This window comes from Hoplias malabaricus, chromosome 12, assembly GCF_029633855.1.
Source record: "Hoplias malabaricus isolate fHopMal1 chromosome 12, fHopMal1.hap1, whole genome shotgun sequence".
NCBI classification, from domain to species: Eukaryota; Metazoa; Chordata; class Actinopteri; order Characiformes; family Erythrinidae; genus Hoplias; species Hoplias malabaricus.
Window position 1 is genome coordinate 34,571,822 of NC_089811.1, and position 140,000 is coordinate 34,711,821.

General features: G+C 41.7%; 2 protein-coding genes across 9 annotated transcripts in view; both read right to left on the bottom strand.

The window, feature by feature from the left end:
- Positions 1-46,607: 46,607 nt before the first annotated feature.
- On the bottom strand, positions 46,608-103,871 carry grb14 (growth factor receptor-bound protein 14). 4 transcript variants are annotated; one of them, XM_066686500.1, is made up of 15 exons: positions 103,741-103,871; positions 94,117-94,349; positions 92,551-92,659; positions 64,493-64,649; positions 60,873-60,994; positions 59,737-59,811; positions 59,499-59,636; positions 57,562-57,672; positions 54,191-54,286; positions 53,904-53,966; positions 51,674-51,790; positions 51,332-51,398; positions 50,721-50,808; positions 50,513-50,606; positions 46,608-50,428 (listed from the first exon to the last, which is right to left on the bottom strand). In XM_066686500.1, exons 2-15 carry the CDS (start codon positions 94,320-94,322, stop codon positions 50,282-50,284), a joined length of 1,590 nt encoding a protein of 529 aa, XP_066542597.1. In that variant the 5' UTR covers positions 94,323-94,349; positions 103,741-103,871; the 3' UTR covers positions 46,608-50,281. The 4 variants fall into 4 exon arrangements, with proteins under 4 accessions (XP_066542597.1, XP_066542599.1, XP_066542598.1 ...); XM_066686502.1 differs by lacking the exon at positions 103,741-103,871 and adding an exon at positions 74,034-74,097 and having other exon boundaries at positions 94,117-94,244; XM_066686501.1 differs by lacking the exon at positions 103,741-103,871 and having other exon boundaries at positions 94,117-94,380.
- Positions 103,872-107,365: 3,494 nt separating this feature from the next.
- Positions 107,366-140,000, bottom strand: part of cobll1b (cordon-bleu WH2 repeat protein-like 1b) — a 39,795-nt gene continuing 7,160 nt past the window's right edge. Inside the window, exons 1-13 of one of the 5 annotated variants that reach the window (XM_066686932.1) lie at positions 139,673-139,834; positions 126,266-126,448; positions 122,838-123,045; positions 122,367-122,592; positions 122,088-122,129; positions 121,621-121,721; positions 120,943-121,149; positions 120,361-120,499; positions 114,322-114,625; positions 114,166-114,236; positions 111,000-112,573; positions 109,371-109,505; positions 107,366-109,178 (exon numbers count right to left, since the gene is read on the bottom strand). In XM_066686932.1, coding sequence (XP_066543029.1) covers positions 109,116-109,178; positions 109,371-109,505; positions 111,000-112,573; positions 114,166-114,236; positions 114,322-114,625; positions 120,361-120,499; positions 120,943-121,149; positions 121,621-121,721; positions 122,088-122,129; positions 122,367-122,592; positions 122,838-123,045; positions 126,266-126,448; positions 139,673-139,698 — 3,279 coding nt within the window. In that variant the 5' untranslated portion in view covers positions 139,699-139,834 and the 3' untranslated portion in view covers positions 107,366-109,115. Of the gene's footprint in view, positions 109,179-109,370; positions 109,506-110,999; positions 112,574-114,165; positions 114,237-114,321; positions 114,626-120,360; positions 120,500-120,942; positions 121,150-121,620; positions 121,722-122,087; positions 122,130-122,366; positions 122,593-122,837; positions 123,046-126,265; positions 126,449-132,526; positions 132,675-139,175; positions 139,254-139,672; positions 139,835-140,000 lie in introns of those variants that run through there. The other 4 variants (XM_066686934.1, XM_066686933.1, XM_066686931.1 and 1 more) reach the window with 4 other exon arrangements.

The following is a 140,000-nucleotide window of genomic DNA, read 5'->3' on the forward strand; positions in this document are numbered from 1 at the left end:
ACTAAACTAAGACGGAATCCAATTACAGACACCGATGACATAAGAACGCCCTTCAGTGGCAGGGCACCCACATAGCAGCTCGGACTGAACTCATTTCAGCGTTGGAAGGTGTCAATAACACCACAAAAACAGGGTGTAATTAGATATTAATTATTTCTCACAGGTAACTCACTGGGATTGGGCTGAAAATGCAGGTTAGAGTGTGTGTGTGTGTGTGTGTGTGTAGTGTTATAATAATAAAAATATATTTATTTATTATTCATACAAACAGCAGGAGTCGAAAGATCAGTACGGTTTCTGTAAACGAAGATTCTTATGTAATTACAGTATTTCACTGTACTTTTGTAAGGCTCTACCAACCCTTAATGAGTCCACCGTCACGGGTTTGAAACTGTCCTTCACATCACTTATTATAATGTGTTTGAAATTCCAGAGCAGGTCTGAGCACTGTTCAGAACTTCAGTCTGAAATCAGAAATCAGAAATTCCACAGGAAGACTGATGGACCTGTGATGTTTCTATCAGGCAGCCATATGCTCTCTCCCAGCTGATAAAAGCCCGATGCTAGCTGCAGCAGAAGTGTATGTTGTAGAGCAGGTCATCCTCTCCTTCACCATCATCCTTTTTTTTTTTTCCGACAGAGCTGACTTAGCCAATCACAGGCATTTAGACGACAAGCCTGTGATAGTGGGGGTCCCAGGTAGCATGTCCCAAACATACAGCACATGGCAAAGAAGCAGCAAGAGGCACAAACTAACAATGGCAGCAGTGGTGCGTTTTTTTTTCTTCTTTCTTTTTTTATATTTATAGCACCCAGCAGGTGCGAGACACTGTGTTCTCTATGGCCCTGCAACACCCCATGGCTGGAGAGAGAGAGAGAGAGAGACAGACAGAGGAGGAGGGGGAGAGAGAGAGAGAGAAAGAAAAAGAAAGAGAGAAGGAGGAGGGGGAGAGGGCAGCTGCCGGCTGGGATTAGATACCTGAACCCAATCTTGAGGAGCAGTGGGCTCCAGCCGCGCTAAAGTGTTTTCTGGAGAATTTCTCATGTTCGCCCGCTAGCTGATTACTTCCAGATTTTAGTTCTGCTCCGGCGGAGATGAGCTGCACAGCACACGTTCTGTCAGTCGTGGTTAAGATGCAGTTTGACACACAAGCTGCCCTAAAATGTGCTCTATAATCATGCTTAAAGGAATTGAGGGGAAAAAAACACAGCTTGGCCATCAAATTGCCAATAAAAAAACAGATGTGACATTAAATAAGCAAAGTGAAAAGAGTTTGAGACAGATATAGACAGGTCTTAATGATTTGGGGACAATGTTGTAATAATTGTGATTTTTTAAGGCTAATATATTTCACACTCACACCTACGGACACTTTTGAGTCACCAATCCACCTACCAACGTGTGTTTTTGGACTGTGGGAGGAAACCGGAGCACTCGGAGGAAACCCACGCAGACACAGGGAGAACACACCACACTCCTCACAGACAGTCACCTGGAGGAAACCCACACAGACACAGGGAGAACACACCAACTCCTCACAGACAGTCACCCGGAGGAAACCCACGCAGACACAGGGAGAACACACCACACTCCTCACAGACAGTCACCTGGAGGAAACCCACACAGACACAGGGAGAACACACCAACTCCTCACAGACAGTCACCCGGAGGAAACCCACGCAGACACAGGGAGAACACAGCAACTCCTCACAGACAGTCACCCAGGAATCGAACCCACAACCTCCAGGCCCCTGGAGCTGTGTGACTGCGACACTACCTGCTGCGCCACCGTGCCGCCCGTAAAGGGGACATATTATTTAAAAATCACTTTTTTAAACGTGTTTACATTAATGTGAGTATCTGGAGATATCACCAACCCGCACACTGTGAAACAAAACAACAAAGTCAGTTTTTTTTGCTGTTTTTTTGTGGTCAAAAAAACATGAGATTCAATGAGCTGTTTCAGATCTGGCTCCCCTTCAGACTTCAGAAGAGGATTCATAAGAACTGTACCACCCCTTCATCTGAGTATCTCCAATATTGTACAAACCTGCTTTTGTACAAATATCACTTAAACATGCACAACACAACAGGAGTGGAGAAATATGAGAACAGAGCAAAAAGAGAGATAAAAGTGGGGAAAAAATCCCAAAAATGAGAGCTCCTGCACGTTTGTTACTCACTGCTACAGAGTCAGAATGGAGTGAGTTGTTTAAAGGAATAGCTGTGGATTAATTAGCCATTCTGAACAGGGCTGTTTAGACAGAGTGGGAATGGTGCTCTGTTGCTAGATTCATGAGGGATTTTGAACAAAGCGTGTCACAGACATTTCATTAAGACCAAAGGGAACTATGTGAACTTGAGGAAAAGGGGTATTGAACATCACATTTACTTTTGTGAATATATAAAGTGGGGCGGCACGGTGGTGCAGCAGGTAGTGCCACTGTAACACGGCTCCAGGGACCTGGAGGTTGTGGGTTAGATTCCCGCTCCGGGTGACTGTCTGAGAGGTGTGTGGTGTGTTCTCCCTGTGTCTGCGTGGGTTTCCTTCTGGTGACTGTCTGTGAAGAGTGTGGTGTGTTCTCCCTGTGTCTGTGTGGGTTTCCTTCTGGTGACTGTCTGTGAGGAGTGTGGTGTATTCTCCCTGTGTCTGCGTGGGTTTCCTCTGGGTGACTGTCTGTGAGGAGTGTGGTGTGTTCTCCCTGTGTCTGCGTGGGTTTCCTCCGGGTGACTGTCTGTGAGGAGTGTGGTGTGTTCTCCCTGTGTCTGTATGGGTTTCCTCCGGGTGACTGTCTGTGAGGAATGTGGTGTGTTCTCCCTGTGTCTGCGTGGGTTTCCTCCGGGTGACTGTCTGTGAGGAGTGTGGTGTGTTCTCCCTGTGTCTGTGTGGGTTTCCTCCGGGTGACTGTCTGTGAAGAGTGTGGTGTGTTCTCCCTGTGTCTGTGTGGGTTTCCTCCGGGTGACTGTCTGTGAGGTGTGTGGTGTGTTCTCCCTGTGTCTGCGTGGGTTTCCTCCAGGTGACTGTCTGTGAGGAGTGTGGTGTATTCTCCCTGTGTCTGCGTGGGTTTCCTCCGGGTGACTGTCTGTGAGGAGTGTGGTGTGTTCTCCCTGTGTCTGTATGGGTTTCCTCCGGGTGACTGTCTGTGAGGAATGTGGTGTGTTCTCCCTGTGTCTGCGTGGGTTTCCTCCGGGTGACTGTCTGTGAGGAGTGTGGTGTGTTCTCCCTGTGTCTGCGTGGGTTTCCTCCGGGTGACTGTCTGTGAGGAGTGTGGTGTGTTCTCCCTGTGTCTGCGTGGGTTTCCTCCGGGTGACTGTCTGTGTGAAGTGTGGTGTGTTCTCTCTGTGTCTGCGTGGGTTTCCTCCGGGTGACTGTCTGCGAAGAGTGTGGCGTGTCCGCATGGGTTTCCTCCCACAGTCCAAAAACACACGTTGGTAAGTGGATTGGTGACTCAAAAGTGTGTGTGTTTGTGTGTGTGTCGCCTTGTGAAAAACTGGCGCCCCCTCCAGAGCCCTGGACCCATCATGCCCCTGAACTGGACAAGCAGTTACAGATAATAAATAAATTAATAAATTAAATATTTTTGGATTTTTGTAGTTGTTATATCACACAACTTAAAAATTAAGATAACTTTGTCGTTCGTTCATTCATTATCTTTAACCACTTATCCACTTCAGGGTTGTGGTGTGTCAGGAGCCCAAGCAAACATCCCTGGAGCTGTGTGTCTACGAAACTAACCTGCTGCGCCACCGCGCTGCTCCAGACAACTTTATAAGTTAGAAAATAATCTGCACCTTTCAGTTCAAAAATAGTACTCCAGCAAATTGTAAGTAATATTTTTCAAAGTAATGTTATGTTACATTATGTTAACAATTATATTTTGTTTCTTTTTACCTTATGTAGAGTTCGCAGGCCATTTTGGGAAAGTTGCTTTTTACAGGAATGTACTGTAAATTGTTAAGCAGCAAAATACAACAGCATTCTAAATGAATATAATTAGAAAGAACAAACAAAAAGAACAGCCATTTTTGGGCAGAAAAACAAATATGGGACACTTTTATCTGCAGAATCAACGTCCTTAAACTGCTGAGGTCTGAAAAGAATGGGTGTTCTAGAATGAACAGACACTGCAACTGGGACAGACTGTACAAATGAGTCCGGCCCCTGTTAGAGACTTCTTTTATGTGTGTGTGTGTGTGTGTGTGTGTGTGTGTGTGTGTGTGGTGGAGGGGCAGTAAATTAAGGAATTATATGTATTGAACCAAAATACACCCTACAATCCAGACACACTCTCACCTCCTCTTTGTAACAATACAACAGTATCTAAGTAAAACAATTAATACGGCTTCATCTCCAGCTCCTCAGCTGTCAGAAAGTGGAGACAGTATCTCTAGCAGTGAGAACGTCTGGCTGGAGTCTTTGTTGCTTAAAGTTGGGAGACGGCGGCTAAAGCTGTCATGTGGGAGCGGAATCAAAGGGAATGGGCGATATCTATTTCAGATGTGACAGGACTAGAGAGAAGCGCTTTTCTCCCGCTCGCTTTGTGCTCTCTTTTTTTATAACAAATGTCAGTTCTGCTCTTTTTACTTTCACTCATTAACCTTGCTTGTTCTTCCACTTCATGGCCCTCCTAATACACCCCCTCACACACGCATAAGACTTCCAATCCCTCGTGGGACTCCGCACAGAATGGAGAAGTTGGTTAATCATATACCCTTAAGCTCTCTGAATTTTCAGTCAAGAGTAGACTGTCTCTCTCAACTCTCTCTCTCACTCCTTCTCTCTTTCTTCCTCGATCTCTCCCTCCCTCCCTCTCTCTTTCACACAATAATTTAGCTTAATTAGATTGTCTTTTTTGCACTCTTGTGTGGCCATATTTTTAGTTTATTTAGGTCTTCGAAGAAATGAATCGGAGCTCTGTCTCGCTAATTGACCACAGGGACTTAAAACACCAGTGAGACTGTATTAGTAGCCACATCCTTTGTTTTAGGCAGAGGTCCCGGAACTAAGCAGTAACACTACAGTAAGTCTAGTAGGTTTTAAGAAAAAAACCCTTTCTGTCAATGCCACATTGGTATTCAGTAGTAGACAATGATTACATTTGATGAGCTGTACTTGGGCACGTATATTTTTTACACCAAAATGTAATGAAAAATCAAACAACAGATTCAAATTAACGATAAAGAATGTAAGGTACTAATCCACTTATAAAGGGTTATACATTGTTTAAAATCTCTTTACTAATAGTCATTAATAATCAGTTATAACACATAGATAGATATATATAATAATCAGTTATAACACATAGATAGAAAGGGCAATGGTAACCTCTTGTTTGCCACGTAGTGAACCCACATCAATCTACACACTTATCTTCTCAGATACTGACCTCACGTTGTCTTCTCTAACAGTCAGCATTCAACTTGTCGGCTTCAGCACTTATTTGTAGATATTCATTCATTCATTCATTGTCTGTAACCCTTATCCAGTTCAGAGTCACGGTGGGTCCAGAGCCTACCTGGAATCATTGGGCACAAGGTAGGAATACACCCTGGAGGGGGCGACAGTCCTTCACAGGGCAACACACACACTCACTCACACGCTCACATCTATGGACACATATTTGTAGTTTTGTTTATCTATTTAATGAATTATCATCAACAGAGTTGATCACATGTATATAACATGTGAAATGACTAAATTCACATTCTTAGGTCGTAGCTTATTCTTTACATTGACGTTTTCAGTAAATTCCACTGTTAGACCAAAAAGAGGTCACTGTTTTACAGTGTAACAGATCTCTGTGTAATAAGCGGTTATTAATAAACATGGGGGAGGCACGGTGGTGCAGCAGGTAGTGTCGCAGTCATGCAGCTCCAGGGACTTGGAGGTTGTGGGTTCGATTCCCGCTCCGGGTGACTGCCTGTGAGGAGTTGGTGTGTTCTCCCTGTGTCTGCGTGGGTTTCCTCCGGGTGCTCCGGTTTCTTCCCACAGTCCAAAAACACACGTTGGTAGGTGGATTGGTGACTCCAAAGTATCCGTGTGTGTGAGTGAATGTGTGTGTCTGTGTTGCCCTGTGAAGGACTGGCGCCCCCTCCAGGGTGTATTCCTGCCTTGCACCCAATGATTCCAGGTAGGATCTGGACCCACCACGACACCGAACTGGATAAGGGTTACAGACAATGAATGAATGAATGAATAATAAACATGGACCTAATAAATAAACATGTAATGAACTGGTTTTTAAATTTTCTGTGAATTAAATGCTGTATATAAATGTATTACTATTTTATTGTGTAATTACATAGTTTAGCAAACTGACATAAAGATTTTTAGGTTTTTACGGGTTGGACTTGGAGCAGAGTTAACCATAATCTTACCGTTTGTTTTTATACACTCTAAGGTTGTGAAATCCGACAAGGGACTGTGAAATGGGACTCGGCCTAATGAAGCTTTTATCACAGCTTAGCACATCACAGCTGCATTCTGTTTTAATGCCCATACTGTAGCCAGAAATTCACAGGAAGACGGCCGAATAAACAGCCTAAAACCACAGGTAAACATCATCACGGTGAGTGTCACTCCCTAGTCATACAGATCAATACTTGAACTATCGCTGTTCATGCCGTGAACCCACGTGAACCTCTGCAAACAGGAATGGAGCAATTTCATGCACAGCACACAAATCTGTAAAACCCGAAAAATCCTAATCACACTGCGCCGGTGCTGTGAGTTGTGTTTTGTAGAGCACAAATGGGGTAAGGCCTGACTCCTCTCTGGCTGTTCTTCTCAAGAGACACTAGTGTGGTCTCAATAATTCAGCAGCAGGATTGCTACAGTGTGTACACACCACAGCAGACAAGCTGACACCAGGAGCACTACATCCTTGCCATTTCTACACATTCATTACATCCGCACGGACTCGACCCATTTCCTCTCGCACTTCTCATTGAAAGCTCAATCTTTAAGTCAGACCGTCTGCTCTTTTTTACTCCTCTCCTTTATTCGAAGCAGCCCCTTATTGTAAAGATCTGTGGGGCTGACGAGCGAACATTTTACTCACCACTAAATGTCTACAACTCCATCTGCATTGGTGATTAACTCATCAGCCGGTTACTATAGTAACAATACAGACACGCTGAAGTGCAGCCATTGTAATTAACCTCCATCAGATTGTCTTTTCTCATTTCATAGAACTTTCACTATGTAACCCACATAAGATTATCAAGGTAGAATGAAAAAAGCCCCTCCCTCTGGAGAATTGTGATTTTTTTTTTCTCCCGCACTAAGACTAATGATTTCATTTGATTAATGATCTTAAACACACACTCTGGCAAAGGATAGAACTTCTAAAACAGTCAAGCAGAACAGAGAACACATTTTCACATCCAAATTTGCACTCGCTGTCTGCACTGACACTCAAACAAGCATTCATCTCCTCATCTCCTCATTATACTACCACTTCTGCCACACACACCTACTTCCATTGGGTGGAAAATACATAAGATGACAATTTTCTTTTAGTTTTTTAAATTTTATTTTCACATTACATTGTGTCATATTTTCACAACAAAGTTACATTAACTTACACTGAAATCTGGGCTTGTTCTCACAGAGATGTAAGTTCCAACAGCAAAGCTATATACAAGTGTTTGGCATTGACTCCTTGACGTAATTTTCCATCAGTCAACGTTGTGTGTGGACGTGGCGTAGCAGGAAGTGTCGCTGTCACACAGCTTCAGGGGCCTGGAGGTTGTGGGTTCGATTCCCACTCCGGGTGGCTGTCTGTGAGGAGTGTGGTGTGTTCTCCCTGTGTCCACGTGGGTTTCCTCCGGGTGACTGTCTGTGAGGAGTGTGGTGTGTTCTCCCTGTGTCCGCGTGGGTTTCCTCCGGGTGACTGTCTGTGAGGAGTGTGGTGTGTTCTCCCTGTGTCTGCGTGGGTTTCCACAAGGTGACTGTCTGTGAGGAGTGTGGTGTGTTCTCCGTGTCTGCGTGGGTTTGCTCCGGGTGACTGTCTGTGAGGAGTGTGGTGTGTTCTCCCTGTGTCTGCGTGGGTTTCCTCCGGGTGACTGTCTGTGAGGAGTGTGGTGTGTTCTCCCTGTGTCTGCGTGGGTTTCCACAAGGTGACTGTCTGTGAGGAGTGTGGTGTGTTCTCCCTGTGTCTGCGTGGGTTTCCTCCGGGTGACTGTCTGTGAGGAGTTTGGTGTGTTCTCCCTGTGTCTGCATGGGTTTTCTCCAGGTGACTGTCTGTGAGGAGTGTGGTGTGTTCTCCCTGTGTCTGCGTGGGTTTCCTCCAGGTGCTCCGGTTTCCTCCCACAGTCCAAAAACACATGTTGGTAGGTGGATTGGTGACTTCAAAGTGTCCGTAGGTGTGAGTGTGTGAGTGAATGTGTGAGTGTGTGTCATTGTTGCCCTGTGAAGGACTGGCGCCCCCTCCAGGGTGTATTCCCGCCTTGCGCCCAATGATTCCAGGTAGGCTCTGGACCCACTGCGACCCTGAACTGGATAAGCGCTTACAGATAATGAATGAATGAATGTTGTGTGTTCATTAGAAACACTGGTGCTGTACAGTGGTGTTTCAAAAATCACACATTTCCAGGCAAAATGAACATTTAGCTGCTGCAAAATGTTATAGTTTCTTGAGATATTTCTAAAGAGATAACGTAAGGCAATCCACTCGAATAAGGGACCAGAAAGTCACTGGAAATAATGAAACCAATAGGCATCAAGTCTATGTTTCCACTCTGAGACTCAATGCCATTGGTTTGTTATGAAGCAGTAAGTCTTGCAAATGGAATGAAAGCTCTGAAGGAAATGTCTTTAAACATAAAATATTGATCAAATATTGAAAATTATATTCAGAATTTCTGAACTGGAAATGAAATACATGAAGACTGCCCTTCGGGAATTTTCTCTTCAGCAAAGTATGTTTATTTTTAATTTCTTTGCACTGAAAAGCCGAGTACTATTGATGAAACCTATAGCAGTGGTGGCACATGCTCAATACGAGAGAAGTGTTACGTCTGAACCTGAGTAGGATCTTTTGGGTTCAGTTCAATTTACTTTGCATGTAAGTGGGTGAGTGGAATGAGCAAGAATTCCAGTGCACTCAATCTGTGAAGCCAGTAAAGCATCCTAAATCCGAAATCAATTGGATGTCGAACGGATTCCTCGGCGCGAAGGATAAAATAAAAAACACATTTCAACTGTTTTGCACAATCCATAAGAGACGAGCATATTACACATCAAAGACTCCTCGGGCCGCCACTTCTGGAACATCTCTGATGTATTGAATGTGAAGCTCTGTCCAGGTCAGCGGGGTCTTTCCCTTGCAGTCGTCCAGCAGGTTGGGAGCAGAGCAGGTCTTCTGCTGGTGTGTCTGCTCTGCAGTTATGGCACATTAAGCAGACTTCTGCTGTCTGCTGCACGCCAGACGCCTGGCCACCACCCGTCCAGCCGTCCAGCCGTCCGGCCGTCCAGCCAGACAAACCTGAACCGACAGCAGAGACGCTCCCACACTCTACGCTCGCCTTCCCTCTCCCAACATGCCCTACTGCCTCACATCTCAGGAACCTCCAAACGCACACACACACACACACACTCCTGGCCTGGCCTGACTGCTAAAGACAGACATCATGTTGACAGGGAGTCTGCTTTATTCTAGTTGCAAATGCACACACACACACACACATGTCAAGCCAGTGCAAACTATCCAAACAGCACAAACTCAATCTACATTCCTCAAAGAGGCTGATTCTATTTTCTTTTAATACAAACAAACAAAAAGACAGAGAGAAATGATGGTGATGGATCTAACCGTCATTTCTTTAACCATCACTGAGTAACCGCAGCCTCCTACGGCAGTTGTTTATGCTCATATTGCAGGCACACACACACCCAGGCAGAAGTGCTATATTAACACCCGCACGGAGTGTGTGACTCGTGATAATTACACCCGCTGCTAATAAGTATGTATTTGCATAATTACATAAATATGTAATTACTATAACTGTCTCATCACACACATGGGCTTAGTATGTAAATAATAAAGTGAGTGGACTCCCAGTTGGTAATGTCACGAATGCAGAGCTTCTTGACAGCTCCACATCCTTTCATACACATAGTATCGGTGCTGTGTTCTCACATGTTTAGGACAGACAAAAACATTTTCCGATTTCATATATGAGAGATGCTTTATGTTCTAGTGTCTCTCAAAGAGCTCTAACAAATGCTTTAGCTACTGTTCCTTTGATGGTGACAGTTGCAGCAGGTTTGGTGGCTGAACGGGTCTGTCACGGTTGTTATGAGCCTCATATTCTCTACAGCTTTATGTTGTTTGACTTTTTTCTTATGGCCGTTTTGTCAGGAAATTAAACATAAAAGACTGATCTCTGAATTTGCACATTTGCATTTCCAGAGAAGTTGGGACATCGCAATGTACAGGGTGGGCCATTTATATGGATACACCTTAATAAAATGGGAATGGCTGGTGACATTATGGTTGGGAGGGGGGAAACTTTTCAAGATGGGTGGTGACCATGGCAGCCATTTTGAAGTCGGCCATTTTGGATCCAACTTTTGTTTTTTAATAGAAAGAGGGTCATGTGACACATCAAACTTATTGGGAATTTCACAAGAAAAACAATGGTGTGCTTGGTTTTAACGTAACTTTATTCTTTCATGAGTTATTTACACGTTTCTGACCACTTATAAAGTGCTGCCCATTGTGTTGGAATGTCAATGCAACCCTCTTCTCCCACTCTTCACACACTGATAGCAAAACCGCAGGAGAAATGCTAGCACAGGCTTCCAGTATCTGTAGTTTCAGGTGCTGCACATCTCGTATCTTCACAGCATAGACAACTGCCTTCAGATGACCCCAAAGATAAAAGTCTAAGGGGGTCAGATCGGGAGACCTTGGGGGTCATTCAACTGGCCCACGACGACCAATCCACTTTCCAGGAAACTGTTCATCTAGGAATGTTCGGACCTGACACCCATAATGTGGTGGTACACCATCTTGCTGAAAAAACTCAGGGAACGTGCCAGCTTCAGTGCATAAAGAGGGAAACACATCATCGTGTAGCAATTTCACATATCCAGTGGCCTTGAGGTTTCCATTGATGAAGAATGGCCCCACTATCTTTGTACCCCATGTACCACACCATACCATCAAGACGTGCAGCACCTGAAACTACGGATACTGGAAGCCTGTGCTAGCATTTCTCCTGCGGTGTTGCTTTCAGTGTGTGAAGAGTGGGAGAAGAGGGTTGCATTGACAATCCAACACAATGGGCAGCACTTTATAAGTGGTCAGAAATTTGTAAATAACAAATATAAGAATAAAGTTATGTTAAAACCAAGCACACCATTGTTTTTCTTGTGAAGTTTGATGTGTCACATGACCCTCTTCCCATTAGGGTTTGTAAAAAGTGTTCATCTCTGATTATTGCACAGTATTATATGTGTGTTCTTACCTAAAAATATAATACCCATTATATTTCTGTGTCAATAATTGCTGTTAATAGTTGTTAATATTAATATTCATTAACGACCTTGTTTTACAGCAATGTTCTGTTTTGTTTTCGGCAGTTGACAGGAGTCAGTAAACCCCAGAAATGACTTGCTGTGAGTTTAAACATGGCTAAGATGGCTGCTAATAAACAGTGCAGAGAGGAGTGAACAGTGATGTGGAAGAGGAAGTGGTGGTTGTGAGTTTTAAACTGGAGAGGAATAGATGTTGCACTACAGTGGTAATGATAGCACTTTAAACCAGCTCTCTCAAACTCAATGTTGGAACTAATGATGACATAGCAGGCCACTGCGGCCACGGGGTCCGAGGGAATTTGACGAAAATGTTCATTAAAAGGTCTAATAATTAAAATATTGATTAATTAGTACAACATTGATTTACAGTCACACTTTATCAAGTGGAGAGGTCCTAATTACCGTGCCATTACGGCTTGGCCTGCCCTGTTCATTTTTTTTGTCACTTGTAATGAAAAAGAACATTTCTTTAACTGCCTTTTAGGTTTTTGACCTGTAAAATTTTAATAGGGAGTACAGTGGCGGTGGGATATGGATTGGCAGTTAAGTCATGGCAGGGCTAATATCTCTGAGTCTGGTTAAGTGGCTGTACACACAGAGGGCTGAAACCCCTCTCCAGAGGGATCGGCTGTTTTAACTACCATCTTCAGCCATTAAAACCAGCACCGCTGGATAGTGGAGGCTCACGGGCTCTACACGCTGTCTCCTGTAGCCTCTCCACAGCTCATTTTCAATTTCAAAATCTGCAAAACGGAGGAGGAAAAAAAAATACAACAAAATTCTCAAAAGTATAATTGGGATGAATAATAATATACAATTATTGTTCTACTTGGATACAAGCACACACTTTTTGTGGATGACATTCAGCAGTCGGTTAATGAAAAGGCGTTGAACAGGAATTGAATCATATTTTCCACTCCATAGAGTCAGAAAATGGTGCTTCAGACACTTGTGAGTGCAGTCAGGAATCCCAATTTGCCTGCTGGAAATTGGAAATGGCGGAAAGGCGAGGCGCGGTGCCAGTAAAGTGGGTTTCCTTTCAGAGAGCCCTTGGCATGCAGGCGACGGGGGAGTGGACGGGGTCCGGCCTGATTGCGGTCACCACTGAGCCAGGGTCCGACTGCTCCGGTGGGCCCCCACGCTGCGGGCATGTGCAGCATGTGAAAGAGTGTCTGACGAGTGAGCTGTCCAGTTCCCACTGAAAACTTCATATCTAAAGTGATGCGGAAATCACACCCGTTGCCGTTCACCTGTCTCAGGGCGGGAGGAGTGACCATCGGAGCACGGCAGAGTCTTTCACACTCTCTGATTAGGAGGGCTCATTAGCTGATGAGTAAAACAAGGTCCGCCGGAGGTTTGTAAATGTGACTGAGGTTGACTTCTTTTTCATATCGTGCAATGATCTCACTGAGAGAACGAATTATGTTCGGTTTTATGCTCACGGCTGTGTTTAGTCTTTACTTAAAGTGTACAGACCGACCGTAAAGAACTACACCAGTCGTTACAGTCATACTGGATCAACCTGGCAGCTCTTATCTCTTCTGCTCATTTCAATAACTCGATTTTCCCCTAGTCAAACTAAATATAGATTACAATTATGAGCAATGACTGTTTATCCACTGAGAAACGTCTGTTGTCATTACAATAGATAAAGTGTCTTGTTTGTCATCCGTCAGAGAGAGATGTGTGTAAGGGCTCTAGGACTCACCTGATACAGCTGCACGCTAAAGTTGTGGTGCCCTAATCTTTTATTGACTGTATGAGTGGGAAATAAGGATCAAATCCAGAGAACTGTAGGTATTTTAATGCACAATTACTGATTACAGATACAGAGGGGAAAAATACATCTAAAATTTGGTCGGCGCAAAGGTTATGCAAATTAGCGAATGTTTATTGGTTGATGTTTCTCCAGGACTCTAAACTCAAATAACACATCAACAAAACACATATGTTGCCCAGGGGTGTTCAAACTTTTGAGCGTGAATTTACACATCTCTCCGAGCTGGAGATATTGTGGAGATAAATTAGAAACATAAATTCTGTAATAAACAGCTTAATGGGGGATTTTTTTTTCAGGTTCCTAATGAGATATGAGTATTATCACGTCTCTTATTCCTCCAGAACAGGAGATCCGTCCAGCAGCACCTTTGTTTGCACGTTCTATTTGCATTTCAAAGAAAGCCCGGGGGAACCTGCTCTGCATATTTACATCTGATTAGCAACTTTAAATGAATATGTCAAAATCAGTAAAGTGCTCATCACTGACTTTGAGGGGACTGAAAGACCACACACAGACAGAGGCGCACACACACTCTGGTGTACCGCGCACACACACACACACACACACACAGATATTGCTAACAGCTTTGCTTTTGATGAAAGAAGGTTACCAATAAAGTAAATATATTCACACTGGGACACATACACATACATACGGAAACATGTTATCTTTTGAAACTTGGTCTTTGCTTCAAGGACATACATCAAATATCACTTAATTTCAAGGGAGTCAAGAATGCGTGGGCGCTTTTTTGCAATGCAACCAGTGAATTAAACTATGCTCATAAACATAAAGGCATTTTACACTGTATTATTTTTGATTAATTAAATGAAGATGTAAAAAATGCTGGCTTGTGCACTTTGTGAAGCTTAATGCTTAGACGAGGCTGAGGTAACGGGGTCAAGGCTGAGCGGAGCATGCATAGAATTATGCGTAGGGCGCGAATGTGTGAAATAATGCCGTCTACTGAAGTGCTTAATGTTTTATTCTTGTTTTAATCGAGGGCCGAGGAAATGCCCCATTCTATAACTTAATACATGGATGTATTTTTCAAATCTGAAATATGTGTGCATTGTATTCTAATTAAGGGGTGGAGGTGTTGGTTGCTGTGGGGATGTGGGGGGGGGGGTGAGAAACCATAGAAATTTCATGGCCATTCCTAGGTGGTTTTGTTATGCATTTTTACGCAACTCTGTGCCTGTTACAAAAGGAGAGGCAGAGAGAGAATGTCCAAGCACATCATTACCGCGCTGCATCTCGCCCATGCAGAGCGCACAGAAAAAACACCAGCAAAGTTCAAAATGTTAAGGTGAGTGAGAATTGAGCATGTGAGGAGTGAGAGATGGATTGAGAGAGTGTGTGTGTGAGAGAGAGAGAGAGAGATCCTAAATTTCTGCTTGAAAGAACTTTGTTTCGGCGCAGACTCTGTGTGGCGTATAAAATATGAACTAACTATGTGATTATTAATTGGGCCCATTTTGATTTCTGTATTCTGGGCTGCATATTGTTGGCAGCTCTCCACGGGCTCTGTGTGCGTGTGCGTGTGTCGAGGGGCTCGCGAGCCGCATGCCTCAGCCATTTAGAGAGCGGCTCTCTGCTCGCGCTGTGGAATACCAATGAGTGGGGTTAAAAAGGCACGGCTCCTCTCGGAGACGGCTCTCCTTCTCCCGCACACCTCCGCCGGGTCTCCACGGACTAATTTTCAAAACCACCTCTTAATGTGGGCTTGTGTCAATCACCCGAACAGACAGCTTCATCCCCTGATATAGAATAGTCCTACATTACAGCCCTGCACACCAGCACCTGCACAATAGGGGCCCACACAGCTCCCGCACAAGAAAAGGGGCCTGGAGAGGGAAAAAAAAAGAAAGCCACTTTAATGCCAACTGATTCTGAAATAATGCCTTATTCATGTTTTTATGCACACATTCTCATCGTAATGAAAAGAGCGCGATATCAGAATGTGTCTAAAAGTCAGCGATTAAAAAAACAGAAAGAGAGAAACCGTCCACCAGGGCTTTCCATCTGCTCTCAGACACAACACCAAGGAGTGAGACTCTCTGAGAGGAGCGTTCCACCCACCCGTTTTCTCCTTCCTCTCTTTCAGATGAATGACCAGTCTGTAAACTTTCATCTTTTCATGCTGCACATTTACGTTATGCCTTCATCTTATGGCTGTGGCCTTCCGAATAAAACTTCAAAAGAAATCAGCGGCAGATAAAAAATAATACTATGGGAATTCATCGAGCCCTGAGAGAGCCGTCTGTTGTAGTCATTCCATTCCAGACTTTATCTCCCTTCCCTCCTTCAAAGCCCGAGGGTCTGAGGAGCAACGGAGGGGGACAGGAAATCTCCCATTCAAAAGACATTTGAAAGGAACAATATTTATTGCGCTATCTTGTTGCCTTCAAGAGCCCATTTTTAAAGAGAGTCATTTGCCTCGCATATTAAAAGTACAATAGTGGCTGATGTTTCGCCGTGCCTAGATTGGGCCATTTAGGAGGGAGAGAGAGAGAGAGAGAGAGAGAGAGAGAGAGAGATAGTGAGAGTGAGAGAGAGAGAGAGTGAGAGAGAGAGAGATAGTGAGAGTGAGAGAGAGAGATAGTGAGAGTGAGAGAGAGAGAGAAAGTGAGAGAGAGAGAGAGAGAGAGAGAGAGAGAGTGAGAGAGAGAGTGAGAGAGAGAGATAGTGAGAGTGAGAGAGAGAGAGAGTGAGAGAGAGAGAGATAGTGAGAGAGAGAGAAAGTGAGAGAGAGAGAGAGATAGTGAGAGTGAGAGAGAGAGTGAGAGAGAGATAGTGAGAGAGAGAGAGTGAGAGAGAGAGAGAGAGTGAGAGAGAGAGAGAGAGAGAGAGTGAGAGAGAGATAGTGAGAGAGAGTGAGAGTGAGAGAGAGAGAGAGGGAGAGACAGAGAAAGAGAGAGAGAGAGAGAGAGAGAGAGAGTGAGAGAGAGAGAGAGACTCAAGAAACAAATATCCACTCCCTCTCTCGCTCTGTTTGAGAACAATACATATTCAGCTGAACTGTAACTGTCAACCAAATTTCTGTCTTTGTTTTGGACATCTCTCTTTTTTCCCTCTGCTGTGACAAAATCTCTCAAACCCGTCAAAACTGTTTATGGATGTGTCTTGTGAGAGCCTTAAAGGGTCTGGGAAACAAACCCACAGAGAGGCAGCCAGCTATGACAGGGCTCATCTCATCAGCATGCAAGTGTAAGAAAACATACGGATGGACATGAAAGTGGCAGTACACACACACACACACACACACACACACTTGTAGATGAGTTATGAAGAGAATGCACCAAGGACATAGATATTTTTAAAGAAAATCACAGATCAAACTCTGAATCACCTCTGAATTAATGAAAATCACATTGATCATGGCCCACAATAGAACACTTAAAGACACACGTATACACAAATGTTCACTATGCAAACACGCATATGCACGCATGCCTAGAGCCAACACATGTGATACAATTGATTGTCCTTGTGAGCAGTGCATTGCATACACAGACAGATTTAATTAAAATGCGATTCAATAGCAATTCAACATTTCCGGTGCTCAATGCAGTCACCTCTTATTTAGAGCCTTTAATTAATATTACGTCCAAGTCGACATTCTCCCTCTCTCTCCCTCTCCCACTCGCTCGCCCTCTCTCTCTCCCTCAAAAAAAAAAAAAGACCAAGGCCTGCTCCTAGATCAGCACCATGAAGTTCGGATGCAATTACCCTACAGATGATCCATGGTTAGCAAAGTTATTAAAGTCAATTTAAATGCAAGATTTAAAGCCTAAAGACTTAAGAAAGCACTGTAAATAACTTGAAGGATAGATCAAGCCCAAGCTGAATGTCAGAAAGGCCTTTCGCTTTCGCGTCTTGCAGCATGACGTGAATTTGTACGCTGAGAACATATCGAGCGTCCTCATATGTTAAACCGAGGCGCTAATGGCATGGACGGTGACTGGCGTGCTACACAAGTCTTCGGAGTGTCAGCACTAAACGCACTTATCGATCACAATACGATAGTGCTGAGTGGGTTTGGTCCACATACTGCCAATCAGCACAACTTCCATCCGGCCACAAAACAAATCAAATACACGCGGCCCTGTCTGATCCAGACGCCTATGAAACTAAACAGCCAGGCCTCGGGAAGCAATGCACAGAGCCTAAAAGGGGCAGCGGTGGCCTTTTGCTGTGGGGGGAGCGCTCAGAAGCACATATAATAGTCTCCCCGCTGTGTGTATATACACAGCATAAAACACAACTTATCCTCGCGATCTCTGAATCGAAATCCCTGCAATCGACCCTCTCTCTTCTATATCCCAGCTTTTCTTAACACTGAATAACACACAGACAGAATACAGGAAGGAAGAAAGAGAGAAAAAAAACCCCCGCCATCCCCCATACCGAGCTTGTGCTTTTTCCGAGTTACAGTCAGAGATGACACACGACACTGGAAATGATGAGAAAACGGTGGGGAGGCTTCCACGAGATTGATTCCCCCATCCTCTCATTCTTTTCTAGTTAGTCTTTTATTGACTACAAAGGTAGAGGCGCGGCGTGGGGAGGGAGGAGGCCTGGCCTGGTTAATCCCGGGGGCATCGCAAGAAGGTGATCACATCTTAAGGACGCTCAGGCCTACAAGGAAATCAGCACCGCAGAGAAGAGACTAAGCTACTTAAACAAGAGACGACTGAGGATGAGCTCCAGCCCTTAGAGAGGACAGACAGAGACAGTAAGAGAGAGATACACACAGAAGAATAACGGAATAATTGCAGGAGGCTTTGGAGGCAGGTGGTTGAGCGACTCTTGATCAGACAAGAAAGTTTCCATCAGGATGATGGCCCAGTGCAGTAGGACAAGAAGAGGACAGAGAGAGAGAGGGAGAGGGAGAGAGTCCTTGATGTGAATACCAAGTATCCTATCAGTTTATACTGTTCTTTTATCAACTCCAGGCCTGGTGGATTTTCAGGATTTAGATGAACAGATTAAATATTGCATTTAGTCCGTAATGTTGATGCCTCACCTTTTGGTGCTTTTTCCCGCTCTCTGGCTGTCTGCATTTGGCCGTGTCAGACAAGCAGCAGCCACGATTACCCACTGTCCTTTGGGAGAGCAGAGATGACACACTAAGCTCTCTCTATAACTTCAACTACATCACACTGCAAAGCAGATCTCTACTGTTTATTCAGCACAGAGTCCAGAGTCAAACACCTCTCTCCCTCTGATCTCACATCTTTTCAGAGCTGTCACTATGTAACGAAATTGATTTCACAATTGCACAAAGAATAACAGTAGTAAAGAAACAGCGTTTAAAAAATAAGAGAAAAAACAATGTGCGCTGTGTTAGATTATCTTTAATAACCCTTACTTTGTTTGATTGTCTTTGTAACGCTAGCGTGATGCAGGAATCAACACTCCAACAAGGTTCTTTAAACAAGCCAAGCAAGCGTGACCCCTTTCTCTGCAGAAAGCTCCGGTTGAGTGAAGTGCTTGGGCATCAATGAGCAGAGTCAGTTCAACACGCAGTCAATCACCATGCTCGTCTCAACGTTTTCCTTGAACAATATGAAAGCCTACTCCAGAGGCCATAAATACATCTGTCCATGGCACTGCCATGCCTTCAGCAGCGGCATCACCAAGCGTTCGCTGCATTAACCTCCTCACCTCAGTATGTTTGCATCATGGAGGGGTTTGGAGGAGCCCTCCCACACAACACAAGGTCTCAGCTCACATCTTTCCAACACACCTCTTGTTTTGTTGTTGTTTTTTTTTCTTCTACGGAAGCAGCAATTAAACTGCAGCGGTTACGGCTCTAAATGAGCACTATTAAGGCTACTAAGCTTTTTTAGGTAAGCCCGAGTGATGGGCACATCATCGTACAATGATGACAAACGCCTACCCACACAAGCGCAGGGATAAAATACATGGTGAAAAAAAAAAGTGATACAGATGATAGCGGTGAAGTGGGAGACCAAAAAGTAAAGTGTGGCTCAAACTGAAAGGTTAGCAGCGGCTGTCATGTTTGAAAATGATGAGTGACAAGGCGAGAGTGGTGATGGGGTAGCAGGTTTCTCCACAAGGCCACGGCGAGGCGGAAAAAAGAGCCGCCTGTCCGAACACATTTCCAAGTCTGAGAGAGTGACTTTAAAATTAATGAAGGAGGAACTCTGACTTTTAGTCAATGTAAAAATTTCATTAATGTTATTATTCAGTTGTCTGCGTGGTGCTGAATTTCTATCACTTTGGGTTCTGCGCTTTGAATTTTTATGCCCCGTATCTTGAAATCCCTCCGAGTCAAGGATGTGCGCAGACGTATGTAATGAGAACTGTCTGTTGGACAAAAGAAAAATGAAAAAGGGAAACTTTCTATCAGCTGTATGTAGGTGTTGGATATGAGAAGAAAAGTAAATGTTATAGATTTCATGAATGACTGGTAAACACAGTAACATTTTAAACTGTCAGTATTTATTCAGAGAGGATAACGTCGCCATAACAGCAAAAGGTCTACACTTCATTACCCACTTACAGAACTGCCTCATCTACATTCAATAAAGAAACAAACATGCAAAGTTTCATTGAAGCCAAGTACAATAACATGTCCTATAAGTATGTGAGAAATAGCTCCCCTTGTGGTGCAGTTTCTATCCATGTGTGTGTGAGTATGTATGTGAGTGAGTATTTGCATCTGTGAATGAGTGTATATTTGAGTCTGTGAGTGAGTGAGCGTATGAGTTACAAACCAGTTCAGTGAAGGTTTCTGCATCTAAAAAACACCAATTTTTCATAACGTCTAAAAGCAACAATTCAAGTCATTCACATTATAATACGTTCATAAAGCTTAACAAAATTAACCATTTTTAGTGTTACTAGTTTTAACCGTGTTAGTTTCTAATTATAAAACACTGAGTGATATTTAGACCATTTACATTTAAATATTTACTTAAGTTCTGTGCAGTTGTTTTGGTCTGCATCCTAGTGTAACTACTTCTTTCACACCTGCCCAAGCAAACCACACCAAGGTTGAAAAAGAACCAGAGTTCTGTTTAACTGGACTAAAAAGTGTGGGTGTGAAAACACCCTAAGAATGCCTGGTCTCTTTGGCACTGAATGTACCATAGAATGTGCCATGAACACTAATTATAAAGCAGCAAATTGCCAGTTCATTCATTGTCTGTATCTGCCTATCCAGTTCAGGGTTGTGGTGGGTCTGAAGCCCACCCGGAATCACTGGGTGCAAGGCAGGAACACACCCTGGAGGGGGCACCAGTCCTTCACAGGACGACACACACTCGCACATTCACTCACACTTATGAACATGTGTTTTTTGACCCTGGGAGGAAACTGAAGCACCCAGAGGAGACCCACATGGACACTGGGAGAACACCAAACACAGACCTCACAGACAGACAGTCACCCAGAGCAGGGTTCGAATCCACAACCCCAGGACCCTGGAGCTGTGTGACAATGACACTACCTGTTGGCCAAATCGCCAAATTAACAATGATCTATAAATTTGGCAATAAAATGGAATGTGTGTTTGTTGGTTGGTGTATAGTGTTTTATAAATGCTTTGTTAGGAATGTGTTACTTACTGACGTGGCATTCATAGAAAGTCTGACTAAAACATTTAGTTCATCCAGTCAATCAATTTCAAATGGAATACTGTATCACTAAAAAAACACTCAAGTGCATCTCCAAATCTGCTGCACAGGATTTAACCCTCTTGTCTCACTGAATCAGACATTGTTGTGAACAAGACTGCTTTAGAGGGGGAGTATTGAGGGATGGGCATGAACAGTACTAATCAGGAGGGAGGCTTTTACACTGTCAGTCATGTGCTTCTGCCACTTCATAACACTGGAGCTTAGATAAAACGTCACACTGACTATATCAGTGCCAGGTGTGTGCTTTATTTAGGGCAGCTTCACATCCAGACAAACCCCCTCAACACACACACACACACACACACACACACACACACACACAAACACTGCCCACTTCTCCAATCACTGTTGTTGCCAGAGAGCTGTAAATAAATGAGGAATCTTGAGAAAAATCAACAAAAACAAAAACACACCCATGCTGCTCTGAATTGATTCTCTATGGTGTTTAGAATGACAGTGAAGCCCCTGAAGAGGTTGCATGCTCTCAGGAGGTAAATGGTTTTCTGTCGATAGCTCTGAAATGCTATCCTTTTCTCAAGTAGTCCTTCACATGGCCTAGGGCTGCTCCATTGTGTGAAGCTTCAAATAACAGCTCACTCCAGTGTTCAAGAAAACAGGATATTCACCCCAAAGTGTCTCAAACTTAGCCGAGCAAATGTGTCAAGAGGCATACTACCAGCACCAGCTTCAAATTCATTACACGCCTGTAATCAGAAACAATGGGAGTAAATGCACTACTCAGCAAAGGTGGAAAGATTACTGAAAATTCTGAGTACTATTACTACACCGATAAAGGAAAGGACTCGTACGACTAAATAAGTAACTGTTATTACTGTTTATGTAATTACTACAACTAATTGGCATCTATTAGATCTAGGTTTTAAAGCATTTTTGTGAAATGTATCAAACAATCTCCCTATCTTTCGTCATTGATAAACCCTTTTCACTTGCCATTTTTAGGGTATTTATAATTATATTATTCATTCATTCATTTATTCTTTATCTGTAAGCGCTTATCCAGTTCAGGGTCGCGGTGGGTCCAGAGCCTACCTGGAATCATTGGGCGCAAGGCGGGAATACTCCCTGGAGGGTGCGCCAGTCACAGGGCAACACAGACACACACACACACACTCACACCTACGGACACTTTTGAGTCGCCAATCCACCTACCAACGTGTGTTTTTGGACTGTGGGAGGAACCCGGAGGAAACCCACACGGACACAGGGAGAACACACCACACTCCTCCCTCACAGACAGTCACTCGGAGGAAACCCACGCAGACACAGGGAGAACACACCACACTCCTCCCTCACAGACAGTCACTCGGAGGAAACCCACGCAGACACAGGGAGAACACACCACACTCCTCACAGACAGTCACCCGGAGGAAACCCACGCAGACACAGGGAGAACACACCACACTCCTCACAGACAGTCACCCGGAGGAAACCCATGCAGACACAGGGAGAAGACACCACACTCCTCCCTCACAGATAATCACCTGGAGGAAACCCACGTGGACACGGGGAGAACACACCACACTCCTCACAGACAGTCACCCGGAGGAAACCCACGCGGACACGGGGAGAACACACCACACTACTCCCTCACAGACAGTCACCCAAAACGGGAATCGAACCCACAACCTCCAGGCCCCTGAAGCTGTGTGACAATTACTTTTAATATTTTTGGTTTGAAGAGCGTATATATACACAAATAAAAGGAATAACAAAAATTGGCCACCAGGTATGACAGGAACCAAATGCTATCAGGTAGCGCATGACTTGTAGGCTGTGTCTGAAACGACTGGAATGCTGTCTACTGAGGCAGTACTCTGAGAGAGGAAGGCACTGAGTCAAACCTGAACCTTGTTTTAAACGCATGAAAACAGCAAACTACGATTCCCAACACCTAAGTTCTAGAAATCCGATTAAGAAATCCGTTTATGAGAGCTGGATTTTACCTCAGCATATTTCTCAGTGCATGTAAAAGCAACCCTCTATTTCTTTCTGATTTCTTGGCCTTCGCACGTGCACAAACATAACCAGACAGGGCTGGTTTCTCTCACCGTTCTGGGCCTGTAAATTTACTAAGAACCGATCACTTACCCCAGTCCGTACCACAAATACACGTCCGGCAGTTTGGGTCAGGAGGGACACACTGTGTCCGAGTAAAGACACTTGCTAAAAAAGCTTGTCTCCTCCTCAGTAGCAGTGTGGAGAAAGCGCTGCAAAGAGTCTCACTGTTAAAATAAGATCAACATTAGCACATGTTCAAAAAAAAAAACTAAAATAAATATGAGTTTCTCTTCTTAGTGCACAATATTTACACACTCATTAAACTGTGTGTTGATATGTACTCAAACAATCTAAAACCGTCCACTCAAATTCACTGAAGTCTTAATCAAGATCAGCAGCAACAAATGGAATGGCATAGAAGGAAGAGCACATACCTGGTGGTCTCTATAATTATCTGAATGGAGCCTTGGGCCAGGTAAAGTGATACATTTATTAGATTAATAAACCACTTTCGCTGTTACTATTTCTGGTTTCGGACTAGCATCCCAATATCTCTACGATATCTGCATTCATTTCAGGTCTAAGTGACGCTTGCGCTGAAGTTTGAGAGAGAAAGGAGGAATGGTAGTCTTTGTAAATGAGGTGACTCACCTGTGGTAACTGTTACTATGGCAGCTGCTGGTGCTAAACAGACAGCGTTATAGGACAGATGTCAGTAAACTTTAAAATCCAGTCATTGCATAGCAACACATTATTCCCAGCTCACGCACAGACACACACGCACAAACATGAACAAACACACACACACACACAGTTTTTTATTCTCATTTTTCTTTAGATGTGTCCTTCAGACAGCCCTATGAAAAGAACATGGAAATACAAACCCACGACCTGCTACAGAGGCCTTACAGCGTCCAGCCCACAAGACCATCAGACCCTGAATTCTCAAAGTGGAGAATTCTCTCTTCTAATCTCCTTTCTTCCTTTCTTTTCTCTTCTCATCTACATTCAACACTTATCTCCTCTACATTCTTTTTTTTCACCTCCTCTTTTCTCTTTACATTTAGCTTCAGCTCCTCATTCCTCTCCTCTACGCCTCCTTTCTCTCCCTTACTCTCCTCTCCTCTCATTTCAACTTCAAGTCTCTCCTCATCCTTTCTTCTTTGACATTCCCTTCCTGTTTTCTTAATTTTGTTCCATCATCTTTCTTCTCCTCTCTCCAAATATCCCACCCCCCGTTTCTGCTCTCATCCACTTTCCAGTCTTCTCCTCATTCCACTCGTTTTTCTCCTCGTCTCTGTCCGGCGCTAAGCTCGCTGACCCTGTTGTTTGCCCCATTCCGCTGCTAACACTGTCTCCCCTTTAATCTGAGGGATCAAAGATCAGTCAATACGAGTCATCTCAGAGCTTTCTCTGAAAAGGCAAAGCGCATTTGCTATAGCACTAATTGGGAAACATCATATTCATGCGTACGTATAAGCTTATTTAAATCCAAGTAAGCTTTTTGTTTCTTCTTGCCGTTTGGCTGGAATATTGATAGAGCGTATTGTGGGCTATTGTTTGAGGATATGCAAGAGCATGAGAGCGAAGTAAATCAATCTCCTCTTCATGGGTCTAAATTTGTAAATCTTTAACAAATGGAGAGAGAGCCTGAGCTCATGGCAGAATATCCATTGTGGTTCCAATTGAGAAATCAAAGACTTGTCGTTCACGTAGAAAGACTGTTCGAATCAGTGGAATTAATCTTAACTGAAACGTATGTGCAACAAGATTATGTTCATTAAGCTTAATCCTGTGAGTCTGGGAACAAGGTTTAAATCTGCAGGGAGAACACACTGAGAACTGGAGGAACATAATTACATAAGAAAGCTTTGGGTTCTTAACTAGCACCAAAGGGGTTTAGTCACACTGTCCTCGAACTACTTTCTATTAAAAACCAAATATACTTCAGTATGAAACATCACCTTTCATCTGCGCTGCATAAAGACTTCATACCATGAACACAATTGCTCACACAAACAAAAGCACACACTCACTCACACGTATACCCACTATTCTCACAGCACTGCTCTGTTTCTGTCGCACGCTTGGTTGGCGAATCATCTCAGGACTGAGTGAGTGCTTGCAAGGTCAGGGGTTATCACTGTGGAGAAAGAGAAGCTGGACACTGATATTGATGAAGGGCCATTTTGATCTCATCCGGCTCTATATTTTACGATTTAACAAAACTTCTTACTCACATCTCATGTTGAATGTACATGTGGTATGACCCTTACCTTGCGTTGCAATGGATCACTCACCGCACTGATTGTATGTGTGTATGTTTGATCCGGTGGGAACTGCCTAGTGGAGGAGTACATCCATAACAAATCATGACTACAAAAATTAATGAACGCTTTTGCCTAGATCATTTATTCACTAAAATATCCCCCATAAGTCTGCAGGCTGTCAGCGTCTAGATTGGGGTTAGGATTCAACTGCTCTGTTGGCTTTCTGTTCTACAGCTGTGTGAGAGGAAGCTGGTGTGTAAATAGATGGTTGGAAATAGTGAGTGTGCTGTGTTTACGCCTAAAACAGAGATTAGCAACATTAGCGGTTTCTGATTAAATGTAAATTTGTACTGTTTTTCACACCAGTGGTATGCGGTCATAGATTACACATTTAATTGGATGATTGGGTCTTTACTCTGTGTGCTGTTGGAGCCACTAGGCTGTGGACGATGTGAAAATATACCTTTAGATGTGAGTGTAGATGTATTTTAAACAGAAGGCTGCGCTCAAACCTGAGGATGTTGATGTACTTTTCAACATTTTCCAACTGACCGCAAAAGCAGTGTGGTAACTACAGCAGAGCTCAGCTCACGATTAGTTCCTTCAGTATCACACACAGGATAAAACTCCACTCATGCCATCTGCACTTTGAAAAATCAGCTCTGACCGATTTAAAAAATATAAAATTAGTGTCAGTAAAATCACTGTATTTATAAAGAACACATTCCTAGGTGCACGAGGCATGGCATTCTTGGCTTTTTTACTGTGAGAATGTGGAGATAGAGATGTTCAAATCCGCAAAAGACTATTTAGTTCAATCAAAACCCACTGTCCTGGTAGAATACTTGAACAGGTACTTGTTGCATGATGGTATGTTTTTCAAGTATGTTTTACTGTAGGAATTCAGAGTAATGGGATGGAAATTTCATCCAGTTCTATAAACAATTTTTCTTTTTTTATTGCTAAGAAATAAACTATTCCAACTATAACTGAAATTCTAACAGTAAAAATACCAGAAGGACATACCTCAGCTACTGAACTCTTTATTCATTTACAGGGTTTCACTGAAATAGTTTGTATTTTTAATTCTGAATAACATGGAAAGAACAGGGACATTGTGCTTTTAGACTTCTGGTATAGCCCTGTCACTTTGGGGGAAGGGAGTTACAATCCTCTCAACTAAAGTTCAACCGAGGAGTCGACACTGTGACAAGTTCACTACAGTTCAAGTCTGTGACACTGACCTGTTTGGTGTCCATTTAAACAGTTAAATGTGTTGTCAATCCATTCCAAGTGGGTTGTTGGAGAGAAATTAGTGCTGGTCCTTTGGTGCACTGAATGTTTGCAAGCTGTACAACTTTTCAAATTCTTTTAGGGCCAGTTTTCCAGATACGGATTCAACCAAATCTTGGACTAAATTGTAATGTCAATTGTGAATCACTGTTGGAAATTCTATTTATTCTAGGCTTTTTTTTTGCCCATTGCTGTTTAAGGGCTCACATTGTACAGGACATAGATATACACTTAAACAGTGCAGATGGGGTTTTATACTGAGTGGAACAAGCTAATCTTGTGTTGCACTCTTTTGTTGTTATTATTGCTAGGATCCATTGTGATGCATTAGAGCAGATGCTGCATTAGAGTAGATGTAAAATGTGTATTTCTTCACGTGATAAATGCAGCTAAACATTCCACCAACAGCAACAACTCCTCAATTTACTTTCAAGAAGCAAAACTACTTCCTAAACCTAAAAAACCCCCATCACACTAAGGTGCAATGCATTATACACTCGGCAGCACTTCCCGAATAGTCTACTGAGTCTTCATTTGAGAGGCTTGAACGTGTTGCTTGTTTGTGGGCAGTCTTGAAGTACAGCATACTTTTATCCTTTTCAAATTCTTTTTTATAGCCCAACAGGACAAATCACATAGCTGGCTGAATGAAATGTATAATGCTAAGAGCCTCCTTTTCAGAAATGAATTACATTGCAAGTGCTCAGATAACGAAAGTAACAACAGGTCTTTCACACCTTCCTGAAACCCACATCAAACGTTATTGAGGGAAAAAATGCAGCGTGGCTCCATAAAGCGACTCCGTAGCGTCCTGCATAGTGTCTAAGGGCAGTAATTACACAAAACTCATTTCAGAGGCAGAACGCAGTGCAGCCATTAGTCCGCGGAGAAAAGCGTGAATACGGCAGCGTCCATAGCTGAGCGCACGCTGCAGTCAGGCCAAACATGCTTTGTGCCTCAGCTATCAGCACTGAGGAGGGGGCTCACTCAGCCTGCTGCCTCTAAAAGCTGCAGGCCACAGGGGTCATGGCCATTCTGCCTGTGTCCACATCAGAGAAGAATCCCACAGATCCCTCTCTCTCTCTCTCTCTCTCTCTCTCTCTTTCTTTCTCTCTCTCTCTCTCTCTCTGGCCAGAAGAACATGCACACACTGTAGCTCGGACCTCTCTCAGATGTATCAATAGACTGATATGTACCAAGGTCAGAAAGAAATCTTTTGAATGCTGCGGCGATCAGAATAATATCCAGAGGTGAAAAAAATGGAAAATGTTTACAAAGCCAAAAAAAAAAATAAAAAAAAAATAAAAAAAATCCCGTCTGCTGCTGAGTCTGCCCAGAGCGGAGCAGATCTTTAATGGAAAGAAGCGTTAACACGGCTACACCTGCTCCGGCACTTTTGTGCTCCGGCGCCGAGGAGCATCTGGACAGACAGAATTGAACTCGGATTCAATTAACTCGTCCTGTAAGAAGGGGCAAAGTGAGGGAGTTAGCTATACAAGCCTGAGGAGCAAAGGTATGATTGGTGTTAGCCTTCATTCAACCCACGCTCGAAAGGCAAGTGCAATGTAAACAAATACAGTGGCAAATGTTTGCTAAACGCTCTCCTGGTAAAAAAAAAAAAAGCACACAAATTCAGCATGTACATAAAGGGAACCCTGACTGTTAAGACCTCTGTGCCTTTAAATGGCACACATGTTCAAAAACATTAAAGTATACATTTTTTGTCAAAACACAAAATCCCTCTGTCGCACTGTGATGATGTCATATGGTGGCGCCTGTTTAGACCTACAGAAATCAAGACAGCCAAAATAATAATAATTAAAAAAAAGTTTTTCAAATCCAAGACCATGGTTGTCACTTTCTCTGGGTAACTAGAATTGCCCTTATTCTCCCTGTTATTTAGCATGATGCTAGGCTAATAGGTAACAGAACTGGCCAGTTGTTGTTCTCTCAGTCGCTTCAAATCAAACAAATTTGAATGTAAAGAATGCAATACTGAACTTTTGTCAGATCACAGTGAAATACAGTGGACTCACAGCTATGTTGCATTTGGAATTTCACTTAAGGGCACTGCTGTTAGGAGTGTGGTGTGTTCTCCCTGTGTCTGCATTGGTTTCCTCCGGGTGACTGTCTGTGAGGAGTGTGGTGTGTTCTCCCTGTGTCTGCATTGGTTTCCTCCGGGTGACTGTCTGTGAGGAGTGTGGTGTGTTCTCCCTGTGTCTGTGTGGGTTTCCTCCAAGTGACTGTCTGTGAGGAGTGTGGTGTGTTCTCCCTGTTTCTGTGTGGGTTTCCTCCGGGTGACTGTCTGTGAGGAGTGTGGTGTGTTCTCCCTGTGTCTGTGTGGGTTTCCTCCGGGTGACTGTCTGTGAGGAGTGTGGTGTGTTCTCCCCGTGTCCGCGTGGGTTTCCTCTGGGTGACTGTCTGTGAGGAGTGTGGTGTGTTCTCCCTGTGTCCGTGTGGGTTTCCTCCGGGTGACTGTCTGTGAGGAGTGTGGTGTGTTCTCCCTGTGTCTGTGTGGGTTTCCTCCGGGTGCTCCGGTTTCCTCCCACAGTCCAAAAACACATTGGTAGGTGGATTGGCGACTCAAAAGTGTCTGTAGGTATGAATGTGTGTGTGTGTGTGTCTGTGTTGCCCTGTGAAAGACTGGTGCCCCCTCCAGGGTGTATTCCTGCCTTGCGCCCAATGATTCCAGGTAGGCTCTGGACCCACTGCGACCCTGAACTGGATAAGGGTTACAGATAATGAATGAATGAATGAACTCTTTAGGCATGAAATGGACAAAGACTATGGGATTTGCAAGAACTGAGTTGATAAATAAACTGCACAGGCAGCATAACGAACATGAACAGCCACCACAGAACTGTTCTACTTTCTGGCAGTCTATGGCTATTTTACATTGGAATGATGACCCACTTGGACATGTACAAGTTGCAGACAGGGTATGTGTTAGAGGCTATGTTGTTGTACATTGTCAGCTTCTGTGAAACTGTCACCAATAAAAATATAATGGCTGCTGTTTACCTTTTCATGAGTATGGTATGTTCTTCAGTTAATGAGATATCAGAGAAGTTAGAGTATCACAGAACTGTAGTATGGGAAATATATATTGATAATAATGTATTGTGAGATGTCCTGTGATTCTGACCCCTATTAAATACCGTGTATGCCATGTTTAGGGCTTGCATTTTAAAGGTAAACATCAGAGTATGTATTCTAATGGAGTGTCAAAATCAGGCGGAAAAGAACAATTAAGCATGAACCGCGTGGGCTGTTATAGAAGTGACATTGGGGGGACGGGCCCATATTGTGTTATTGAGGATATATCTAACAAGTCAGAGACCTGGGCCGTAAATCAGCTGAGTGAAGGACATTCTGCTGCCAGAGAGAGAGAGAGAGAGAGAGATCTTAAAGAGATAAAGACAGTAAGCCTTCCTGGGTGTATATACAGTAATAAGTGGCAGTACAGTAGCAGCAGTCTTTGCATGTGTAGATAAGCTGTCATCCTTGTTTTAGCCCTGTAGAAACCTTCAGAAACAAACGGTTTAATGGGGAGTGTTTTTGGGGGCTGTGTTTGGGCTGCTCGGTGGGGTTTCATGTCTGGGTAGTAGGGGAGAGGAGACTTGCAGGGGGTTTGCTGAGGATGGGGCTTTTTTTATCTGCACGGCGCTGAACGACACAGTGTCACATCCTGTCTGGAACCTTTCATGTTTCACTTCGCTGCACACTTCACAATCTTTCCCCTTCCCTCCGCTGCCACCGAATACATTAGCGTTGTTGTTCTGGCAGTTGTCATGTTTTGGAGACACAGAAGTAAAAATGCAGAATAATAGCAATAACCAAGTTAAATTTTAACACCCCACAGACTTGAGGTTTTTGTCTCTGCAGCACTGGGGGAACACTATGGAGTGAAAAGGCTGTGGATGCAGAGGAAAGGACAGACCTGGACCGGTCATAATAATAATATCAGAAAACCTGACATGTCTTTGTTTGATTCATGGACGTTTTTTTAAACACACTCTACCTCCACAAGACACATCCAATCAGCCTGAATTCAAAGACGTTCATGGAATATGTTAAATCTTTTAGACTTTACACTTTTCTGTTAAATTCAGATGCCTCTACTGAGAGTCGTGTGTCTTTTTTATTGGAGACAAACACACCCACCACCTGACAATGACTTTTAGATTCAATTAAAACCAAACCCGGGCGGCACGGTGGCGCAGCAGGTAGTGTCGCAGTCACACAGCTCCAGGGGCCTGGAGGTTGTGGGTTTGATTCCCGCTCGGGGTGACTGTCTGTGAGGAGTGTGGTGTGTTCTCCCTGTGTCTGCGTGGGTTTCCTCCGGGTGACTGTCTGTGAGGAGTGTGGTGTGTTCTCCCTGTGTCTGCGTGGGTTTCCTCTGGGTGCTCCAGTTTCCTCCCACAGTCCAAAAACACATGTTGGTAGGTGGTAGGTGTTGCCCTGTGAAGGACTGGTGCCCCCTCCAGGGTGTATTCTTGCCTTGCGCCCAATGATTCCAGGTAGGCTCTGGAATCACCGCGACCCTGAACTGGATAAGGGTTACAGATAATGAATGAATGAATGAATGAATAAAACTAAATCCCAGTGAATGAGAGAAAAAGGTGGAGGCATTACACACACTTCTTTGATGCAGATGAAAAAAATAGTTTTCTAAAAAGTATTTGATCTGGGTTTTTGTGTCCGATGCTGTTCTGATTTTTGTAAATAAAGGGATGTTAGATTTTGACATGATAATTAACAGTATTCAAACAATCATTTGGCAGTCTGTAAAAGGAAAATAAACACACACACAGTGAGGGGACACATGGCAATTTGACAAACAACTATTCCTTCTCCTATATTACAGTTGTTCACATTTCTGTTGTAATATGTTTTCTGTTGAGCACGCGGAGCCTGTCTGGTCAGTGCATCTGACTGCATGGTAATGTATGGAAGGTATATTTACTTGAACTTTAATGTGATGTGATGTGGTGTGAGCTGAAGTCAGTGTGAGCGTCAGTTCAGTTTGATCTTCAGTTTGGATCTGCCCTGCCCTCTAGTGCTTAACTGAGGAAGGGTTCACTTACACTCCAGATTTAACCACATGAACCTACTGTAGAAATTCCAAATGAAGGCTGAGCCACTGAGTTAAAGAGAGTCAGACATATCGAATTCAGTCTTATGTGATTAAAACTGTGTATTATTTAGTTATGATCGACACTAGCGAAATAAATGCATATCTAATTGCCTTGGAAACAAAACCTCGACTCTTTAAAATGGTAACATTGCATTGCTCAGTTGTAGAGAAAGTGTATGTGAAATATTTAATTTAATGTGAAGTAATTTTAGGTCGAATCAGTAAACTCCGTCATAAACTAAAGACAGAGTGGCATTTCTAAATTAACAGCAGGAGTTAGAATACACAAAAATGAAGATACAGTTTTGTGGATATGTCAGCGTCAACAAATACAGACACAGTGGTTAAATGTGTGTGTGTGTTTGAATATTTAAACACATCCAACACTGTGCCAGACCTGTGAGAGGAATTATGAGAGTTTTACAGATATTTATCATTCAAAGAAAATATTTTTATTACATTTATTTTTCTCTGAAGCAATATTAAATATTAAAATATATTTAATATTTAACAGCAATATTAAAAAAAATCATTATTCAAATTATTATCATCATTATTACAATATTTACAGATTTTATATTTGTGAATGTTTTACATATTAACAATTACAAACCTCTCCTAAAGGACTGTGTAGTTCTCATACATTGGTTTGAGTGGTTTGGATTTTATCGTGTTTTATCTGATGTGCTGTGGATGGAATTGAACAAATTTGTGATGGACATGTGATGGCTCTCTCTGTGTATATCTCAAAGATAGATAGATCTACACATTCGTATTTATATATATCTGTGTGTGTGTGTGTGTGTGTGTGTGGTGTGTGATCATAAATCCTACGAGTTCCTTTAGCCAGATCAGTGTCTTATCCATTAATAAATCGTTCAAAACATAAACAAGTGGATAAAGAGGAAGTGAAGAACATTGAATGGTTTGATCAGTGAACTGATGTCATACAAAAAGAAGAGAAAGTTGGGATTTCTAATTTTCTAATTCAGAACGAAGGATTTCCTGTTAAATGAGGTCTATAGTTTTAATTGGAAAAACTTGTATTTAACCACATATTTAATAGCACACTGTTCTACCTTATTTTATTTCCTGATAGAAGTGTAACAAGAGAGAGAGAGAGAGAGAGAGAGAGAGAGAGAGAGAGAAGCAGCGAGGGAAAGGAGGAGGGAGGGAAGGAGAGGGAGGAAGAGAATGAAGCGATGGAGAGAGTGAGAGGTAGCAAATGCCCAGTGAGAGGTCAGCTCAGTATTGAATTTTTTGAATATTTCTCTAAATACCTCCTGGCGCTGTAAATATTTTTGACTACAGCCTGGTACTTTGGGGAAGGCCAGCTCTCCCAGCACAGCACTGCTGTTCCGCTAGCCCGCCCAGAAAAACACAGCAAGAGGGAGGGAGGAAAAGAAACAGCGCTTTGGGTTATTCATCGATTGACTATTCAAATCCCAACATATGCTGCTCCACTTCCACTCCTGAGTGCTCGGAGAAATGAACCATTTCCTCTCTCTCTCTCTCTCTCTCTCTCTCTCTCTCTTCCTCCCCTACACACACACATGTAAATGAGCCTTAAGCACATGTGGGGTGTGAGTGGGCTGCTTACTGCTTAATGTATCTCAGCCAATGGGCCTGTCAATCCATTCAACAATGCTCAGTGTGTGTGTGTGTGTGTGTGGGGATAGATGATCATTAATTTATCACATTAATATCCTCCACGTTTCTGTTTGAATGTATCTGGAATGTAATCAACATGTATTTATTTAACTAATTGACTTTCATTATTTGCAGTAAAGCATAAGGAAGGCCGATGGCGTATAAGAAAAGAAAGATGCCTTTACTGAAATAATTAAACCTCAATCACCTTTACACATTTAAATGATATCGTTTACTTTGTATCAGCAGTGAATGATTTAAATGGTTCTTTGCAGGTTTAAGCTGTTCTTTTCTAGCGCAGAAAGCCTGTTGTACAGGAAGTGAAGCAGTGCACTGCGCAGAAGTCAAAGATCACTCTTCATTCATGATTTCAATTTAAGTAAAAGCACCTGATTTTTTAGTTCTAGGAAAAAAACATTAAACCTATGTTTCACAGAACAAACAGAAGCCTTCGGAAATAAAGATAATATCGAGACGTTCGGAGCGTGATGTGTACAGCTTCTTTACATTATTATTATTATTATTATTATTATTATTATTATTATATACATTTTTCCACACCTCTACATTTTTTCATGATCCAGATAAACTCAAACACATTCAGTGATGTCTGGGGCTTGATTTACAAATTTGCTTTATCTTCATTTCCTAGCTTTGGTAGCTACACATCATTTCAGACCCACAGCGTTGAGCTGTCATGATTCTCAATCTAAAACAGAGCTTGATATCCTCCCACCTCTCAAAGATGAAACCTGTGCATGCTGTTCATTGGGCAGGGGAGTTGAAGCTGGTCTGGTACGGTTTGCACGGTTGTAAGGTGTCTATATGATAACACTTTAAATTACAGTCCAATAATTACTGGGTAAGTACAGAGTAAGTACTCGTTAAGTAAGCTGTAAGATAAAATACGTACTGAGTAAGTAAAGCGCCTGATACTAGAAATATGTGGTTATAACTAGTCTATATCTTACAAACACTTTACAAATAAGGCACATAACTACTTTCCAAATCCATTGTACCTCTGAGCATAGTTATAGACTACAAAACTGAATTAAAAGTATGACCGTTTATGCAAGTGATAAATAAGGACTGCAGCTTCTATTTTGAATTGACTGTGATTCTGAATGTAATTTTAGATCATTTTTACAGTATTTACAGTGCACCTACAGAGAAGGACAGGGTCATCTACTTTCATTACAGAGTTTAATGGTGATTTGTACTCATTAGTTTCAGGAAGAACATGTGATTAACCACAACATTCACATATTTAGGAGATATTTAATGTATGTACTGAGGCATTATAGGTTTCTCTTCTGCTCTTCTTTCTTATTTGTAAAATATTTATAAGTTTCCCAGTAATAATCATATATTTCTTGTATCGTACACTTGACTTAGTACTTATTTTATCTTACAACTTATTAAAAGCTACTTACTCTGTACTAATGCAGTAATTAGGGGGCTGTAATTTAAAGTGTTACCCTTTGCCTTTATGAAAGTCATGTATTCTCAGACAGGAAATGGAATAAATACTATTTTACAGAGTGCAAATATATTACTGATTACAAAAGCTTTTTATCAAAAAATAAATAAATAACATTTCTTGGTGTAATGCACGAACAATCAAAAATATCCAAGGCATGTCATCTATCGTTTTAAATTGAAAATATGTCAAATTCAGTGTTTAAATATGAAGTGTCATTAATGAGAAAGTGATAGAGATTAGCCCTAAATATTTCACCCTGTTCACAACAGATCACGCATGGAGGGTGATGAAAAAATAATAATAATAAAAAAAAACCCTTCCCAGGTTTGTTTGTTTTTTTGTGTCTTTCTCACAGTGAGCTGCTGTCACAAATCTTTCGCTTGTTGTTTTCCCCGTCACACGTTGTTTTTTTGTTCTCTCTTTCCTTCTGCTGCGAGTGTTTGTGTGCTTCTTCTCCTGCTCCTGCTCCTCACTGCCACTCTGCTGTCTTTTCCTTCTCTCCCTCTCTCCTTCATCCTGTCGTTTGATCGTGTGGAACAGCATTCCGTTTCTTCTCTGAGCTCTGCTGCTTGCTCCTTAATGTCCAAGCCGCTCTCTGTTTTCTCTCGGTGAGAGCACTACTAGGCCAAGCCTCTGTCCACTCACCCAACTGCCCACTCGCCTGTCCAGCCATCAGACCACCCTTCAGCAAGGGCTTTTTCTTAGGGAAGGAGGCGGGGGGATAGGGGAACCCCCCCCCCCCCTCAGAGCAGCACAGTCAGTGGTCCTGCCACACAAGGAGAAATACAAACATCTTATATCAGAGAATTACACACAACCCTCCGATTCTGACATTCACAATTACACCTCAGTTCATTTACACATCTCATCTGAATCAGACAGACTTTAAAGTGCACTGTCGCTGTCAGAACATCTACCAGCGAGAGCTACGTGACAGAAGGAGATGTGCATTCTTTAATAAGCAATAAGTCATGTTTATCACTGGAAAGAAGCAAACAATATTTGTATAAAGTGCAACTTTTTAGTCACTAAATATGAACCAGTTGATGCTCCATAGAGTGGGTGTCCAATAGCATTAGTTCAGTATCAGTCATATATCCAGACCACTAGGTGTCAGTATAATGCTTTCTCTTAAAAATAAGGTTGCTACAAAAGGTTCTTGATGCAATGCCATAGAAGACCACTTTTGGTTCCATAAAGAACCTTTATTTATTTATTTATTTAGCTAGCTAAAATATGTAAATAAATAAATGGTAAATAACCTTAAGGTGCACCCTTAAAAATGGGTTCTTTGAGGCAATGGTGCAATATAGAACCCTGAATGCTTGAAGAACCTTTTACAAACATCATGATTTCGCATGATGTTCTTTGCCTCTTGGAGGGATTCAATGTCAAGTTTGTTACAAAAGAAGGAAGGTTTTGGTGCCGTATACGATGCTTCTCCAAAAGGTATTGAGCACATTTTCCATCAATCAGAAGAACCTCTTCACGATGCAGAGTAAAGTTTAATCATGCAAAAGGTTCTTTGAGTGTTCAGGGTTCTGTACAGAACCATTTCTCATTACTAAGGGACCCATCGTTTTTAAGCGTGTGAAGTGATGGATGTTTAAACCTTCTTTTAAATAGTCAAGGTGCTTATGGAACCGAAAGTCTTTCTTCTGTGGCATCGCTCAAAGAACCTTTTGTAGCACCTTAATTTCTTAGGAGTTTAAAACAGTGTAAAACATTGCAGAACATAACAGATTTTTCCTTAAAATCAATCAATCAATAAATCAATCCGCCACAAGAACGTTTCCTGCAGCGAGAACACGTCTGACACAGAAAATCTCAGACTGTATGAAAACAAGTTTAAAACAGCAGATTTCCAAACCTGATTCTCATATTGTTGCTGTACATTTTTGTTACATTTTATTTTGCATTATTTGAACACAGCAGCTCTCCTTCACGCTGTGGGAAAATTTCATGAAGTTTGAACCAATAGAAATGCTCCAAAATGACTTGGAATAAAATCGTTTTCCATTGAAAGTGAAGAAGGTTTCTTCGTTGTTCTGTAAATTACTATTTTGTAGATCCATGTTTGTCTTCTGGCAGTGACAGTATGTAAAATGGCTGCAGTGAAATCGTGTCTGTGCATCTGAACATCGGTGTCAGGAAAAGCATTCTTCTTAAAATAGCTGAATTCTTTATTTTAAAGAAGTGTGATTGTTTTTTATATATATATATATATTTACTATATAAAAGATAAAATAGCCATAAATAGTTCAGTTCCTGTGGTGATAAATGTTGTATATTGTAAAAAGTTCTGTTTCAGTTCTATTGTGTACTTCATTTTATGAATTTCCATTGTTAAATATAATATAATAAATGTAAAGTATAAGCCCTGCTTTGTCTGTGAAACAGAGTCTTGTTGCGAGAATCTTAATTTGAAACAGTTTTAAACAAATGGTAGTATGTTTTGTTCTTCCAGAAGAGGTCAGAGGAAGTGTGTTACCTTTAGTAGGCTGCAGAAATATAACAGACTACACATACACACTCACCAGGCTATAATGTGATGAATGTGTGTTTGTCTCAGGTTTACACACACCCACACACAAACCCCACACACCCCCCACACACACACACTCACACCCACCTACACACACACACTCACACCCACCTACACACCCACACACACCCACGCAAACACACACAAACACACACCCAACACTCCCACCCACCCACACCCCCCCCACACACCCACCCACACACAAACACACACCCAACACTCCCACCCACCCACACTTCCCCCCCCCCCACACACACACACCCACACACAAACACCCACACACCCACCCAACACTCCCACTCACCCACCCACCCACCCACACACACACACACACACCCACACCCAACACTCCCACCCACCCACACACACACACACACACACACACAACACTCCCACACATCCCCCCCCACCCACACACAAACACACACACACCCAACACTCCCACCCACCCACACTCCCCCCCCCCCCCCACACACACACACAAACACACACCCAACACTCCCACCCACGCACACACCCACGCACACACACCACACCCACACCCACACACACACACACACACACACACACACTATAATGTATAATATATATGTAATTAAGGAAGGGACAAATACAACACACCTCTATATTTATATATTTGTAGAAAACTTATCTTATTAGATCAATAGTTAGAGACGTCTATGGAGAGGGAAGAGCTTGGGTGATTGAAGGACAGATTAGAGAATGTAATAGAGATGCGCAGACAAAAGCAGTTACACCGAGGTCATTGCGTGTGAATTATTTTTAGTGATTTGTCAAACCAAATTCACATTAGTTACTTTGAGATTAAAACCACCAAACCCCTGATTCAAACAACTGACAGCATCACAACTTGTGTCAACTCTTCAGATGAGTGACAGTGATCACGGCTGTTTAGTTTATAACAGGAAATCTGTTTATCTCAGCCATTGACATGGTTCAGAATTGCTACATATAGAAACATATATTAATAATGATACTGAGGTACAGTGTTGTACGGAGAGAAATGAATGTATAAAATGCAGTGAATATTACATATTACAAACGTCAAATTAATTAAAATGTCAGTGACTAGAAAAACACAATTTCTGTTTAAGCAGAGTTTAACATCGTTTTAAAAAAAATGTTACAGTGCTTTTATATAGAATATAATAATACGGTATAATACAATATAAATGATGTATTTATAGTGCACAAAAGACAAGCATTTGTTTAATCAGTGATGTTTAGAATGAGATTTTCTTGTTTCCAGCTTCATTTATGTGAGTCTTTCAGCTCTTTCAGAAGGCGGCCGGCTCCTCTGTCATATGGACACATACAGTCAGAGCTGGTTTTTACCTGCAGGTATAATTGAGCTATTTTCTATTAAAATAACATAATCAAACGTGCATAGGACTGAATCAGAGTCTGCCCCATTATATATTTTTTTAAAAATAGAGCTTTGGAAAAAAAACTCTATAAGGTTTTTTTTTTCTCCCCCTTGCCTTTTGAGACTTAATGACTCTCTTGTGACTCCATGGAGAATTACTCTCAGTAATTGATTATTAAAACCAGAAATTGCAAAGCACATCCATTATTTGATGAGTGAATGTGTTATCCTTGTAATTAACAAAGCGGGGTACTTGCCATCCTCCTGCTCCAAGACCTTGGAAATGGGGAGAAAAAAAAATCTGGGGTTATCCTACAGACGAGGGAGCCTACTCTAAAACACTGCAATTAGCTTCAATGCAATCTATCAGAGAGAGAGAGAGAGAGAGAGAGAGAGAGAGAGAGAGGGAGTGGGAGAGAGAGAGAGAGAGAGGGAGAGAGAGAGAGAGGGAGTGGGAGAGAGAGAGAGAGAGAGAGAGAGAGAGAGAGAGAGCATTTAAACAGAAAGAAAGTTTCACAGGAGGAAAAAGTCCAAGTGTTAAAAGTACAAAAACCATTTGTTTTAACTGGGAGTACGGGTGATTTTTCATTTCCCTCTAAGTTCAAGTCCCTGATACACGAAGGGTCTTTCTCAACCCCATCTTTGAACAGTCATTACAGGGAACAGTCATTACAGTGAAAAGTATGCCTAAGCAGTCTGCATGCATCTGTACCTAGGAACTGTAAACCTGTCACTCTTCATTTTATTTGCAGTGCACTAATTGAATCATCCCTAAAGACTCTCAGTCTGGATCTGCAACGCAAGAGATGTATCCACATTAATTGGAAAAGACAATAACTTATTAATCAGTTCATTTGGTCAGATCGCTGCCTTTGCATTACACACATCTGTTGTCCTTTGAAGCATGTTATATGTCATTTAAGCACTTTCAGTCTCCCATATTAATTAATGATTAGAATACTGTTGTTTTGTCAGACACGGCTCCAAGGGATTGTGCTACAGTTTATGAAATATTTATCAACGTATGTTTGTTATCGCATGATGTCTGTAGGTGTCAAGGTCATGGACAAATATAACACGGAAAGTTACACGTCTGGTATACATGAGCATTGCGTGCTCTTCTCTTCCTATATATTAGACAGCTGTATAAATAAGACACACAAGCCATGTCTCAGGGGTCCAACTGACTTTGATTATCCCATTCAAAGCTCTGGCGTCTGACAGTGTTATCTCAGTCTAGACACTATTTGTGTTCCTCTGTTGTTGTTGTCGTTCCTGTCAAGAGCTTCTAACATAGCGTTCCATCTATAAGTTTAATCACTTTAAGTTTGCGGGCAGTGCATTTTTGTTTTAATTGTGTGTATGTTTGATTCAGATAGATAGATAGATAGATAGATAGATAGATAGATAGATAGATAGATAGACAGACGGATGGACGGACAGACAGACAGACAGACAGACGTCCTCTTTTACCCGGACATGTCCTCTTTTTTAGACTTAAAAAAATGTCCGGGATTTTGTTTTTCTAGAGCTTACATTTTTTTCTAGAGCTTACATCTTTTATCTAGAGCTACCGTTATTGGTCAATAACCTTCTCTGTAAACCCCCACCCCCCCCCGGAGACGTCCTCTTTTTCACCATCTCAGATCTGGTCACTCACAGACTGACAGACAGACGGACGGACGGACGGACAGATGGACGTCCTCTTTTACCCGGACATGTCCTTTTTTTAAGACTTAAAAAAATGTCCCGGATTTTGTTTTTCTAGAGCGTACATTTTTCTAGAGCTTACATCTTTTTTTCTAGAGCTACCATTATTGGTCAATAACCTTCTCTGTAAACATTTAACTGGTCAGCCCCCCCCCCATCTCAGATCTGGTCACTCTAAGATAGATAGATAGATAGATAGATAGATAGATAGATAGATAGATAGATTGCCACAGATTTACAGTCTGTGAAGCTGACAGAACGGACAGTGAGTGTAGAAACAAGGAGGTGGTCATAATGTTATGGCTGATTGGTGGATGGCAGTATGTTGCTCTGCAGCATTTCATCCTTATTTAAAATGATGCCAGTTCATTCTGTACCTGTGTGGCTTAAGTGACATTAAATGTAGTAATAACAATAAAATGTAAAGTCATATATGCCATAGAGCTCAGTCTGACCTCTCTTCAGGGCACACTTCCTGAGAGCTGCTGTGGTCATGTCTTCTCACCTCCTGGCCTGCGTTAGTCCCGTCCAGTTCAGTCCAGTCCAGGGCTCAGCTGTGTGCTGGACTTCACTCTGCCAGGTGCATCCAGTGGACACTGAACTTCCAGCTGCCCCCGATGACTAGAGATAGGAGGAAGATACCCCCAGACAGACCACGGATATCTAGCACCCAGCTAGAGGGGGAATTCATTACAGAACATCTCTCTCTCTCTCTCTCTCTCTCTCTCTCTCTCTCTCTCTCTCTCTCACTCTCTCTCTCTCACTCTCTCTTTCTCTCTGACAGCTGCTGTCTGTGGAAGGCCCCGGAGCCAGACATGGATCAATGAAAGAAACACATCCAAGAGAGCGTTTAACAGTAGCAGACCCGGGAAGAAAGAGGGTGTATTTAAGATATCACTGTACACATGTGCCATGCATCAGAACACAGACACACTCACACACACACTCACAGAAAGACAGTGAGTGAGAGAGCGTGGTGGGGGTGGGTGGGGGTCATAGGAAAGGTGATATATTCATATTCTCTGTAGGGAATAGGTATGGCCTTAAGAGCATGTGGATGAAACATATTATGTCCCATGAACTTGGTGTGAACTTCCCCATGTCTGAGAGTTTCTTTTCTGAAGTCGTGAGGTTGGAGCTTGATTTTAATACTGTCCTGACAGTCATGCTAGTAATCTCAAGTCCTGCAGAACCATAGCATGGACTTCTCAAACATCAGGTTGATTTGAAAAGCGATGGTCCACGTTGAAGTGAACTGAAACTCAAGTATTATACACAAGCAAAACAAGGAGTCAAGTGAATACACTGGGTGGCACAGTGGTGCAACAGGTGTACTCCTAGGGTTGTGGGTTCAAGCCCCGCTGAGGGTGACTCTGGTTTTATCCCACAGTCCAAAAACACACATTGATGGTGGATTGGCTACTCAAAAGTGTCACTCTGAGAAGGACTGGCACACACTCCCCCACAAACCCTCGTGTGTGTGTTCCCGCCTTGCGCCCGGTGATTCCGTGTAGGCTCCGGACCCACTGCAACCCTGAATTTGATTTGTCAGTACAGACAATGAATGAATGAATGAAAAAGTAAATACTTTGCCAAAAACAATGTATAACTGATAAAGAAACTGCAACAGAGGCACATCCTGCAGAATACAGTGGATAATGGACTTACACACACACAAAAAAGGAACCAATAAATAAATGTTAACGTAAATCTTTATTAAAGTAAATGTGATAAGTTACAACCCACCTCTGGACTGGATAATAATAAATTACTACACAATAGATCCCAAAGCTGCAAGGTAGCATTTTGTATATTTCCAGTGATGCTATAAACTTTTAAAAAATGTGTAATTTTGTAATTGTATGTTAACAACACAGAAAGAAAATTAAGAAGTATATAAGTCATACGTTAAAATAATAATATTATTATAGATAATTATTATTAAATATTTTTTTATTGGAGTATTACTACTAGTAGTTTTATTGGAGAAGTTTTGCTTATATCTAGAAGAGAACCAAACTGCAGACTCTACATGGTCCTCTACTGCCACCTAGTGGTAATCCCACATAATGGAAAGCCACAAAATAACTACATACAATGGCATCATCCATCATAGTAGACGTTTATCCTAAGCCATTCCTTATTGCGGCCTAACAACAAATTACATAAGAGGGCCCCTAAAGGCAGTGTTCTACATATAGATAATGGATAAGCACAAACACAGCAGTGTACTGGGTTCACTTTAACCACTGAGAGGAACATACAGTTACTTTGCTTAATAGCTTTGATGTATGAAGGCGGGCAGGGCATTTAAACATATATTCAGCGCAAGATATCACTGCTTTAGCATCCAGACTGTGGATTAAGTCTCAGAAAGACCTACTTTCTCTCTTCTCTTTCTTGTTTCTTATAGAAATACAAAGGATCAGAGTGCAAGTGAGGTAACGGTTTCTTACTAAATTTAGCATTGTGTTTAGCATTTAGCACTAAACCATTCACAGTGAACAAGGAACGTCCCTGGACGTTCAAAATAGGTCTAAAAGTAGTCTGTCCGTCAAGGACATATTTTAAACGTCAATGGACGTCCAAAATCCCTCTTAATAAGTTAGTTAAGTGGTGACCAATCGATAACGTCAGTGGACGTCCAAAACGCGTTTTATACAAGTAATTTATTTCGAGACCAATTAATAACGTCAATGGACGTCCAAAATACGTCTAATAGTCGTCTTTTCAATGGCTGTTTGGACGTCTTTTCAACTTTCATTTTCAACCTTAAGAGAACCTTGATTAGACGGCAGTCATTACGTTATTTCAACATTGAATCAACGGCTAATTGTTTACTGGGTTAATAGTTAGAGAGGAATTCCACTAGTTGTCAAAAAATTCTACACAATAAATTGTATAAATTGCTAAACTGTGGGTTTGAGGGTAAAGTGTCCCAAGTCAGAATTGTTTAGTGCTGTGGTGATAGGAACCAAACGAAGCGTTTCAAACTTCTAAAATCTCCCTCACAAACCGTTTCCAGGCTATCAATGAATCCAATAAATGTTCATTTATGACAGCAATTTGTGACAAATGCAATTCTACAAGAGATTGTTGTGATTTAGTGGTGGATATGAGCCTGTTAAAGCATTCTTTTTAAATAGCGTAATTACCCCAACTTCCAGCCATTTTAATTACAATATTAGAAATCTTAGCTAACTGTAAATAAATAGAAGTAATTTACTCACTCAAATCAACATTTTTCAACATTTTGCTACCACATTCAGTGGTTTTGAGAGGTTCACAATGAGATCACGTTTGTCCTGTGTTGGTATCCGTACTCTACATGTAAGGATTAAAATGGCAGTAGATTCCCCTCAGAGAAAAGGAAGCTAACCGCTAAGCTAACTTTTACACTGAGGGAAATATCTGTCTCGAAATGGAAATGTGTTGTGTTCCACATGCAGTTTTGCACACAAAGAATTACAACACTGTTAGAGATACTTAAATGTTGTTTAGATGTGTGATTTCTTGCAAGACTGATGTTTAAATGCCCTACTAGGGCTTGATCTTGTTTAATTGTTTTACCCAATGCGATTGGCAAAGAGAGAGAGAGCGGAACTGCACCATATACGGCAGTGGCCGGAATTAGGGGAAAGACTGATATATTAGATAAGTTAAACCATAACGTTTTCTTAAGGCTTGCTCTCTATTAACACTGCTCTCAGAGAAGTCTCATAAACACACATATCCATAAACAAGGACACATTTTCAGTAAGTGACATGGCTAAAAATAGGTGAGTTATTTCATACTTAGCAATAACACTGGCCAAAGCTGTACTTTTCAGAGGTTAGAGAAAATTGGGGGTATATTTAAGAGATCGTAAAACAGTAATTAAAAAGAAAAAGGATGTCATCTCAGTGTAAACAATATGCACACAGTGAAAATGACGTATATTTGTGTGCATTATGATTCTCTATAATCTACGACAATACCAAAATTAAGCCAAGGGCCCAAATGTCTTATTTCTGAATTATGCCACTTGGGTTGCTTAATACAGCCGAGTTTGTTTAATCAACACTTATGGAGGATATAACTATTACTCAATTTTTCCCCTCTATATTTTGAATGGCTGTATGGTTCCTCACTGGTATAAAAGAAAAACTATGCAGTTTGAGGACTGCTTATTCATAATGTTCTCTGTAGACAGTTAGTTGCAGAATGCCCCCAAGAAATACAAATATTTATTTGAGCTTGAGTTATTATCACTGAATTATCATTATTAGCATTGTTAATAATGCTCTAGCTACTAGAGATAAAAATGTACCTTTGTAAAAGCTGATCAGTGGACGGTATAGAAATGTGTCGCTGACATTGATATTACATTCTTTAAACATTGGAAAAGTGTTCTTAATGTTTTCAGTGTTTCTCAAATGACTTTATGGAGATTATTGGTAAAGAAAAACTGTTAAATATGTTTACTAAGATCAGGGTGACAGATAAGAAGAATAATGGACATAAAGACACTCCATGAGTTTTCACATACTGTACTCACTCTAATAAAAAGGAACTGTTTTGATCATCGTGCACTGCCCTTGCTTCATTGTGTTGATGTTTGTTCATACCAGCTGCCTGTAGAGATTCTTGTTTTGAAAGAATATTTGTTGAACTAGCTGAAAAATGGTCATGAATTAAAATAAAATTAAAGCAATTTTTTAAAGTAGTAAGATCTTTTGAGGATCAAAAAAACAAAATATCCCATTGTATTTTCTGAAGAAGGGCCAAGGTGGCGTTATACAAGTTTTATTATTTTTAATTTTTTTTTTTTTCTCCATTCTCAAAGGCCAAATCCTAAGCCAGTGTAACAGTCTTGGAGCCAGGGCTGGAAAAATCATTTATTCAAGACAAGATCAGCAATCTTAGACAGGCTACAAGAGGTGCAATGGGCCAACACTCCAAGCTGTATCATCTGCCAGGTCAAGCTGTTCTCGAAGATCTGCAGTTCAGTAGGATGTTCATTTACATGCTTCAGCTCTCCTGATGAAAATCTAATCACTCCATAGATTGGTTTCAGCCATAATTTTAAGCATCAGTAGGACATCATATTCTTTCCTGATATACCACCTTATGGTGCCAAGGTATGGCTAATGCATTTCTTGTTCACACTGTAAATGTACTATTTTAAAGAATACAACTGATACATTTGTGAAGCACTTAAAATTTACTGCTGTCAGATCTCCATTTCTGGACTCTACAGTTTTCTTTTAGGCAATTTTACACATGCTGTAGTTAGGTGAGGTGGAAATCTATTTGCTTTTTTGTGGCCTGTATCCTAAATATTCATTCATCCATTATCTATAACCGCTTATCCAGTTCAGGGTTGCGGTGAGTACGGAGCCTACCCGCAATCATTCGGCGCAAGGCGGGAACACACCCTGGAGGGGGCGCCAGTCTTTCACAGGGCGACACACGCACACACACACATCTATGGACACTTTTGAGTAGCCAATCTACCTACTAACATGTTTGCACCTGGAGGAAACCCACGCGGACACAGGGAAAACACACCAAACCTGGAGCGGGGCTTGAACCCACAACCTCCAGGTCCCAGGAGCTGTGTGACTGCGACACTACCTGCTGCGCCACCGTGCCACCTGTATTCTAAATATCTTCTGATTTCATTTTAATACCATCTCAAATCTGGGCTCTTCCACAGTTGGTTTTTTATCAAGCTAACCTTTAAGAAAATGTTACCCAAAGCTGCACGGTATCTAATAACTGAATAATAAGTTTACAGTGACACTGAACAATCTGTCCACAGATTAACGAGTAAACTTAAATGTGAACAATATATTACTTTTAAATCATAAAATACTTTTCATAATTTAATTTGTACCCACAAGATGAGAATTTGTAGCTTACCTTAAACAAGTAACAGAAAAATTAACAACGTCTTATGGATCTAATAAAAGTGTAATGAAGATAAGGTTAGGCTTTACTCTAAATATTCAAGCATTTAATTCATAAATAAACATGTTTATGAAATACTGTGCAGTTTATTTTGTGCTTCACAAACTGAAAGCAGGTTAATGATTAGTTTACAGACAAGGTGCTAAATTTAATCTCGGAGACATAATAATTGCTGCAGTAGATTTATTGTGTAGCTTATCCAATTAGCACAAAACCTGCAGAATATAAGCAGTGGTGTCTGCAGATACCAGCTGATCTCACAGAACCAGATCCTCATTTTCCAACAATTCAACAGTCAGAGTTCTATTGTAATTGGTATTCAATCCATCATTCGTATAAGGTGAATATGGGATATGAAAAATTGCATTTATGATTACAAAGACATTGCTCTCAAAGCTCATATGATTAACCCCACGTATGCATGAAAAATGAATCATAAACACCAGAACAGGTTGCATCAAAATCTGAGGACGCAATAGGTCCAAAAGGATCCAGACACGGAAATTTGTAAATGTCGCCACTTTAAAGTGTATCCATTGCTGACCCAAGCATTTGATTGTGTACACACTGCTTGTATAATCTCCATTAAAAGTCACTTTCAAAAGAACAGCAGCCACTACTAAAGTCATTATGCCCAGTACTAATTATTGGCTGGATAGATATAAATAACCCCAAGATTGGGCTGTGGGGTTCAGTTCAGAATGCTTTTATTGGCAAGACCATATTCAGATACAGTACTGTCAGTGATACAGTTCTCTGGAGTGATGGAGCACCACCAATAACTTTGGTTTGATTTGGAATGGCATTTGTGATCCAGAAGTAATCATCCAATATCAGTACCTGAGCTCACTGATGCATTGTGTTTAAATGCAATAAAATCATCAAAGCAATGTTCTAATAATAATAATAATATTACATTTGATTTCATAGGAGCCTTTCTGTCACTCAAGGACACCTTACAGATCTAGTACTAGTTCTAGCATCTAGTGTAATGCCTTTTTAATAATAGTAGAAGCTGTAGGAAGGGGAGACCCCCTAGGGACACCATATTAACACTGTTGATCTCAGAACACGACGAGTAGGAATCTACAGGCTTGTTGTGTACCTCACATAAAGCAGATGTGCTTCATTCCACCACTGCAACAATAATATCACAACACAAATGTGACGTCCCTTATTACGATTATCTGTTATAAAATGTAAAAAGATTTTGTTTCTTTAAGTTGTTGAAATAATCATGATGGTGGAGAAGCAGGTGAGCAAAGCCAGTTTTATAGGAGATATATAAACAGTGTCATTTCACATACACTACACTGTTGGGGTTTGTATCAAAAAAAAGCAGAGCATTTCTGAGCAGAAGCACAGGAATATTGCAGCAGTAATAAATCTACACATTATCAAAAGTCTTTAACAGTCACAGATATCCCTCTGCAGTGGAAATGAAAAGTTCACCAGTGTTTTGACTACAGTGCAATAACCATGGCAAATCAAAACCATTCAAAATGCATCTTTTTATCCATGGATATAAAACAATTTATAATTTGGGTTCATTTTACAGTTCATTCTGCATACTAAAGATTACAAAACAGACTCAAGCAGTACACACAAAAAAATTAGCTTTTCTACAAAAAGACATTGCAGACTATGATATTTAATGCATGGTTCAATTTTCATTAAAAAGAAAGGAAAAAAAAGAAAGGTTTTCCTGGCTTTCGACTCAAAATGCATTTAACTTTATACATTATTAAAATACCATCCTTTTTTTTTTATCAAGTACTTTGCTCTTTAGGTTTTTTTGTTTTTTTACAGTACAACAGATTAGTCATCTGCGATTTGCAACCCCTATCAACGTCTGTTTTCTTAAGGAAAGTTTGAAGAGTGAAATGATCAAACCTGAAGAAACAGCACATGTTCAGACTATGATTGTAGTGGTGTTCTTCACTGTTCTATAAAACGTTTACCAGTTCAGGTGTGGAACACTGTTAACCTGAATATTGACTATCTATAAAATATTCATTTAAATATACAACAATTCTGAAACGCTTGATTATTAATAACATGTGATTTATATCTCACATTTTGTCCAATCTTGAATGTAAACCACTTACAGTGTGATCCAGCATCATTCTAGGGTGGTGCATGTGAATATATCTGTTCCTCTGTGTGTGTGTGTGTGTGTGTGTGTGTGTGTGTGTGTGTGTTGGTGGGTAAATGGATACATTCCATGTTCTGATAGAGCAGAGACTGAAGGGAAGAGTGTGTATGTCTGCATGTGTATGAATGGCTGCTTGTTCATGCAAAACCAGCCATTGCAGTTGGACAGAATGTGGCCTACAACATGCACAGAACTAAGAGTCTCTTCAGCTAGCCACACACTTCTCAAACAAACTACACATATCACATTTTTATATATATAAAATACCTGAATATGTTGTCACATGATTAAATGAATGAGAAAAAGAAAACATTTACCCAAAAGCTCAGAGAGGGGGAGGGGGTCCAAATCCTCCATAACCCCCTCCCCGTACTGGCAAAAACCAACAGGTTCAGCTTATTGTGCACATGTGATTATGGCTGTACCAGGCCTGTCAATTCTGTTCACATGATATGGACACACAGGTTGTCTGCCATTAGGACTTAGCTTTGACTGACAGTCTGCTACTCTAGCTCTCTCGTGTCCTCAGAGAAAGCGCTGAATTCAGATCGTTTGAGCTGCAAAGTCTAAAAAATAAGTACAGTACATCAACCGAACCCTTCATGTCAAAAAACAGTCTTAAAGCAGACTACTCTCACAAACTATACAGCACTTATCAAGTCTTTTCTAACACTCCTTTAAAATCTGTTTGATCTCTCAGCACCCCATTGTACAATAAATGACCCTAATGCTCATGTAGGGGGTGGTGAACAGTTAAAACAGGCAGGGGGAGTCAGTGGTTTAGGCAGGCTGGCTTCCCTCCAAGTTTCCTGTCCAAGGCACAAGCTGCGCTGGCGATTTGTTCATAGTTTCCCTGCGTGGCGTGTGTGTGTGGCTGTGTGTTGGGAAAGAGATGGTCAGCAGCGAATGGCGGGCTTCACAGAGCGTTTTGGAGGGTGGCTGGAATCTGAACGGTTGGGCTGGGAGTGAAGCTCGCATAGGGTTTGAGTAAGAAGCCCTTTTCGCACTTAAAATCCGATACATTACTGGGATGCTTTTGTTTCCTTCACAAATACAGGTAACGGTAACGGTTTGTTGGGATTAACGTCTCCACACTTGCCGTGAAGTATTAAATAAAATGGATATGATGTTCTCAAAATGAACATGCAACAGCTTATTCATTTCTGAATCAGAATCACACTCCTGTGAGCACTGTCACAACACTTTGCACACAAGAAGCCATGCAAACAAACATATTTTCCTTTATTTTTAAATTCATGTGCAAAATGGACTCCTGTGGAGTTATCGCTTTCAAAAAAACCTGAAAATACTAAACTAAATCACTGAAGATTACAGCTTTCTAGCTCCAGTACGGACATTATACGTTTATTTCCCAGTAATGTATCGGCTCCGGTTCTCATCTACCCCTCGCTGTACTTTCATGGGTATTGTTCTAGGTCTTGTTCAGGTAAACTGCTGTGTCAACTTTACTGAGATTTCCGCTGAACTCGTCCTCCTTTTCTTACAGTTACATACATACATGGGAAGAAGGCCATGTGTGAAAGGGGCTAGGCAGTACTCACAGGGCTTCTTGGGTCAAATACATTGGGACTCACAGCATTGTTTAAGATGGATCTGGGGGGCCCAAGGGGCGGGTAGGGTTTGGGAGAGAATGGTGTGTTTGGGCACGTACTGGGAATGAACTCACAGGGTGGTTCGGGCACAGTGGTGTTTGAGCTTACACGGCAAAACCCCTCGATTAAGCTGGTAGAACTCCACCAGCTGCAGCAGATCACTGAAGCGTGTGTTTCCATCATCCAGACTGTAGAATAGCTCACCATCATCCTCCACCTTAAAGACACACACACACATCATGATCATATAGAAGTATGTTAAATGAGCTAACTTTGCTTTCTGAAATGAAAGAGAACTCACAGGTAAAATCTGAAAGTGTCTGATTCTCTGTGAATGACACAAAGAAAGAACAAATGTCTTGGGGTTGCTTTGGCTGTCCCTTAAGAGAAAAACCCTGAGGACAAACAAGAGTTCAAATCAGAATTGTTTAGTTGTATTTAATATTGAACAGACAAAATATAGATAAGCACCAACAAAAACGGCAAAAATCAAGCTAAGCAGGGCATACCCATCAACGAGACCATGCTGGGTCATCAGTTTGTGAGCCTCATCTCGAGACAGCTTGCTGTGAAACCATGACTGAGCCATGTGAATTGCTGAAAAACAGGAGAAAACGTACAGCTGTGAGGAACATATAGAGAAATAACTGATAAATGGGGGGGGGGGGGTCCTGAGGTATGGGTTTGAGAAGAAAGAAGAGTTTTTAAAAAGGTATTTGAAGTAAGACTTCAGTTTAACAGGACACTGTAATGAATACTTAGAGCTCTTATACAATTACTACTGATATATGCACAGTGCAGAATGCTTTTGTATGCATTTACGTGTGCTTATCAAGTCTTGTTCAGGACCTAACTACTAATAAACCATCTGCGTAGTACTACATTATCTAGCAGCATCTATAAGGAATTGTGCTTACCTGATAAAGCTTAATAAGAGTGGTAAAAGTGTTCTGGAACATGTTTAACGCACCCTAGCCAATATTGTGGCAACATGATGCCTGCTAATTACCAAGAAGGGTATTATATGTACTCCCGGGTCTATCGTGTTAATCGTGTGTATATTTCTTAAGGCAAAATCATAGGAAAAGGAATGAGAAAAATGATTGGACAAAGTGCTGACCTATGTTGGAGAGAGAGCTTTGGGATGGTGAACAGCTTCCATGGCTTAGTCTATGGCAGCTCTTCCTCTGATGGAAAAAATGTTGAATTATTACACTAATGATGTAATCACCTGCCTCAGACTACCTTTCAATACTTACAGGCATTTATGTACATGAGACCTGCTGTAAAAACAATAATCATCATAATCATCAATATCATGATAGTTATCAATGGCATCCACGGTTTCATTTTTCTTGAATCAAGCCAAAGGCACAAAGTTATGATTTAATTAGAAAAGTTTGACCAGCTGAAGATCACCTAATGCAGTGTTTCTGTCATAAGAGCCAGATCTGTGCCTCACCCTCCAAGACAGACCTTCCTCTACAGCCACTGACAGAGCCTCTGACGGGTTCTCAATCACACGGCTCCTGTGCCCTGAGAAATCCATGGCCACAAGAGAGTTTTCTGAGATGCTTCTCTGTACAACACACACACACAAATTAGTGTAAGGATGTACACATTAAGCACTCAATCAATTCAAAGTTAATTTCACACTTGATTAAAACACTGAAAATGAACACATGAGCTTTGTGTCTTTGAGTGGGGCCATGCTGCCACCCAGTGTTATAATAATGTCATACTTGCCCAGAGTAGCAATATTAGCAGTAAGTAGCAGTAATTGTGTGTACAGACTGACAAAGGGCTGCATAGTCCACATTGGGCTTTTTTTAAGCTGTCACACTCACTAGCCTTCAAAATCGCTAAGAGAAAGGAAATAACACACTTAACCAGCATGGTGTACTACGCACCTCTAAGCTTCTGAATCACAAAACACATAAGGAGCATTTCAACAATGTGGCCGGTGTTCTTTTCTGAGAATATAGACATTCCACCCTGTATAAGACCTCACTGCCCTGCTAGGGAATGACATGTGGGTCTGTTTTCATGATGAAGTTCAAGTGCATATATACAGACAGACTGGTCTCGATTTAGAATACTTTTAGCCAGACGGGCCTAGAAGAGGCATTTCCGCTTGCTGATTGACTCCTAATGTTGAAACGTGCATGTGTGAGTAGGAACTGTTAGTTATTTCACAGAGACAACTTAAAAGACAACTACGCCATCTGTTGTTACTTCAGCCATATTTCATGAACTAAATTTAGAACTGTTCTGTGCGTTTCCACTGGTTCGCGAATTAGAAACATTTGTTCCCAGCTGCAATCGAAGAACAGTAGGTTCTTCAGCGTGAACCGTGGCTGGAATAATAGGAAATAAGACAGGAACACTCTCTGTTTGTTTGTGTTTCTGGGGCTGTGTTTGCCACAAGCTCAGCAGGACAGCTCGGAGTGTGTGTTTTGCGGTGGGGAAACATTTTGTGGCATTAGTTGTTTATAAAACTCCATAGAGCTGCGCACAGACACATTCAATTTCACGTGATTTAACCAATTACACTGAATAAATAATTATAATTCTTATAATCAACAAAAAGTTTTTGGTCTTCTTTGTTCTTTGGGGGTAGATCATTTAGTATTTAATTTTAAATAAAATGAACAAGAAAAACACTGATGCCGGTGATATACATTATGACCAAAACCTTGCTCCTTTTTTAATTTCTGCATTTATTCGCCCTGCCCTCCGTCTTTTCTGTACAACACAGTCGCATCATAAAAACCACATGTAAACAAAGACATTCATGTGAAGCCCCAAAGCTTCTCCAGACCTTCCAAACACAAGGCTATGTATTTTGGGATTTCCTGCTATATGGTTAATGGCGGTCCAGCAAAACTAGGCTTGCCTAGTTTCTCTTTGCTCTTGTTAATCAATGTTTAGTGACGTCTAGTGGAAGAAAGATTAAAGATAGGGACTGGATACTGCTGTTCGGAGCACCAAACAAAAGGCCCATGTTTTAGAGTTAGAGAATCCTAGTGTTATCTAGAGATGGAGGACACTGAGGTGTTTTCTGCGAATACAAACTATCCTTCTGTCTCTCAGGTTCATATCTCACCCCACACAAGTTCCACATTATAAACTGAGGGGTAGCATATTTAAACACACCACTCAGAATTGTGGGTGAGGGCACAGACCAGAGATTAAGGCAGTGTCTATCCAGAATGTGGTTGTGAGTGTGTGCGTGTGCCCGTGGTCGTCCAGGTCAGGCCACGCTGGGCGTTCCTCTAACAATAAGGCAGAGGTGTTGAGTTGTAAAGTCAGTGAGCAGCTGATGCTGAGTTATATTTAGTGTGAGCCTGGCTCTCCAGCATATTCCACACACTGAAATAGCTCAAGGGCTTACTCACACACAATACTTTCATTTAGATGCAAAATTACTAAACTGTTCTCAGAAATGAGTAGAAATCTACAGGCTTATATTTAGGGAATCACTTAGGAGCACTGCTTGCCAGAGGTCTATTGAGCAGCACAATTCCAAACTTACAGAGCTGCAGACTGTGGAAGTGTCTAGGGTAATTTTGTGCAAATTTGTAATTGATCTTACTTTTTACACAACTTTACATTACACAGAAAAGGGGATATAATGTGGCCAATGACCAACTTAAGTGACAAAACACAGGGTAATAAATAAAAGAACCCACCATTGGAGAATTCTTCTGCTTCTGATGAGGCTGAATGAAGTTTTGGTAAAGCTGCATCCCAAACTGCACACATTACAACAGAGCCATGTTAGACTGGTCATATAAATAATGAGGGAGGATTCATTCAACAGGTGTTAACGTGGAAGCCAAATTAAGGAAACTACTTAAGGAAAACTGACCTTAATCTCTCAGGTACATTCAAACAACAGCATGTGATCTTTCTCAATCAGGATTTTAAAAGAGAGCGAGAGCAAAGAAAGGAGAGGTTGAAAGAAGATCGTTTTTACCTTGAACAGACGCATGGCTGTGATCCAGCAGGTTCTAGTCTGCTCATCATCAGCACACAGCAGTTTGAGGTCCCGTGCTGAACTCGATTTACTAGGCTGCAGAGAGTCACATGCAGAAACACAACTTACCAAACAAAACAACAAAACCAACAACAACCCCATGTGTCCAGTTTTGCCCCAATTTTCAGAACATTAACATTATTTAATAGCAACAATTCTGCACATGCTCAGAAAAGTAGATATACAAATGACATATTCAGTTGATTTCTGAAGTGAAAAGAATATAAAACAAATGTGCAGGAAATCTATAAATGTACACACACACACACACACACAGACGTAGTGAATACTGTTAGAATACACTCTGCTCTGGTTAGACTAGTTTATATGTTTAAGTATCCAATCTGCAATGGCTAGCAGAGCAGAGACAGCAAGTCTGAGGTATAACAAATCATTTACACATTCATCTCCTGTTTTGTAACACTTTGGAGAACCGAACTCTGAAGATGTGCTGCCACCGCTTAAGGTGAATATCAAATATGGGTGTCAATGGGTCAGATGTACCAATCTACCTGTAAGCACAGTGAGGAGAAAACACAGTACTGAGATAACTTGCTCTATAGGGATATTTAAAGGCCCTTCTCTATAGTAGAGATTTGTGGATTTAGCAGTTTGCTTAAAGAGCTTGAGCCATATTTTACACATCATGCTTGTTATTCTCTGTATCCTGCCATTGGTTTTGGTAGCCTGTGTTAGATGCTTGTGTGAGGTATTTACTACACACCTAAGACCTCTGTGGCTGCCGCCAAACACACAGCTCAAACACACATACACAAAAAGTGAAACATCAGACAAAAAAAATGAATCCAAGGAGATTTGCATTCACTGCTGTGGAACCACAACAAATGCAACAAACCATGACCCGTTGTTACAAAGCATAAGATCAGATAGTGAATGAACAAGAGGGTGTTTGTAATGGTTGCCAGCAAATCGGCTCCATCTGCTGATAATGCTGACAAACTGATTTTCTTAAGAAAAACATTAAAATATAGCCTACGTGTCTTAAATCCAATGCAGGTTGATGACACTAAATACAGTCCTTTTATAGTGCTTTAAAACTCATTGATTCATTCATTCATTATCGGTTACCACTTATTCAGTTCAGGGTCGCTGTAAAACTCAGTTTATTGAATTCTGAAGTTTAGTGTTTTAGTTTGTCATTTTATTTTAGTTATTATTATAATGAAAACAACACATATGAAGACACATGTGCAACACCCAAATTAGTTCATCGTATTTAGACTGTATACATTTTATACTATTTCATATTTTATCTCATGCCTTGCATGAATATTATTTCCACATATTGTTTTTTTTTTCCCTGACAAGCACTGTCACCCTTGGCCGGCATGGTGGTGCAGCAGGTAGTGTCATAGTCACACAGCTCCAGGGGCCTGGAGGTTGTGGGTTCGATTCCTGCTCCGGGTGACTGTCTGTGAGGAGTGTGGTGTGTTCTCCCTGTGTCTGCGTGGGTTTCCTCCGGGTGACTGTCTGTGAGGAGTGTGGTGTGTTCTCTCTGTGTCTGCGTGGGTTTCCTCCGGGTGACTGTCTGTGAGGAGTGTGGTGTTTTCTCCCTGTGTCTGCGTGGGTTTCCTCCGGGTGACTGTCTGTGAGGAGTGTGGTGTGTTCTCCCTGTGTCTGCGTGGGTTTCCTCCGGGTGACTGTCTGTGAGGAGTGTGGTGTGTTCTCCCTGTGTCTGCGTGGGTTTCCTCCTGGTGACTGTCTGTGAGGAGTGTGGTGTGTTCTCCCTGTGTCTGCGTGGGTTTCCTCCTGGTGACTGTCTGTGAGGAGTGTGGTGTGTTCTTCCTGTGTCTGCTTGGGTTTCCTCCGGGTGCTCTGGTTTCCTCTCACAGTCCAAAAACACACGTTGGTAGGTGGATTGGAGACCCAAAAGTGTCCGTAGGTGTGTGTGTGTGTGTCTGTGTTGCCCTGTGAAGGACTGGCTCCCCCTCCAGGGTGTATTCCCGCCTTGCGCCCAATGATTCCCGCCTTGCGCCCAATGATTGCGCCCATGATGATAAGGGTTACAGATAATGAATGAATGAATGAATGAACTATCACCCTTATTAGGAAATACAACATTAATAATAAAAGCCTAATTTAAACTCATATTTCTTCTTAATTGTGTGTTGAAAAATTGTTGTATTATGATCAAAGACTGTATATGGTCTACTATCATGATGTAGAAATGAAAATATTGTTACACCCCTGATATAAACAGTATATACTTATCTCTTATATACACACATATACTGTTGTGTTAATGTAGACATAACATTAAAACCACTTTCTTCCTCCTACAATCAGTGTCAATATTATTACCTCCAATATAGGTGCACTTTATAGTCCAGAAATTACAGACTGTAGTCCATCTGTTGCTCTGCATAGGATTTACTCGACTGAATCTGAGGTGTTGGTGTTGGTGCTTTGTCTGGTCAAATTGGGTCAGACACAGCAGTGCTCCTGGAGTTTTAAACATTTTTCACTGTCACTCCTGGACTGTAAATTATCCAACAATTTTAAAATATCCAGCCTAACAAGTACTGTGCACAGTATCCTTTGAATGCTCGTGAAGGATTAGAGGACGATCAACACAAACTGTGTAGCACCAAATGAGCTACTGTCATTGACTTTACAATTACACAGTGGACTAACAAGATAGGCGTGTCTTCCAAAACTCTACCCACACTAATCCATTCATACCAGCACCCACTCATCGTTCCACTTGCCCATTCTTTCCTGCTTCTAAAACATCAACTTAAAGAATTGCCAGTTCAGTTAAAACTCCCAGAAAGGAGCTTAACTTTTCACTTCAAAATTCAATCAAATATGTCATTTTGCCAGTAAGGCCCAAACCTTTGCATTCAACTGTATAAAGAATTGAGCAAATGTAAATACACTGTTATCATCTTCTGATATTACACATTATCACAGTTAAGTTTTGTAGCTAATATTTGGAAAGGTCTGTATCATATGAAGAGTTTACTTAAATACTCCAATAACCAAAAATATATATATTTTGTAAACTCTATGACCTAATTCTCTGGTCCAAGATCAGTTTTGGCCATTCACAACACTACAAAGGTCATGTGAGATAAGAAGCCAGACACTATGTTTGATTAAGCTTTATATAACCCCCATTAAACAACGAGGCCTAGATAAGTGGGACATTTAATTAGCCTTATTATCATAACACTAACTGTGCAAGGCTGGCATGTGTAATATAATTCAGTATTGCACAACCGAATATGTGAGCTTAAGTGTGTTTGTGGATTTAGCTGGGTGTGTGGAGAAGGAGAGAGCATAAATACTTTCACACAGAATCCGTAATCTGTGGGAGCTCCGTGTGTTTTCCTGGCTGATAACAAAGTGTAGACATCACTGTCACAGAACTCTGCAACAAACTGCAGATGCCTGGGTTCCTTACAAGAAGAGAGAAATGGAAGAAAAAAAGGAGGCAGACACAGAGGGAGAGAAAAGAGAGGGAGGGGAGGGAATAATATATCAGTTTAGTGCAATCAAACATAATGATTCTTTTTTTAATTATTCAGAACACTGAAACTCTGTCGTATTCCTGCAGTATGTGTGGTTCTTTATGCAGGGGTGATGAGGAACGGTGGAAGTGTCTTACATTCCTCTGCCTCTAAGCCCAAGTTCCAGCACTAAGCCTGCTATAGCAGAGGCATGAACATAGCCATGTGAGTTATGTGCAACAGCAGACATGCTGTCAAGACACATGCTAAACAAATGAAGGGTGTACTGTATTAAGGCAAGCGAATACTCAAAGTACTCAAAGGCCATTAAACTAGAGAGCTACTGAAGAGGCAGAGTTGTCGGGATGGATGAGACTGAAGAAGGAAACTACCCACTAAAAGTCTTTACAGTCCAAACCACATAAGCTCTCAGCAGAAGGTGAAGGACTCAGGTTTGAATGGTGCAATACTGGTTTAAAGCTGAAGCCAAACTAAAGGTGAAGGACTACTGCTAAAGGACTACTGCTGAATCTCTGGAAGGGCTGTTGAGCTTGTTGCGGTTTAACACTGTTATTCTAAGACTAACTGACACTGCAGCAACAGGATTTAAAGCGTAGGAGGACATTTAGGCATATAATACCATAGCTTAGGTTGCAGCACTGGGACTGAAATTACTGGACCAGTTAAAATCACGTGGATTTAGTTTGATGGTTCATCTAAGCTCCACTTAAAGGGTTTAGATTTAGCATTGAGTGTTTGGAAACATTCTAAAGGACTCAGTAACATATGATTAAAATCAAGGGCAATACTCACACAATGTAAAAGACTTAGGTCAATCTCTTCTATTTCAAACGAGGCTGCCCTCTCAATTACGACTAGGGTGTAATATGTACAACAGGAGATAGAACCAAATACATGTTGCAATGCCAACAGCTTTATCTTAACAACAGTGAAAATGAGCCAAGTGAAAAGAAAAGAAAGAAAGAGGGAGGAAAGAAAGGAGGCCTTTCCAAAGCAAAGCAACACAAAGCAAGTCTTTGTCTCATTTCTATGTGCTACACTATTCTAATCAGACCGAGTGAAGCAAACAGATTGACAAACTTGTAGAGAAATGCATACTATGATGTGTGCAAAGTAATATTTCATCTAAGGTAAGGTGTAAGTCTAGAATTTAAATCTGAAAATTAAGATGAGATTCACAGTGGATCCATGCTTCTGGCCGGTATTAGCTAGGAGTGATCTCTTCTTACGTGCCTAACAACAACTCTTTGTTGTTATAAATGAAAAAGAAGAAGAAGAAAAACAGAAGGAGGGCAGTGCTAGTTGGCACAGCACAGAGCAGATATAAGCTTCACCTGAGGTGAAGGGGAAGAGTTCAGAGCCTGGCGCAGCCCCAGCACCCACTGCTCAAAATCCTGCTCGACCAGTTCTGCCCAGCTAAGCCCCACAATGCTGCGCTGTTTGATCTAAACATCACATCTAGCAAAGGTTCTGCGGGAGATTAGTGTTCGAATGAGGGTGCTCGGGAATGACCCTCGGCAGTTTCTGTGTGACTCTTAAATGTGTCGCAGACCGGATAAACTGGTGTTTAGATACGTTACGTTGCCTGCATTTAGAGGAATCTAACTGTTAAGACCAAATGGTACAATATATGATTCGAACTATGAGGTGAAGACACTATAGAACCTGGGTCAGGTAAGCTGACAGAAAGAGAAAGAGACTGAGAGAGAGAGACTGCACAGAGAGCATACTAACAGTGACGGTCTGAAATTTACCTTTGATGTGCCCTTATTGGAAAAGTACAAGCCAGACCTTCTCAACACAAAATAGAACTTCTTCCATGACTTCCGGCCCTGTTCTTTTGAATGGAGGAAGCCGTGGATCTCTGGACATGTGCTGGAGCTGAGAAAAGTCTAAGAGGTTACAGAAATGCACATCTCTTGTCAGAAAACCTACAGGATTCCATAGTGTTACATCTTTAGACATAAAAACGAGGCTGCTGAAAGTGGATACCTGAATAAGTTCTGAGTGGTTCATGAGGCCGTTAGCTTCACTTGATATAGACACCATGTTCTCTGGGAAAAAATCCTAGTGAGATGAGAATATAAAGCATTATTTAATCAGTTTCTGAGCAGGATTAATGAGAACTTTGAAGCAATCTCAACTCTGCCATTGGTATCCTGCATGTTTTTATAACCTAAAAGTTGACTTTGGGGTCACTCCTGCAAGTTATAATTTCTCATGGCCTTGGCTGAATGGAATAATCCTCTATAAGCAGAATGAGCAAAACCAGACTCAAATAGAGTCTTTAAACCTCAATGAAGTTTTACAGATCTCCGCCTGCACGAGCAGTCATTGAGTTAAAGGGAATGTCTATGATTGTGGGGAAACACAGTTTTCTCTGATTGTTTATATTCAGAAGCTCCATGCCTTTTAATGTGGAATGGTGATTTTGAGTTAAAGCTGAAATTATCTGTATGTTTTTTTTTTTCACTGTTTGAATTACCATAGAAACTCCTTTGTAATTTGAATTGTTTAGTCTTATTGCACTTTTGGTAATGCAGTTAGCCATCGCCGGATGGAGACGTTTTCAGCAAAAATAAGTCAATATTACCCACCTATGGACGGAAATAGAACACTACCTCTGCCATGAGCAGAGAGAAAGTGATAGAAAGCCTAGCATACCAACAAAGATATCTTGTTTTTAAAATCATTTGCAGACACTGGGGCTTCGTAAATATATTAGACCCATTTTGACTAACGCAAACAGACTGGAGAGCTAGCAAATGCTGAGGAAACGTCTTCTGAATTTAAAAAAAAAAAGTGTTTTTTGATTACAGTCGTGAATATCACATTTTGATCACAATCGTGAATGTGAAGTCCAGGCTTTGTAGCATAGGCCTTAGGGCCAGTTCTGCACCACTGTAGTTGTGCACTTAAACTCAACTTTTTTCCACTCCAAATGGGGAATCTTTCTAGGGGTGGCAGATATAGTGCACGTTTTATTAATTACAGTTAAATTTTCTTTCTTGTGTGTATTATTGGCTTGTGCATATTCTTTCTTGGCTGGGACCTCTGCTACCCAGCCAATCAATTATACATAACTGAGTATTTTTGCCAGGAAAACACACACACAGACACACACATACCAGAGGTTTCTTGAAGAATTCATATTTGGCATAATTCTTCCTGAAATACAGGCGGCTGTCGGAGTCCATCCCCCAGTTAGACTGCACCTCCAGGACTGACTCATGGTCTTCTATGGTTCTCTCTGAAAGCATAGAAATTAACATGAGACGAAAAATAGAAAGAAAGAAAGAAAGAAGATATATATACTAATTAATTCGTTCATTGTCTGAAACCGCTTATCCAGTACAGGGTTGCGGTGGGTCCGGAGCCTACCCGGAATCACTGAGAGCAAGGCAGGAACACACCCTGGAGGGGGCGCCAGACCTTTGCAGGGTAACACACTCACACACCTATGGAAACATTTGAGTCACCAAACCACCTACCAACGTGTGTTTTTGGACTGTGGGAGGAAACCGGAGCACCTGGAGGAAACCCACACAGACACAGCGAGAACACACCAAAGTCCTCACAGTATATATATATACAGGTCTGTGCTAACTGTACTCTGTTTAAACTAATTCCTGCATTCGGAGCACTTTTATTGTTTTACCATTTTGATCCACTCCAAGTCTTGGCCTTTGCATCTCCTTGGCAAAGTGGGCCTGACCAATTAATTATTAACACGTTTTTCAAAAAATTATGCTCCATTAATGAGTAATCTTCAATAATAACGAGTACGAGGTTCAGGGAGTCAGGGGAAACTGGGTGAGCCGGCTGCAATGCTTCGCTTTATCATTAAACATTATTCAGTTCCTTGAACCCCAAATGAATGTTTGATGAATGAATGGAAAGCGGCTATTTAGAGGAAGCCATCTGGAAGAGTGAGACCGATGTTATTCAAGACTAATTAATTCCCATAGCATAACTGCAATCAGGGCTAGAGAGGCTCATCAAAATGTGCTGGCATCCTGGGTGCTGGAGCGCTTGGCAACTCTCTGGGTGTCTGTGCTCTCCTGCTGTGAGGCAGAGGGCATTCAACTCGTGGCCAATCTGTGGTGGGTTCGGTTTTGTCAGTGACGCTCACACTTTGTGGAAAATACTCCTAGAACAGCAATTCATCACTTAACGAGGACCTGCATTCCGAGCAGAAATATGTTTCAGTGCAGTGTTTTGGAGGAACTGTGTGAGAAAACTGCTCTCAGCACTGCCAGAGGCAGCTCTTTTTCGGGAACTCTAGCAATGAGACAGGGAGAATTTCTGGAGGCAAAGAGCTACAATATTGAAGGGGCTATGGCAATAAAGCACCAGTCTGAGGACATAAGTATCCACTGTTTCTCAGCTGCTGGCATAGCCAGATTTCTCTTTTATTTAAGTTAATAATATCAAATGTATAATGTTGGGGGTTGAATTAGCACAACTATTTAGCAAGTTTAAAAGACAGGGAAAAGCAGTAAACAACAATGTAATGTTATTTCTTTTTAAAATACTGCAGGTATTCTTGAATATTAAAACTAGGTGCTGTACAAAGAATGGCCGAAGTGATATCACTGCAATACACATCAGGTATATCTAGCAGCACAGAGGCTAATAGCAGGCAGCATGGTTCACTGAGCTTATTGTGCATGCTTCAGTGTCCTTTACCTCTAATCACCAGCCAGTGATGCATGACCTGATTAGGTTTTCCTTACACAAGGACCATTTAAAGCACAGCTTCTGGACTTTCCAACCAAACCACTGTTTATTACATTAGAGGTATGTGATTGTTTGTCCCAGGCACAAAATTTGAAGTTTCATTCTGCACTGAGCAATTTAAGAGCAAATCTTGTTTTCATAGCTATGCAGGGATTCTGTACGTGTTCAGGGCTTTGGTTCATGGTTGTAGGCTAACAATATTTCACCTAGGAATAGACTGGTGCTACAGAGATACATTTTGCAGCGTTACTCATTCATTCATCCATCCATTATCTGTCAACGCTTATCCAGTTCAGGGTCGCGGTGGGTCCAGAGCCTACCTGGAATCATTGGGCACAAGGCGGGAATACACCCCGGAGGGGGCGCCAGTCCTTCACAGGGCAACACACTCACACATTCACTCACACCTACAGACACTTTTTAGTCGCCAATCCACCTACCAATGTGTGGTTTTGGACTGTGGGAGGAAACCGGAGCACCCGGAGGAAACCCACGCGGACACAGAGAGAACACACCAACTCCTCACAGACAGTCACACGGAGCGGGAATCGAACCCACAACCTGGAGCTGTGTGACTGCGACACTACCTGCTGTGCCACCGTGCCGCCCCAGCGCTACTCAAGTCTAACTAAATGGAATATCACAAAACAGCGCTCAGGATCAATTAGCTGGTGTCCCAAATTCTAACTATGACTAACAACATGGCATTATAATAAAAAAACGACTTTCAACTGACCAACTTCATTACAGTAGGCCAGTCTGCAATTAACAATACTTTTATGCTGTGATTTACATTAACGTGTGGCCCAGGTGTCAGCAAATCATTAAAACACACAAGAAATATGATATTATAATGTTAAGGAGTCCAGTAAGAGAACTAATTTAGGACAACCATTATAGTTTTACACATATGCTGCACCTTTTACAGAGTGTAACTAATGTGAAACCAGTGCTGCTACTCGGATATGCTCCACGAAGACCCTGAAAATGAGAAAAAGGAGAGGAGGTGTGTGTGATAATTGTGAGGCGGTGGAAGTGCCTAACAGAAGAATAGCTACATATTAAAGAAAAAAGAAATGCAGAGAGAGAGAGAGAGAGAAAATTGGGAAGGAAGGAACAGATGGTTGAATTATGCAATGGTGTGAAGAATTCTGCTGAGGAATATTCCTGTGTGAAGGGTAGGCTACAACAGCGGGCGCGGGAGTCACTGCTAGCTGAGTTAACTGTTTATAGCCTGCTGGAGACTCACACTACAGTACATTAAGCCTCTGGTGCCGGCTGCAGACCCAAGCACATTAACACAGAGAGGCCTGCTACCAATTCAAGGCACATTTAAACTCTATAGCCCTGATTTTGCACCATCTTTCCTGCTTCGAGTGGGTTTTCACACAACGTAATCTTTCAATCTGTGTCACGTCTTCAGCCTTGCAATGTGAGTATGCAAACGATCCTCTGAGGCTGGCAGTTTCAAGCCGATGTTTATCGGTAATTCTGAAGTGTGGCCAGAGCTGCAGTGTGAAATGAGATGACATATTTTACAATCATGAAGCAGAATCTCAAGAGAGATCTTTGCCTTTCGTGCATGACTAGGATGCAGGAATGAAATGGTGTTCAACATAAAGACTGCTCAAACCATTTCTGGCTTATCTGGCAGCATAAGACCCACTGATGCTGCAGTAACACAGAGAGCACTGCATTTTTATTCCACAGATAAAAGCAATCGTCTTCCTACACTGCTTACAAGGTTCAGAACATACAGAATGCCTGCAGTGCTTTAAAGTGCAGATGAATGCAGAGTATAGGACTCTAACAGTTTAATCCTAGCTACAGATGGCAGCTGTCGAAAGCAGAATCTCTACTCTCCGTGTTAAATTCCAGTCAAAACCAAAAGAGATGACAGTGCAGATGATACAAATATCGTAGCATCACTAATTATTCCATATCACATTCGAATGTTACATTGAAGAAAGAATAGAATAGTGATTATTGCAGTAAGAGATGTGCTTACCAATGCCCAGATGAGCAAGATGCTCAAACAATGTCCAGCTGTGGTCATCGATGCAGTGGTTCTTCAGCACGAATAGCTGGCAGATATCCCGAGCAGTGATGTCACTCGGGACCTCCACAGCTCGACTGCTGTTGTCCTCAGTGTACACTTTGATCACCTGCCAAATGGATAGCCATTTAAGAGTCAAGGCAAAAGTTTTTAAAATTCATTTAGAATGGACTGAGCGTTTTCATTACATGGTCCTCACGGGTCCCAAACGCACCTGGGGCAGAGGTGACCATCAATCTGAAATTCATCTGACAAGGGTATTATTTATTTATTTATTTATTTATGATGCAGCTCAATTAATGCCACAAGTTAAACTGTCCACCTCACATCCTACAAACTCAAAACCCCTTTCATCTGGGAAGACAGCAAGGCAGTGAGAGTCAGGCTAGCACACTGAGAAGAAATCATGAATGTTCTCTTTCACTTGCTGCACATTTCCAAGCCTTGCACTCTCTAAAAACAGCAGTCCATTCGGTTGAAGTTTAGAAGAGCTATCAAAGAGTTCTCAAATGATCCCTTACAGAAAGGGTGCAGTTTTTCAATCTCTCCTATAAACCACATACACACACACACACACACACACACAAACATAAAAGCACAGACACACAAGCAAATCTTAGTATTACAGCATGAGCAATGAGCATTTAAGCATAACTTACCCCTGTATTAGTCGGCAGGCAGAGCTGAGATTTAGGGCTAGCTCTGCAGCTTAGGTAAGGCTGAGTACACAGCATTGTATGAGCAGGATTTTATGTAGAACATAGAAACATGCATCAGCTGAGGGAGCAGCAGCTCTCTCCTTCCCCTCTCTGTTCTGGCTCACTCTCTCTGCTGTCTCTCGCCCTTATTCTCCTTTCTCATTCTCCCCTTCCCCTCACGTCCCACTCTCTCGCTCTCTCACACCCTACAGCTGAGCCGAAATGAGGTAATTAAACAGAGCAGCCTCAGAGCTCCAGCATTTCCTGCCTCCCCTGCTGCATGTCACCAGCACTCTGCCCAATCACCTGCCATCTCACCCACTGCAGGCTCAAGGGGCAAACCCCGCACCTCCTGCCTCCCCCGTCAAATACGCCACACCAGGGAGTGTGGGGAGGGGAGAGTGGAGGGCAGAGAGAGGTGGGGGGAGGAGGAGTAGGAGAGAAAGGCCAGAAAAAGTCACAAGGCTTGCTCCACCTACCTTTTCCCATGGTCGACACCAACCCATGCCCTCTTGTCTAATGCTCAGCATGGGAGCTGCAGCAATTCTAAAGGTGCTGCTTAAAATGTAATTCTAGTTCAGTTCAACTCTGTGCAAAGCAAATGTGGGCGGGGTTGATGGTGGCAAAGGCAGGGGGGCGTTAAAAGGGAATAAAATGTGGGGAGGGCTTATTTAATGACTGTTTCTACAAAAGCCATTATGAGGTCACAATAAACTGATGAATATTTAGTGTTTCTACATTAATATTTATGTACAATCAGATTACTTTAAACTGACTTCCATTAGCACTGCTGTGTCTGATACACTTGCACATTCATTCATTTATTTTCTGGAACCGCTTATTCAGTTCAGGGTCACGGTGACATATCGACATGCCAACACCATGTCACTGTCAATACAGTGCTAAGAATGTTCCACCATCCAAATAATACCTGCTCTGTGGGGGCCCTGACCACTGAAGAACAGAGTGAAAGGGTGCTAAAAATGTATGAAGAGCAACAGTTGGACTGTCTGTAACTGCAGAGCTATGGTATACTATGATAAGTGCAGCTGATTAAATGAACAATGAGTGTAGAAACAAAGAGATGCCTTTAACGTTAAGGCTGATCAGTGTAAACATATTTTAGATTCCTAGCCTTGAGTATCCCTGGTTGGGCTGTATCTCAGTATGGGGTCAAGAATGTGAAGCTAAACACATTGATCATGATGTGTGTAGGACAATGGATTTACAATTAATGTTTGAATTTAATGTAATTTTCCCAGTAACAGAACATATACTGTTTTAGTGCACAATAAGACACAACCGTCTCCACCGATGCAGCAAAAATGCTGTACTTAATTTTCATATAAAGTACTGTACTGAGTACTTCTCAAATCACAAACCACAGGCTTAAGCTTAGACAATTAGCTAAAAGATCATTTGTTATAGAGGCATCCATTTATTCACAGTGAGTGTTTCATCATGTTGGATGCCTCATCTGTTGCAAGGCAGACTTGTTGCTTTTCGCGTAAGCCCCAGGCTGCTATCACTTCTTTCATTCCGTATGCTATGCTCTCCCTGGGTGCCTGCTTGGAAAAGAGAAGTCTGCAAGCATCAGGTTTTCAGCTCAGAGTCCTTATTGATGAAATGGACTGTAAAATTCATGCATTGTTTATTGCTGCCTTTGTTACACTCCCCTCAAAGCATTTATTTGCAGTCTTTTCCCTCTCAGTCAAAATGACAACTGTGAATGGCTGGTTTTCACTGCACGTGATTAAAAAAAGGGCTCATACCGCAGCAAAGGTTTAAAATCTAAGGCAATATTGTTGATTACTGGGTATACATAAAACTACATTTTTAAAATTGTGATTTTGATTTTAAAAAATATGATGTGGTGTGGTTATTTTTGATAGTAATATTTTACAAAAGCAACTATCCTATCACGCTTTTAGGTTGTTGTTTAAACAACCAATCAGCTGTGCTAATGCTGCTTTCCTAAGAAAAGGGGTACATACTCTGACCCAGGGAGAGGGCAGGAGAACCCTTTGATTGGCAGCTGTGGTAATTTCTCCAGTGGTCAGTGCTATTAATGTCCAGTGAATGATTTGGACATGAGATTTGAGCAATCCATTCACAATGGGTCTTGTGTGTTTACACATGGTTTATCATGGGGTCATGATGGTGTGATAACGCAAGGTGTAAACAAGCTCAGCGTGTTCTCAGATCAAGTCCAACAAGTTCTCAAGTTTGCACCATAATTAACTCCATACTGCTCATATTTCTTTAACAAAGTAAAAATAAGCTGAAATGTCAGAAGAGAAGAATTATCAATGGTTCCTACTGACACTACAACCTCTAATGCTCACCATACACTAGACAACTTTGAAAAGACTGTAAAACATTCCTAAAAATACCTGACAACCCCCTTACATCTGAAGTCAACTCCAAACGCTGAAAAGCATGAACTGAGATGAGGATGTTGTTCTATTCCTGCTCCACAGCTAGGGAATATTGAATTACTTTTGCTTTTACTGATTAGTTAAGGTGGAACTGCTACCAAATTTGGGAGAGAGCTCACTGAATAAAACTATGTGCAGATTCTGTGCTACTAAACACAATAACTCAAGTTACAAATTAGATTCTTTGGTAATTCAAACAGTGAATAAAAATTACAGCCAAGTTACACGTCAGCCACATACAGACAACAGCCATTTTCTTCCTCAAACGTATCAATCCACTTTAAAAGACGTAGAGCTTCTGAACATAAACAAACCAGAGGGAAGTGTTTCCCCACAGTCATAGACATTCACTTAGGGTTTCATAACATTAGGAGTGGTTGATTTAATCAGAATATAAAGAAAGAATATCAATAAATTACAGAGACCGACTTAAGACAGCTATCCTGACCAGCGTATAGAACATTCTTGAGACCTACAAGCATGCGCCACAACTCTAGCAAACCCCTCGTGATTTTATTTATACACTTCAAATTGTTCTGCAACAGTGAATTTGTTCAGGAAGTCAGTTGGTGTAAAACATGCACTGTTTATTCTGTAAGTGATATATATATAAACTAAACAGAATGGATAAACATTAAACATGAAAATAAATTTAGAAGAAGAAAAAAACTAAAGCAAAACCAGAGATTCTTTAAGAAGACACAAGTAGGATTCATTGTTGGGTGACACAGATATCCAAGAGCCTGGTATAGACTCAAAACAGCACCACGGACCATCTACAAGAGTACCTTCGTTTTCTACTAGGGATACATTTCTCAAAAGCAGTAGCTTTGTGTAATGTAACACAGCTGGATTTTCTACATCACAGAAGCTACACAGAAGGATCTCAAGACAGCACAATGACATCAGAAGGGTTACAGTCTCTCATTAAAAGAAAAATGCTGACTGAACACCAGACTGAAACGACATCAGGAGTCAAAAAGTCATCACTTGTACTCAGTTTGGCTCTGCAGTAGACGACTAGTGAGCACAGAATAAATATTAGCACATACCTTTAGTACTGACACATGACTGGTATTTGCTTTTAATTTCTTATGATATGTATTTATTATACTGTGAACCATTTTGCTTAAAAATGCATGTTAATAACTTATTTTACTGAATATCCTGCAGATATAAATGAAATAGGTCTGTGACACCAATCTAAATACATTTAGTCTCCATCTTGACTGTAAACATATATAAATTGTGAAATATTTCTGTAAAACTAAACCAAGTTTAATTTCTACACTTTATAAATGTCCTGGGATTGGCAGATATGCACATAATCATATTGAATTTTGGCACAGACCCGTTTACTTTTGTATAAGTAGTGAACACAATAGAAAAGTACACTTAAAGCAACTTAAAGTTGAAATCAAACTACATTTTTTGAAGCTACTGGTGCCAGATGAACAAGTACAGGGAATTCTAGTGACCACTTCGGTATGTGTGTGTGTGTGTGTACGGGTGTGCATGTGTATATATGTTTCTCCTTCACTGAGAACACACACATCTGTGGCAACAACTCACTTTTCTTTGATTAGATACTCAATCATGCTGAGACTGGGAGTTTTAGGCTTGTCCTTGTTCGAGAACTGTTGATGAACTCTCCACTTGATTCTGAGAACAGAGCAGGGGAAAGACGGAAACACGTCCATGTGTCTTCAAATTCAAAATCTTCCAGGTTGTGATTACAGGCCCAGCCCTGTTTTTGTAACGGTGGATTTGGATTGTAAATTAAATGAAAGAAGTAGAAAGGTTAGAAAGGTTCCCTGCATCTGCAGCCCCCCTACCGCCCCCCAGCCCAACCCCAACCTTTCTGACAGGCAAAATATAGGGGTCAGGAAGGAGCAAGAAGTGACAAGGAGGTGGAGGGGTAAAAGACTTTTTTCACAGAGAAAGGAGTGTAGAGCTTGCAGTAAATCATTGCTACTGGGACAAAAGCCAGTATTTCCGTTTTTTAATTAAAAAAATGCTGTGCTGCTATTTAAACAACGTCACACTTTTATATCTGTTATATCTGACCTAACAGTAATGAAAATTTGACCTCTATGTATGCTCATTCATTATATGAAATGTAAGAATTCACTTACAGAGGGTACAGTTTTTCATCTTTGTCTTGCAGCTTCCAGCATTTTGTAAATTCTCATTAAAACTCATACAGCAGATTCAATAATCATTTTAGCATGTTTTCCTTTTAGCCTGTTTGAGCTGCTGAGCATGCAACATTAGCTTTGCTCACTTAGTGTGTCTGAGTGACGGTTATCTCACTAAACATTCCCTAATCTGAATTTATAACTGAATACACAGCAGCATATCTGCACAAATAAGTGAGTTTAAACTGTGTGGTATGATTCCAGCACCAATGCTGCATTTAGGGTGATTATGCATATGGAAATTTAACTGTGAGCGAGTAAACAACATAAAAAACAATCTAAAAATAATCTTATCCTCTAACCCTACCATCGTTGAGGGGGAGGCCATGACCTAATGGTTAGAGAAGTGGGCTTGGGATTGGAAGGTCACTGGTTCAATCCCTTTGACTGGCAAGAAAATGGGAATTGGGGTGTGGGTGTGGGTTAGCTGGGCTAGCCTCCACCTGCTCCCAGGCACTGGGATGGCTGCCCCGCTGCTCAGGTGTGGGTTTGCTCAGCACATGTCACATCACTTTTAAATGTCAGTATGCAAACACTGCATGGAATTTCAGACTGAACAACATTTTCCACAATTTAATGAAAACAGCAGGAGGGACTGAATAAATCACTCATGTTTCCAACAACTTTCTACAGACTCATATTGTGCAGAATGTGAAATCAAAGGGAGAGAATGAGATGTTAAACATCCAGCAGTCCCCCCCCCCAGATACAAACTTTCCAAAAACAGCCTAGAGAAACAGCAGATAAATTAACAGTCGTATTTAAAAAGCTTGCTGTATATGGTTGGTATTGGAACAACCCCTGTATCTCTAAAACTAATTTAAAAATGCCTCCTACCATTTGTACAATTTCACACTTTTATTACATACCAAACAACAGAAGTGGTCCAGAATAATTTAGAACAGCAGTTTGTTACAAGTAAAGGAAGGTGTATGCGTGTGTATGAATAGAGAATGAGAGACCAAGACATAGTGTAAAACAATATATACATAACATCTGCAAGTGCAAGTTGTGCAGAGAGCTATCACTGAACACAATGGCCAGCATTCAACTGCCCTCACTGTTCAACCAACCCCCTCATTACACACACACACACACACACACACAACCAAGTATCTGTGAATTGTGGGGACATTACATATACTTTAATTCATTTGGTGGAGACTTACCACAATTGCTTCTAGCTTAATCCTAACCCAAACTCTACCCTTGGAACATGTCTTCAAATTAAAATGTAATGATTTCACAAGGAAGACAAGTACCTACAATGTGAGTATGTAAACAGGTTTTGGTCCTTCTTATTCCCACACACACACACACAAAGATGAAGAGACACACTTGCAGACGTCACAACATAAACATTTATACATGCACAAAGACTTAGGAACAGCTCAATCAGTCGGTGCATTCTATAACCCGTGAAGACCCACAAGTCAAGCATTAAATATGTGTGTGTGTGTGTGTGTGTAATCGGTATCTGGCTCTCCATGAACAGAGATAAGCTCTGGATCACAGCATGCTGGGAACAGTGGAACAACCAGAGACTGTCTCCCTTAGACTATCACTCAGGCAAACAAGGAAATAAGATTAGCAGTAACCTGATTACACCCATGACAGCTTTATGCACCAACTGTCGTCATCAAATCACATCACATAAAGGGTTTATTCTGTTTCATTTCTGAATTGAATCCGGTGAAAGGGTTCCAGTTTCAAAACCATGTATAAATTTATTTATGAAGGAATCCTGCAGAAGAGGTCTATGATGTCTTATCAAAACATAAACACAAAACACACTGCAAAAGTCATCCGTTCTCTCGAGACTAGCAGATAGAAGTGCTCACAAGCCTGATGCTTTAGGGCTTTATTGTGGTTTTGTTTAGAAAAATATAAGCAAGACTCACTTTTTCGGACAGCCATTAGCTCGACATGATCTGTAGTTATTTTGTCACTGATAGAAACAGATAGTGGAACAGATATTTTCAGGGTTAATCAGCAAGATTCAGTTTCTTTGCCATTTCAGTTTCGATACCCATCGCTGTAGGCAGCTAAGCACATTTTATTATTCTTCAAACTGAGGGATTGTTCTTCCAAACTTCCTGAGATTAATCTGTAAACGGACAGAGCTTAGTTCCTGCCTCTTCAAAATGCAACATTATACAGTGGGACCTCTACTAAAGAACGAACTATTTGAATATTTTTTGCCTCCACCAATGAACCATGACTCTAGAAATGAACCCGAGCCGGCGGCTGGAAATGGCCACTGACCCCAATAGGCGAGTCTCCCAGCGCGCCCAGACTTGAGTGAGCTTTTAAGATTAGCAAATTGTAGCTTTAGCAATTTAGCATTAGTGTAAATAGCAGACATCGAAATTCGTGCTAAGTTAAGCCGTATCTACGCTTCGTCTCCCCACATTCACCACCTACTCTCCGTTATTCCACCCCCCCCGACCTCCCGTCATACAGCCAGGGCCTGTGTTACTCCTCCAGCCAGTCGTCACGTCTTCAAGGTAGCGATGTGTAACCACTTACAACTTTATTATTTCTTTTTTATTACTGTTACCACTGTATTTCTTGTTTATTTTTAGTAACGCTACATGTATTTTTTTAGTAATTTGAGATTGTTGTAAACATATATTAGTGCAAAAAGGGTGAATTTTGGGGCGGGGGCTGGAACGCATTAATTGCTTTTCCATTTTTTTAAATGGGGAAAATTGACATTTCTACTTATGAACCGGGTCACGGAACGGATTAAGTTCGTAGGTAGAGGTTCCACTGTATGTATTTTCCCTTTCCTCACATTTACTGGTTTGATTGATTTAATTATTCACTCTGACTACTCAATGGTGTACATTTACCAAGGAGTTCCCTCTGATCACCAGTTTAGTCACATACTGCAAGTGTAATACACATGATGACATATGCGTTTTCCAGACTGATTTACCTGACTGCAGAGATGCACTTTTCAGCTCAAGGTCAGTATTACATTGACTTGTTCTCTATAAAGTCTGGCCTTCTTTTATCGTGACCTCTCGCCTCACAGCTGCATCTTTATCTCACCCATAACTGGCCTTGGCATGACCAGTGGTTGTCCTATGTTCTCTCCATCTCTGTCTACATCTGTCTGTCTCTTGTTCCCAACATTAATGTGAGGCTCTAAAAAAAGCTTTCCGGTGTAAGTGGCATGGTCTGTGATTTGTGAAAAGTTACTGGGCAAAGTAAAGTTTTCAAGGGTTAAGGTGCCTAGTCTGGCAAAGATGTACAACATGTAGCAGGGGTGGGTTGGTTTTAACGTTGGTCTTCTAGCATCTAAATAATGATTAGGTCCTGAAAGAAACACTTTTTTCCCTTTCAAACATAAACATATGTTGGGGAAGTTTTGGGGACTAAAAGATGCAAATAAAAAAATTAAATAAGAGTCTTCTGAAATGTATAAAGAACATAAAACTTATTAAAATGCTTGATGACACATTCTGATTAGTCTTGATCTGACATATAACTGTGATGATGTTTCTCTACAGATGATCAAAAATGATATAAAATGATATAAAATATTAACATTTAAACATTACAGATGAATCCATTTGTTTAATTATTATTTGTCTTGCAGCTTTCAGCATTTCTTGTGTCCTCTCTCTAAAATTAACATTGACATGTACACCGATTATGCAAGATTAGATCGTCTCACCTTTGTCTGAGTTGGACGGCTCTCAGTGTAGGCTATTTCAATAGATATAATCTAATATAAATGTTCTATTATAATTTATAATCCTTTTGTTCTGATTACTGGCTTTCTGTAAAGCTGCTTTGTCACAACATCAGTTGTAAAAAGACCTATATCAATATATTTTTGATGATTAATTGGCTGAGGGACTGAATAACGCATTTGTTTCCAACAAGTTCCTACAGACTCCAATTTATTGGAATGTGAAACCACAAGAAGGAAATGAAATGCTAGACATCCAACAGTTGCACCAGATACCAACTTTCCAAACACACCACAATACAATAAAAACAAAGTCTAAATAAACAGTAACGATTCAAACAATTAAAAATGCGTAAATGTCAGTGTATTTAGTTAGCAAAGCTTGTTCAGAGAATAGAAAACAGACATTCATAAAGTAGCACACAGTAAATTTACAGAATGATTTAGTATTCCTACCCGCTTCTGCAAGCAAAGTGGAGTGATGGCAGGCAGTGTAACCCTTCTCGCCTGGAAATTCATACTGCAAATATGAAGAAAACGTCCATCCAATATCACTTTTGTCCTTGATACTTTAGCTGCTTAGTAAATATCTATGAAAATTTTAATATACAAAAACTGCACCGCAATCCACAAAATATTGTATTAAAGACACGGGACAGTGACCATACGAGACTGAAAGTCAGAGGAGTGTTCTTGTCCTCTTTGACTCCTCCTGTGGCCTTGGAAACACGGCGTGTTTTTCCCTACAAGAAAAGCACCCCATTCTAATAAAAAACTCCTGATAAAGCACTGAGGAGTTTAGTTGGAGTTGTGAAGGTCAGGGAAAAGACCTACAGTAACTTTATCTGCTGACAGCATGTAAACTTTTCCTCAAACAAAGCAGCTGAGGATGATGTGACTTCCATAATTACACTGCATCCACTGGAGGGCTAAATGATGTAGAAAATACTTTTTTGCCAAGTATTTTTGGCCGTGTTACAAAATATTAGGAATATAATTAGAATCCCTTTAGAATCCTCTAAGGCAAATTCATTTTTAGAAGTCACCGCTACAAATATTTTGGAATAATAACCAGAAACTTGGTCTGCGTGGGTTTCCTCCGGGTGACTGTCTGTGAGGAGTGTGGTGTGTTCTCCCTGTGTCTGCGCGGGTTTCCTCCGGGTGACTGTCTGTGATGAGTGTGGTGTGTTCTCTCTGTGTCTGTGTGGGTTTCCTCCGGGGTGACTGTCTGTGAGGAGTGTGGTGTGTTCTCCCTGTGTCTGCATGGGTTTCCTCCGGGTGACTGTCTGTGAGGAGTGTGGTGTGTTCTCCCTGTGTTTTTGTGGGTTTTCTCCATGTGACTGTCTGTGAGGAGTGTGGTGTGTTCTCCCTGTGTTTTTGTGGGTTTTCTCCATGTGACTGTCTGTGAGGAGTGTGGTGTGTTCTCCCTGTGTTTTTGTGGGTTTTCTCCATGTGACTGTCTGTGAGGAGTGTGGTGTGTTCTCCCTGTGTCCGCATGGGTTTCCTCCGGATGACTGTCTGTGAGGAGTGTGGTGTGTTTTCCCTGTGTCCGCGTGGGTTTCCTCCGGGTGACTGTCTGTGAGGAGTGTGATGTGTTCTCCCTGTGTTTTTGTGGGTTTCCTCCGTGTGACTGTCTGTGAGGAGTGTGGTGTGTTCTCCCAGTGTCTGTGTGGGTTTCCTCCGGGTGACTGTCTGTGAGGAGTGTGGTGTGTTCTCCCAGTGTCTGTGTGGGTTTCCTCCGGGTGACTGTCTGTGAGGAGTGTGGTGTGTTCTCCCTGTGTCTGCGTGGGTTTCCTCCGGGTGCTCCGGTTTCCTCCCATGGTCCAAAAACACATGTTGGTAGGTGGATTGGTGACTCAAAAGTGTCCGTAGGTGTGAGTGTGTGAGTGAATGTGTGAGTGTGTGTGTGTTGCCCTGTGAAGGACTGGTGCCCCCTCCAGGGTGTATTCCCGCCTTGCTCCCAATGATTCCAGGTAGGCTCTGGACACACCACGACCCTGAACTGGATAAGTGCTTACAGATAATGAATATAAATATGTGGCTTTTAAATATATACAGTACTATCCTCTTAAACCGACAAGTATAGGAAACTTGAAATCAACATCTCTCTTTAGAGAAGGACTTCCCTTGAGCCTCACAAAGTATAAAGAATTCTTGAGCTGATTTGGATGAAAATGAGGTGATGGAGTGTGAAGGGATAGAGTGGTGTGAGAGAAAGAAACAGTGACAGGAGTAGCATCATTGTGACGAAATACAAAAAATAGAAAGGGAGTGTGAGATAGCAATAGAAACTTGAGAATCAGCAGGTTTCTAACAGCTACAATGTTTCATATTCAGCTTAGTTTAGTTTAACAGAACTGAAGTGCTATTATACGATAATGCAGTCTGTGATCATTTTAAATCCTCAAACCTATCATGTGAATGGAAACCTTATTCTTGTTAGGATTTTATTCAGTAGTCGGGAATATCATTCAGCCTGAAGGAAATTCGCTGTGGAGGAAAGTAACTTGTGTTAAAGTTACTCACTGAAGAATGCAAAGTAGTCTTTTTTTCTAGGGTGTTTTTCTATTGAATGCACATATACATTTCCATATATGAGAAATTCAAAAATACTAATTTACCTTTTACATTAATTTCCATCACACACATACATAACGTATACTTTCCATCAATCAGATCCGTCTTAGTTGCTCACACACGGCTGTCTGATTAACACTGATATCTGTTCAGAGACTTTTCTTTTTCTTGATGGAGTTCGATTGTGGTTTCGGTGCCTTGCTCAAGGGCACATCAGCCGTCGACTGAGGGAGGAGGACAGTGCTGTAATTTCACTCCCGCCGCCCCCAATTTTCCTGCTGGTTTTAGGAATCAAACCGATGACCTTTCAGTCCTAAGCCCTCTCCTCTAACCATTAGGTCACGGCTGCCCAAAAAGAGTACGTAAATAACTAATTTTCATAAAATTAGATTAGAGAAAACCTTCAAAATTCAAAGGGATGACATGTCTTTCTTTTAGGAACAGTAAAGAATTAGAGTGCGCATGAAATTTATGTAGAAGTAAACAATTTATTTGAGTATGACATTCTATGTGTGGGCAGCACGGTGATGCAGCAGGTGGTGTGACTGTCTGTGAGGAGTTTGGTGTGTTCTCCCTGTGTCTGCATGGGTTTCCTCCGGGTGACTGTCTGTGAGGAGTGTGGTGTGTTCTCCCTGTGTTTTTGTGGGTTTTCTCCATGTGACTGTCTGTGAGGAGTGTGGTGTGTTCTCCCTGTGTTTTTGTGGGTTTTCTCCATGTGACTGTCTGTGAGGAGTGTGGTGTGTTCTCCCTGTGTTTTTGTGGGTTTTCTCCATGTGACTGTCTGTGAGGAGTGTGGTGTGTTCTCCCTGTGTCCGCATGGGTTTCCTCCGGATGACTGTCTGTGAGGAGTGTGGTGTGTTTTCCCTGTGTCCGCGTGGGTTTCCTCCGGGTGACTGTCTGTGAGGAGTGTGATGTGTTCTCCCTGTGTTTTTGTGGGTTTCCTCCGTGTGACTGTCTGTGAGGAGTGTGGTGTGTTCTCCCAGTGTCTGTGTGGGTTTCCTCCGGGTGACTGTCTGTGAGGAGTGTGGTGTGTTCTCCCAGTGTCTGTGTGGGTTTCCTCCGGGTGACTGTCTGTGAGGAGTGTGGTGTGTTCTCCCTGTGTCTGCGTGGGTTTCCTCCGTGTGCTCCGATTTCCTCCCACAGTCCCAAAACACACATTGGTAGGTGGATTGGCGACTCAAAAGTGTCCGTAGGTGTGAGTGTGTGAGTGAATGTGTGAGTGTGTGTGTTGTCCTGTGAAGGACTGGCGCCCCCTCCAGGGTGTATTCCCGCCTCGCTCCCAGTGATTCCAAGTAGGCTCCGGACCCACCGCGACCCTGAACTGGATACGTGGTTTCAGTTGCCATTGATCTAATCTAATATCTAATATTGGCATTAAAGTCTCAGACACTGTCATAAACCAGTTTTACAATAAATCTAGATCTAGACGCATATTAATAAGATCATAGTGACATTTGCAAGAAAAACTGCCAAAGAGCAATTAAACACAGACCATAAAATTACAGTAAAATAACAGACAATTGGCATAAACAGTTAAAAGCTATAAAATATTTGCATCATTGGGAAGGTTTCTTCACAGTGTTCTGCACATAAATTTATCATTCAGCCAACAGTGTCTGATTTGAGTAACTGTATGGAAAATAACCACAGTAAAAGACTAACCGTGCCTTTTGATGCCTTCTGTCCAGAAGTCTGTTCTTTTCCATCACAAGAATTGAACCTGTCCTTGTTCAGTGTCCCGTACATAAGCACTGATCTCAGGATGTTGTAAATATACAGTGTACCATAAATTAGACTTTGTTACAGGCACAACATCGGCCTTCAGCACTGAGCACATTCAACCACACCTAGTCACAGCCAAGTTTCCAGAAAACTGTATTTTGTGCTAGGTACAAAAAATGTGGCATTAATGTAAGATAAGACTCACTGAGCATATTTTAAAAGATCTGTTAAGTCAGTTTGTGAAAAGTAGTGTCTCTATAATTTGAAAGAAATATATTAGAAAAGGTTTAAAACTTTTAGGTTTCACTGTCACTGGATTCAGCTTCTTTATTTTAATAAGCCAATTATAAACACCTTAATACGTTGAACTTAGAGCATGGTATGAGGGAAAACACTAAGTTCTGAACAGCTGTGGCCCAAAGGAACTCAGTTTGACAGCCTAAGTCTAAATGTAGATGTAAGCCACTGAGTCAAGGTTAACTAACTATTGCACCACTTGTAAATTACTTAAATTATAGTAATACCAATGAAGTATAAGGTACATTACAGCTAAATGTGATGATGGTGTAATGTCTAAATGCTCACTGATTTACATTGTTTTTACTTCCAAAGTACTATCATTATCTTTATGACAGCCTAAAATTGTCTAAGGACAGAGAGAGAGAGAGAGAGACAGTTTTCCTGTTCACTTGAGAATAGAAAGTGCGAGAAGAGTCCAGTGCTCTGTGTCTTAATCTGGAATGGTAGCACAGACAGGCAGACGCTAATACTTATCACAGCCACCGAAAAAATGGACTGAAATGAATAGAGCCTGTAGATAAGCAAGTCTCTGCCATTCTCAAAACACAGGCAGACTCTGAGACACTGGCCTTGACCGGCAGCAAGACACAAACACAGGCTGAGAAATGCAGAGAGCTGAACTACCTGGTCACAGAGGTCATGTACAGGCTTGCAGTATGTAATACAGCTAACAAACAACACACACCCAGGTACAGCAGTGTCTTCGGAAAAATAAGTATTTCATCTAAAGTGTAAAGCTGGACACAACGGAGCAGGTAGGATTTGGGCGGTGGATCATTCTCAGCACTGCAGTGACACAGACGTGATGCGTTAATGTGTGATGTGCTGTTATAAGTGGATCAGACACAACAGTGCTACTAGAGTCCGTGTCACTGCTGGAATGAGAACAGTCTACCAACAGACAGCTCCAGGATCCTGGAGCTGTGTGACACTCCCCCATGCCACACGAGACCTTTGACTGTGTACTGTACTAGTTCATACTGCAAACTCTTGTTTTGGAATATAGTGGTGGTTGGATCTCATACAGAGTGATGTGGTGTTATCAGTGTTATAGACCTGTATTATGAGGTGGTTTAATTAGGCATTATCTTGAATACACCCAGTCAGATGGGTGATGCCTGACAAAATATATCAAAAATACATCCTTGTCCTATAGCTCATGTGCCATTGTGCAGCTCCTAATCTACAAATAATATGGTGTTATTTTAAAAAATGACAGTGCTGACTTAAGTTGAGAAAAGCCCAGTTTAATGATGAATTTGCTTCCCACAAGATGAATTCCCACAAGAAGTAAACTTAATAACTATTTAAGAAACAATTAAAAAGTGTCTGTAGTTCAGTCCATTTTATGTCACGACACCTTTATCTGTTTTGAATGGGTGCGAGTCCATTCCTCAGAGATATGTATGTGTACGATGAATAATACCCAGTGCCTAACTAATATGTGTCCAGTGACCAGTCACACTGTACACACTCTCAGCCAGGTGCTTAAATTCAACACCAGAACACCTGTGACGACTGTGTCTGTGACTGCTAAGAATTCATCACTCAGTATGTCTCTCTCTCTCTCTCTCTCTCTCTCTCTCTCTCTCTCTCTCTCTCCCTCTCCCTCTCCCTCTCTCTCTCGATGCCTTAGTCAGCAGAAAAAAGACTCCCACATCTTATTCATAATGCATGACAGCTAGGGTAAAGCTCACCAACTTCATTTTCTCATTAATTTGTAATGAGAAACTGTTAGCATAACTTTAGTACACTCCATGTCAGTTAATACACCTTTGGCTGATAGTTGCTTCACTAAAGTAATTTGATTTTAACTTTGACCTAGGTCAGCTGAAAACCAAAACTAAAACATGAGCTTAAAATATGCATAAACAAAACTTAAAAATAAATTCCTCCCTATTAATACTGGAGGAATATGAACCGTGTCATAGTTTCACATTGTCTTATGTAGGAGAAGGGGATCATTTTTAACAAGCGGAGTATTATTAAAGTAAACTATGACGAGTTGCGTGATGTAGCCCAGACGCAAGTAGGAGAGGTTGTACTGCCCCTGAGCAGTTGATTTTCATATGGATGCACACTACAGAAACATTTATTCCACTTGTACTACTGCTACCCAATACCCAGTTACAACATACAGATAAATAAATGCATAAGTACAGATTTGTCGTGGATTTTGTCTTGTGAAATATCTTGAACTGCATTTCCACATTTGTTAATATCTGTGTCTCCACATTCACGCCTTTATGTATTTCTGCCCATGTGTCTATATGTTAATTTGGTGGGCAGTCTTAACCTCACTCTAAAGCAGGACTGGTCCGCTTGGCAAACCAATAAGCGGCCTGGTGACTGTGGTGTTCTGACAGTATTAACAACAGAATGGGGACATCGCAGCAGAGACATGCTTTCTGTACAGTGGCTCTATCAAACAAAGTAAAAACTATCAAGACTTTTGTTAGATGTTCTTTTGTACTGATGGCCATGTAGTTGTTGAACACTGTTCTTTTGGGCCAAGTCAGGAGAGCCAGTAATATTAGCTCAGTAATCAAATTAAACATTTTTATAAAATCTTATTTTCAAATAAATTCCAATCAACTACCAATCTTACCTAGAAGGAATGTAGTTTAGCTAAATTAACAAATTATATTCAAAAACACTAGTGATCCTGTCTAGGGCATTTATTTTATAATACGAACGCAAATGATAAGTTAAATTTTGTCTAATGGATATTGTAAATACAATGTAATTTAACAAATAAATATAATATTTTTCTACGTATAACTAAAGTAAGTTAAAGCAGTAACTAACCCAAAGGTGTATTTGTAGATTTTTCACGCTCTGAGGCCTTGTTTGGAAAGCTGTATATTCTGCTGTGTGTAGCAAGGGTTTGCAGGTCCCTGGGGGGTGGGCAGTGTGAGCAGGACTGAGGTCATAATCCAAAGAGCAGTAGGATTTTATTTCACAAGCTTGTCAGCTAAGAGCCTCTGATACATCTCACACAACCATATACACAGTTTGGTCAGGAAGGGACTGGTAATGATACGTATTTAAGTACACACAGTTTCTGTACAAATTATATACTAACAGGATCAACATCTCCACTGTCAAACACCAACGGTGCTTTCACACATGCTTTGTTTGTCTAGACTTTCAGATTTTCAGTCCAAAAATTGACAGAATCATTTAAGGTGGATCCAAGCCAGTTTGAGTGAGTGTGTAACTAATGGAACTGCAAATGTTGTGTGTTTTATTTTTTGTTTGAGATATACATATGAATATAGACATATTAAATATTAGACAGGGATTAAAGCATAAAAAAATCTTCTGACTCAAATCTTATGACTTTTTTTTCAGATTCCTATAGGTTTTCACATAAAAAGTGCAAAGGCAGAGTGTACACACCCTGAATCTTCAACGCCTGCTAAGTCAAATTACGATATTTCCTCACCATGCCACATGTAACAAGTTCTGCTGTTCTCCAAAGCAGCCATCAAGTTGTAAAAAGACTTTAATCTACACTTTATTCAAATACTCAAGTACTAATAGCGTTTTAAGCAAAAAAAATATGCTTTGGAACAGCTTTTCTCTTTTTTGCCTATATGTGATTTTAATGCTGTTTTCAATATATGGAATAAACTTGGCTTGACATCTACTCAACTGCATAAATAAAACAATAAAAATTCAAAATATCACTCCTGAAGTGGAGGAAGAGGTGAAAGAGGCTGTTTCTCACTAGAAGCGCCTTGCCTGGTCGACCTACCTAGAATAGAGCATCCAAATAATAATATTAAATAAATAAATTGGCATTGGATCAGGATCCCTAAATTGAGATCAGTCAACAGGGATTTCTACTGCATTTCAAAACTGTGATTCTATTTTCTGCCAGTTGGTGTTGCAAATGTTCGCTCATTCTAATCCTCTGTTATTCAGACATGCGAGTAAGATTAAACACACACCACAACAGAACAGCACAGCTCCATGCAGCCGTGAGTGGTAATGACTGACTGTGGCAAAAATCCGTTACATGTGTCCCTTTACTCCCCAACACTAATACAATGTACCAACATTCACATGGTGAATGACAACAGGATGTAGCAAAGTCTGTTGCTAAATTGCAGTGTGAAACCCAAACTTACCAGACCACATGTATACAATGTAACAAAACAGAAACCTTGGATGGGACCTTGGTCTGGATTTTTATGTGTGAAAACAAGGCAAGGCAAGGCAAGGCAAGGCAAGGCAAGTTTATTTATAGAGCACCTTTCATACAGAAGCAATTCAAAGTGCTTTACAGAAAAAGAAATTACATTAAAAGCCAGAGTAAAATCATAAATTCCAATAAGACAATTACATAAAAAGAGTAAAATGATTAAAATGATTAAAACAATTTAAAATGACAATAAATGAAAAGAAATAAAATGCCGTTACAGAAAAGTGCAGAATATTTTAAACTGAGCTGTAAGCCTGCTCAAACAAGAGAGTTTTAAGTCTTGATTTAAATGTGTCTAACGTTGGGGCACTTCTAATATTCTCAGACAGCTGGTTCCATTTAAAAGTGGCATAGTAGCTAAATGCTGCCTCTCCATGTTTAGTTTTGACCCGAGGCAGGACTAACTGACTAGTTCCTAAAGATCTGAGATCTCTGCTCGGCTCATATCTCTGTAGCAGATCTGATAAATACGCTGGTCCTACCCCATTGAGACATTTATAAACCAGTAATAACACCTTAAAGTCTATTCTATAACAGACTGGTATCCAGTGTAAGGATTTGAGGATGGGGGTGATATGATCTCTTCTTTTGCTCCGAGTGAGAACTCTGGCAGCTGCATTTTGAATCAGCTGAAGCTGTTTAATGGTCTTTTTTGGAAGTCCAGCTAAGAGACCATTACAGTAATCAATCCTGCTAGAAATAAAAGCATGGATAAGTTTCTCTAGGTCTGGTTTAGTCAGAAAATCTCTAATCTTACTGATGTTCTTAAGATGGTAAAATGCTGATCTAGTAACCGCTTTAATATGACTACTAAAACTGAGATCTGAGTCCATTGATACACCAAGGTTGCGAGCCAGTTCTTTAGATTTGAGGGCTCTCGAGTCCAGATACGTAGCCAATCTTTGTCTCTCAGTGCTATTCCCAAAAAGTATAATCTCAGTTTTATCTTTATTCAGCTGCAGAAAATTGTGTCCCATCCAGTTTGTGATGTGTTCAAGGCACTTGCTTAATAAGTCAACTGGGCCAGAGTCGTTTGGGGACAGGGCCATGTAAATCTGAGTATCATCTGCATAGCTGTGATAGGACAGCCCATAGTTCTGTAGAATCTGGCCAAGAGGAAGCATATATAAATTAAATAAAAGTGGACCAAGAATAGAGCCCTGGGGGACACCACAGGTTACTGGCATGTTCTCTGAAATATTATTTTCTATTTCTACAAAGTAGTTCCTGCCTTCCAGGTAAGAAATGAACCACTTCAGGACTGTTCCTGAGAGTCCAACCCAGTTTGCGAGTCTATCTATAAGAATCTTATGGTCAATGGTATCAAAGGCAGCACTAAGGTCAAGAAGTAATAGAAGAGATACCTTTCCAGCCTCTGTATTTAAGCGGATGTCATTAATTACCTTGATTAGAGCAGTCTCAGTGCTGTGATTAGACCGGAACCCGGACTGGAATTTGTCTAGGCTACTGTTTATGGACAAGAAACCAGTGATTTGCCTGAAAACTATTTTCTCAATGATTTTGCCCATGAACGGTAGATTAGAAATTGGCCTGTAGTTACTTATCAGAGAAGATTCTAAATTTTTCTTTTTTAGAAGAGGCTTTACAACTGCAGTTTTTAGTGAGCTCGGAAAAACCCCCGACATGAGTGAGGTGTTTACAATGTGGAGTATGTCTGGTACCTACAACAACTAGAAAACACAGGAAGGGGCTGTGCTTTTTCATTCACTACTGTGCCATTACTACTGGGATTATAAGTATTTACTCAGTGCACACTATATATATCATCATAAGACAAATATTCATATGCACGTGGCAGATGCTCTTGTATAGTGCAACTTTGGAAAATGTATAAGTCTTGTTCAAGGGCTCTTGCTGGAGTAGTGCAGTTTCGTTCAGCAGTCATAGAGACAATGCTGTAATATATGACATTAAAATGCTTAATTTCCTATGATGTTCCTATGAGAGAAACAGCAGCACCTGAGACTGAATCTGCCCATGAACACTGGCTCAGGGGAAAGGGATTCTCAAAACTGCATTTAGTCTTGGGAGGACAAATTTAGCCAACTCAGCAAATAAAGGAAGGACAAACTGTGGTGTAGAGTGAAGGAGAGAGAGAGAGAGAGAGAGAGAGATAGTAGTTAGGCTAATAATACCTTCTCTGTTGCCTTGAAATATTGCAGCATGTTCTTAGTCTGTGTCGAGGGAAAAGGATAACCTGCAGTCCTTGAACTATAAAGGATGATGCTGAAATGTGTTTAGAGCTGTAATTTGTTCCATAAATATACTGGCAGTCACTGTTGCAACTTACATAATTACTATGAGCCCATACATATAGGAATGCTTACATAACTAAACAAAGCAGCATGGAGCAGAGATAAGATGTTTATTTGAGAAGAGCATAAACAGAGAAACCACAGCTGAGGCACTGTATTAGAAACAACAACAAAAAAGGCTATCAGAGAAGGCTTTTTCTCTTCTTCATTCATAGATAATCTTTACGAATTTGTCAGGGGCTGCAAAAGCCAGGAGCCAAAGCAGCATTATCTTTCATATTCCCTGAAAATAAGGCATAGTAAATCATTGTTCCGGCCACATTCATCAGGATTCAGAATTGCATTCCCAATGTTGTCTGTGTGTGCTCAGAGGGAAAGCTGCTCTAATACTAGGGTTGGGCGCTATAACGATAATACAGTATACCGCTGTATTAAAAAATGTGGACGGTATCTCAGAATCTCAGGGTGGTATTTATGGTGTGTCAAATTTTTGTTCTGTGTCTTTAAGACTGCAGCTAAAACATTTATGTGCATTTAAGAGAGCCACAGGGAGGTGGCGCTGTGGGAGCTTAATGATGCTGATGTCACGGTCTGAAAACGGGTGGAGAAAAACTCAAGCCCAGTAGCCCGCCGCAGTTATAAGTTCGTTCATTCATCCATTACCTGTAACCGCTTATTCAGTTCAGGGTCACGGTGGGTCCAGAGCCTACCTGGAATTATTAGGCGCAAGGCAGGAATAGATCCTGGAGGGGGCACCAGTCCTTCACAGGACAACACACACACACACACACGCACACACAATCCACCTACCAACGTGTGTTTTTGGACTGTGGGAAACCCACGCAGACACAGGGAGAATGCCCCACACTCCTCACAGACAGTCACCCAGAGGAAACCCACACAGACACAGGGAGAACACACCATACTCCTCACCGACAGTCACCCGGAGGAAACCCACGCAGACACAGGGAGAACACACCACACTCCTCACAGACAGTCACCCGGAGGAAACCCACACAAACACAGGGAGAACACACCACACTCCTCACAGACAGTCACCCGGAGGAAACCCACGCAGACACAGGGAGAACACACCACACTCCTCACAGACAGTCACCCGGAGGAAACCCACGCAGACACAGGGAGAACACACCACACTCCTCACAGACAGTCACCCGGAGGAAACCCACACAGACACAGGGAGAACACACCACACTCCTCACAGACAGTCACCCGGAGGAAACCCACACAGACACAGGGAGAACACACCACACTCCTCACAGACAGTCACCCGGATCGGGACTTGAACCCACAACCTCCAGGCCACTGGAGCTGTGTGACTGCGACACTACCTTTAAATTTGCTCTCTCAGAAACGGGTTTTTATCGTCAACACGTGTGTTGGTGTGACTTTGTGCTCACAGATTAAACGCAGACAGAGCATCCCTTCCCCACGGTAATATTCTGAGACGGTATGACGGTATGAAAAATATGGATAAAGCCCATCCCTATCTAATACAGGACATGAAACACTTTCATTGCATATAGAAATTCTGTGTGAAAGTGGATCAAGACAGGAGTCTGAGTGCAGTGGCAAGGCCTATGCGAATGATACAAGGGCTGCAGCTCTTTTACTCAAAAGAACTTTGAGACAGCAGGCCTGCCACACTGCCTTTGTCATGGAAATGTAGCATGACACTGCAGATGCAAAGCTTGGGTGAAGTGCTTTCTCACGACTGAAATGGCTTCTTAAAAACCTGGCTCTAAAACAAAGGCGTGTCAGGAGCTAAAGCCCTCTTCAGGTTCCAGGTTTGTAGCAAGCCTACTCCTGACTGACCAGTCACTCAAAGCCCCCTCACACTAGTGTTGCTAACTTATGTAAACGGCATGAGAATGTCTGACAGAGATATAACCTGCCTTACCGAAGCATCGAGGGGCACGATTGAATATAAAGTTGAAATTATGTTTAACTTTTTTTTTCACCCCCAAAAAAATTGAAAAAAAAATATTCATAGCATCATTTGTACAATTTTAGACATTGAAAACATTTTAATATTTCCTACTAGTGAGGTGAGCCAAGACTATTTTTTGTTAAATGTCTTGACTAGCTGACACGACTTTGCCAACATACACCCCAGGCAAGACAAATTGTTCAACTGTTTTTTAATTATTAATAATTTATAAATGATTTATAAAGAAGAGATAAATAATTTGCCAAATGTTAACCATTTAAAATATTTATAACCCTTCTGGCTAAAGGAGGAATTTAATTTTGATTTGTTTTCATGGAGTGTGTGTAAAAGGCAGAAAATAAAACTAAATAACGTGGAACTTAGTCTCAGGAACATACTTTCAAATTCTTTGAAATCATGCCCTTCAGGGCTTCCATACGGCCTACATCTACACCAGTGCAGGGAGAGTGTGCTTCTGTACTCTGTAATATCTGGGGAACAGTGCCCTCTTGTTGAAAACATGACACCATCCTTAAATAGTTGTCATTTCAACTAACAGCAATAAAATGAAAGCGGATGAAAGAAATTTTTAAATTATAAATACATTTGGAAAATTCCCAAGTACAATTTAACATATGTATATTTTTCTGATGTAAGAGTTTGGCATCTGCATGCATTTTCAACTCTAAAAACTCCCCATTAAGGTGGTAATGCTAAGAGTGTAGAGAAGGAAGGGGACAGTAATGATGAAACACTTAACCTAGTCAAATTCTCAGGCCCTGTTCAGCAGCAGGCTGGGGGAGGTGATGATGTCATTGATGTGTGGAGGACTGCAGTGAGAGCATATTAACCCTCTAAGATGACATGCTCTTATTGTCCCAGGCACAGCAACGACTCAGAAGGGCTCAATGAAAGACCTGTCAGGCCCATCAGGCTAGCATGCAGTGTTCTAGCAAAGACGCCATTCACAGAGCCCAATGAGGAGCACAAGGTCAGAGTGGTGTCATCCTGCTTCTATAGCTGCGACTTCACAGCTCTGCTCCTCCAAACGACCGAAAGACAAAAGCAAAGCCAGCGCAATCCTCCCACATGGCTCCCACAATAGCAGAGCAGGCATTAGAGAATTGCAATCACTCGGTAATGCAGAGATGTCAAACCAGGGTCAAGTGTGAGCTGAATGAGGGCCCAGAGCCTTGTTTGTGATGCAACTAGTGTCTGGGGACATTGCTGATAAAAGCAATGAGGAAAAAAAAAATCAATTTAAAAGATACTTCACCAGACAAAAAGAAAGAGAACAAACAGCAATCTGATTTACTGCTTTACACAATTACTAACTACAGTGCAAGAAAGAGCTACTGAGAGAATAATAATAATAATAAACCCTGAATGTGATTCATTAAAGTGACTGTCCACTGCCTGGTCCGATACTGCCTCAAGATCCTCCGCTCTGCAGTGTGCTGCTGCTCTGCAGGCTGTAATTTCAGCCTTTAGCACAAGTCCGAGCTGGCCTTTCTGTCTCACTCCTGCTCTCTCTTTCACACACACACACTCTGCCAAGCTGGCCTTTCTGTCTTACACAAACACAAACATACACACACATCACCTGTCAATATGGTCTTTAAACACGTCTCTCACACATAGACACACCTGATGGTAATTTACAGCCGTATACAGCCTCACAGTCATGTCTCTGTATGATTACGAGTCGGTGTAAGACACACACACATTCACTCGCACACTCACACCTACAGACACTTTTGAGTCGCCAATCCACCTACCAACGTGTGTTTTTGGACTGTGGGAGGAAACCGGAGCACCCAGAGGAAACCCACACAGACACAGGGAGAACACACCAACTCCTCACAGACAGTCACCCGGAGAAAACCCACGCGGACACGGGGAGAACACACCACACTCCTCACAGACAGTCACCCGGAGGAAACCCACGCGGACACAGGGAGAACACACCACACTCCTCACAGACAGTCACCCGGAGGAAACCCACGCGGACACGGGGAGAACACACCACACTTCTCACAGACAGTCACCCGGAGGAAACCAACGCGGACACAGGGAGAACACACCACACTCCTCACAGACAGTCACCCGGAGAAAACCCACGTGGACACGGGGAGAACACACCACACTTCTCACAGACAGTCACCTGGAGGAAACCAACGCGGACACAGGGAGAACACACCACACTCCTCACAGACAGTCACCCGGAGAAAACCCACGTGGACACGGGGAGAACACACCACACTTCTCACAGACAGTCACCCGGAGGAAACCAACGCGGACACAGGGAGAACACACCACACTCCTCACAGACAGTCACCCGGAGAAAACCCACGTGGACACGGGGAGAACACACCACACTTCTCACAGACAGTCACCCGGAGCGGGAATCGAACCCACAACCTCCAGGCCCCTGCCCCCTACCGGCTGCGCCACCGTGTCGCCCTTAGTGGCAACATAAGATTTAAAATATATAAAAAAGTAATTTATAAACGTATTACTAATAAAACAGCATGAATATTTCATACAAATTTTAGCTAGCTGACAACATCATAAATCATCAATTTTAAGTAGGTCAAAGTTAAGGTTAAACTAACCTAAGTTTTATAAATGAAAGACAAAGAAGTAACTGGATCACTGAAGTCTCTGAATGCCTTTAATAATACAACACTGCATCTATATGTTTTCTTTAATCAAATTCTATGGTGTAATGAATATCTGAAAGCTGTTACGCTAAAAAAAATAAAGAAAAAAATAAAGAAGCGAGCTTATAAACTTATAATGATGTCCATCCAAAATAATGAGGGAAATTCTTTAAAAATAATAGTGTTTGCCAAACAACACACATAGTTCTTAGGTTAAAAGATGCAACAATTTCCATAAAAATGATTTAAAACATTATATATTAAAGAAAACACTGCACTGTCTAATGTGGAAAAGGTTTACTCTAATTGTTTTGATTCTGCTTTCCTTTCCAGACGGTTTTGGATCTGGATGAAAGTGCTGTCCAGCATGAATTAGTTTTTTTAGAGACTTAACCTCACCAAAAAGATATGGGCAAACAAAGAATAACAGTGGCTTGCATGCCAGGGCATGTGTCTGGTCAGTATGGGGGCAGTGTTACAACGTGAGCTGACATCTGTGCACACAAGCCCTCCAATACCATGCCATATTTGGACTACTGGACTAGGCATTTTCTTATTTTCAGAATTCTTTAATAAAATTTTTTGACAAGCAAGAGACCCCCCACAAAAACATGAAGTGTACCGTCCAATAATTCTAGCGAGGTCAGTTATCACTGTGCAGCAGTTTTTCAAGCTTGGTTCCAGAACCATTTCAGGCTCTCACAATAATCAATTTCTTAATCAAATTAAAAGTTTTTTTTTTCTGTTGGTACTTGTAGGACTTTGATCACAAATACGTTGAGAGGCACTGCACTTCAAGTTGTGGAGGACATATTTAGTGACATGGGTGCAGAGAAGAGGAAACCCACTCAGACACAGGGAGAACACACCACACTCCTCACAGACAGTCACCCGGAGGAAACCAACGCGGACACGGGGAGAACACACCACACTCCTCACAGACAGTCTGGGGGCAGTATGGGGGCAGTGTTACAACGTGAGCTAACATCTGTGCACACAAGCCCGTTCCAATGTAATTCCCGTAAAGCACAAACATGCATGCATGCAGCTTGATAAGTCACGCAGGGAGAGGAAAACAATGCCTCACCTTGCAACACCATCCACCTACTTCATGTCTCCATCACATCTAAGAAAGCACTCAGCACCTACACCGATATTCACTCCGGTTTGCCCTCTGACTTCATCCAGTTTATTTTTTTTTTGTTTAAAAGCCTTTTCAACCTCCATCTTTCTTTTCTTTGTTTATCAGGCCAAGCCTCTCTGTGTGCAGCACATGTGCATGGGGCAAAGTGATGCAGCAGACAGACAGGTGAGGCATAAAATTACTTTGTTTGGTCTGAATGAAGTGATTGGACTGAGGTTTTACAATCCTGTGCTCTATAGAAAAATAATATTTTTATGTATGTCACTGAAGCATTGTTTACTGATTGCTACTGGGATGTAAAGAGTATTTCAAGAAATTGACTCAAAAGACACAGCGCCTACTCCAGCTTTAAGTGTTCATTGTTCATGATTCAATCTAGTGTTATACTGCTCAAGAAATATCAAAAAAATATTTGCATAATTATGGTGTATTGTTTGAAGAATGGGAGGCACGGTGGTGCAGCAGGTAGTGTCGCAGTCACACAGCTCCAGGGACCTGGAGGTTGTGGGTTCGATTCCCGCTCCGAGTGACTGTCTGTGAGGAGTGTGGTGTGTTCTCCCTGTGTCTGCGTGGGTTTCCTCCGGGTGACTGTCTGTGAGGAGTGTGGTGTGTTCTCCCTGTGTCTGCGTGGGTTTCCTCCGGGTGACTGTCTGTGAGAAGTGTGCTGTGTTCTCCCTGTGTCTGCGTGGGTTTCCTCCGGGTGACTGTCTGTGCGGAGTGTGGTGTGTTCTCCCTGTGTCTGCGTGGGTTTCCTCCGGGTGCTCCGGTTTCCTCCCACAGTCCAAAAACACACGTTGGTAGGTGGATTGGTGACTCAAAAGTGTCAGTAGGTATGAGTGTGTGAGTGAATGTGTGTGTGTGTGTGTCTGTGTTGCCCTGTGAAGGACTGGCGCCCCCTCCAGGGTGTATTCCTGCCTTGCGCCCAGTGATTCCAGGTAGGCTCTGGACCCACCACGACCCTGAACTGGATAAGCGGTTACAGATAATGAATGAATGAATGAATGTTTGAAGAATGATGATTTTAACACTCATATTTTGCATAAGTAATCTACAAAGACTCCATTTAACTTGATTACTTGATGAATATCAGACCTCTTTTCAAACGTCAAGCACTCACTCACTCCACTAAGGACATTATTCAGTGCTTACCATCAATAAAACTGTGTCCTTGTTTTCATAACAAAGAGTTTATAACAATAAATACAAGTATTGGTCTATTCATAAAATGCCTTAGTCTGTGATTGACAACACACTGTCCATAATAGCATGATAAACATGTTGTTACACATCACTTTCAGCTTCTATCTTACGTCATAATAAAAGTGGGTCTGTGAGGAGTGTGGTGTGTTCTCCCTGTGTCTGCGTGGGTTTCCTCCCACTGTTTCCTCCCACAGTCCAAAAACGCACATTGGTAGGTGGATTGGCAACTCAAAAGTGTCCGTGAGTGTGTGAGTGAATGTGTGTGTGCCTGTGTTGCCCTGTGAAGGACTGGCGCCCCCTCCAGGGTGTGTTCCCGCCTTGCGCCCAATGATTCCAGGTAGGCTCTGGACCCACTGCGACCCTGAACTGGATAAGGGTTACAGATAATGAATGAATGAATGAATGCTTTGTACATTAACATATGTTAAAGGAAAGTAACAAATCACTCGTTTCCATAGCAGTTTTCACAAAAATGTACTTACTTTCGGTATGTTCGGTATGCACCGACAAAACACTTTTCTGACCACCTGACAGCTAAAATAAGAAGAAAGTGTGAACACAGTCTTATATAAGTGAATACTAATGATGGGAGAAATAAGCGAGACAATTCCAGATGTTTCAGTTACACTAAACACCTTGTGCTGAGATGAATGGCTTCTGTGTCGTCGTGCACTGGATTCAGTTTGGGATTCATAATCCAGCCCGAATTAGTCTCTGCTGCTTCTGACTAATCATTAACAGGAAATATCTCATTCTTTGTCAATGCATGCCCTTTTGTTTTTTTTAGCATATTTTATATATACAATATAATTTATTGTATGTAAACTGTACATCCTAACCTTATTTGTCTGATATCTCTAGCAATCTAACAGGACAGGCACAGGCATGTTTCAGTAGGATGTCAGTTTGGGAATGAGACAGCACTCTTACCTGAGTTGCACTGTTTTTGGTCCAAGGTAACAAACACTCAGAAGGAAAGAAGTCTGGGAAGGCATTTGGAACAAGCTCCATTTGCATCTCCTCACCCTCTCTGCATTTCCTAAAGAAAAAGAAAGCAAGCGAGAGTAAGGGATACCTCGTCTAAACCGTTTTAAAATGAAGACCATTACAGTGCATAAAAGATTAAAAAGAAATCATGATGTCACAGCTTGATCATTTTAATGCAGCTACAGAGCTGCATCCATTAGCAAAATGTTGACACCGAGAGACTGTGCTGCAGGGCAGGAGGCAGAGGTGAGGTCATCGCGATGATGGGCCAGCTGACTGAAGTCCTGTCTCCCTGGAGACACATGCTCTTAAGCCAGGGATGACATCATCGTGTCTACCTGAGACACATCTCATCGCTCATGCAGGCTGAAGTGCGCCAGGCTGAAGCTGTGAGCTCATCCTTCCTAATGGGCTGAGTGTGGTAGATAACCCTCCAGCAAACTTGAACGGGTGATAGTGAATAGAAAACAGATGCAGGAGGAAGAATATAAACATGAAAATCAACAACTGCAAGTCGTGTTTGTGCTAGTGCAGCTATGTAACTGAAAAAACAGGCAAATGTTCTGTAAGACAATACGCAGGGGACATAGTGAGGGGGGGGAAAGGAGAGGGAGAGCACGGGCATTTCTTGGACAGGTCATTCTTAATGCCTTAAAGCATGCCAACATCCTAGAGCCTCTGAACATGGTTTATACTACATACACATGCAGCATATTTAACGCGAAACAGGGTTGTTACGAACGGAGCGATGTGTTTAATCCTATTGTCCATCTGAGGGAGCAGGTCTGCAACATGAATACGTGTGGCAGCCATATTGGTTGTATTCCGTTTTGTTCATTCTGCAAGTGAGCTAAGCGTGTTTCTTTTATAACCCCTCACGCTGAGCAAAAGTGAAGCGAGTGCGATGTGGGAAAACACTATCATGTTAAGCAATCAAAGACGCACACTTGCACGTAGAGGCCTTGCATTCCCGATTCGGGCTGTTTCTTGTCGTAGCATAAGCCCTCTGTTAATGCTGCGATTACTGAGTGACTGAACGCGGCCTGGAAAGTAGCAGGTGCTTGATTTGAATCCAGTTTCTGCCTGTGTCTCAGAGCTGTCAGTTAGGAAGTGCGGCCGTGTGCTGGGACGCTGTTTACAGGGACAAAGTCTACTGCACTTTTCAGCCAAACCTGTGGGAGAGCACAAAGGCTGCACTGTGTCTCTGCAGTATGTTCTTACCGATTACATATGTTAAAGATTAACTGCTGAAAAGTGAGTTACAGACAGCGATACACATGCACACATACACTACTGGAATGACAGGGCTGCATACTTGGCACAGCGCACACACACACACACACACAGGCGTAAAGACTCATATGTAGATTTGCACTTCAGACTTGTTCCATGTTTTCATTCCCCCCCCCCAAAAAAAAATAAATAAAAATAAATTAATTACTAAGTAAAGTTACTGAACACCAATTGAACTAGAACAGGAGCCTGCTGAAGCTATAAAATCAGCCCTACCTATTCCCTCTGAAGAGTGTGGCCGCAGCAGAAGTACTCCTGTTGCTCAGGGCACCGGGTGGCTGGAAGGGTGAGCGCAGCGGGATAAGGGCAGGGCCGCTGCCGAGCACACTCACATTCCCCTTCCCTTCCCGAAATATGGCCGCTTTCTCGTCGAGGCTGCCTGGAGTGTCTAGCTCATCCAGAGATTCGCTCATAGCACTCATGGAGACTGATTATATCCACCGCATCATCTACAGCACAAAACAGGAGGACACAGCGTCAGGGGAGTAGAGTAAGAGCGTGAATGTGTGTGTGCCGAGCACAGAGCAGCACTCCTCTTCTGTCAGCGTGCACACACACACACACACACACACAGACACACACACGCTGCTCCCTTGCCCGACAGGCTGTCCTAGCATGAGAAGCAGGTCCCTCCTACCAAAACATGATCTACCACAATAAAGTTATTTTTAACTCGATGACTTCGAAACGAGCACTGCTCACACTCACATACACACTCAGCACAGTATTCCCTCCATTGCTTCATTCTGTCCACTTGGGCCTGCTTGAAAAACTTTTACATACAACTTTAATTTCTCCTGTCCATTTTTCCTTCCACTTTGTTGTGAATTTCTGCTTTTTTCCTTTTTCTCCTTTTTTTTTACTTGGAAAGCAGACCTGCTCAGGAAGCTCACTCCTACAAAAGGGTTCTTCGTTGTCGGTATGCAACTTAGAGCAGTAATGAGGCCTGGAGGTCAGCCAGACAGTAAAACCTACTGTTCCTTTGTCACAGACTTCGCACCGCACCCCCCACCCACCCACATCCAGCCACTTTCCAGCTCCTCTCCTCCTCTCATTTAGACTGATACAGAGCAAGACTGCAAGGAGACGGCCTTAAAAAACGGATTCACAAGAGGTGTGTGTCTGTATATGACATTCTAATGGACATAATAATACCAACATGTTGCTGCACTTTCCTGATGTGTTGCTGTGCTCGTTAGTGATAGGCCTTGTTGACAAAAGTTATAATCAGGTCTGTGAGTGTTACTGAGCAATGAACCAGGGTGTGCCGCTGCTAGAGAACTTTTCGTTGCGTTACACATCAATTCTGGTAATAAATGCTTTTTTTGTAGATGCTGTGTAATGGCTAGAGTACCACCAAAGCCACACTTTATGCTTGTAACACAGTCCGGTGTATATTATGAGTGATATATAACTATCATCATGCAATCAACAACATTTTATTCAATTACACATTCCCCAGGCTCAATATTTCAGCAAAGACTGTCATCTAAATAGAATGGAAACACTAGCAGTATTTCAGCACATGTAAGGTTACACACTGTGTGTGTGAGAGAGAGAGAGAGAGAGAGAGAGAGGTGTGAGTGTGTTCATCTTTGAGAGAGAGAGAGAGAGAGAGAGCAAGAGTGTTTATCAATAGAAGCCCCTACATGTGAATATCCTTCTGCTCAGAATGAAAGCGAGAGAGAGAGAGAGAGAGAGAGAGGGAGATGGATGGCTGTGTGAGAGACTTTTTCATTTCATAAAAGGACTGTATACCATAATTACACTCAGCAACAGGTTGGGGGAGCCCAAGAGACCAAAAAACACCAATTCCTACATAGTATACCTTAAAAGATTGTTAAATTTCTTATTCAAGTTTGCCTTTCCACCATCAACGCTGCGGCATTTGTGTGACCCTCTGTAATTGTCGCTCAGTTTAAGGTGGAAAAAAGGCATCAGAATTTACCATAACCGATAACCAAGCAGGTAGTGTCGCAGTCACACAGCTCCAGGGACCTGGAAGTTGTGGGTTTGATTCCCGCTCCGGGTAACTGTCTGTGAGGAGTGTGGTGTGTTCTCCCTGTGTCTGCGTGGGTTTCCTCCGGGTGCTCCGGTTTCCTCCCACAGTTCAAAAAACACACATTGGTAGGTTGATTGGCGACTCAAATGTGACCGTAGGTGCGAGTGTGTGTGTTGCCCTGTGAAGGACTGGCGCCGCCTCCAGGGTGTATTCCTGCCCTGTGCCCAATGATTCCAGGTAGGCTCTGGACCCACCGTGACCCTGAATTGGATAAGCGGTTACAGATAATGAATGAACTAAGTTCAGCCTCATTTTAGTTTTCCAAACAGAAACCATATTGAACTGCAGATTAATTAATTAGCCAAATTTGTGTTTATGAACTTAAATTAAAAATATTTCCGGAGTCATTTTACCAACCGGTTTTCAGTATACAGTTACAGTTACAGTTACTGGGAAAAACCTGGTCCTTTTAACAAACACCAGTATTCCAGAACATTCCTCAACCAGTCAGAATACACGGATGGAACTAGCTGCTGTGAAATGAAGAGTTACTTTTCATTTAAATGAACATAGGCTGTGTCCAGTCCAGCTTGTTTTACTGTCATTTTATATGAAAACTGAATAATTATAACTAAAAAACAAAGCAAAACATTCACGTAACGTCCTGGCATACAGAATAGCAGTATTTGTTTGTTAGCTGTTCGGGTAATGCATGTGCAAACGGCTGCAAAAGCCCTTCTAAGGCCAAGTAACATATTTCCAAACATGGGCCTGGCCACATTCTTCTGCAGTCAGTCAGTGCAATGTTTTTTTTTAATTGTGTTTGCAGGAAAGAAGTAGCAGATCAGAACCCATCATCATACTGGTTACATGAAAAGAGAACACACTTGCACACTACTTCAGAACCCCAGCTGCTGCTGTCCTGAGCTCCCACTGAGTGATAGTGGAGCACAGAAGAAGGAGGCTGAACAGTGAACAGGAGGCAAAACCACATCTACAGTCAAAAGAGTAGAACAGACTTGAGGTATTCCTTGACTGCACGTATTCACATACAGGGGATTCTCACTCTTCATTTTCCAAGACATTTAGATTTCAAACTCGTATCAAATCGCAAATGTGAATTTTCCTGGTGAAGATGGATATTCACTTAATGAATATATGGGAATATGCAAAACGAATTCAATGGTTTGTTAGTTATTTGATACATTTGAAAATAATGCCATTAATGCCCTGGTAATTTTTTACTTATTTATTGGCTATAGCATTTGCGGGAATCAAACACAAACATCCAAACTTGGATGGCAGTTGTGACTCTCAAGAGCTGAATCATTCATTCATACATTATCTGTAACCCTTATCCAGTTCAGGGCCACGGTGAGTCAAGAGCCTACCTGGAATCATTGGGCACAAGATCCCTGAAGGGGGCGCCAGTCCTTCACAGGGCAACACACACACACATTCACACACACCTACAGACACTTTTGAGTCGCCAATCCACCTACCAACATGTGTTTTTGGACTGTGGGAGGAAACCGGAGCACCCGGAGGAAACCCACACAGACACAGAGAGAACACTGGAATGGAGCAGTGGCATGTAAAAAAAAAACCTAAGTGAATACTGTTGTGAACGGAATCATATTTAACCATTCAAATTCATCTGTTTATTTAACTTTTGTCCAATACTGTACTGGTCAGTATTGTATCTGCTGAATTTTAGCTCTTATGTAATATGAGTGGAGGATAAAGATGATAAAATATGTAATCTGGCAATGATTAAGCCATTGATATTCAATCTAATTAGTCACTGAATGTTGTTTTCCAGGTGTTATATGTGATGGAAATACATCGTCTAAAACAATTTCACATTTTTCTAGACATGTAGTAGCTGGTTGAAAATTAATCTTCACACATTTTCAAGCAACACTAACATATATTCTTAAAAGCTAAAGATCATAATATAAAATATATGTCAAAAATGTGGGCTCCATATTTACCCATCTGTTGTTAATTCTTTATTATTTCAATCTTTGAAGCATATTAGTCAGTATTACTGTGTTTGTGACTTTTCATTTTAAACCTCTGACATTTTTGTTGACTTATGATTTACTATATAATGATCCTATGTGGCAACATGAAACAATAAAATGAACGAGATTGGAACAAGACCAGTGTCCTGGGGCAACAGCTCAGAGCTTGTAAAAAATGCAAATACTTATTAGTTGTGCACCATTGGAGGCTCTGATCTAAAATCTGGTTCATAAACAGCCCAAACAAAGCAAAAAATGTCATAAGCCATTTACTTACAAATGATCTTTAAATGATTCTCTCAAAAAACAAAAACCCTGTATAATAATGGGAACCTCACCAGCACGGTACAGTCAGTCACTGAGACAGTTGCTGTTGATTCAGAGGTTTAGCCTTTAGTTTCTTTTTTATACACAAATCCACTACTAAATCAAACAGACTAATTCACCACCAAGGTTATATACATTAGGTTATATATTAACAATCAAGAGGAAATAGAAAACTGTGCTCTCTATTGATATGTAACTACCTGTTCATGAATAACTGTGAGCTCAGCATGGGCCAGTGATACAAACCATAATTGGCTGTCGCTATTTAATTAGCCACTTGTTTAGACATGCTTGAAAATAACTAAATTGATTGCTGTCTTTCATAATGAGCTAACTGAGGTTAAGGAAAGTGTAAAAAGAAATTGTGTAATGTGCAATAAATTAAAAAGCAATTTTACATTTTCGGATTACAAAGAAGTAAAGTGCAGCTTTGATACTATTTGTTTGATGTGCAATTTCTGTTGCAGGAGAATGAAATGTATATTGATGGGGGGAACTTTAGATAATAGTTTGTGCTAACACAAGTATTACATGTAGCTGAAACAACAACAACAAAACACCCTTTGTGTAAAAGACAGCATGTTTAAATTAATTTGTTGAAATAAAACACAAATTCAGGCTATGGCCTATGCCTTACTGTGTGTTTGTGCATGTCTCTGTGTGTGTGTGTGTGTGTGTGTGTGTGTGTGTATGTATGAGTGTGATAAGCGATCTTATATAACATTCATCCTCATTTGTTTCATTCATGTGATTTTATTAAGCTTAATACTTAATATTACCGGGAAGAAACCCACACAGACACAGGGAGAACACACCACACTCATCACAGACAGTCACCCGGAGGAGACCCACGCAGACACAGGGAGAACACACCAACTCCTCACAGACAGTCACCCGGAGGAAACCCACGCAGACATGGAGAACACAACAAACTCTTCACAGACAGTCACCCGGAGGAAACCCACACAGACACAGAGAGAACGCACCACACTCATCACAGACAGTCACCCGGAGGAACCCCACGTGGACACAGAGAGAACACACCACACTCCTCACAGACAGTCACCCGGAGGAAACCCACACAGACACAGAGAGAACACACCACACTCCTCACAGACAGTCACCCGGAGGAAACCCACGCAGACACAGGGAGAACACACCACACTCCTCACAGACAGTCACCCGGAGGAAACCCACGCAGACACAGAGAGAACACACCACACTCCTCACAGACAGTCACCTGGAGGAAACCCACACAGACACAGGGAGAACACACCACACTCCTCACAGACAGTCACCCGGAGGAAACCCACACAGACACAGAGAGAACACACCACACTCCTCACAGACAGTCACCCGGAGGAAACCCACGCAGACACAGGGAGAATACACCACACTCCTCACAGACAGTCACCCGGAGGAAACCCACACAGACACAGGGAGAACACACCACACTCCTCACAGACAGTCACCCGGAGGAAACCCACACAGACACAGGGAGAATACACCACACTCCTCACAGACAGTCACCCGGAGGAAACCCACACAGACATATTTGTTTCATTCATGTGATTTTATTAAGCTAAATACTTAATATCAGTATCTTTCATCTGTAAAACGAGTGTGAAACAAAAAATGTGAAAAAGTAATTGACTAACTCTGTGTATGGCTACTCTGCAGCTGGTGAGTTTGTTAGCTTTGGAGCTTAAGTGTACAGAAGTGTACAGAACACAAATGCAAATTATCACCCTGTTTTATTTTATTTTCTCTTTTCTAATATTGGTTGCATGTCCATTTCCCTTAGGTACAGCTTAAATATTGTCAGGTCAGTATTATAGCTGTCTCCTATCTGTTTTAGCTCACTCTGCTACTTGGTGTGCATTTCAGCCAAACATTTTACATGCTGCTTAAAACAGAGCACTTGGATTGAAGTCTGAAAATGTTGTCCCAGTCATGTTGAAGCATTCACATACCCCCTACAGCTGTCATCCTGGAATGTGGGAAAGTCAATGTCCTCTGCTTGGACATGAAGCAAAAAGTCAGTGGAAAATTGGGTTAAAATGGACAGTAACTCACTCAAAATGTTTTTTTTTTTGCAGGATTTATCTGGAAAAAGTAAACATGCCTCAAATATTCCGGCAGGTTACCAATTCAAGGTTAGAATAATGATTAGATGCAGGCAGAGCATTCTGCAGCTACAGCAGGGTGGAAATAAACGGAAATACCTCACTTCGATAGCAAAAACATTAAAACTTGTTTAAGTGTCTGTGTGACTGTAATCATTAACAATACGATAAACTTACAGCATACTTTATCCTGTAGGTTAGGGCTTGCTCCGAATACGCCGGCTGCTGCACAGGTCTCTCTGTAGGGGATTGTGGTTTTGCGATGAGGTCATTCCTGAGCTCGGTTTCAGAAATCTAAAGAGCTGAGGAGGGAAGATTAGTGTCTTGAATCTGGAGGCTGCACCAAGGATTTGTGCTAATAATTGCAAACTTAAATTCCTTTAGTTCTGTTGAGTGATTATTGGCTGAAATTTCCAGCCTAAGATGGCTAAAGATAGAGGCCAGTTATTTTGGTATGTAAGAGGCAAAATTATAGGTTGCTGTGTTCAACTTAATTTGCTCTTCTCCACTTGAAACCTTCTGCTTTATCAACACACACGTTTTGTCCGTTATCTCCACAAATTGTGGATAAACTACTTTATTAGTTAAAGAATCTGACACAGCTAAAACAGGCTATCGCTGACGGCCTTGTAACCATACAATTAAAATGTTCTTACAGATAAATAACTGGGGGCTGGTGGTGGCGGCTTGGCATTACGGAATATGTTTTCTTTTCACAGTAATCTTTCTTTAATAACTTGGATAATCCACATCGAGAGAAACTGTTATAGTGGCCACTTCTCGAATGTTGTTCACACAAACAGCAGAGTAACACCAAACTCTGAGGACCATGACGAATGACTTCTCTCGCATGTCGCAGGATGGAGTAGAATACGTAAAATCAAACTCTAAAGTGATTTAAAATGTGTGGCCTGTTTGTTTGGCAATGTCGTGTTAGGGGATCTGAGGAGTGACTCTCACATGCCTTTTCATTTCAAAGCATAAACCAGGTAATATTAAAGACAGAGAAGAACAAGTAATTATAGCCTGAAGCATGCTCCCAAACACGCACACAGCCTGCTGCTCTCAGAGCTGCACTATCCACATTCGTCCTGTTCAGCTCAGTGTGTCATTAACATGCGATCATACTATTAAAACACACTTGGAAATGGCTTGGAAAAAGTGATGAACCAGACAAACAAATGAGATCTGTAACCCCCAGAGTTTAGCTTCTGACCTCCATATGCACAGCTGGGTCGGTCAGATTTTTTGATCTTCATGCACACTCATACTCTGATTGTTTTCTGTAGTATTGTGAAGAGATATGTGATTCTGATTGGTTAAAATGTCAACAAGAGACACTCAGACCACTTTAAGATTAAGAATTCTACTAAGAGTGTGAGCCTAGTGAACTGCGGGTTTAGGTAAGATAAGATCATTAATGTTATTAGACATGTCAGCTTCAAAAGCTTGAGGCTTTTTCCAGAAACAGTGCATATTATTGCCTTTTTTCTCTATAATTATTTAACTATAAGACCAAAGTGAATGTGCCATTCTCTAAACATCTCCAGTGTCACAGACATCTGAATTGTTTTATTCATTCATTCATTTGTTATCTGTAACCCTTATCCAGTTCAGGGTTGCGGTGGGTCCAGAGCCTACCTGGAATCATTGGGAGCAAGGCGGGAATACACCCTGGAGGGGGCATCAGTCCTTCACAGGGCAATACAGACATTCACTGACACCTACAGACACTTTTGAGTTGCCAATCCACACCAACGTGTGTTTTTGGACTGTGGGAGGAAACCGGAGCACCCGGAGGAAACCTACACAGACACAGGGAGAACACACCACACTCCTCATAGACAGTCACCCGGAGGAAACCCACGCAGACACGGGGTGAACACACCACACTCCTCACAGACAGTCACCCGGAGGAAACCCACGCAGACACGGGGAGAACACACCAACTCCTCACAGACAGTCACCCGGAGGAAACCCACGCAGACACAGGGAGAACACACCACACTCCTCACAGACAGTCACCCAGAGGAAACCCACGCAGACACAGGGAGAACACACCACACTCCTCACAGACAATCACCCGGAGGAAACCCACGCAGACACAGGGAGAACACACCACACTCCTCACAGACAATCACCTGGAGGAAACCCACACAGACACAGAGAGAACACACCACACTCCTCACAGACAGTCACCCGGAGGAAACCCACGCAGACACAGGGAGAACACACCACACTCCTCACAGACAGTCACCCGGAGGAAACCCACACAGACACAGAGAGAACACACCACACTCCTCACAGACAGTCACCCAGAGCGGGAATCAAACCCACCCCCTCCAGGCTCCTGGAGCTGTGTGACTGCGACACTAACCTGCTGCACCACCGTGCCAACCCCCATTTGTTTTATGCCACAGAAAATTATTACATGAAAGATTTAATAATTATTTTGTCACATAATTGATTTATAAAAGTGCCAGTCAATTAAAGGTTAAAATACAAACATTAAAAACAACATTAATGTTAGAGTGAACAAAATCCACATTAATTCGATTAACCAGAAGTTTACCTTAGTAACATTTACAGATTTTAAAATGTTTCAGGTAAATAATATGGTGACACACATTGTGACCCCTGGTTCCTATCCCCCGGCACTGTAAAAAAAACCAGAGGGACAGTGTAGTCCACTTCCTGAGAGATCAGACCCAAACAAGGTTTTTTAAATTCAGTCGAATCCACCTAAATCTGCTGTAAACACATGCCTGAGTTTCTCTGCCTTACCAACAGGTGGCACTTTCATTTGAAGCGAAATGTAGCTCCAATCAAGCCCCCTGGCGATGTACATGTAAATTCCTCTGAGAAGCTGCTCGCCTTCTTGGAATAAATACCAAACCCAGCGGTGGTGCGCAGAGAAGGTAAAGTTCCCAATGTTCTGACTAAAGTACGAACCGCACTGTTCAGTTCCCCCAAAGGCTCGAAACAGGCGCTGTACGCGTTTGATACATTATCAGAAAAGATAGCGACACGACAGATACGGTAGAAAGTCAGAATATTAACCGTAAAGCTTGATGAAGCTTCGTCTTTACACCAGCCGCTCCTCCTCACATTTAGTCTGTGAAATATAGTCGCCAAAGCAGTGTCTTTAAAGCTGGTGTATCACTGTTTGCTGACATTCTAGGCTCAGTATTCGTGTATTATAACGAGTAATATTCATGCAAAAGCGAATGGGCTGCATCAGGTTTGTTTTTTTACCCCATAAATACACGTAACAGCGTTCCACGAAGTGTAACAACACTGAACATCACCTGACTCCGATAACTCGCCTGTGTGCGGTGATGGAAAGTGGACACTGTACCTGCTGTCCGCCTTCTCGTCTCCCATGACTGTCCGGCAGTGCGCGCGCTGGGTTAAGGGGCGCCGCTTATTGCTCATATACAAGTGCTACGTCACGGTGTTGTGACTGGGCCTTGCGCAGACACCGAGTGTGCGGACTCTAAACGGTCATTTCCATCTTCTAAGCGTATCATGAGGGCTGTTGTAATGCGCAAAGTCCTCAAAGTCCTCATAAGCGAGCTGAAACCAGCCACGTGCGTCCAGCTGCGCTTATACTGACTCAGGCAGAGAAAATGAAGGCGTATGTGACAGCGCTAGGGGGCAGGAGCTAGCCCCGGGAGCACATTTGAACCAACTTTCAACGTCATGCCTTGACCCTAACACGAGCGTGGGGCTAGAATGATGACCATTTTATACTAACATTCTCAACACACCTCAGTTTGCTTTAAAATAACTTGCAGAATAAATGTCACTTAAAATATCAGGTCAAAAATAAATAAATAAATAAATTCCCAAATTATTCTTAATGCCTCACCTCAACTTCCTGTAACATGATACTATACAGCATACAAGTGGCAGACATTTTAAAATGTTTTTCAAAGCACTGTATCTTTTTAGCAAAAATAAATACAAATTAATATTAATAATAATAATATCTACACAGTTACACCATTTCGCTTAGTAGTTCTTCAATTACAGAATATATTCCACCTGCTGCATATTTTGTTACCCATTTCACCCTTTTCTTTAAAGGCAAAGCACCAGCTCTATGAAAGTGTCAAAGTGTCATTTGAGTTCCTAACTTGTGTTTATTGATAGTCAGAAAACATGTTATTTCTTACTAATTCAAGGAATAAGGTTTAAAACACCGTTGGTCCCCCCCTCCCCCCAAACGGTGTTGGGAAACTCTAAGAGGCGTCTTGCCTGTGACGTAGATGGTGGACAACAACTCTAGAAGCTGCACTTAATTTAATGCAAAATGACGAAAAGGTGTGTTGTTTTTGGCTGCAATCATTCAATGTACAGTGGGACATCTGTGCACAAATGGCCCAAAGATCCCAAAATATCCAGAAAATGGACTAAATTTGTCAACTTTAAACGGGCACTTTGGAAAGGACCATCCGCTCACTCCGTTATCTGTAGCTCATTTCACTGGCGCTTTTCCAACAATATGGGCATGTAAGGACACCAACGAAAGGTGTTCAAGAGCCTCTGTAACATGGAGGTAAACAGGGTAAGGACACTCACTGCGCCTGTTTTAGTTGGTGTTAGTTAACGTTAGCTTGACTCGCTAAACTCGGTGGCTCAGATTATACTCGGCTACGTAGCTGCATTACGGAGGTTTATAGTGTCGGATGAATTCGAGTTCGACTTCGATCACATTTACAAGAATAACGGTACCTCTACATTTGAGTTTAGCTTATTGCTAGGCTATTGTCATGAATAATGTTGGTTATTTAGCTAGATACTGTCATAACAGTCAGTCATAACGGTGTTTTACCGCGGCGTTGTTCAGCTGTTGTCCATCAGTGACGTCACGGTTGCCTTCAAGAATTTCCGTAGCGAGCTCGGGTTTTTTCGTCAATTTAATAAAATTGTCAGTTTTAAAGCAAATTAAGCTGCTATTTTCATTTTAATTCATACTTATATCTGTCAGCAACTACAATAATGTGAAATATTCATGGAGGTCCAATAAGTGGTGCTTAGCCTTTAATGGTCAAGACCAAGGCCGTAGAATAAGCATGGACGGAGGTGACGTGACCCCACCAATATCCAACGATTTTTTAATTGTCCCCACCAATAATTTGATCCCTTCCCCCAAAAAAAAAAAAAAAACCGACCTGTTAACGTGTCATTAACCTAGAAGTGCAGAAAGGGTTAAATCCCTTTCTTTAATCTATTCCTACCTCCCTGTAACACATATGGCCAGTGTGATTGGCTGTGCCTTTCCCTGCTGTGGGTCTCTGTATTTTGGTTGTTAGCAGCACCAAAACTGGAAGGAAAACTTTCCAGTCATAAGCGAGGCTTACTGTGTAAGACTCAGGTGCATCGTGTGTGACACGTGTGTGTCAAAAGCCAGTGAGGGTGGCAGCAAAAAAGAAGAAGGTGGACATGAACTATATTTCAAAGAAACATGTAAGTCACTTAAAGTCACTTTCACTAATTAAACGAGTCCATCATAATGACAGCAGGCTGAAATCGTCTGTAGCTATGAATAAAATGGTTTGGAAATTAACTGCACAACAAACTGCCAATTGTCAGTTCTCTTACATTGTTCTTTTATCACGAAGCAAAGGGAAAAAAAAGTTGTAGATTCATAGGTCCCCACCAATGTCAAGAGCAAATCTACACCATTGATCAAGACTACTACTACCACACAACGGTTGTTATTTGGCCGGTGGATCATTCTCACTGCTGCAGTGACACTGATATATGTGTTGTGCTGGTGTGAGTGGATCAGACACAGCAGTGCTGCTGGAGTTTTTAAACACTGTTTCCACTTACTATTCACACTATTAGACTAGGGTGACCAGACGTCCTCTTTTACCCGGACATGTCCTCTTTTTTAGACTTTAAAAAATGTCCGGGCGGAATTTCACAAACGTCCGGGATTTTGTTTTTCTGGAGCTTACATAGAACTTCGAGAAGTTTCGTTCACAAACTAGTCCCGCCCTCCCCTACTCCGATTGGTTCGCTTGAGTGAGAAGGGGGCGTGGTGAAGTAGCCTAAAATCTTCTGATTGGACGGTCTGACTGTAGAGCTACCGTTATTGGTCGATAACCTTCTCTGTAAACATTTCATTGATCGGTCTGCACGTCACTCTCAAGTGTGGAGAAGTCCTCCCTGATCTCAAGAAAAATCAACAGTGAAAGAAAGATCCTTTGGAATAATCTGATCACACATGTAGCTTATTTCCAGCAAACAAAACAAGAGCTGGACAGTGCAACAGATGTGTGCAGTGTGTAAATATATCGCCAAATCAAAGTCTCTATACATTGGTTGTGGCCTGTGGCCCATGGCAACATTAATATTTACAGATCTGGTCACGGGCAATAGGCCGCAGCAAACGTATAGAGAACTAATCTGGACACAGTCCTCCTTCACAATTATTTTTGCCCTTAGGGGCCAAGGGTTCCTTACTCCTTCCGTAGTCCTTCATCAGTGGTCACAGGACGGTGTTGGCTGGCTATTTTTGGTGAGTGGACAATTTTCCATCTGAGGTCTATGAACATGCCATGTATTATTATTAATAAAAATATTAATACAGTTAAAATTCCAAAAACTGAAACTAGGAAGGTTTGTTGAGAATTACAAAATACACAACCTCTACCATTTACCTCTCACTATTTGCACTTGGTGGATGTGTTTATCTACGTCTTGTGTAAAGTTGACCAATGGACAGTCAAGGGTAAATGTATATTTTTTTTCACAAACACTATGAAGAATTGTTTCCAATTTTACTTATAAGTGAAAAATTCCGTTATGAAACTATGTGACCAAATGCATCTAAAAGTGAATTTAAAAAGATACGAAAAAAAATACATTTTCTCTAGTTTTTTAAAAAGAAAAAAACAAAAAGAAAAAAGCAGCACTGCTGAGTCTGATCCACTCATTTTATTACAATACACCAATACACCACACCCGCATCAGTGTCATAGAAGTGTTGAGAAGGATTCACTGCCCAATTTATACTCGCTCTGTGGTGGTCCTGTGGTAGTTTTATTGAAAAACAGTATGCAGTAAAAGTATGCAGAGAGAACACATAGTTTTTAACTGTACATCCACTAAATGTAACTACACTGTAAGTGGAGCTGATAAAAAGGAGGAGTGTAGAAATACGGTTATTTTAATGTTGTGAATGATTAGTGTATGATATAAAATATAAGAAATGGTTTATGTTTTTTTTTATCACAATCAGGCTTCTTTACCTTCAAGTATTTCAGTCTTCAAAAACATGACTTCAAGTCAAGTGGGCTTTATTGTTATTCCTAAGTATAGTAACAATAGTCTTTACTTAATTACGGAATGGAGAAGTGGAAAAGATGACGATGACAAAGAAGGTACCTTGAAGTCATCTTAAATTTGTTGTATTTCAGTCTGTTGCTCTATTTATCTTCTTATGAATCCTTCCAAAAGCAGACAAACAGTTTCCTTGTGGTTAAAAACATTCAGGCAAGAAATTGTTTGTTCATTCATAATATTGTGTTCCATTTTGTGTTCCATATTGATGTACAGTAGGCAACATAATGACCATGACTGGATAACTGTGTGAGCCTCCATGCTGTAAATAATGTAAACTGAACAACAACATGTCTCACAGGTTTCCTGAGACTGATTGAGTGAAACACAGTAATACACCCGTTCATGAATGATATGTTACACTTTAATGCACAAAACTGGAAATCATTTCCGATATTACAGCAGTATTGTCAGCATGAGGAGACCAGTGTCTGTGTTTCTGAGCTCAGCCTTGTTGAACTCTGTTTTTTTTTCTTTTTTGTCAACCCTCTTGTTTGTCACACATAACACCCATGTTATGCATTATAATCTATGTGTATGTGCGCACCATTACATACTGCTTACTTCATTGTGTGAAGGTAATTTACCATTATGTAATACATACTAGTAGTGTTTACCAGTAAAAAGGTATGTGTTCAGTATACAATCACACAGTATTTGACAACACCCGTCTGGTGTACTTCAGGACCTTTTTCCCCCCATTGTCTGAAAACAGTATTCAAAAATCTGCACCTAATAAGTTAAAAAAAAATCTACTCACAAATTAAAGTGAACCACTTTCCATAAAACTGAACATATTCATAATTAAAGATAATTATATAAAACAACTCAAAAAGGTTCGGAATCAATATGAATGTTTACACACATGATAATTAATAAAGATTTCAACATAATCAATTTGAGTGAGAATAAAATAAACACAACAGATGCTGATAAATCTTAAAACATTTAAGTCTCCTGCATAATAAGTTAGGTCAGAGGTTATTCCTCAGTGATTTTAGTTCCCTCAGGTGCTCAGCTCCACATGTTTGCATTGTATTGGAAAGAAGCCAGGAAGACAAATGAACTGCATTAGAAGATTTCCAAATAAGAGTGCAGATCTGAGATTATTATTTGTAATCGATAAGATATGAAAAGGAAAAACACATCCAGTAATGTAGTAATGTAGACTGGAGGCCAGAGGACAGATCATCGTACGGATGGGTACTGCCCTGCTTTAAAGACACTGAACTGTAGTGTCCTCACTGTAGACAGAAAATGGATGTGTGGGATGTGACAGAAGAGACCAAAGGAGTCTAATAGAGACACTAAGCTTAAAAGTGTTTACTAAGGCACAGCGGGATAAAAGCTAAAGCTTGAGAAGTGTCCAGGGATACTTTATTCCTCCTGACTCCATGCTGGATCCAACGAATTCTTGGGGACAGGATACGTCACGCGGCCCTGCAAACAAACAACACAGATCACCTTGCGCTATTGTCCAGTTATGACAGTTAACGGTAGTAAAAAACAAAAAACAAAGTGCTGGCATGAATTTCTTTCATTCTTTTATAGCAATGTGTGTTTATCACCAAAATAAAAACCAGTACTAGCTAGAGGAAGCACTGCAGTATAAGAAAATAAGGTTTTACTCACTGATGAGAAGTCTGTCGCTTCATTCTTCCTTATCCCCTGAACTGCAGTATGAGAAACATTCAGTGCTGGGTCACTGCAGTACGCTGGAGGAGTCGGAGTTTTACTGCCATTCTTGCTCTGTTCTCTGTCTAAGTCCTGCAAATAAAACCACACACACACAGTCAGTACTCAGGTGCATGTAGCCAGGCAGAGACTCAGTGATGGAGAATATGTTATCTTTCGTATTCCAGATTTTAATTTGCAACAAATAGCGTTGCACATTTATACAGGACTTTTATATCAGGATCAGTAATCTTATATATTGTGAGTAGTTTTTTACTGACTCTTGTTAATGGCTTAATTTATGTCTGATGTAATTTACCAAAAAGAGTAATGTGATGTAACAAAGTGAAATAGTTAATGATGTTATAAAGCATCTAATTATTTAAACAAAATAATGTTTTAATAATCACACACACACACACACACGCTAAATGCTCCCTCTAGCAGTTGCTTGATGATGGAGATACTGACACTGCGACACACCTCACACACATGCTCTCAGAGGGAGGTTTTGTCTGACACCAGAGAGAAACAAACACACGGGATCTTGTGTCAATGCACACAGCCAAACACATTCTATCCTGTAATTACACAAAAGCTTATCTCAAAGGTGTTGTGCTGTGACGCTACAGAGGGATAAGTCATTGTGCAGGTTGAAAGAAAAGAACAATGCTTTTTTTCTCTGAGTGCACTGAGCAATGATGACCCTTGTGACATGAGCTCAGGAAAAGGAGACGGGTCACTCTGGGACATAGATGACTAAGGCATTTGTGCCAGAGTAGTGATAAAAGCCATCATAATCCATTTAACATTCACTGTTTATTGTGGGTATTTAGTGTAACTTTTAACTGAACACTGACTTTTATTGGAGGGCAGTAAAAATGTCAATGATAAGGGGTTTATTCATTCATTCATTCATTCATTCATTATCTGTAACCCTTATCCAGTTCAGGGTTGCGGTGGGTCCAGAGCCTACCTGGAATCATTGGGCGCAAGGCGGGAATAGACCCTGGAGGGGGCGCCAGTCCTTCACAGGGCAACACACACACACACATTCACTCAAACCTACGGACACTTTTGAGTCGCCAATCCACCTACCAACGTGTGTTTTTTTTTTTGGACTGTGGGAGGAAACCGGAGCACCCGGAGGAAACCCACGCGGACACAGAGAGAACACACCAACTCCTATAAGGGGTTTAACTTTTGGGATTCTACCAAAATTAGCAGCTATGTCCATCTTCCAGGAGGTCTGGGGGAAACAAGAAACTTCATGTTTCTTTTGAGTTTTATCATATAAACACTATATAATATAATATCCTCTAATGTAATGGCTTCAAAGAAATGTTCATCTCCAAACGATCATAAAAAAAACGTCTAAGTCATGTATCAGCTTTCTATATTCACTTCATGTATCTATTAATGAATTCACTTTTTAGGCATTTTCACTGAATTATTCGGAGTGGTAAGATACACTTACAAGATATTTCTTACATCTATTTTTAATCGTATTTTCAAGAATTCAATTATGCAGAAGTTGTCAGAATTCCTCTTTAAGGGTTAAAAACCAGGGCACAAAACCATACTCACAGTGTATGTGGGTGACTCTGGAGAGTCAAGTGACTCTCTGATGGGACTGCGTTGAGTGAAGGCTAGGGGCACCTTGCGGCTGTACTGCTCCACGGGACTTAAGCTAAGAGATTGTGATCTTTTTACTGCGGAGGAAACAGCCTGGGCAAAGCGAGATGCTGTGGTGGAGGAGTACGGCTTGGGCGCCGCAAAGGTGCGGAGTTTCTCCAAGGTCAGGCCAGGAGTGGGCTCCCTGGAAGGAAGACTCATCTGGCGGGGCAGAAGCGTGCGTTCTGTCCCACTAGAAACTTCAGCCTCTCTGGAGGAATGTGCTGGACACTCCGTCTCTTCCGGTGTTAGCAGAGGCAGTGGTGAAAAAACATGCTGCACCTCTGCAGTCTCTTTTTTCCCTTCCCATTGGATGGGTGGTGGAGAAGAGGGGAAGACCTCCTGTGTTGCCCCAGGGTAACTCTCTCTCCGCGGGCTGCCTAGGGCCTCCCTATGGCCTCCTTCGGCAGTGCTGCTGCTAGAGCTGTCACTCACACTCATGCTCCGCACTGCTGCTGAGCTCACATAACTCCCAGGTGTTCTTTTGTGCTGCGGTAAGCGGAAAGAAGCTGGTTTGGGCCTGGTCGCAGGTGGAGCTTTCTTCTCCTTAACCTCAGGGCCTGCTCGATCTGCTGTGAAAGCAGAGCCACCAGCCTTAGGCGATGCTGGAGATGAAGGAATGGAACGGGACAGTTCACTGCTGTCAGACCTGAGTGGGGTAGCAGGGCCATTTGTGGAGTGAGGAGGAGGTGCAGCTGGGGACAAGACTCCAGGTGGATGAGCCAAACTTTCAGAAACGGCAAACTTCACCTCCTCAGCTCCAGCCGCGCTTGGGGCCTCTAGAGTCAGCTCCACTTCAAAGAAGCGTAGCTTGTCCAGAGACCTCTGAGGCACAATGGTGTAAGTGGTCATTCCTACTTTAGGGATGTAGTCACGGGTGAGCTCGTTGGAAGGTTTAGGTTTAGGTTCGGACTCTGTAACGTATTGCAGACTACCTGCCTTTGTGGCTGAGGGAATCTGTCTGGACACCTGCCCATCAGAGGCCAGGGTTGATGTGGATGTTGGGCCCTCAGGTATGTGACTGGGCACTGATGTCTGGTTCTCAGGGACATGCGTATGTATGGATGGCTCTCGCTCTGGGCTGTGAACCAAAGCTCTGTGAATCTCTTTCACGTAAAGCTCCTCTGTAGAAGTAGCCATATCCCGCTTCGGGCTGGTCGAGACTAAAGGTGGAGTAGAGATCAGCTCTGTGGAGCTGGATGAAGGCTCAGGTTCAGTAGACTCACTCCACATATCTGTCTGAATCTGCGTATGACTCACACTGGCAGCATTCTGCACCGTTTGCCCTGAGGCTTCTACAGGACCAGGCCGAGGAGGTGCCTGGGGTTCTGCTCGCTGAGTTTGTGTGACTGCGTTTGTGTATGATGAGGCAGGACCCTGGAATGTTTTGTCCTGTGAGATGACTGCCGTGGAAGTACATGAGTCCTTCGTAGTTGTGTGGCTCTCAGAAACCAAAGAAGCTGGTTCTCTCCTCTCTCCAGAATCAGCTGAACATGAAGAGAATAATAAATAGAAGCACTGTTACACAAGCACAGTTTCAGCTTTGTCTTTTAAGGGTTTACAATTGGAAAAAAGTATTAGCTTGCTTTTAAGAAATAAAATAATTTGATGTAGTTTGTAAGCATTCACCTCTGAGTCAATATATCGTCGCTGTCTAAAGATTACAAATAAATAAATAAAAAATCTCCCAAAATAGTAACTTTATAAGAGATGGAACAAATCTTCTTAGGTTTCAATGGGAGTCAACTGCAAACAATTTTATTCCAAGTAATTTTGGAGCATTTCTATTGGTCCACTTCACAGTGTGAAGGACAGCTGCTGTGTTCAAATGAGTAATGTAAACTAAATGAATAGTAAACTAAAAATCCCTGGAGAGAGATGTTTTTAATTGGAGAGATGTTTTTAATTGGACAGTGACAATATATTTGTGTCACGTAATATGCCACAAGAAAAAACCAATGACTCTTGATGATCTCATTACAATTTCAAACGTATACCGCCTGAATCTGGACAAAGTTGACAAGAGCCAAATTGAGATGGTCATATTGGTGTGGGGGCGGCACGGTGGGGACCTGGAGGTTGTGGGTTCGAGTCACACTCCGGGTGACTGTCTGTGAGGAGTGTGGTGTGTTCTCCCTGTGTCTGCGTGGGTTTCCTCCAGGTGACTGTCTGTGAGGTGTGTGGTGTGTTCTCCCTGTGTCTGTGTGGGTTTCCTCTGGGTGACTGTCTGTGAGGAGTGTGGTGTGTTCTCCCTGTGTCTGCATGGGTTTCCTCTGGGTGACTGTCTGTGAGGAGTGTGGTGTGTTCTCCCTGTGTCTGCGTGGGTTTCCTCCAGGTGACTGTCTGTGAGGTGTGTGGTGTGTTCTCCCTGTGTCTGTGTGGGTTTCCTCCGGGTGACTGTCTGTGAGGAGGGTGGTGTGTTCTCCCTGTTTCTGAGTGGGTTTCCTCTGGGTGCTCCGGTTTACTCCCACAGTCCAAAAACACACGTTGGTAGGTGGATTGGTTACTCAAAAGTGTCCGTAGGTGTAAATGTGTGAGTGAATGTGTGTGTATTGCCCTGTGAAGTACTGGCACCGCCTCCAGGGTGTGATCCCACCTTGTGCCCAATGATTCCAGGTAGGCTCTGGACCCACCCCAACCCTGAACTGGATAAGTTCAGGTTACAGATAATGAATGAATATTAGTGTGGTCAGAGCTTTACCAAAATATAAGGCCTTGAGGAGGTCTTGACCATTAAACAAAGTATACAGAGCAACTTACAGACTCCAGTTTGTAAATGTAGAAATACAAAGTGCTCCTTTATGGTCAGTGGAACTCAGAGAATTGACAGTGAATGTAGAAACTAGGAGGTGGTCATAATGTTATGGTTGAATGTGTCAAAATATTTCCTCAGGGAAATATATTGTAAAAGAAAAATGGAGGGTATGGTCCCTTTAACATTTTCTCTCCAACTGTCATCAGAATTCTCTCATTAACAATTCATCACATGTATTTTTTTTTCACTTCTTCCATATGTGTGGGGGCTGTGCATGAGCCTGTTAAATTAACTACAGAACAGTTGAATGGAATCACAACATACCACTGTCTGCTGCCTGTAGTGGAGCATCAGTCTCCGGCTGATTTCCATTCACCTCCAAGTCTGCAGCTAGTCTGTCAGGAGTGAAAATCATGTAAAGCTTTGGCAGCTTAATCATGCTAAAAAAGGCACATTTTCTTCTTTGCAAGAGTGTCGTACTTGCCATCTGTGGTCAGATCACATGACGTGTCTTCTGAGCTTCTCCTGGGAGGTGCCTCATTCTCCATCTCTGGGTCCTGTGAGGGGGAGGCAGTTCCTGCTCTACCTGAGTCCAGAGAGATGTCAGCTGACAGGTTAATGCTGCTGTCTTCCTCCAGCAGCCCCGGCACAGGACTGGGGCTCTCTGGACTAGGGCTGAGGGGGCTGCCTTTCGCAGAGCTGGAGCTCACAGGAGTAACCAGCTCCTCCGTGGCCCCAGGACACTCCTCTTTCTCCTGGATCTCCTCAAGAGCTGACGGCACACCTGCGGCATTTTACCAGATGCTTACATTAATCCACATAGACGTTACACAATGTTTAAGATACTTTTATATAGCGCTCTCTAAAAGACAAAGACCACCTTTCATTTGTTTCACTTCCATGCACATGAGCCATTTTTTGAAACGTACATGTAGGAGGATAGAATCCTGCAGAGGGAGGGCCAAGGGAAATTGTAATCACACTGGAGTAGACACAGATTTTAATCACAGTATGGTATCTCATAGACCACCTATGCAATGTTTGGGCATCAAATCCATGACAGTTATGACAGTCTCCAGTGCTGCCAGAACATGGCCGGTGTTGAAGCGCCGCTTTGCAAATAAGACATGGGATGTTTCTCATGACCAGTGTGGTATTTTACTACAGTTTAAAACCTTATTTACCAGTCTGCATCAATATTACTCACTGAACTAACCTTATACTGCAACAACTTTCATGTTGAGTTGATAACCTAGTAAATTTAGCTTGTACTTTAACAGCCTACCTGTAGCTTCACTGCTCCACACCTCTCTCGTTTTGCAAGAATGTCTTTCCCACCTCATTCTCGTCCACTGTGTGTTGATTGTGTTACTTAATTTTTTAATTTTTTATCTAATCATTTTTAGAACTGTGTATCAGGAAATACTGGTACGGAACACTGGTGTCTCTTTGGAAGCTGATGTTTGGAACACTGACTGAAAATGTGTGACTCATGGGTAAATTGTCTTTTTGAAATGTCTTTTGCATTGATAAGCTCAATCTAAATTATTTGCAGCAATTACAAATAAAAAAATAATAATAATACAGTAAAATTAGCCTTTTCAGCATTTTCAGGTGCCGAGGAAAGGCTTTGAGTCCTTTATCAAAGGTGATGTTCATAATTGTAATCAAATAACATTTCTTTTATAAAATTCAGAGGATGTTTTCCCACATTTACTGCTCTTTAGTCGGTTTGTGCACTGGAAACAAGTCTAATGTGTTACTAATGTGTCAGTAAACGACTTAAAAAAAAAAACAAAAAAACAAAGTGTCTCAGTCAGACATGCAAGGCAGTGCTTACAGCAGAAAAACAGCAAAGAATCCTCCAATCACTAATAAAAATGAAGAGAGATGAGGATACTTTTTATTCCTGCTCTTTGGGTGGGTAATATTCACTTTTTTACTTATCTAGGTAGGAACCCACTCTAAATCTGAGAGATTGCTAACTGCATGTCAGTGAAGACAGAAAGTGATACAAAATGAAACACCTCGAGTCATAATTCAAACAGTGAATAAATAATTCACAGACATGTTAAACTTCAGCCACTTACAAAAACACACCATTCCACATTAAAATATGTGAAGCTTCTGAACATAAACAAACCAGAGAACTGCAGTTGTCTACAATCCTTTGAAATGTTTCATGAATCACAATAGATTACCCACAACTCTAAATTACCCTCAAGGACTTCTTATAAGAAGAATGTATATTTTGTACCCACTTGAGCAACTTCCTCCCGATTAATTACATATCAGTGACTCTTGGGTGACAAATGGGTGGGGAGGGCAGTCTAGCAAAACTAAGGGTGCCTGCCTTTTATGAGATTAAATGTAAGAAAATATATTTGCATGAGAAAAACCGTGAGAAAAAATAGTGAAAACTGGAGTTTACTAAACGGGACGTGTTATAAACAAAGAAGATTAAATAAAACATGAAAACAAATCCCTTGAAAAAATAGAAACGGTAATAAATGTTGGACACTGCCATTCAGTAAATAAGAAATTATATTTAGTTGTTGAGCCATGTTCCTGATGCTGAACAATGAAAGAACCTGTATTTCGTGGCAGTTTCGACAGGAAATTAAATAAATCAAGGCTGGACTTTTGAACAGGATTGTACATTCCAAAATGTAGTGTTCTGAGCTTTCAGATGTGCGTGCATTCACACCAGAGCTTTATGCTAAAACTTGGTTGCTCCAGAAACAGCTTGTGTTGAATACATTATGATGAAATACCTCAAGAAAGCCTTTTAAATCCTAACATCATCCATACGGTCCGACAAAATCTGCCGGTAACTGGATTATCTCAATCCTTTGGCTCTGTTCACTTTATGTATATTTCAAGTTTCTTTTTCCTCCGTAACTGATACATAGACAAAGATGAAAGCTTTATAGTAGAGTAGCATTTTAGCGAAACTATCTGGGCTCTAGATTGCGCTGGAAGATGGGGCTTTGCCTGTTGAGCTGTAGACTGTACCTGGATGCTTCTTTACGTGGTCTATCTTCTAAGGAAGCTCTAATATTCTTCTCCTCTGCAGGGTCCAGGAGCAGCTTGCAAAATTGCTGTATAGGAGTGGGTTATTTGGTATTTTCACTATTAATGTGCGAGTGGAGCAGGCCAGGCAAAGCTCTGTAGCGCACCGCTCTTGAGTCTGAGTGAATCGCTCTTAATTAAGACGTCTCGCTTCCCTCGCCCTCTGCCAGCGCTGCATTCAGCACTTCAAGGGCTGTCGCTAGGGACTGGAGAGCAGAAGGAATATTCAAAGAGAGAGCTTCTCTCAGCAGAGTGCTCTGTGATCTCTCTCTCGCACTCGCTCCCTCCCTCCATTTATCTCTAGAGTTTTGGAGTGTCATGTATATAGATACAGACATTCAGAATCTGGGTTTCTCTCTCCCTCTCTCGTCCTTTTTTACTTTCTCTCTTCTGTACTGTCATCTTTTCCTACTATTCCTTCCCTTTATATCTTAATCCCACTCTTTGTCTTTCTTTTTTTTCAGTTCCTCTCCCCCTCCTCCTTTTTTCATTGCCTTTCTCCACGCCTCCCTCTCCTCCTCTGTGAAGTCGATTATTGCTGTCAGCAGGGGAGCGAGGCAGGGCTGGAGACACAGGCAAGTTACAGACTCGTCCAAACTTTAGGAGCACTTTATTACCCAGACTTCAGATACATACTGCTCACAAGGCATTTCAAACTCTAAGCTACTTACAAAAGACAAACGCAGAGCACAAACACTAAATACAGCAGAATAAAGAAATATGTCACAGAGGAACATAAAAACCCACTGTGGCAGAAAACCATTTGCAGAAATACACTCAGAAGAAGGCAAACTGAATGAAGGATCCCTCTCATGTCTCAAGAGGCTGCTTTTGTGTGGTTATGAACAACAAGCAGAGTCTGTCTGTAGATTCAAATCCATGATTAGAGTGCACTTACTCCCTGAAAGCTAGGCTCCCTCCTCACTCCCTCACTTGCTTTTATGGAAAACGTGCTATCACATCTAAGCAAAACAATGCATAATTTTAAGAGTGCTTTCAGCGTTTGGTCCCTGGGCATTGCACAGACATTTTGAAAAGTAAAACATGTCACGGTAACAAAGAGAGCTCTTGTTAGGTTACCTCCTTGGATGAGGTACACTTATGCTCACTGAAGAAAATAAAAGCTGAGAGAGAGAGAGAGAGAGAGGACAGAACGATAATAGAGAGAAGCCTGAAAAAGTTGAATTAAAAAAACCTTAATAGCACAGAGACATTCATCAGTACATTATTGTTTATAAGAAATTTTACTGTGTAAGAAAATCAATGCAATTGTATGGTCTTAAATACATAGGAATAAAAGTAACTAGGCAAGAGATTTGTTAATTCAACCCTCCTATGATGACAGTATCTTTAGTCGACACGTATTAACCGACTATTCAACTGGAGTACAGTAGGATTATGGAAATATTCAAAACACACACAGTATGCAGAAGAAGGAAGAAAAGTGAAAAAGACAAACACTGAGATGAACAAGTTAAAGCAATCATGGTGAAAGAGGAAGGGGAGGCCATCACATGAAGAAGAGATGTACAATAAGAAGATATCAGAAGAGAAGAATGAGCATGAGACAGTGTAGAGAGCTGCAGACTCAGGCAGTCATACGCCCCCTTCTGGTCCCTCTGTAAAGAGCAAGAGAGGAAATGACGTGACAGTGAAATGAGAACCGTGCAGTAAGGTGATTCCACTCTTTATACCTCTCACCTACACTGCTTGCATAATCTAATAGTAAAGCATTATATGAAACGGAACACTCTGGAGTAGCTGTAAATGAGCATAATGCCAACAAGCATCTCCTAGGCTGGAGTGATGGCGCTCCATTTGAGCTGTACTCTGTCTCACAGAAGAGCACGATTTTGCACATTGTGCCGAGAGTTTGAGCACAAGTCGCTTCATTCTTTTCACAGTTCTGGTGGAAAATGGGATAAAAATGACTTGCTGTTATTCACATTTCATTTTAACAAAGGAAATATGTTCCACAATTGAATTTAGCTTTTTCCACTGACATCATCCAAGCCTGCCATGGCCAGTTAAGTGACCCGGCTCAAATGACCAGACTGGATTTCAATCAGAAACAAATGATATCACAGCATAAAAATCCCAGATCCTTATAGTGGCAGAATAATAGCGTCTGTATTTTTGAAGAAGCGTTTTGATACGTCTTTTCTGTGTGTGACTGCTACAGTAAAAAAGCACACGCTCTATCTGTACTCAGATGTCCATACACACAGACGGAGACGCAATCATTGGGTGCATGTTTTGCATACTCATTGTGAGTGCATTTGCACGACATCACACACACATTCAAATCTCATGCAAAAAGCTGTTCTCACACAGCCACGTCTCAGGCCTATAGCCTTAGAGTGATGTTATGTGAAGAGAAATAAGCCAGGCCTAATGCCAAAAAATATGATTTATTATATTATCTCTTCACAAGACACAAGCGACGAAGAATTTCTCTGTAGTTCTTCAATGAACCAGTTTATGCTCCAAAGAGTGGATCCTCCAAGAGGAGGGGGGGGGGCAACTTGTTTAAAACAGGATTAGTATAGAATCTTTGACACATCCAGGCCACTATGTGTCAGTATAATTGCTGTTTCATAACATGAAACACCACTGGAGAAAACGACTGATTGCTCCAGGACTGTAAAGCTAGCTCCGAGGGGGTCTGGGTTTGGGACGCCAGACTTCACTGTTGAGCCTTCTGGAACACTGACGAGGGGAGGTGCCTACCTGATGACCACTGTGAAGAGCTAGTGATGCAGTGGATGGTTTTGGTACTGCATACTGGGCTCAGTGAGCAACCTTAGTTAAGGTTAAAAGGTAGTTGGCTGCTGATCGGATCATAAACGGCCACAGCGACCTTAATGGGTAGGTGTAGGAACAGGATTTTTTGTGGCTGCAGGTAGGAAGAGGCTGGGGTGAGCCCTATGTGAAGCTCTAATGGATTGGCCCAAGATATTTTACATCTTATCTTTACCTGGAGGCAGAAAGCACCGCAGATGGTTTTTAAGAAGTGCATGAACTTAGAGGAGAAAGAAAACCAGAGGCAGAGTGAGTATTAAGAATTGCATTAAAGGGCAGTGATGCCCTACTAAGACCACTAGGGGGCAGGATGTATACAGATGTCACCTGTTAGCACTGTGCACCCATCCTCATCCCTGTGTTTAAAAGCTGACCGAAGTACAGCTGTTCAACGCTGTCAAAGTGAAACCCTCTAAATTCTCCACAGACAGCTTGCATACCACACAAACTGAAGAAAGGCATATGGCCAAAGATGAACTGGTGAACATTAACTAAATAAGATATTTTTTAAAGTCCAGCTGTGCGTCCTTGTCACATTGACAGTGTGTTTACTAGAGAAGGAGCCGAGAAATGGGGCAGATGTTGAACTATTGTGAGTGTGTATGTGTGGAAGTGTTTAAAGGTTGCCAGAGGCTGTGGACTGACCTGTCACTGCCCTGTCCTGCAGAGCTTCATCAGGGGATGTTGGGGGGCTGCTGGGGGAAGTGGGGGGAGGCGGGGCCTTCCTTTTGCTCCTTTTCAAGGAAGATCCAGTCGAGGAGCTGCGACTCAGTGCTCTGGTGACCTTCAAAAAGGAGAGTGGTCACTCACCCCATGTACAAACACCATGACCAAGTAATGTGTTTTTTTCTAAAGAAATAACATGATATGTCCCACACATGGGTTTCTAGTAACAACACTTTTGGAAGTGTAGAACTGTGTAAATACTCTCAGTTTACCCTTTATTTATTTAACTAACAGTCAAAACTCTGACCCTTTCAAAATGCAGTGGTCTCTGATGTTCTCCACAGTCCTGTTGATATTTCTAATATAAAAGTATGTCCGTTCGAAAGAAGACAAGGCTTTCCCAAACTTTTGAGAGGCAGTATATATAATGATTAAACTGAGATTTGTGGTAAATATCAAGAGAAGGCAGGAAGAAGACCACAACAGAAAATAACCCTTTTTAAAAACAAATCAAAAACCCTTTATCATACATGTAACCCAAATGCTCAGTTAAGCACATACCTGGTTGCCCTCTGGCTGAGTGTTTGGCTGAGCATTGCTGAGGTCAGAAGGCATCATTTGGGGGGGCAGGGGAGCACGCCTCTTCTTCGGCGTGTCTGAGGGCATGGTGTTGGAGTCGTAGGTGGGCGAATGCGTGCTCAGGGAGCTCATGCTGACAGGCCTCTGTTTTCTGTGGACTGGAGATGTTGGCGCACTCACTGTCGAAGCCTTCAAGAGTGGAAGAACAGCAAAACTTTCCTGACTTTCACAGCCTTTTTGTAGGAAAGGGCCAATCACAGCTTCCACACTCCTGACTGGCAGGTGCATTCTGGAGACTCAGCCAGTCCCAACTCAGCTAAACGCCTGATTTGTGTACAAGGACAAGCATGACCACTGACCAATGGAACAACTCAGTCCCTGCCCATGCAAAGTTTAAAGAGCACCTAAAGCAAACATTCGACTCCATCAGCCATGAACTCCCTGCATTGTCAAACAAATTAGCTTTGTAAATGACTTTCAACGTGCTGTTAGCCTTTCCTCCCTCTAGACTCCTGTTCCAATGGTCAGACTTGATTAAGATCATTTTAATTATTAACTACTCTACTGTTTTCAGATGACCTAAATGTTATGTATTTTAGTACAGCAGCTAAAGGAAATGGATATGCCTGTGTTTAAAAAAGAATTTAAAACAGCACCTACCTTATCCTGTTTCTTTTTACTTCCTCTTTTAAACAAGCCAAACAGCCCTTTGTTTTCTTTTTCTTTCTGGTGTTTGTCCTTGCCTGGTTGAATGATATCTGCTGATAAATTCACAAATTATAATTATAAATTATAAAAAAATAAAAAAAACTGAAAAAAGATTTTAAAATATACCTATATGTGAAAGCGTGTGGACAACTAAATAAAACATTATGAATGGTTGATTATACAGAATGGCCATTTATATGGATATTTAAATGGATATTCCCAATAAGTTTGATGTGTCACATGACCCTCTTCCCATTGAAAAAAGAAAAGTTGGATCCAAAATGGCCGACTTCAAAATGGCCGCCATGTTCACCACCCATTTTGCCACAAACAGGAAGTTAATATCACCAACCATTCCTATTTTATTAAGGTGTATCCATATAAATGGCCCACCCTGTAGAATGAGTGATGGATGTTACCTGAATGAGTTGGTGATGGAGGAAAGCTTGCTGGACATATAACTGTTTGGAGAAAAATGAAAAAGAAAAATTGAAAAAGAGCTGTCATTCATCTTACTAAACATCTAGGCCTCTTTAAATTTATGATACATTTCTCTACTTTCAATCAAGGTAAATTATATAAATGTTAATATATCAGCGTAATTTGTATGCAAATATGTGGATCCCTGTGGCACGTATATCTTATACACATGTATCACCCTGGCTGTATCTCTAATCATTTTCAGATTTTGGACATACCCCTGGAGTCTCTTGCATAAACTTCTCTGATCCCAAGCTCATTGAGGGAGTTGCTCAGGTCCAGCGGCTCCTCCGAGTGCACGTTCCGCAACAGCACAGTGCTCTGCGGCTCAAATTCACATTTCTCACAGATAGCAGGCAGTAGTTCTTGCAGAGGGAGTCGAGGGTTCACCCGCAGAATAGTCTTCTGGGTTTTCTTATAATTTATGACCATACGTACTGTAGCCTGGAGGAGACAGAGAGACCATCAGATTTCTAGGAAGACACACAGGGAGCAACAGTGCCCAAGAGCATTTTCATTAAATGAGATGCCCTTCACAAACATCAGATTCCTCAGTAAATGCAAAAGGTTAAACATAGTAGGTAAGAACTGAAATAATAAAGTCAAGTCTTGACATGTTTACAGTGAGATTGCTGTGTAAAAGTACAAATGCTACATTTTCAGGAGCAAATTAGAGACCAGAGCTTTACCTCTGGCATCTGTGGTCCCGTCTTCTTGTTCACGTCTTCCATGCCTTTGGGCTTGAGCAGAACCTTCTCAGCCTCTAGTGCGCCAATCAGAGCATTGGGCTTGAACTTAACGTGGTTCTTGTTGGTTGAGACCAGCTCAATGATGTGGCCTGATGGGTTCAGATGGTACTTTGCACACAGCATCACCAACAGGTCCATCATGGGCTTACTGCAAAACAAATATTGTAAGATCTATTAAGAACACTTGAAACTTGGATTCTACTTCTTTGACTATGATAAACCTGAAGTGAAAGGCTGGTCTATGTCTGTGCTTCTGTGTAAAGAGAGACAGAGAAAAGGATTGTCTAAGCAAGCTGTCCCAGTAAACAAGGAACGTCCCTGGACGTTCAAAATAAGTCTAAAAGTAGTCTGTCCGTCAAGGACATATTTTAAAGGTCAATGGACGTCCAAAATCCATCTTAATAAGTTAGTTAAGTGGTGACCAATCGATAACGTCAGTGGACGTCCAAAATACGTTTTATACAAGTAATTTATTTCGGGACCAATTGATAACGTCAATGGACGTCCAAAATACGTCTAATAGTCGTCTTTTCAATGTCTGTGTTTGGACGTCTTTTCAACTTTCATTTTCAACCTTAAGAGAACGTTGATTAGACGGCAGTCATTACGTTATTTCAACGTTGAATCAATGACTAAATGTTTACTCCTGAAGAGTAGGACTCTCTAAAAGGTATGAAGGGGAGTATATTAACTTGCAAGTGGAATATCACAAAGCTCCTTGGTTCTAGCCACACTGCTGTATTGCAGATGTTTGGACAAACATAACACTTTATTGATGCTGAAGGAAATAGCAGTATTACAGTAGCAAGACATAAATATAAAATTAAATCCAGTGAATCGTTTACTGGATGAAAACTGAATGCACCAGTAAATAAGATCCCTTTTTGGGTTTTTAATAAATATTAACATGCACTTTACAATTTACACTTCCTGTAAAGTTGCTATTTTGGAGGTATGTTCCAGCTGTGATTATATGGTGATCACATGACATTTTTTAAGTTCAATTGTTTTCAAAACTGAATACCTGTTGAAATGTAAGTAATTACAGTTTGTTTCTTTGTGTTGAGTGATTTTTGACAACAGTGGTCATATAAATGCCCTTGGGGCCCTTAATCATCCCATTCTCCCAAGAAGATTTCATATTCTTGCACTCATTAACATTTCATTTTTTTGGACTTCACTCTAAGTGTAAAAAAAAAAAAGCACCACTATTGCATACTTCAGAATGCCTCTGCTGCCATATAGCATATTGAGTGTGGAAAATCCTTTAGTGACAGGGAAAGAGCTACACAATGCTTTCCAACTGCTTCTGGAATGTCAGGATTGGAGAGAGGCCTTTGGAAGTACACTGGCTACAGTTTAATCCTGCTTAGTAAAAGGTTGGCACACACACTGAGCTCAAACAGCATATTCAGGAGCAGTGTGAGCAACTTATTACTTAATCCCTTAAATTAAATTTAGCTTCACATTCAGCACGTAGAGGTGTGGTGGCTCTAGATAATTTGTTTTTATAGCTGTTTAGAATTATAAGTCCTCTACATAGGCCAGTCTTTCCAGTGCCCAGGCTGTGCCCATGCCTCATAACAGATCTGGGAAGGGTGAAGACTGCACAATCATTCGTGCAGCTCCCTGCAGAGGAACATGAAAGACAGTTCTTAAAGTCTAATCAGGACAACTGGGGAAAAGAATACTGAATGTTAATGATTGTATACTGAAATCGCTCTACTGCACATCGGTTTTACAAGAGATTGAACTGAGCGAACTGAACCCGACATATAAAAATCCCTTTCCTTTTTCCATCTTTACTTCACTGCAGCCGTCTGCAGCACCACCCATGTGACTCAGTGAGGCAGCAGTTTCGACTGCTTTAAAACTGACGTAATGCTCGTGCAAACTTGATGATCTCACTCGAACCACGGCCTCCACACTCATGTCCTTAAAATCAACAGTTTAGCATAGGTCACGGCTCTTCGCTGGAGCGTTCCAAGCTGTGAGAAATCATGGCCGTGCTGATGTAGGGTCTCTTTAGACATGTCTGAACTTCAGGCTGTATGTGGTCATTGCGAACCCTGTAGGAGCTCTCCCAGTGAGACGAGCGCAACGAGCACTGAAACTAATTTATGGCAGTACAACAGTTACTCAGAACAATTATGCAAGCCCTAAATTGCACAATATTGAACATTTATCATGATCAGTTTCTTCAGAGCCAGTCTTGGGGAGGCTGCTATGCAGTTTGGAAATTACTGATTTGGAAATGACTGATTTTAAGCGTTTGGGTTTCATCACTCGATGTTTGGAACAGAGCAGTAGTAAACAGCAATATATTATTCTCTCTGTAAACATGCACATAACACTTCATCGTGGAAATATCTATGGACATATCTCTAATCTACAGCATGAAATATCATAAGTTTAAGTTTCGTAGAACACCTGAATGGGACCTGACTGATAATCTGCAACTTACACCTGTGTTGAAAGTGCAGCATTCTTTAGAAAAACAGCATTAGGAAACATGTGCTAAAGTTAATGAGAAATAGAGAGCCTGCCATGGACATAGAGCCTAACAGCACTTCAGCGTCTCCCTGCCACAAGGCACTACACTCTTAAAAATAACAGGTTAATAGCCTTAAGATACCATCTGACTTGTTGCCTGTGCATTCTGCCTGCCATGTAGCATTATTAGTACATCTCCATGTCTCAGCAGCCCTAAGGCACTGCTCAAACACCTCGCTATTCTTATGGGGCCAGACGTCATGTCATAACGAGAAAACATGCCTTGGGACTTGTTAAACTTTTGGTGCTGTGCTGCGATAAAATCTACTTTAAAAAGTCTTTATACAAACTTGTCAAATCGGCCATCTTGGCAATGACCTCAGGCAGTTGTTTCCAGTAATACAAGACCAGCCTCCTGTCTCAGTGACTAACGAGAGATGTATAAACATGAAACTGAAGCCTAGTTTTAATTTCCAAGTATCTACTTAAAATCACAAGTAAATGTCTGCAAAGTTATAGCATCAAAGTGGGTGCCACATCAGGGAGGGGCTTTTTAACAGTAAGGAAATTTCCTTTTATTAATTCTCCATTAATAGAACAGTAACTAGTCTTCACTTCCACTGTAATTTCTCTGAAAGACATGCTCTAAATACACCCTTCTTTATATTTAGTCCAAACACATCTAACGCCTGATAAATGCAAGCAGATCGTCTTATCAACTGAACTGCTGTCATGAATGTACTGCTAATAAAACAGAACATGACTAGTTTTCATTGGTTTAGAAATGTTATGCTCAATTTGTTCCCACCTTCATCCGAGTTTCCAACCTTTAAGCCCACACACAGATTCTCATGTCTGTTAGGCTGCCACCTCACCTGCCATGCACGACCGTGGTTTTCTCTACTCCCTCAGGCAGCACTACTGTCAGCAGCAGCTCCTGCTCCAACAGATTCTCCTTCTGCTCCATAGCAGCGTGAGGGAACGGAGGAACACTCTGTGAGACACACGTACCATGCAGCACTGGTGGAGGAGGGGGAGCCTTGCTTTTAGATGATCTCCTGCAAAAGAGAGCAAGACAGATAACACTTTAGGAAGCGGCAGAAACTAGTATTAGGCCTAATTCTTGCAAAACATACAAGCAGTAGGTGTTTTTGCAAGCAACAATGATCTGTTCCGTTAAATGATGTGGTTCAGTGAGGGGCTGAGCTTTGTTAATCTCCATTTCCAGCAAATGATAGTGATCAAATGGTCAGCCGAATTTTTACGTTGACCTGTCATTTGGAGGTGTGCCTCGTAAAAACCTGCTCTTGTGAAAGCTCTTTGACCAGTAAAAGTCTATCTGAATTAAGACAAGGACTAGTCATTGTAACCTTAGCTAAATCAAAAACGTTGAACTATCCGTGTACGTTAACTCAGTGCTCCGTTGTGATAAATGCTCCCTTGTCTGTATCTTGGTAAGTTCAAGTACAAAACTGCCACACCGCTGCAAGTGTAAGCCTACACTTACAAACAGACAGACAGGATTTTTAACCCACTATTCAAGCTGGGAATGTGGCCAGCTGCACTCCCACCCATGGACAGCACATGGCACAGTTCAGACGTGATTCAAGCCATAAAGTGCAGTGGTTTCTGCTGTGCAGTGTTTGTTAATTATAGAATATGATCAAGCCAGTTTGGGCCGGGATGTTCTCTTCATATAATAGGTACAGAATGCAGAAATGAAAAGGCCGTCTCGCAATCTGGAAAATGATCCTGAAGTTCAACAAACCGTAATACAATACAGCGATGTGCAGACAATACTTTGAACTCTTAGAACGTTCTTTGCACACAAACGTACTACTTACTAAACACGGTCTTGTAAATCTCTGGATCTTTATGATAATTAAAACCAAACTGTTTCCGTTATCATGGAAAACACTCTAATCAGACTAAACTGCATGAAATGAGCTGAAAGAGATCCTTTAGTTCGAGCAAGAGCAAGCTTGGATCCACTTTACAAAGAAGTCACAAGACACTCAAATGAAGTGATTTATTCAGTGAGACTAAGGAGGCAGAGAGGGAGGGAATCCTAGATGAAAGAACAGAGGACAAGACCCATGCTGAACTCTTTAAGCTCGGCTGAAGAAGAGAAAGGGCCATCATCCCTGCATTCTGCTGGACATCATTTGGCATGATTTATTAAGTGGGAACTAATTAGGACCTCCCTCTATTGCATCACAAACATGGTATGTGTTGCTGTAATATTTAGGCGAGGGGTTATTCATTTTTCAGACTGTATTAGCCTGTATGTCCAAATGTCTGAATAATGCAAAAACAACAACCCTGCCAAAAAATGAAGTGTGTGTTTGCAGGAAATCCCACGAAACCATCTGCTGGTGTACTAATACCCCTAGTGCACACTTCACTGTGCATTTGTACTAATTACTTCATTTTCATTTGACTTAGGGGGCTCCCTGAAGAGCCTTACACACATTATCCACCACTGATGTATATCCTTCTTCATTGGGACCCCTGAAACATGTATTTGTTTGGACTGAGTGCTATCTTGGACTACAGCTGTAAAAGGAAAATGCCAAAGTAAACGTCCATTTATTTTTATAAGGGTAACTCAGAAGACCAGTAAGGCACACTTTGACCTTTACAGAGCAAAGATCTGAAACTGCAGTTTTCCCATTAGTTCATCTAAGAACTGCACATCTGCTCCCTTTCCACACATATTTAAGTAGCCCAGTATACAAACACACATTAGTTAGGCATGGTGAGTGACTTCAGCTGCTATTATCAGAGTTTGAGTAAACGCTACGCCTTGAGTTTTTTCGGAAAAGATGCCTCAGATATCTCTATTCGTTCGTGCGAAGGGCACTGAGCACGGCTCCTAATGATGACTGTCAATAATGCACTAGAGTTCTGAGTGTACAGACAACAAACCTCAAATACCATGTGACGCAACCACCTTGAAGTCAAGCAGACATCAATTATAGAGGCATCCCAGATTTACTGTACTGACAATGACGTTGACACAATGTGTGTGTGTGTGTGTGTGTCTATATATATAAAAAAATTATTTTTATATTTGAACGCAGGGTTCACATGAATCTAAGCAATAATTTCATGTGAATGAAAAACCAAAGCTAAAAGTAAACTAAGCAACAAGTTAAATTTTCAATGTAGCTTTCTGTTTCTTTTGTTACTTTGCTGTTTGGTTATTTATCTGTAGTTCTCCCACAAGCGCTGTATCTTTAAATCTGTAGTAATGCGTAGACAAGGTGGCAGGTTAGTGTCGCAGTCACACAGCTCCAGGGGCCTGGAGGTTGTGGGTTCAATTCCTGCTCCCGGTGACTGTCTGTGAGGAGTGTGGTGTGTTCTCCCTGTGTCCGCATGGGTTTCCTACGGGTGACTGTCTGTGAGGTGTGTGGTGTGTTCTCCCTGTGTCTGCGTGGGTTTCCTCCGGGTGACTGTCTGTGAGGAGTGTGGTGTGTTCTCCCTGTGTCTGTGTGGGTTTCCTCCGGGTGCTCCGGTTTCCTCCCACAGTCCAAAAACACACGTTGGTAGGTGGATTGGCGACTAAAAAGTGTCCATACGTGTGAGTGTGTGAGTGAATGTGTGAGTGTGTGTGTGTTGCCCTGTGAAGGACTGGCGCCCCCTCCAGGGTGTATTCCTGCCTTGCGCCCAATGATTCCAGGTAGGCTCTGGACCCACCGCGACCCTGAACTGGATAAGCGCTTACAGATAATGAATGAATAATGCGTAGACATTACCCATTGGTAAAATTACTGACATCACTAGTATTGCTAGAAATAAACAAATTTACCCTGGTCTTAGCTGGAAAAACTTTTATCAAGAAAGGCATCAAGAAACTTGCCCGTTCTTCAAAGAGAAGACTACAGTCACAGAATCATAGAAATATCAGGTGATCTACTGGGCTTCAGGCTGGAACTGTGGATTGGTCAACACACCAAATGAGGCAAATGTGTTCATGCTCAGATTTTGAAACCTACCTGAGTTCATGTAGTATGTTTTTAAACTATGAAAACAGTCTATCTACAATATTCTACAAAGGACCGACAGTTCTCCATAGAATAAAAATACACAATGTAAGAACAAACCCACAAGAATGCCCCCAATAGTCCTTTCCCTTATCTGCTCAGGTATGAATGCCACCGCATTCCAAGTTGCTTTTCAGAGGCTAGAAAGAAAGCTAAAGAGACGTCAAGTCAGTTTCTGCCAATCTGAGCAGACGTTTCACACAGATGGCCTTTTAGAAGTTGCTATGGTGCGTTCTTTCCTGTCATTGGTTGAAATACATAAATCTGTGAATGGCTAAAATGTAAATAAATGCCAACACATACTCAAAGTTATCATTAATTAACTTAGAGAAGCAGATACTTGTTTCTATACGAAAGGAACAGAAGCTGTGGAGAGCGGACGGTGGATGGTTCACTCCTGAAAAAAACATCTCAGAATAACTGTACTGTTTAGCAGCGAGCAGTTTTTTGGTCAAGGGCTGTGTTTACCCCTCTGGCACTAATATTCAGACAAGCGTGTAAACACAGCGCACACGTGACAGAGTGCCTCAAACAAAGCCCTGTGTGCACATAGTGGCACTGTGCTTTTCATCGGCCGACATGTTTCAGCCTGACCTGAGAGAGGCTTCCTCCCCCAAACCAGCTGAAACACAGCTCTGATCACTGCATGTTCATTCATAAATGACACACCTCATTTCAGAGCAAAAAAAATAACAAACCTAAACAGAAACCCGCATTACAGCTTACAAACACAACATGCAACTTGACAAATAACTTGGAAATAACCGTCACATTTATTTTTCCAATGAGCCAGCTCACATATCTCATGGGCTCTTATGTTCTTATCTAAGATAAGGAAAAATGCAGTTATCGTGAGAGCAGTTAATGGGCTGTACTGAGAGTAACTCAAGGACCGATGCAATCTGAGCTCTGATATTACCCCCAGTAGTGTCTGAGACGTTAATGGCATTAACAAACTGTGCCAGCAAGATCTCAGCATGCCACTCTGGCCATAGGAACACATGGGAACAGATGCTGTGGGCACACCGCCTGCTTTGTTTGGGGGAACACCTGGTGCTGTGAGAACTATGCGGCACAGCTGCAAATGGTTTGCGTGCCCTTAAACAAAGAGGCCAGAATACCAGAAAGCTGTGGAAGCTGCCGTAAAAAGGGGCATCATATTAAAGAGCATATAGATTTCCTACGCACAAAGTCACTGCAAAGGTTTAGACCCAGGTCAGTTCTATTCCTGCAGTAAATGAACACTGTGGGGAAATAAAAGAGGACACAGGTATCCCTTCCCATTTTTCACATCGCTAGAATACCAGCAGGAGCACGGGGGGTCTCCACAGATCTACTTTAAATATGTCGCCAAATCAAAGAACAGGACAACAAAGGTGTTATTCATATGAGAGGAAAAGGACGATGAATGCTCTGCTGGAGTCAGGAAGCCACTGTGAACTGGATTTGCAGTTAAAGTTTAATATGGAATTAAAAGGTATACATTCAAAGGAAAATCCACTCGTGTGTGGAATCAAAAAGCAAAGGGTAACTAGTGCGAACTGTAAACTCTACTATTTGTTGAAGAGGACAAGGTCTAAAGCAGGTCATTGATTTTTCCCTTTCTGTTCTTGATGGTGACATCAATCAGATTCAGTTCAATCTGTTTAAGAAAGTTTACGAGATCCAGATTTCACTGAGTGACGCTGCCAATGAGAGTTATGAACATGAAGTGACTGTACATTCGCGCACTACATCTATAAAACCAAATCCGAATGCGTGTTCTCCTGTTGCTGTGGTAGGCTCTGCTGCTCACCCATGAGAGGCTGCAATGACACATGAATATCATGTTTCCACTCGTCCTTACAAGAAAAAAAGCCCCAAAACCTTACCTTTGCAGGTTAAATGACTTCCTCTACTCAATAACTGAGGCATACACTTCAGCTGAATCAGATTTGGAGTCTAGCTAAGCACAACACGCCCATTTCCAACAGCATTATTAAAAGTGTGTGGGGGCACGAGGGAGGCAGAGGAGTGACTACAGGAGCCCGATTGATGTTTTTCCTACTTACTCAGCAAAGTCGACTTGTGCTCTTAAATCATACATAAATACACACAACTGGCAATACATGCAAGTGAAATTGAGCAGGGAAAAAATGCTATCTGAGGTCAGATGCATTAGCAAATATCGTGGGGAGGCAGAAAGAATTGAGCCACAAGGGTCGCGCAGATTCCATGCATTCCACTTCTCATTATTACAGCTGGTATGTGCTGCAGCTTTCACGGGAAATACGATTATGGAGGGGCTTCGTGGAATTCCATTATCACAAGGTAATGACAATCGCTCAAACGAGATATAAACAGCAGTCTGTGGCCGGTTCTTTAAAGAGTGACCTGAGGTAAATGAGGGGTGCCGATTTGCAGCTTTAGCTGAGGTTACGACTTGAGAACCATGTCTGGGCTAAAAGGCTATAAAACGGCTGCTTTGTGCAGGGCTCCTGTAAAGCAGCCAGCCCATCACGCTGGTGGGGAAAGGTAGGTTTATGTTTTGAGCTCTGAACAATGTGCCAAAACCATCCTGCTCCCTACCGGAATACACCCACGGTATTTTAGGAACAGCTCAACAATGCAACAATGCACTCTGTGGAATGAACCTATTCCCTTCCATTTACAGGAAAATACAACTAAACCTTGACAAGCCTTGCTTCTGAAATGAATGGCATGGATTTTGACCCAAAAAACACAAAATATTAGACACATCCTTTTGAAACTGCTAATAAACCTGTAAAACATTCAAGTGGTAAACGTTTAAAACAATCTGTTGGTCCCAGGTTGCATTTTACAGTACAGTCACCTGCTAAAAAAGTTTTAAATCACAATTCTGGTATAAAAATGATTCCTTGTTCAGGTGTAGTACAGACAGCCAGTGGATAGACATCCTTTAGGCCAAACATATTCTGCATGCAAAGAATAATATGACAGTTTACACACAGACATCTGTTCCTCCACTCACTCAACAGTTTAACATTTAACTGCCTCTCATTTACCTGCCAAACAAGTAGAACACATCTTTTGATCTGATTCAATGTTTTTTTCTCTTGTTTTTCTTACCTCTTGAACTGCTGGCTTAAATCCTCACTCTCAGAGCTGCCATGGCCCTTAGATCCAAAGAGAGGTTTCACACAGAGACAGTTTTACAATGCCCGCACACAACAAGACTACCTTAATGCCACGCCCTAGCCTGTGACATCACAACACCTGGCTTCACATGCCTCCCTCTCCCTTCAGCCAACTGTCACAGAAGAGCTCTGTGTGTTATGTGTGTGTGTTTATGTGTGTGAGTGTGTTAGAGCAGTCCTGCTGATACAGCTTCAGCCAATTGTACGCAGACCGGTAATCAGCTTTAAACTGCTGTGGAAGGTTCAGAGCATGTGGGCCGGCTGAGAAGAGAGAGAGAGAGAGAGAGAGAGAGAGAGAGGGAGAATGCGGTGTGGCCCCCGCAGCTCTTTCACACTTATCTTTGAAGCCACAAGGTCGGCTGATGAAACTACGAGGGGTTTAAGCTAATTCAATCAGGTTTTATCAGTAATATCTCTGTTTGTTTTGCTCCTGAGTGCTTGCGTATGAGTCATGTCCAAAGCTGACAGATTGATCTAAAGCTGAAACTGTGGCAGTCGTGCTCTGTAAAGATGTGCTTTTTACCTGAACTGCAGTGGCATGATAAATCTAAAGCATTAGCTCACATTCCTGTACAGGCATGTTAGACCCCAGGGGTGCAATTAAGATCATGTGAAAAAGAGCAGACTTAACATCACCTTCTCTTTGTTATGCAGAGTTCTGCTGATAGACGTGTGATATCAGTGGCTTTGTCGCCGAAACACACATTTATCTATATGCAGCCGACAGTGATTAAGTTACTCCACTCAGTGCTGATTGTTTAAAGGGACTGACTGTGAATTGCTGCATTATCACAAAGACAAGCTTACAAATGTATTGTTCTCTGAGATCAAACCTGGTCTTTGATTAAAATGCATTTAAGAAATGACTGCTTTTAAACTGAGTATTTTTTGTAAACTACAGTGGAGCATATGGAGAAAATACTGAACACTTGTAGTTAATCCAAAGCGAAACAGAAGCTTAAAACACTGAAGGTAAAAGCATGCCCAGGCATTGGCCGTATTACATTCTCTACTGTGAAACTTGCTTTCACTTCAGTGCTCATTAGCCAAGTGATCTATATAAATAAGCAATTTATTTCCTTTTCTGAGTAACACCTACACATCCTTTCAGACCCAGAGACCTTTTGCCTTCTCACAGTTGAAACAAGGACAGAAACAGATTATTTCAAATTTGAAGCAAGTGGAGCTTGAATTTCTCCCGTCTCTCACAGATAATACCTTTGAGTTTTTTTAATCTCTTGTGATGAGAATCCAATCTGCTCTACAAGTTTCTTTTGCTTTGTTATATTTAATCTCCTCAGACAATTCCTCTTGTATCTAAAAAAATTAAAGTGATGTCATTCCTCACAGCTCCTAAGAAAGGTGTCCTGAGAATGAATAGCCATTCATTCATTCATTATCTGTAACCCTTATCCAGTTCAGGGTCGCGGTGGGTCCAGAGCCTACCTGGAATCATTGGGCGCAAGGTGGGAATACACCCTGGAGGGGGCGCCAGTCCTTCACAGGGCAACACACACATTCACTCACACCTACAGACACTTTTGAGTTGCCAATCCACACCAACATGTGTTTTTGGACTGTGGGAGGAAACTGGAGCACCTGGAGCAAACCCACGCAGACACAGAGAGAACACACCACACTCCTCACAGACAGTCACCCGGAGGAACCCACGCAGACAGAGGGAGAACACACCACACTCCTCACAGACAGTCACCTGGAGGAAACCCACGCAGACAGAGGGAGAACACACCATACTCCTCACAGACAGTCACCCGGAGGAAACCCACGCAGACACAGGGAGAACACACCACACTCCTCACAGACAGTCACCCGGAGCGGGAATCTAACCCACAACCTCCAGGCCCCTGGAGCTGTGTGACTGCGACACTACCTGCTGCACCACCATGCCGCCCTGAAAAACAATAACTTGTACTTAATACCATTTTTACTGGAAATTAATTGGGTTTAAAGGGAAGTCTCTTCATTTTGAACATAACTGAATGTGACACAGTTCTGTCTTTCATTTAACTTATGTAAGATAATAATCATGTTGATGTCATTTGTTTTATTAGCGTCCAAATGATGTATACGTTGAAATGAAGCACCTTCAGTGCATTGCTCTTTTCAGTCACACCTATCCTTCATGCCCTAGACACAATGAATTAAACTGCCTCTTTTCTCTCGTTAAAGTATCCATAAAGTCACAGTTTAAACCACAAAAACATCTGTGTCAAATAATACATTGTTAAACAATTTTAGGTGTTATTGCAGCACACATGAAACTACAAGAAATGGCTGCTTCCCAAACCACTACCCTACCACTTGCTATGCAAAAAAGAATGAGCATACGGTTATGCAAATTATACAAGATCACTAGGCTTCTGGTTTCTAAACCTAACCCTCTGTATGTGAACAGAGCAGATAAAATAAAACAGAGCAAACAATAAAAAAACCCAAGCTGTAAATGTAATGTAAATGATAATAAAATGTCATTCTGAAGGTAGCATTTCTCATTTAAATTTCACCACTTTTTGCTGCAGCTTCATTTATGTTCCTTGTTTGAATTTCCCATCCCACCTTAAACAGTGCAGCATGAAATAATTGGTATATAAAGCCACCTTCAGCGTCACGATAGGTGCACTGTTCTTCAACCACAAAAGGTCTGATCTTATGTCACAGTTTCATATATAATCTCATCTTTAATACGCTCCGGCTTCTTTTCAGAATATTCTCTTCCTCCTTTAATAGAACAGCACTTATGTTCTAGTTCCCTTCACCATTTTTGACTCCAACTAACATTCATTCATTCATTATCTGTAACCCTTATCCAGTTCAGGGTCGCGGTGGGTCCAGAGCCTACCTGGAATCATTGGGCGCAAGATGGGAATACACCCTGGAGGGGGCGCCAGTCCTTCACAGGGACACAGTCACACATTCACTCACACACACCTACCTACGGACACTTTTGAGTTGCCAATTCACCTACCAATGTGTGTTTTTGGACTGTGGGAGGAAACTGGAGCACCCGGAGGAAACCCACGTGGACCCAGGGAGAACACACCACACTCCTCACAGACAGTCACCCGGAGGAAACCCACGTGGACCCAGGGAGAACACACCACACTCCTCACAGACAGTCACCCGGAGGAAACCCACGTGGACCCAGGGAGAACACACCACACTCCTCACAAACAGTCACCCGGAGTTTTTTTTATGTCACAGCAGTGCTTTTCTTCAACATGTAAAAACATACCTTGTCCAGGTGGGGTTTTTTTCTACATTCTGTTCAGGTCCAGGCCTAAATCCTAGCTCCTGCTTGTCCAGGCTTAGCTGAGATTTGGGTGGGGGTTAAGAGAGCTACATCTGCGATCTACTCAGGGTGATAGGATGACTCCTAGACAGATCAGGGAAGGTTGGCCAAGCAGTCTGTACTTCATTAGGCTTACAGACGAATGGACTGCTGACACTGGGCATTAAAGCGATCAGGCGCAGAGGAAATCTCAGAGAGTACAGGCTATGTCCAATTTGCACTTAACTGCTGAAACCATTCATTATTCTTATGCTGTACTATTCTTTCTTGTTATGGTGATACAGACTGTGAGTAGCCTTGGCCTAATAGTGAGAGAAGCAGGCCGTGACTGACAGGAAAGCTGGATGCACTAGTGTGTGTTTTATGTGTGTATGAATGGGTAAAACGTGGAAGACAAATTTCGTTGCATGTTGTACATTGAAAAAATATATCTATGTACCTTTTTGCCAAAATGATTTAATACCTGGGTAAAGTGTTAATAATAGTTGTTGTTCATTTTGAATGTAAGGATTTAGAAGGTTGTTGTCAGTGAACAAAGCCATTCTTCTAAAATTTGAATTTTATTGAGGAAATATCAGAACAGGAGGAGTGCTTCTGTCCACTGAAATAATCAAATAAGAGGAAAAGGGAGAGGTCTCTAAAAATTCCACTATTGGACTTTAAAAGGAGATTACGTCCTGAGACAGTCACGCAGTGCCCGCGTGTTCAAACACGACCCATAATCCCAGTGGAGTGTACAAACACACACAGAGAAAAATAATAACTCGCCCCTTATTTAACGAACTTTACTTAGAGGACTATGGATTTCTGAATCATTGTTTGCACTGTGGAAAGATTTATTCAGCACGCTGCATTCAGTTGGACAGGCATAAAGGCAGGAAGAGGTGACCTTGAGATCACAGCCATGACTCTCTCACACACAGCAGTGTGCCGGCAGCAGAAAAAGCAGAGCTACACGGTGTACGTTTTTTTTTCTTAGTTTCCATTCCCCCTTCTGCCCTGCTGATCTTGCCAGGTTTCCTTTGCCCTTATAAAAACAGGGGAATGCTAAAAACGCACTCTGCTGACAGGATCTCTCCACAGAGCTGCTCGGAAGGTGTGACAGCCATGAATGAAAGCATTATACTAAACAGGGTTTGCAAAACAAGGATGTGTGTTAAATCAACAGTGGGACCACAAATGCCATTCTCCCTGCCTTTAAATGTATGGCCGCATATGGTACATGCTGTTTGATGAAGGGGGGGGGGAGCACATCATATGATAAGGCAAGCTTCACTGCATTGAGGTTAAAGTGGGCGGAGCTTGGTGTTTATGGAAGGGTTGTTATAGGAGGAGGAAGCCTGATGGGCGGCAGCAAAGCAAGCAGGGGGTGGGAGGTGAAGAGAGGGGTATTCCCCGTGGAAAGACAAAGCCCAGAGCCAGCGCCACAGCTGGTAATATGGTAAGAGAGGTCACTAACAGTAGACACAGCATGCTTAGGGAAGGTCTGGGAAGGCCATTACTCCAAAAGCATTATGGGAGCAAGTGAGAGAGAGAAAGAGTGTGTGAGAGAGACAGAGAGAGAGAGAAGCAGGGGAGTAATTCCGTATGTGAACTCCCCATTTCCTCTGTGCATCCCCCATTATTCAAAACAAAACAATGTGTTTTTTTTCCCACACTGCACCCCTCTGCTGATCACAAACCTAGCTGCCAGCGCTTTCAAACTCTCTTACTGAGGTAAGATAGCCATCTCAGAGAGATTACAAAACACACACACTTATCTTCTCTCCTGTAACTGCTCTGTGATACAAATCAGTCCATTCCAGTCACAAAACAACAGCAAAAATGTGGAAAAATCATTAGCCCTAATGGGGGGCCAGAGCTGAAAGGTCATTAAGTTTTAGAGAGCTACAGTACATTTACATTAAACCCCAGCGCAGTAAATGTTGTTCAGTGCAGTTCTGTGGTTAAAGTGAGGGAACAAAATCACCATGGGTGATCCCCCACCCCCCACCCCGTAACCCCAAAATGGCCGCATCCTGCACAGGTCATCAACGAGGTCAGTGTAGTCCCTGAAGGACGCCCACCCTGCCATTCACCCGCAGCTTTTTCTGGGCCCAAAACATCCTGGACACGAGATTCCCAGCACATACACACATGAGGATACAACTGACCAAGGCCATCTGAAATCTTCTCTCTCGCTTTCTGTCACACACACACACTATCATTCTGCATGCTGGTCATAACATCTGCCAAGCATTTAGATAAGGAGGCAATGAAGAGCTGGTTCCAATCACAAGTTTACAATAATATCATGTACTATTTACAAGATAAGATTGCTGGAACTAGGAGTTCTGAGCACAGTTCCAGACAAAACCAAAATCTTTGTATAACTGAGTATAATTGAGTTTGCAGTGGCGTGCAATCATATGTGAATACGAAGTGCTAACATTTACATAGAAACTAATGCAGAAAAGAGCATTTCCCCTGCAGTAATAATTACATCCACTACACAGCATCCTTTCTTTAGAGACAAAGGTGCATTGTCTGTTCAGAAATACTTGCCAAAGACACACCATCTAGTAGGAGATCACATGCCTAGTCGCTTCCAAAAAAGTCACTGAGCAGCCAACAATTTTTTGCTTCAGTACGAAGTGTCTGTTCCTATTGCCCTTTATTGTAAAATGTCAGCTCCATGAAATGTGCATCACAACGTAGTGAAAAGTCTGAAAACTGCAGAATATATATATATTTTTTTCTGTTGTGGCCTCTTCTTGCATCATACTAAATGACACAATCATTTAAATTAATTATTGTTTGAAGGATTATGGATAAAAGATTAAACCCTTATATAAGCAACTCTCATTCATCCCACAAGCCTAATGTTAGTGCCATCTAGTGTTATATTTACATATATACATTTTATCTTAAGATATTAAATAATTAAACATCAAAAAGAGCATAGGATAAATGCTAAGCACAGACCATACATAGAATAATTTAATTAAAGGTATAATAACCTGCTTTAACAGTCTTTGAAATGTCATTTTTACAAGCACCAATGGTTAAATAATTTAAGAAATGCCTGGATAATAAAACTCAGATATGAGTTCTCAGTAGAACCACCCATTGCACACGCATAGGAACATTTCCAGGTTTTTCACAGCCACAGATGAGTGTTTTAATCAAACGCTGCACAACTAACATCCAACATTTTCTCATTGTGTGTTTTGGAGTAGTTTAAACAATGTCTCTTGAGCCAATCAGAGATATGCAGTGCTGCCAAACCTACCTCACCCAGTAATGTCATTACTGAAGGGTTTTGAACAGCAGGTGAATCGTATCTGTGATGCACCAATGGAACATGGTGCGACACTCAAATACTTCCCCCCACTGCACCTTTAAACTCTTTATACAGTTCGTCTAAATGGAGGCGGAGTCATTTGAGACAGTGAATTCAGTACTAAATATAGGAGGAGATAAAACATGTGACCTGTTTCAGTATCATTGTCTAACGTACTAAATCACCCCAAACATATTGTGTTGGTGCATCATTTCATGTGGTAGAATGGGTGCGTGTAACTGAAAGGAGAAAGAAAGTACTACAAGAGAATGTGTTTGTGTTTCTACTGGAGCGAAACTGCTAAAGTGTAAGAGACAAGGGGAAGGTATGTGTGAGCTTTGCTCTTGGCCAACTGGACCAAAAAAAAAGTACTATAAATCACTCGTCTCTCTTGAAAAAATATTTTTTGGGTGCTGCAAACAACACATCACACACAAAGAACTCACACTTCTGTTGATTTCAGCCATGGCATCTTCAGAAAATGAGCTGCAGCCCTTCCCAGAAGCCAAGCAATTCCAGCCCAATGACGTCCTGCTGTGCTCACTATCCAGTTGTCAAATACAAATACACTTTCAAACACAGTATATTCTGTTAACAATAGAAATACATTGACCTCATAAACTAGATGAGAATGTGCCTTGGTGAGTGCCTGTTTAAAAAGGATCAGATATAGGTCAAAGGTCAAGTATTAGTACCAGGTCAATACTAGCAGAAATAGCTGGGTCAGATATTGAAGGGAAACAAAAATATATCGGGTCCAATAATTGTAGTGGG

Excerpts from the sequence above, each read along its gene's own strand:
- grb14 (XM_066686500.1), bottom strand. The coding sequence starts at position 94,322 with ATGAGTGCTATGAGCGAATCTCTGGATGAGCTAGACACTCCAGGCAGC. Across the intron at positions 60,995-64,492 it reads TCTTGCTCATCTGGGCATTG|AGAGAACCATAGAAGACCAT; the intron begins GTAAGCACATCT and ends CTATGCTTTCAG. Across the intron at positions 50,809-51,331 it reads AAGCTCTCTCTCCAACATAG|CAATTCACATGGCTCAGTCA; the intron begins GTCAGCACTTTG and ends CCTGTTTTTCAG.